Source organism: Megalops cyprinoides, chromosome 9 (genome assembly GCF_013368585.1).
Source record: "Megalops cyprinoides isolate fMegCyp1 chromosome 9, fMegCyp1.pri, whole genome shotgun sequence".
Classification (NCBI taxonomy): Eukaryota; Metazoa; Chordata; class Actinopteri; order Elopiformes; family Megalopidae; genus Megalops; species Megalops cyprinoides.
Genome location: NC_050591.1, coordinates 23,945,376 through 24,076,782, shown reverse-complemented (window position 1 = coordinate 24,076,782; position 131,407 = coordinate 23,945,376). Strand labels below are relative to the sequence as shown.

Below are 131,407 nucleotides of genomic sequence, written 5' to 3'. Positions count from 1 at the left end.
GAAATTCAAATCTAATTTGTGGTCTAAACAAATATTTGCTACAGTTATTTTTAAATATTCCGGCTCCATTGATTGTAGTAATTTATTTCGGTTCCACGTGCAATTAATTTCAAACGTCTGCATGCATTTGCTGTGCAGATTGCTAAATTGCTGAAAAATATTGTTGGTGACTCCTCATTATCAAGTAAATTTGTGCTGGATTGATGTGCTTGCGGTGACATCACAGGATGGCAACAAAACAGCTCTGTCCTCTGATCTGTCCCCTCAAACGGTCACTACTGTTGCCAAAGCGGTCATTTACATGCGTATTCGCGAGGACAACTCTCGCAAAATTTCCGTAGCTACCTATGAATGAAAATCCAGCCGGCACGGTTACCCAGGTGCGCGCCACGCGCGGTTAATTTCCTTTCTATTCCGTTAGCGAGGCGACTGAGTGACACTGTAATTACAGATAATTGCTCGGCCCTTCACCCGTTCAATGGAGAGATCTGTGTGAAGTGGAAACGTGTGATGAGAATCCGCCTTTATACTGTCTGTCAGTGCCTCTGGGAAATCGGACAACAAAAGCCCTTTCTTTCCTGCTCATCCCGCCGCTTCAGAACGGGCACAGAACACACTCGCTTTTCTTCTTTGAAGAACATTAATCAGAGAAGCTGCGGTGTGTGTAGGCAATTCGCATAGAGATTGATATTAAAAATGACATTATACAGCAACAACACTGCATTTTATATCCAGCTTTTGACAGTTACATCCCATTACGCTAAGTCGCTACTTCCGCTTATTTGATTAGCATTGCATTTCTACATTGTTCTGTATGTCTTCCTTTTTAAATGGCCTTCACCATTGCAAGAACTCAATATTGCGTTGAATGTATACTGTTCTTGGCTGTTAAATTGAAATGAGTTACACCTGTGGTGTAAATAGGGGAGATGGGAACTTGCCTTTATTTGATAATTACCTTGAATGACCCTTTGATTGTTTTGTAGGATAAACATGCCATTCTATTCACTGATCACATCTGTTGAAGTGTTACCTTTGTACACTTAACATGAAATCATTAACTAGAAAATCAAAACCGATTTAGCAGAAGTTACAACGGAGCTCCAATCTCTTTGTTAGAATAAAAATTATTTTAAAAATTGAGGAGCACAGCATGTACTGTACAACACAGGTTCAGGACTCAGCTGCTTGAGGGTGGTGATAAGCCACCTTATTAAGAATTTTACAAAGATCAAAAACAGGTCCAGGACAGTTGTCAGTTTAAAGGTAAATTATCTGTGTCACTTTCTTCTCGCTCAAGGGCTGCCACTGACACACTCCAGGACCCTGTCTACAAATGCAGTACATAATAGAGCATCAATCATAGCCTTGCCTTGCCCTGTCATTGAGCAGTTCCTGCTCTTCTTTCTTTGTGCACATGATTTAGGAATGCGCATAGCGCACAGCTTTAGGAATGGACCTGATTATGTGCTAAAGCAGAGACTTTGACTGTGGCAGTGAAATGTCAGTGTGACCTGTAATGGGGCACGTGCAGACAGTGACCTTTATCTGACCTGGAGAGCAATGATTTCCCCTTCATGAATGTGGATCAGCCCAGCACATCCACATTCTGTGTGGTGTTAACCGCTCATTTTATGTTGTGCCAGAACAACCGTATAGCAACAGGCAATGGTATAGCTGCCTCTTTTCAATGCAAATATTTCATTTTTGAACCATGTATGATTGTTTCTCAGCCTGTGTGCTCTCAGAAAGTATGTGTGTGCCATGGAAAACCCCAGATAGTGAATAATATGGATAAATAGTTTCATGAACCTCTGAAAGTCAAGTACCAAAAGGGAAGTTATTGTGTAAATAAACAGAGAAATGTACTCAACACAACAAATCCAAGCAAAAAAATCCGCCTGCAGTTATTTATCAGGATCTTTTGAGAAACATAGTAATAGTTACATCATTGCTTGAAACACATTCTGTTATGTAATGTGCATTGTCGTGATAAGTGTGGTGGTAAAAAAAAAAGTGAGTTATTTTCAAATTCTTAGACTCCCTTGGGATTCTGTGTGGTCTCTCATTATGAAACATACTGCAATTACATCCCTGGGATTTAAGGAGACGGTAACTGTAAAGGTTTAAGTGCCTTTGCTTTTAAATGTGTTGTGTCTTGGGGAACTTTTTTTCAAAGGGGAAACATTTTCTCTCACTTTTTGATTTCTGTATTGAACAGCGTAGCCTGAGCTTTGCTGCTCCATCTGAACAACGTCTTCAAAGCCATTAGATAAAAGGGGGCAGATCGCCTTTGATCGAAGACCTTTTTGACAGAGGGGCTTGTCACGAGTGCTGATAGTATTTTGCCCCATAAATTCCATTCTGACATTTTCTATGCTATAAGCCTTTTCTTTGTCAGTATCAGCCCTTTTATTATTAATTCAGGCACGTGAGAATTCATTGTTAAGATTGCTCCGTGCAGTTTTATTACACTTACGTGTAGTAATGTACATACATTTATGCACATTTGTTCATATAACCAGCATTCTACATATTATTCATTTACCCATCTGTTACTTGCCTTCTAATTAACAGTATCTAAATTCACTAGCTCAGGGGTACAATGTGACATCCAGTGCCCAGGAAATGCAGTTACATATGACAGGAGATTCAGAGCATGACGTTTTACACATGACAGGCTATATCATAGTACATATTCAGCTGCTAGTAACTGGAAGTAAGGTTCATTACCAAATAGTCATGATTCCAGTCACAGTCCAGTGACTTATAAGTCAAGCTCAGGGAAGGATGTCATTATCCTTCTCGATTGGCCTCTGGAGTCATCCTCTGTTTCTCCTATGGCTTTAGTATGTCTTATTACATAGTTCACCATGTGTATGTGTCTATACAGTGATGTCTTTAAGTCCATGGAATGAATTTTGGTGATGTGCCAAATTTACTGTTCAGCTCTGTTGAGCAGTGACTCATTCCTGGAGTCCTTATGCGAAGAAGAGCCTTCACCTGTCGTCAGGATGGCTTAATGTGTTGCTTGTTAAATGTTTATGTTAATGAAGGATCCTTGTTTAAGTCATCAGTTCAAAATTGTACAACAACAGATCTAATTTCTTCAGCCTCATCCCTTGAAAAGTAAAGTGTAATTGCTTAATTGCAGTCATCTGTTCCTGCCTGGACCAGTGATTGGTTAATGAGCCACACCTGCCTCAATCTGCAGTATTTAAAACAGGTGTGCAGCTGCTGCAGCAGGATCACTTTTTGACAGAGCAGTGCTGTGGCTGTGGCTGTGGCTGTGGCTGTGGCTGTGGCTGTGGCTGTGGCTGTGGCTGTGAGCTGGCTGTTTTGTTCCGTTATGAAGACATTCATTTTTTGTCATCAGAAAATACTACTCTTTCTGCTTTTTTTGTAAGTGGGGAAACAGCTTCTTCACACAATGGGGGGAAAGCTTTGATAGGCCTGTTTAATGGAGGTAGCTTGTGACAGATGCATATTCTTGAGTCTAGATAGGATTCTAGCAGCTTTCCAATCAGGACAATGAACTCAGTCAAATAATTGGCAATTTTTATTACTATATCTCAACTGACAATTGTAACTTACCAAAGAACTTTGATTGGATAATAGTACAAGAATCACTACTACTTATTACTACTGCTAAATGAGCAGTTACCAGTTATTATTCAGATGCATATTGTGACATTTTTTCATTCTGCTGTAATCTGGCTAGAGTCAAATGTAATGATCCACAATGGTTAGCCTTGATTAGTTAGTCAGCAGGGGGAACAATCAGAGACAGTAACAAACATACATGCTAAAACATATGCATTTGTGTAGTTATGTGATTATTAGCTTCCCCCTTTTGCATGTGACATTCCAGCTGAGTTTTCAGCATTTACATGATTGTTTGGTGTTCAAGACATTTTAAGAGTGATTGTTATCAGAGCCATTCATTGCAAATCATTGCTTATTTTTTCCATAGGAAAGAAAGTTCCTTTTTAGAAACGAATGTGTAACACCACGTTATATAGCATTCATGCCGTAATAAATGTGCAACATTGTTGTACGGTTCGAACAGTTCAACTTGAAATGAGACTGTTACCACAATGTAAACCGCAATTCCCATCCTCTATCTATAATCCCTATGGTATTACACAAGTTATATAACAATGGTAAAATGCATAGACATTACAGCACATAGCAGTCACTTGCAATTACATCATACTACACATTTAACTACACTGTAATAGCACCAGTGAATATCAGCATATTATAAAGTTGATCTACACTGATTTGTTATCTTTAGTTCCTTTCTTTCTTATGGTGCGATCACTAAAGGGAGGATTGTTTGTATTCCTCTCTGTCCTCATTTCCACAGCAGATGATAACTGATTATCAGTGACCTGAGAGATAATGCCACTTGTTGCAATCCGTGTTTTTGCACCTGGGGTCACAGTATTGTGCTGCTGGTTGTTTTGCTGAATATAAATAGACTGGGAGAGAATTACAGACGGAGAGCAAGAGAGGGAAAATGTTTGCTTTTCTTTGATTGATTTCCACTTCAAAGTCTGAGAGAGGGAGAACAAAGTCAGTGACTCGCCTCAATTAGGACTCAGCAATTCAAGTGAGAGCAGAGAATGCCCGCAGGTCTCCTCCTCTCTCTCCTTTGTCCCCTCCCTCTTTCTCTCACACATCTCTCCCTCTTTCTCTCTCTCACCCTACCCCCATCCAAAATATTCTCTCTCCCTCAAATTCTCAGTTGCGTTCCTCCTCCTCACAGTCTTTCCCCTCCCATCTCATTTTTAATCACTTTTCTGAAACAAAACAAAAAAAAGAAAAAAGTCTTCACCCTTTCACTCCCAGAAATGAGGGTATGGCACTGCAAATGTGGTTTTCAATAGACTGGGGGTGCACCAAAACAAAATTAACATCCAAAAAAGGCATTCTGCCTTCTCCCACATTTCTGGAATACTCAGTAAGCTGTCCTCTGTGTGCCACAGAGGTGCCTTTCAGCAAATATAAGATCACGGCTTTCACACATGTTACAGCCTAAAGGATTTGTGGCAACATGCCTGCGACCTCAGTATTTGTTCCCATACTGTCCTCTTTCTCTCTCTTTCTCTCTCTTTCTCTCTCTCTCTCTCTCTCTGTATGGGGGCTTTTACCACTGTTCTTAGATGTATACCAGTGCTAAGTCCATAGGCAAGGGCAAAATTATCATACAATAAGAAAAGGTCTATGACACCCAAAATCCAGAAAAATCCTTCAGATTAGATTTTCCTCATACCACAGACATTCAAAGTGACAGGCAGCTAAAGGACCTAAATATGGCGTACATTTATCTTATTTTTCTTATTGTTTTCTTTCACTGTTTACTTTAACTGTAATGTTTAACAGTCATACTCTCCTTTATCAGGATACCTTCAGGGAATAACTAGAACAATCATTTAGATTAATCAGAAACATCTCACTCTCATATTATTTCCTAGATAATCAAAGATGCAATCAATTATAGAAGAGAAACACACCAAATATTCCATCTTTTAAATTCATCCAAATACGTAAGGGCTTGAAAAAGGTATACTATGGTGATTTTGTACACTTAAAAATGGTGCTTAGAATGCAGCAGAATTTTAATGGATTCTTGGAACTGAAGTGCAAATCTCTGACAGCAGCTCCAACTGTTCAGGAGTATTTATTTTGGAAAAAAATGAACTGTGTGACTGACACCCGCAGCACTCACGGCTAAACAAGCAATACGCGTTAATCCTGACATTTACCCTTTCTCACAGATGAGAAAGCAACCTATTTCAAGTGGTGGAATAGGTTGCTTTTCTTTCTCTCTCCTTCTCTCTCTCCACAATCAGCGCTAACTCATCCTTCACTGCCAGACTCAATTCTGATCCATTTTTCCCCTTTAAATTTTCATTAAAATGAAATCTCGCCATCCATTTAGACGGCACTGTCCAGCTGCAAAGACAGGCGGTGAGATGTTGCGATTGGGCCACGTTCACACCAACGGAGGGGTGGGTTTCTAATGAATAGAGTGCGGATTCTTTGATTTGCTTTCTCTTTATTTCTTATTTGACGTGGTGTCACTTTCAAGCATCCCTCATCTGTACCGAGAACTGCCCCTCCGACTGAACAACAATCTTTGTATTCTTCTTTGTTAATGAACCCATCCATCATATTTCCAACTGCATGGCGCTCTGTGTATTTGCAGTCTTAGCGCATCTGGTGTTTGGAAAGGCAGAGACAACATGATAATTATAAAGAAGGTGGCTGTGCGAATCTGTCATCTTTTAAAAAATTTATCTTAGCCGCATCTTCCCACTTCAGCCAGAATCGGAAATTGAGTCTTTAATAATTTAATTGTTATTTCTATTTGTGCAGTGTAATTTACACTGAAGGGGCCAAAGCACAAAATTTCTGAAATCAGGATGCGTTTTTAACTGTCAACTGTACGTATGAAAACATGTCAGATCTGGCCAAAAGCCATCATACATAATGTTACTGTGTGTTCATATTCTGAACCAAATCACTTATAACACGGCTGGCATAATGCTATTTTAAGCATCCATAAATCCATATAATTTGCTTTCCCCCATTTGTATTAGAAAAGCCAATATTAGAAGTTTATACAACAGAAATATGGAAACTGTGAAAGTGGTAGAACCCAGGAACAAAACTGCACAGTAAAACAAGGTGTGCAGCTTATTCAGGGCTGTCTCTCTGCACTCTCTCTCTGCCTGCCTATACAGTAAGATCACTGCAATGCCTGATGACTGGCAGGTCAGAGGGGTTGGGTCATGGGAATCAGTTTCGACCCCCTGACAGATCACATTTGCAGCACTGAGCTCACGTGGTCTGACCTTTGCTGCATGACAGACATACGAGTACAGCTGTACGAGTACAGATTACCATAACAGTATAGAGTACTGGTTATGGTGCTGTGCATCTGACCTTACGCTCAAATCTCAGGACATCATTACTATGTCCCAGGGTAATATGGGCGGCATATTTTGAAAAGGTAAGACAAGACATTGTGGATTCAAAACAATATTGTATTTCAGGATGATCCCTAAACAAGACGACGGCCTGTTGCCTTTTTGAGAGGTAAAGAACAATCTGTACATCTTGACCAGGCTCACAAACTGCCGGACTGAAATTTGAATGTATTCATGTGAGCTCCACTTGAGGACTTGAAAACCGCTGCCCATTGAATGCATCCTTATCTCTTCATATTCTCCTTCTTTGTCTGCTCTCCAAGAGTCAGCTTGGCCAATAGTCTGTTCATGTCCTTGCACTGCTGTTCAAACAGCCACAACTCATTTCACCTTCTGGAAGGCGCCAAAAAGCCCAACCAATCATCTGCATGACTTTATCATAGCATTTTACAATACTGCTGGTTGTGTAAGAAACATGTACAGACATGGTTTTAAAATAGTCTATTATTAGTTAATTTACTGGTGATTTTTATGCACATTGCCATCTTGAACTTATTCACAGCAATTGCATCACATGTGAGGCATAACGTTTTGAATGGACTTCTGTAATTACTCAATCATATTGTTGAGAAGGCTACGGGTTAAGTGGAATGTAACCTCTTGCAAATGTGAGTACTCTTTTTTTTTACTGCCTAAAAGTGTCTTTTAACAAATGTGAGAACACATTTTATTTTAAAAGAGCTTTTCACAAACCAAAAGAGTTGAACAATACAGAATAAGCAAAAAAGCAAAAATGAAAAAGTATAAAGTGTAAAAAAAGTATAAAACAAGAAATAATCTAACATGTATCATCAGCTGCTAGAAATTAAAGGCAACAAAAAGATGAAATGGGTAAAACAACAGGGGCATCCACAAAGACTTCACTTCACTGAAGTGAAAAAGTGTGTAAGCAGACTCTAATAACTCCAGGAACACAGGCTGTTGAGATTAGGTGCTTTAAAAGTGCCTTAGGTCTCTAAAAATGTCTGACTCTGACAGAATTCACCCAATCATTTTTTCCCCTCTTTTTTTTCATTATAATTGCTTCAAAGCGTACAGTGATGTATGAAATTGACAAAGTCAGTGCTTCTTTTTTTCCAGCACATTGGTATAATTACTGCCCACGGGGAGGATGGAAACGGAGTGCGTCTTTATTTATTCATGCTAAACCGCGTGCTGGAGCACGACACATGAAAACAGGTTAAGTGCCCTTGAGCGCAGAGGTAGTGGCTGCCTTTGCTGGGAGGGGAGGAGGAGAGAGGCCGTGGAGGGGGCGGGGAGACTGCAGGGGAACAGGGGGATGTCACAGAATCCTCCCGCCGGTAGTGTGCTGCTATCACAAACGTCGGCAGGGACCTGAGCCACGCTGCAAAGGCGTTTCGGTTTCACTCCCACAAAGAGGGGCCTCATGCATGATTCACAGGCCCAGAGACACCGCGCTGGGGAGGGATCGGGTTGCACAGCGGCACTGCGTGTGAATGGGACCGTACTGGCTCCCGGGTCCCCCCGGCAACCTTGTTATCATCCTGTTCCATGTAGGGCCGCTGGTAACACACAAGGCTAACCCCACAAAGACCCCCTTTCCTAGTGGAGACAGCAACCACCCTTGGGACTGGGGGGCAGAGACAGTCAAGACTGAATCAGTGTTGCGACAGGCTTAAAGACCTGCACAATGTTGCGTCATAGGTGGTGGATGAACCCTGTTCTGTTTGATATGAGAGTTGAAGATGACAGACATTTTTTTCATTGCTTGAAGTATCTACAGACATTTTGTTAGGTGTTATGTTAGGTATATGTTAGGTATATTTCATAACTGGGCTTTTGTTCTCTGTTTGTACTAAGTTTAATTAACAAGTTTAAGCAAGTGTAGTTTTTCCAAGTATGCGTAAACCTATGAGCTCTGCGTTTGTGAAAATTAATGAGAATGTTGTGCAACATTCAAAAATAAAATGCTTTCATTCAGGGCTCCAATTACAGGGATAGAGCACATTGTGGTTAGATTGACTCTGGCTCTCATTAGGATAATATTGGTTAAGCACCTTATTCGGGGGTACAATAGTTATGTTCTACCTGGAATTTAAACTTATAGTTAACCTCTTCTATTTATATGTCTACCTCGCTCACCACCATGCCACACCTCTGCACTGACTTACTGTCTTAAAATCATCCTTTTTGATCAGTTCCCAGGTGGTTCTTATTGCTGCTTACACTTGGATTTTATCAACAGTTCCTCATTATCGTGGACCTTTGATGCTTTCACAGTGAATATCAAATATAGATGTGGATATATTCATTTCAAATGTAGCATTTTTGAAATGTTAAAATTTATGATGCAACCATACCGCATGAAGACCACGGTTGCATCATTTAAATTTTTCCAATGTTAGGTTGCTGGCTGCGTGTTCAATAATCTCTCCAACTAAAGACTAACAATGCCATTTTACCTGTTTCATTATCATACTTTCTTTCCCTGTGGACATATCCTTTTAGATATTCAGTCTTTTGATTGAGCCAGGAGGGCCTTGGTTCTACATTACAATATTTTCCTATACAACTTTTATGTTTTGCTCCTGGGCCACAATTCAGAGCGTATGTATATTAGTGTAATTTTCTGTAATTTTCTCCATTGTCTGTTTTGCCACGCGCTTTTATTTGATGTTTATTGCAAGGTTCGTTTTTCTGTTCTTATCAAAAGCAGTGTTTGATTTTTTATTAATTTTCTTGCCTGCATCCTGTCATTACTGGGCAGACCCCTGACCCCCCTGCTTTATGCAGTCGTGCCATACATATTCAAAGCAACGAGCCATTTTTCTGGACCATCAATAATGAATTATAAACTCTTCAGCAAGGGCCTTTATTAGACATAATTACACGTCCTCTGACTGCACTGCAGCAATAATATATTCAATGACTGAACTGAAAAGAAAAAAGTGGTCAATTAAGTCCCCTGGGAAATTCTTCATTTCTCACTGCTGTTTTACTTTTTAAATATATTTGCCTTTGAACATTCCGCTTTTTCAGAAACTGCAAATCCCGTTCAAAGTTAAACCATAGCGTGCTCCCCCCACGCCTGAAAACATCTGCTTTTTTAACACTTCATCACTAATTGGCTCTATGAAAACGAGACTGAGTACTACAATAGGCAGTCACAGTTGGGACTGGCTTTTTACATTGTCTGAGATGAAATAAAAGGTTACAGCAAGTCTACATAGGTCACTGTGGTGGAAGCAGCTCACTGATATTCCTACACACTCGGAAACAGGGTTGGAGGAATGAAAAACGTTATGGCTCAGAAAAAGAAATGCGTCACTATCATTTTCTCAGGCTGCTGAAGGATGGGATGATGGACACTGAAGTGGAACTCACTCCTGAAGGCATAGATAAAAGAATAAAATGTGGTATAGGGAGGCAAGGCAATGGTTGGCAGATTGCTTTGGCTGGGCTGACATGAGAGGATGTCATCTCAGTCTCTGACTGTGTTGGAGAATGAACGCACGTGTGTGTGTGTGTGTGAGAGAGAGAGAGAGAGAGGGAGAAAGAGAGAGAGAGAGAGAGAGGGAGAGGGAGAGACACAGACAGAGAGAGAGTATTGTAGCTGTTCAGGGTCTGTTAAGGGAGGCACTGATCCATTGAACCATTTGTAAGTATTTCTGTTTCTGAGGATTATGTAAAGAAGATAACTCCCTCAAGTAATAACTACTGCAAGAAGTTTTCACCAACAAATGGAATCAATGGTACTGTGTCTAACAGAATCATATGATCCCTGTACTCTTCATTTGGTTTCATTGTATTATTGGAGGCCTAACATATATGAAAATTTTTATGTTTTTCAACAATGTCTCATCAAGGCTTTCAAATAAAAGGCCCAGAGTTTACTGTTGGTTACAGCTAAATGAGTGTCTGGTGCTGGAGACATCAGTCTTTGAACACCACAATCTGAATGTCTCTTACTAGGTTCAAGCCTGCATTAGGAACAGTACCATAGCCACAGCAAATAAGCTGCCTTGTGCTGTGAACCACTACTCCGTATTGTATAATTTTACATAGAGGAAAGCCACTACTCCCCCCTTCTCCACAGGATGGGTGAGGAAAGGTTTTGAGAGTGTCTTTGACATTTCTATGCAAAGGAAACAAAGGGGACTGAGATTTCATTTCCATTTCAATCGATAAACATGTAAAGGTGAAACCAAAAAGTAGGAATGAAATATTTTGTGATGCCTTGCTCAAAGTACTATCAACTGTTTACAATAAGCAAGCTGAATGGCCTTACCCTCGCTGTGACAGAAGTATTGTTTGTGTGCTGTTCCTGTGGCAGTTCAACAGGTGTGATTACTAATGCTGTGAGAGGTGAAACTGGGACTCGTCTCAGTGGACCTGGAGGTCGAGTGATTTGTGAGGAGTGTATGGCCTGAAATAATTCTGCCAGGAGTTACTCTTTAATAATGAAGGAGGCTCCGCGATCACCTTAAGCTGTTGCTCCTTAATGGCCATCTTGCAATTTTCTAAATCGGATTTCGCACAAGTGGTTACCCTGTTCACTGTGCATGTGTGCTTATTACACTTGTTGTGCTCTTTGTCTGAGGATGTCCGTGAATTATCAATGTATTTATCATACCTATAAGTGGCTATTCTACTGGCTTCGGCCAGAGGTATTATTTAGATTTATCCAATTAGTATTATTTAATTATCTTGATGTTTTTGCTTTCAGGCAGGAACATTGGAGATGGCATGACCAGCTCTGTCATTTATCTGCAAGAGGAGAGGGAAATGGAGTCAGCCCTTTTACCGCAGTAACGGTGCATGAAGACAGCATGGTCCTCTGTTACACAGAAGACCTGAGATTTGTCAACATCTGAGATTGTGTGGATGTGTGTGTGTTGTCTGTGTATAAATGCCCATTCTATGGAATTTGGTGTGCATTTTTGTATGTGTGTTATACAAGCACAAACTTGTTTGCATTTCTGTGTACACATGCACTGTATATCTGCATAGCAGCACAGCAGGTGGGTAGCTACATTCACAGAAATGCTTCAGCATGAAACCTTTAGTGAAATGATGGGTGGCGTGTGTTTATTTGCTCTGTGTGTGCTCTTCTGGAGTGTGAAAGTCTGGGCTATTAGTTTGCCAGCAGGTCATGGAGGCCCAAGGTAGCCATGAGAAATACATCACTGAGTGGTTGCTACACTCACCCCCACCTGGAATTCAGCCCCTCTAAGAGGCTGTTTCCTTTCAGTGTTCCTCCAGATGGAGGGTGCCATATATAAAAGATCTGTATGTGTGAGGAGCAATAGTTCAGGATGCAGCCCAAATACTGTATCAGTAGACCAGCCCCCAACAGAGACAGTGTGATGGCATCTCCTTGACCATTCCAACCTCCACATTTGTTTATTTATTTTTTATAAGTTGCTTTTTCCCTCTTTAAAATTTTTGGACAGTACATGAAATAAAAAGAAGCACATAAAGTGTTCTCATGAATGAGATTCATCCCATAGAAAATTTCACTAATATTATATATTATCATTACATAATTCATTTGTATATTTATATAGCAGCATATTTCAAATATATATTTTTATATTTCTTCATTATATCATATTGCAGAGCACTTAGGAGCTAATTCTAACTTCTGCCAAAGTTTGCAAATTATGCATCGGATTTATCTGTTCGTAACATTATCCGTCCATAAGCATTTTCTCAAAGGAATCATGCACCTTTGAGAATATGTTATACGTATTGGCACAAATGGCACAGGCTACAATCATCTTTTTGTATGGTAAGACCATCCTTTACTCTGTGATAGAGCCAACCTGCACCATCAATTCTGCTGAACAATGAACTCGGTCTCTGCTGACATAATTCCCTAGACAAAACATGTGGGGTTCTGTGGCAGTGATGTTTCCACTACATCACTCAAGCAGATAGGCCTATTGGTCCATGCAGTGTCTGACATTTCACATTCATACAATATGTGTCAGAAGGCTCTTCAATTTCTATACCACATCAGCAGCATACTGCGTAATTCTGCAGTGTGGATGCACCGTTACTGCCATAAAAGGGCTGACTCCATTTCCCTCTCCTCTTGCAAATAAATTACCATGCTGGAGCTGGTCATGTTATCTCCAGCGCCATACCAGACCGGCAGTAGCAATGATGATAATCTGATTATTAATTTGCTATGTTTGGATAAATGCCCACTATCCAATCACTTACTGCCAGAAATCACATCATGGCACTATTACTTTGTAGAGACTTCCATTTCCTTTTTTGATATTTTGTATTGACCAAAAAGTTCCACTCCATGGATGTCCAAGGGAAAAAGATACAGCCTAATTTGAGTTTGCTAATCCATGTATTTATTGTGGAAATAAATGAATCATAGTTGAGAGCTGTGGTTCAATTCTGCAAGGTGCTGTGACTTGATGAGTTCTGGTTCAGTCAGTTAACAACAATGTTAGCATGGTGTTCAGGCAACATAGTAAACAGACTCTCTGCTGTTTTCAAATTTCTCCTGACAGACTCAAATTGCAGAATCCTTCAGTTACATTGCAATGCTGTATTTAATACTGAATTAAAGTGATCATTGTATTGATTTTCAATACAGAAATAGTTCTTTTCAATCCCTGCTTTATTGCCATTGCTTAAAATAACTAAGTGGTGCTGATTCACTTTGTATTTTAAATATGGCATGACAACAGACATCATTTCAAATTGCTCATCAGTGTATCTTGGCCTTATTGAACACATTGTACTTTTTTCAATGCAGTTTTAAGTATTGCTCTGTCGGCCCTTGGGTTGCAGCAGTCAAATAAACAAGCACAAAACAGTATTTCCATGATATATCCAAGAGCACTGAATACGGTGGACCGTTTTTTAAGGGGGCATGGGTTTCATTTATGCACAAAGTATGTGATTGTAATTGTAACAAAAGTACCAGGAGACCGTTTCCTTGCACACGTGCTCATCTAAGGAAGGTGTTACCTTTCTGAAGTTTCTCAGGTGACACACTCTAATGATATGATCACCTCTTTGCTCCTAGGCATCTTTTCAATATAGCATTGTTTTGCTGGAGGATATAATAAGCTGCAGGTTATGGTGACGAGGCACGTGTATTTTAAAAATGAAAGCATTAAAGGAACACTTGGAGCAATGCTGGCAGCAAGGAGTCTGTCCCCCATAGATTTATTGTCCCTTTACGTTGACAGAGTCAATAAATATTTCACGCGCTGTGGGTGGGACAGAGATACACATCAGTTACTAGAGAAGTAAACACGACACTCATCCCTCCCTTCTTATCTGAGCTATCGGGAGTTTGATGAAAACTTAATTACCTTTTTCATAAGGAAAAAAGGTTAATCAAGTTGCATTCCTTGTCTGTCTTTAAATACCCATCCTCTGGTCTGTTCCAGACGTGGATTTTGCGTCTCCGTCCCTAATTCATTCGAAACAATGCTTTTCCTGTAATACGACGCCCGTGTTGATCAATAAAACATTAGTCGTGTCTTGACGGGCGATCACCCGAACCTTTTCAGCTGTATAAGTGGTGAAAGGCGACATAATCTCCTCGGACAAGATCCCGACTGTGATTGAAAGAGAGGCAGAGAGGTAGAGAGGGCAGCATGTTAAAGCCAAAGCAGAGCGAGCTCCACTCGAGGGAGCAGTCGATTAATGGACCTGCTTCGCAGAGACGGAAAAACTTCAGCACCATGGATAGCGGCCGGAGTCTCGCCCATGTAATCATGGAAATGCGGAACGAAATCAAAAAGCTGGAGTCGGAGAACAGGGCACTGCGCGGGGAACTGGGTCAAACACCCTCGGGGCACGAGAGAGGCGAGCCAAACTCGATGTCGCCCGCATTCCAGCACAGAACCGGAGCAGAGGACACCTCATCCCATCCTAATTTAAGACGGAACGTGTCCGCACCCGCGCTGGAGGGACAATACAAGGGTAACATTGCATCTTAAAATATTGTCTTTTTCTTGTATAAGGCCTATGTATTGGCCATAGCTGCGTGTTTGCCAAAAATTAAAGTCAGTTGCGAGAGTCGTTCTAAATCAGTTGCAAAGTTATTGTGTACGTTCTAATATCTTACTTTTAAATTTTCAGATAACATCATAATGACCGTGCGGAGGTACTCTATCTCCTCCAACATTAGGACAGTTGCCCAGAAGAATGAAAAAACGGCGCAGGAGGATACAGAGTCCACGGAGAAACGAGACAGTGACTGGACCAGACTACAGGATAAAAATTGTGAAAATGCGCGGACCCTCCTAGATAACTTGGCCCAGGATGAAAACACCAACTTCACCAAGGAGAAACTGAGCAATAGACGGTCCCTCCAAGAATACGTGCACAAAAACAGGTGTGTGTACTCCGCGTGTTCACCTTGTCAGCTACTAAGATTATATGCTGTTTTAACAGAATCTGTTTGTTAATTTATCACATACGAGTAATAGCCGTTAAAACTTCAACAGAACTCGTGATGCGCGTGTATAGCTCGTGATACAAATATACCATTTCCTTTATTCATGCGCATGTCGTTTTCTTCAAGATATCTCCAGGATATCTTGATTTTGTAAATTTTATTTCCTTGGTAAATGTCCTTGTCCAGGGTAACTTATAAATCTTACATTTTTACATGTTTCACACTTTCACATTTGCTGAAAAAAATACAGGTTAGGTATACTCACAGTAAATAACAGTTCCAAAGATGGGAAATAAACATGCACCCTACTGGTAACAGGCCCAGTTCCTCAAAGATGATATCACACTACTGCCCTGTTGGCCATGCATGAATAACATGTAGTCATCAATTTTCATCACCATCATGACTTTTTTTCCATGCATTCACACACAGTCATTACAGGGTATGAGAGGACTAGTAGACAGATTCAGCAAAATTTTGCTGGTGCAGATTTCAACTGTCCAAAATGCTTTGGGTCATGTTTAAAGATTTAGGATCATGTCCTTATCACAGAAAAAATAGAAATTACTTCTATGATCTTGAGGCTTTAGCATGTATGTCATAACTGCCTGCTTCCTAATTCCTCTCTCTCTGGTTTTAACAGGGCTAAAGTCAAAACAGTCACATTCCTACTGCCTGTGGATGACATATACACCAACCGCCCATTCTTGGGGAATCACCTGCCTGACAAGAATGCATACGACCTGGGTGTGATAGTGGAAAAGGATTCATGAAGCAAAGCACTGTGGGTTACGAGAGAGAGGGAGAGAGAGGGAGGGAGAGAGAAAGAGAGGGAGAGAGAGAGATAGATAGGCAGATATCAGACTCAATCCATGTCAGTGTTGGCCCTTTTTTCCCTTTTTTTTTTTTTTTTTTTTTAATAGGTCAGCCAGGCGGCTGATTTTTATCACACCTGACCTCGATGCTAAGACTCCAATTACAGATTTTGTTTCCAGTATCCACCCAACCAAAGTGATTCATCTTTGTGCACGATCCCCTGAGACAGGTCATCCCACCCTCTCGCATGGATCAGATGTCCAAACTCTACAACGTCAATCTGATGCCAGTTCTGAGGAGGCTGCAGGTGATGGCCGTTAGTGACACTTTGGTTTCGATTTCAGGTGATGGAACCATGACAAAATCAGCATCATTATTTATTTACATTCCTTGTTTTTTTCCCCCTCAAAGTATATATTGCTGGACTCACATGTGAAATGAGAATGAATATATACCATAATATTGTATCTGTGTATAAATGTGTAAACAAAGTAAGATGAGAATAGGACTGTGACAGTCAATTTATGTAAAATGCAAATTTTATTTTTGTAAAAATGACCATTACTAATTCAGAGGCTTTCCAATCTCTGATTCATATTTCTCTCTTAGTAGCTAGAGCATATCCTTTGTGCAATAAGAGGAGCAAATATAAACAAACTTAATGTGTTGCAATTGCTATAAATATATTATTTACTACAATAGCTGTCATTTTTCATTATTATCACTATTTTTTACACATCAAAACAAACCTAATCAAGGCTTATTAACACAGACCTTTAAACACATATTAACATCTACAATGTTGGCAATAAAGAAGTCATTTGTTATTGGAAAAGACATGAATGCTTAATCATTAAGTAAAATATATGAATAAATCTCTAAAGCATTACCAAATGTGTACTTTTTCATGTAGACACCTCTGGCAAGGCTGAGTGATAATGCTATCAGTTCTGTGACCCATTTATACAAGTCTTCTTTTTCATAGAAGCAAGGGAATGAAGTACCTTCCACAAGGGTACATGAGAACGTCCACACTGAGGATGTGAACTCACAAACCAGCAGTGCTTACGTTGTTTTCAAGATGCATGTTATCCCTCCTAATGACTAAACACTGTACATGTTTAAAACAAAAACACGTAAAAGAAGAATTTGAGAGAAAAAAAATTGCATTCTGTATTCTACAGTTGAGCAAGGATCCACATATTCCGCGTACTTATGGGAAAATCAAAGTGTCAGCTGGTGGAAACAGACACCATGAAATACAGCAGCTCAGAACAGTGTCAGCAGAGGAAGTGCCCTCCTGGATAGCATCAATGTGTGCTCATGTGTGGCTCATAGCACCACACAGAAACTGGTCCTGATGCGCTTGTTTCCACTTGCAGTGGCAGTCTGTTCTGTGGCTTTGGGTGGAGCTGGCTCTTCTTTCACCTGGTAGGGGTCGTCTTCTGATTGGTTCTCACTGTGGAGACTCCCATAACTCTCTGAGTCACGTGGCTTGCCTGTAAACAAACAAAAGGGCATATCTTTCGATTCCCAGGTGGAAAAGACTGTGGCATAAGATCTAATGGATGTCTTTGTTGTCTTCACAGAAATAAGCATAAATGCATTAAAAATGTTGTAGGTTAGCTCTCTCTGAAGTGCACCAAACAGCACCAAAATCAGACTACATGGTTTGCAAGGCAGCTATCATGACAGTGTTTGTGACACTGGGAATGAAGACATTGGGGAGTCTGTGAGTCAGGGGTTTCAGGAGAAATGGACTTCATACCTGTCAGGTTCTTGGTATGACGTTCAGAGGCAAGAGATGGGGAATGGGGGTCAGAAAAGCTGTCTCCATACTTCATGGGCACAGTAGGATGGCGGTCCTCACTCTGCACTCTCTGTATGGCTGGTGGGAAACAAAAGCCCAACAGAAGAATAACACCATAGGGAAAATTGTTGGTACTTATTAAAGGATTGTGGGAATATGCTGACACTAATGGAGGAATTGCCAAAACTGGTCAGTAATAATACAATGATCTGGACCAGTGTAGACAAGAAGTGGATTTGTGGTCTGAGGTGATAAAAGGCAAGCAGAGAAGAAACAGTAGACTGTGACCTTCTTTGCATATATAGTACAGTAGTTCTTTTAAAGAGCCGTTTGTCCTACTGAAAACTCTTTTCTTAGCAAAATGCAAACATATTTTAGATAAACAGCCTCATAACATCAACGTTCCCGGAGGAAAGTACCAGTTTTCAAAAAAATGTGTTTGAGCTGAGCAGGGGACAGACCTTGAATTGGGGGCTTGTACAGAGCCTTCCTGGTGTTACAGTCTCGTCCCGACTGTGCAGATTCGCGGCCAGAGTCTGGCTCCCTGGCTGACCGCCCCATAATCTGATCCTCTGTGGCAGTGAGGTTGCCTTCCAGGAAATACGTGTGCATCTTCCCCTTCCCTTTCACCTCAATCTCACCTCGCTCCAGCAGTCGGAAGCCCTTATCCTTCAGTGCCCTGTAGCAAGGAACAAAGACAGAAGAGGGCGGGCCATGGGTGGGTGACTGAAGCAACAAGTGATGGATAATTGAACATTGTTAATAACCAAAAGAAGATGAGGAGCTAATAACTGCCTTTATACTGTCCTCATGTTTTGATTGTCCTGCTTAAGAATTGGCTGTTGCTCTTTGTTCCAAGGATTAGTGACACACTGTGCACACTGTATTGTCCCATTATTTATGCCAGCTTCATCAATCACTCTGTCATTCACAATGGAGGCTCTGTGAGTGGAGAACCATAGTCTTACTGGTAGACACTAGGGCTGATGTGGATCTTATTGGGCAGGCCATGGCTCTCCATGCGGGAGGCTGTGTTGACCGTGTCTCCAAACAGGCAGTACCGTGGCATCTTCTCCCCGACCACTCCTGCCAGCACTGGCCCGGAGTGCACACCCACCCGGATCTGGACCAGACGAGACAGGAAACACAACAATTTAAAAGATCCCTGAAACCCATATCTGAATTTAGGTTTTTGAGGGTAGAGGAATAGCTGGATGAAAGAGGCTGCTGCCATGCCTTATTTCCTGATTGCAAACAATTCATTGATTCCAGGCTTCTGTACATAGTGGTCCCTCTCTCACCTGGATAGGCCCCCCTGTGATGGGGTTGATAACCTCCCTGGCAGCAATGATCATGCCAAGGGCAAAATTGGCCACTCTCTCTGCATGGCTGGACACTGGTATGGGCACTCCACCCACCACCATGTAGGCATCTCCAATGGTCTCCACCTGTGGGTCAGTCACAGCCATAGAAATAGGGGAGACAGACTTAAAGACTTATACAAAAAGGTGCACAGCTCCATGAGAAAGGATAGTGTCATACAATATTTCTCATTTGGTATTGCAAATGCTCTGTTATATTTTCCCCTGCAGGTCATTTTCAGTTGAAATGATTTCATACCATTTAATGTATTTCTAAATGTAACATAGAGTTAGAGAAAGTAAATAATATGAACATATGTTAGCATACACACAAACAGAACATCTTTTTGACCTTGTAGACGTTGTGTACAGTGGTGAGCCTGTCAAACTTGAGGTACATGGAGTTGAGCATGAAGACTATCTGGATGGGCTCACACTCTGAACAGATGTTAGTGAAGGTCACTACGTCACTGAAGAGAATTGTACACTCCTTGAATTCACCTGCAGGGTGAAAAACAATGGTGAGGTAATTACATTTGAAAGACTTTTAGATAAGTGCACAAAAAGAGGACTAAACCCTGGAATGATGACAATACTCCCAGATCCAAGTCTTGCTCAGAAATCAACCCCTTAAAGTCCTGTGAGACCCTGCCTGTGAATGCTCAACACACGAATATGAATTGTATGACACTACTGTAAAGAGTTCTTGTCCAATTTTCATGTATGACTAATCAATCATTAAACCATTACTGTTATGAATTATGTGTATGTGTGTGTGAGTGAGAGAGAGAGAGAGAGAGAGAGAGAGAGAGCGAGAGAGAGAGGGCTCTGTGCTTCAAAGACAGATCAGTCAGGAAACTGGCCGCTGCAGGCTGTGTTGTGGTGCCTCTGTAATCTGCAGATTCTGCCTTCATTAAATATGTAATGCTCTGCAGCATGCCTACCAGTGAGTATCACTGCCTGAGAAAATCTCTTCATTTCTGTCTCTGTGGTGTGAGGGCACTGCAGTGTACAGGGTCTGAAAGGAAGTTTGTGATGCAACAGAGTGACATGGCAGGATTTTAAAATACAGGAAGCTCCTTCTCCATCCAGATTATTCTAGGCTACCTGCCTCACTAAAGCACCAGCAGGCACAATCCCTGTTTAGAATTGAGAATCAATAACCCCATCCATTCCGGTATAACAAAAAACATATTCTTGGTACACTGTTCTCATAAACCCAGATTCACAGAACCATGGGATGTGTCACACAACCTCCTATGAATTATGGATGTGCATTTTATAAATTCTTTTGATTAGATTCTTTTGCTGAACTTAGACCTGTTCTTCTTGTTCCCAGCACAAGAAGTGGTTGAGAAAGGGATGATATTAAAAAAAAAAAGCCAAATCAAAAGATCAATGTTAATTGAGCACTAAACTGTGTCTAGTGTAGTAGTGCATTGCAATATTGTATTAACCTAAGTGTTTCAGGTAATTCAGTTCCTTATTTGGGATGCCTGCATAAACTGTTTCATGTTACATTTTTTTCTGACATTACTCAGTTTATGTTTATAGGGGCCATCAAACTATTCCATCCTCTTTCTCTCCTCTCATTTCCCCTGCTCGCCTCTCTTCTTCCCTCTTTGGCCTGTGTCATTCACCTGCCTCGACTCTCTTTCCCTCTTTCAGCTGGTTGGCTACATGCTTGGGCAGCATGGCGTAGAGAAGGGCCTCCGTCTTCTTCTTCTCCTCCTCCAGGTGCTGGGAGAGGTGGCGCAGCTCCTCCTTCTTGCGCTCCAGCTGGTTGGACAGCTCCATCTCGGCCAGCCGCTGCTGGTTGAGCAGGATGAGGTCGCGCGTGACGTCGTGCGGGGCGATGTCGGAGATGTGCATGCGACGCTCCTCCAGCTCGTGGAGGCTGCGCAGGAGCGGTGAGGCCTGGTACAGCATGCACTGCAGAGATTCCATCCACACCATCTGCCCTGGAGGAAAGAGGGGAGGGAGAGGTGGCAATTACATCCAAAGCATCTGCCATAGAAGAAAGAGAGGAGGAGTAAGTGGAAATCACATCCACAACACCTGCTTTGGAGGAGAGAGAGGAGAATGAGGTAGAAATCACATCCACAACATCTTCCCTGGAGGAAAGAGAGGAGGATGAGGAGGAAATCACATCCACAACACCTGCTCTGGAGGAGAGAGAGGAGAACAGGGGACATCACATTCAGTGCATTTTCTTTGGAAATAGAGAGAGGAAGTGGGGCAGAAAGTACTGTAGCTGAAGTTCAGCTTCTGTCTATCATGACAAATGGAAATTGCAAGAACTTTGTCTCATATTTCATCTCATCTCTCCTTTGGCATGTCAGCTCACCTCTGAGCTCCAGCATGGGCCTATCCTTCCAGGACTCGGGCATCATGTCCCGTCGCGTCTGCAGCACAAACTGGCTGTTGATGAACATCCTGATGCTGGAGATGGTGAAGGTGACCTCCGGGTGTAGGATGGTGAAGTACTGGTCCAGCTGGATCCGCATGGTCTGCAGGCCCGGGACGATCTTCTGGATGTTCACCCCAGCCTGCTTCACCTGTAGCTGCACAGATAAACCACGAGACACCATGAGTATTGATCCTACGAGAATGGTTATTGCATGTATCTGATAAATAAAACAGACAAGGATATGTCTTCCTTTTGTTTTTCAGAGCAAGAAGTCAGTGCTTGAAATTAGGAGTTTTCATATGGGTCATCAATACCAGAGGAGTTTCTGTTCATTAATTTCATAAGGAGGCAATATTCCAAAGTTAGCAACATGGACAGCGTCACTTCTTGGATGGAATATACAACACACTTAAGTGAAACAAAGGTGTAGTAAAGAACTCACATTAGCAAGACCGTTTGATCTTGGAAGCTTGTGTAATCAACCTTTTTATATCACTCAGTGTGTGAATCCATAATCTTTCATTTTACTTATGATTTTATGCTAATCTGTTGTAATTTAAGTAATTATGTGAATGAGCTGTATTTGTTTGTTCTTGCATAGTCTACGTAGCAGCATCCATTGGAGACTGATGCAAATGTGACCCACTTTGTTAGTGTTTAAAAAAGAATTAGCATAAAGTAATTGTCAGGTACAGCTTAATAACAGTTAAGTGAAGTTTTAATCTTCTGTCATTAGGAGCAGAAAAGAACCTTACCTCTTCATCAAACACAATATGGAAAGGGAAGGCATTGCAGAATGTCTTCAAATCAATGCACAGGGCTTCAGGGTAGACAGGCTCAAACCCCCTCAAAAGTTTTCCTGTGACAACAGATTAATGTCTGTTATAAAATGATTTAGCAATGGTTTACATGACAATTTACCACCGCTATGTGCATTATGGGGGAGCTCTATGGTTGCCATACCCTTTCCCAGGTGGATCAATCCACGCACAGTCTCCCAATGATTCCTTCGCATTGGACACCCCAGTGTCTGGTGCTTCTTCTGCAAAGATGTTTCCACTGCCTGGGTGAAAACGCAGGGAAAGAGGTGACGTCAATGGATACAATCAGCCATTGTCTTTTTTACTTTTCCATGTGTGCATTGGATGAACTAATTAAAATGAGCCCCATAATGCTGCTCTCTCTCCTTCTCTAAAACAAAATTGTACAACAAATGTTTTTTTTTGTTGTTTGCAAAAACAAGCATCCAGGCAGAGAGGTGGTATTGCAGCAGTGTGTGAATGATTAGCAGACATTAAATGATGGTTTGCAATTATACCGTCTATACAATTAGACAGTAAGTGGTTGTTAGCAATGCTAGGGAGTTAAAAATCGACTGGGCACCACATACATTCTTGTTGCTCACATAGATTCTGACGGGTGGTTATGTCCTCACCTCTTTGTTCATGGGTTTCTCATTGTTTCGAGAACTGGCCAGGTACTGCAGAGTCAGCGATTGCTTGCTGTTGCTGCGTGTCCTGTTTGAAAAGGTTGGTTCCTGAGTGACAAGGAAGACAACGTGCTCTCTCTTTCCCGTCCGTTCACCTTCTTCCATTTGGTTCACAATTTCCATTCTGATCTCGCTTTTGAAGAAGTCCTTCGCAACAGCCCCGATAATACCTATTTAAAGCAGAACAGGCACACAATACATGAATTTCTGAGAATAAAACTCAAAGTCACAAGAAATGAAAACTGAAATGAAATTAGTGAAAAATCAGAATTGAACTGATCTATTGGGAGGTGACTTTGCACACAAAAAGTGTATGAATTTACCTCAAATCCACCAACAATTATATTAAATTAATTAATTTAATTAAATCAATTAAAATATGATGTTATGGCTCCTACACTTGTAAAAGTACACATTTTGATACACAAACCCTAAAAGTGGTGTTTCAACTGCTGTAAATGATGTCAGTCATGGTTTAAAGCAAGACCACGATTGAAATGTATGAATGTATGAATGCATGAATCACTAGTTCTGGTGGATGTGGCCCATGCTGCAGCAGCATTTCTGCCTTTTTGATTAGTTTTGCTTAGTTTATTAGTTTATTTAGCAGGGACCATGCACAGCACATTAGTTGCATCAGACTTGGTATTTACATATGCAGTCCCTGGACAGGAAGCACATTAAAACATTAGAAAACATCACAAGCTGGAATCATATCATAGCAACTTCACAGAAAACATTAAGAACAAATCAAACACAGAAAAAGCACAACATATACCCTGCAGTAATCAGCCATGACAAAGGCAAATGTTACTAACTACATGATTTGATTGTGTTCAGTCACACTTTCAGCCTTCATTTTAAAATAGTGAAACTTGTAGATCCTCTAATGTTAGTGGGTATTGGCATTAATTTCTCCACAGACAATCTCTAGTCAATGAGGAATCCCTGTAGAAGCAGAGAACAATGTTTTATTAAAAGTGCATGCTGGGAAATGTTCTAACTAATGCTAACAGCTCAGTTGGGTTTCAGTATTACATTAATTTAACAGTGTACTTGTATTTTTTGCTCACAGCAGAAATTTGATTACCAGGAACAATGTGACAGAGGCCCTTTCGATCAGAGTAGTAGTGGAGGAGCATCGTGCCATCGCTGTTCTTCTCCACCCGAAATGAAGGCGCATTCATCTCCTGGATCCACTCAGTCGAAGCAAAATAAATTCATAGATAAAGTTACCTAAACATATAGTCTAAAAATGCAAAGCATATGCATGAGATTAAACATGCATGTGACTAAACATGTGTAACCCCTAATTCACATGCACCATGTGGAAGTAATCCAAGGAAATTCATTTTAGTTGCATACAGGAAAAGCACCTTGTAGGAGAGGGAGAGATAGCTGTGTAATGCATCCAGGTTTTCAATGAACTCGAATAGGTTTCCTCCAAGAGTCCGGAGCATGTGGTCATATCCAGATCGCTTACAGAATTCGAAGAAGTATTCCCCAAACTGTCTCAGCACCACATCAGGCTCAACATCTTCAAATAAAACAAAACAACAAATGTGACAATACTGCTTAAGTCACAGCTAGTAAAATGTGTAAAATGTCACCTTACAACATAGTACAGTTTTAAAATTGATGCAGAGATCAAATGATGATTGATAGCTCCATTATTTTATGATTGACTTGACTCAGTTACATAACAGTTGATGATGAAAATTCTGCTTAAGTAAACTTTTATGGTATTCTGTTGTGCAAAATTGACAATACGGTTGCATTACCCAGTAGCTTGCAAGCCTCTGCCACAAGTCGCATCGTGATGTCATCTTTGTATACCTCGAATGTCATAAAGGTGTCTTGAACGCTTGCCTCATTTCTGCAGACAAATGGACGTATAAATGGGCTACAAATATCTGCATGCTTGTGCATTTTCACAGAAAAGCCTGTTGTCCCTAGAAAAACTACATTCCTCCACCTATCCAAAACCTTCGTGGAATTCTTGAAAATTGACCTAACATAATTAGCTATTGCGAATTACTTACTAGAAGAAGAAGGAGTTTCAGGAGAGGTGTCAATTTCCTTGCAATATGTGAATTGGTAAAAGACAGTCAAATCACGATATAATCTGCTGTAGGTGCAACAAAATCACCCAGTAAACCGTTGGTTGAATGGTGTCCCCCACATATGGCGAGGCACTTACGCCACCTCCTGGATAATATTAACCGTAGCAAGTGCTAAGATGTGAATCGCAGCTCTACGTCTATCGTTTTGGAAGGATTGCAAAAACGACCTGAAATAACCAACAACGACATGATACTATTACCTGAGTTTGTCCCATGTCTCTTCCCCGAATTTATCGATTACCAAAGACTTCAAGCACGTGTTGATAAATCCATACTACGGAAACATAAAACAGAGGGCTGATAGCGCAATTTAAGTTGCATACAACATTACTGTTGTGGGGCTATTAGCAGTGTAAGTCGTACTGCTTAAACTCTTAAAATAAATTCTCGTAGTATTAACAATATCGATATTATTTTTCGCAAAATGTATACTTAACATACTATACACACAACGCTAGAACTATTTTCAAGTAAGCACGTCGGTGCATACCAGATTCTTTTCAAACAAGCAGCAGAGCTTCAAAAACATTTCATATGTAACACACAAAGACGTTTTGGATAACAATAGTAACTACAGTTAGAGTATATCGTCGCTTTACCATATGCCTAACTGCATAAATTGCACTATTACATTTCAACAGCGACTTACCATTTCGAGACTGTATCCTCACCCGTCTATTTCATTCGGATAATAGATTATGAATTTCTTTCTTTTTTATTTATTAGTTTGCAAAATCTTATGTAAGACTACACTGTGGATCGCTCTACTGAACTAAGAACCACACAATACAGTACTGCATAACCTTGTGTCTTACAGCAGCCTGCTGCGAATAGCGAAGAGATGACGGATGAGAACATCCCTCGTTAGAGCAACAGCATCAATTCAAAGTGGAATCAAATCAGCAGTATTTGTGACGAGTTCTAGACAAATTGTGAAACATTTTGCACTGCCGATTTTAAATAGCCCTTTCAGTTGGTTGGTAGTGATGCAGAGGAGTGTTGATGTCAGGTACGCTGTCCAGACATTAGAGGTGCTGAAACAATTTCGAGAGCGTGATGCCAAGCGAAAAATCTAAGTCCGTCTTGTCCACTGGCTCAGTAGTTTCCCCCCTTCTTTACATAATCCATTGTATATCTCATGCCAATATTGTACCAAAAACATGAAAAGATCTTCATGGCCACAGTCTACAACGTCAGGTCCAAAGATCAGATGAGATAAAGTGTTTACAAAGAATTTTACTGAAAACTTATGAATCTACATTGTGATATTGATATCTTACGGGTAACCGAACACTTGTGAAATGTGTTTAATTAAGGGGCGGGTCTGTACACTGCATGTGACACTGAGCTGGGCTGGGTTATGTCTGCCCATTCAAAATGAAGTCGGAATATGGTTGGAAAAAAAGCCAATAAAGCAATTCACCATAAACATGCAAAAGTTCACATATTCACAGGCATCAATTTTAACTGTACTGTAACGTGACTGTTGGATGAAAGAGGTGAATGAAAAGGTAATTTGGTCCACCTCTAATTTCTCTCAAGAAGCGGTAAGCCTACTGTTCGCTCATTTTCTCCGATAATCAAGTATTTCATAAAATAAAACAAGATGATTAAACCAGAATTTCTATACATATGGAATAAATGACAATTCTACCAAGTGATTTCCATTTAACCCTTTGTGCTTTATAAACAGGAAATCAAATTAAAAGGAGACGTTTCACTCTGAAAAGAGGCCCGTAAATTTAGTAAAGAAATGTCTCATGCAAGAGCCACTCATCTCTTTGATAGGTCTACACTCATTTTGACAAGGTAAAAAATTATTTCACATGCTGCTGCTGTGCATGTTGCAATCCATCCTGTCATCCTGTGCCACCACAATCTCCAATATTTATTTTAAATATATAGGCTAATATAAAAACGTAATGGGTCCCAAAGATATTAAAATATAACTGTTTACCACATACCATTTTGATTACGTTCTAAAGTTTCAATACAATCCACTATTTATCATTGTGTTAAACATTACAATGTCTAGCCCTCACGAATTCTACCAGAATTAGTGTAAGCCACGTACATGGGAGACGTACTCTGCTGTATTACTACCATTGTTCATTGCAATCTCCCTGCACCACCCACCCTCTCCAGCTCATCCAGAATGCAGCTGCCCGACTGATCTTCAACCTCCCCAAATTCTCCCATGTTACTCCCCTGCTGAAATCCCTCCACTGGCTTCCTGTTGCTGCCAGGATCAGATTCAAGACCCTGACCCTCGCCTTCTCTGCAGTCAACAGGACAGCCCCTGCCTACCTCCAAGAACTCATCCAGCCCTACACACCAGCCCGACCCCTACGCTCAGCAGCAACTGGACGCCTTGCTCCCTGCATGGTCAAGGCAGGAGGTGCTCGTTCTGCCAGACATCGGCGTTTCGCCTACATCGCTCCCCAGTGGTGGAACGAACTCCCGGTCTCGCTACGGACAGCTCCTTCACCCCAGTCCTTCAGACGGGGCCTGAAGACGCACCTCTTCAGACTCTACCTGGACTGACCCAGCACACAATTGCTGCCCCCCCCCCCCCCCCCCCCCCCCCGCCCATCAGTGCTGTAAATTGCTGTGCTTTTCAAAAATTGCTGTGCTTTTTAAATTGTGCTTTTAAATTTTGTCTCTTGTTGCCGCCTTAACCCTGACGCTCATTGTGCCGTTTTGAAGTTGTTGAAGTTTGCCGTTCGAAAGTATATCGTACTAGTTGCCCTTTAGGCTGTAATTGTAAAAATCTGATAGTACTGCGTCCTCAAACAGACCTTGCTCTCAGCTGAGAACTGTCTCATTGTGGAACTGTACACATCCTGTCCCCGTACTGTCGCTGTACCTACTGTATGCACTTTTGTAAGTCGCTTTGGATAAAAGCGTCTGCTAAATAAATAAATGTAAATGTAAAAATGCAATCTGCCTATAAAAAAATTAGAGACGTGCTATTTCTTTGTAAACTCTTTAGCCTATATTTTATATGACATTATAGCACAGACAATGTTTTAAATGTGTTGTACATTAACATTCTAAGCTTCAATATGTTAAATTAAAGAAGTAATGCAAGTGTAATTTAATGAAAACAAAGAGCCGAGGGCTTCCATTGTCTTAAATGATGAAATTTGTGCCTGAAATAATATTTTTTATTATAATATTATTAATAATATTTTATTTTATATATATATATATATATATATATATATATATATATATATATATATATTTGTGAAAAAAAATCACACAGAGAAAGGTAATAACAACATAAACATGTGTTTCAGAAAGTATGACAGATATGATAAATACTTCCGTTACTCATGTGTTGTTTCACAATTCAGAATTTTTCAGGGTGCCATTATTATCTATCAAGTGTCAGAAAAGCAAGACTCGTGGTTTGGTATCCAGCTGTGGTAGTGACAAACTACAAGGACTTTAATTTCCAGGGTTTTTTTTCTCTCCTTTCTTGGAGCTTATTTATCTCGCGTGAGTTGCAGTGTGTCAGCCCTGCGCAGTGGGCGCTAGTAATCCGCCATCACTGAACAGAGAGAATCAACAAGATAGCGAGAGTTGCGGGTGGCAGCTGAGTGACAATAACAACTCAGAGAGAGAGGACCACAGACCCACAGAGAGGTCGAGGGGAACCGAACGGCTTTTCCACCTGCACGCTTCCCTGTAGCGGCCTAAAGTAGTCTTTCATGTTAGTACATAGACGGTAGACGAATTAAACATGTCCAACCTCAGCAAAGGCGGCACCAAGAAGGACACCAAGATGAGGATACGAGCCTTTCCTGTAAGTACTGACCGGGGAGGAGACGCCGAACCCGGCTAGTGAGGAGACTCGAGCACCGAGGATCTGATTGGGATACGCCATATATGAGGCCTTTAATACAGTAAACACGGGCCTGTGAGACTGCGCTTGGTAATAAAACGATGGTTTGATACGTTTTACTAGCCTCGAAAATTCGTTAAAAAATCCAGAGGTGTAGCTAGCTGGATGACACAACAATAACTAGTTAGCTGACTAGCTAGGTAGCGTTAGCAACCTAGCCAGCTTGTCGGCTACTCAGCAGGCTAATTGGCTTGATAGCAAGTTTAGCTACATTAGCTAGCTAATAGGCGATAGCTTTGTTTGTAGCTAGCAGGCAAGCTATTGCTAGACGTTTTTGACACTTGGCAGCTGGCTAGCTTACGTTGAATAGCTGGTAGGTCATGAACGAGTGGCTGGGCTGTTTAAGTAATGAAACAGACGATGCTGTTTTTGATAGTTAAACGCGAAAGGGTCTTTTGTCACATTTAGTGAATGTTAGCATAGTACAAATTATCCGTCTGAGCAGAAACGCATCTAGCTATCAACGGTTACGTTGATGATTTGATTTGACCAGCTTCTTTTCCTGTTAGTTCGCAAAGTTAACTAACCAGCCACTTCATGTTGTCCACTGGGCTTACTTGGGTTATCTCTAGCAGCTTGTTGGTTAAGTATGTGAAAACATGTCACGCTATCGTGAAACAGAATTGAATTAGCTAGTTAGCTCATGTTTCATGATCAAAATATGACAGTGGTTCTGCAGTTGTGGTTAAGACGACACGCAGTAGCTGAAAAATTAATCTAGAACGATATAGTAGTTCACTATGTAACAGACTGGCTAGTCAGCTGCCTAGCAAATAAACAACGCTTCCAGAAATGACTGTTGCAGCAGATAAATCACTAAATTAGGTAGCTAGCTTTCGCACTAACAGGTCGTCAGCTAACTAACCAAATGGCTAGCTTCATGGCTAGCTGTACTGCTGTAATTGAATTTTCCAAAGTGGGAATGCTCTGCTGCCATTTCCCTTACTGTGTCCAGCGTTCAGAGTTGTCCCGAGTACGTTATCAGTGCAGTATTATGACAATGATTCGTTGAACCCCATTTCCTCCTCATTCTGTCATTTTTACTTAGTACTTAACTGTAAGGCATTATCTGATGAATTACGTGTTCATATATCGTAATATCAGTGACGCACACGATTTAAACTTACTTAGTCCTCCTCATGTAAACATTAGCTTTTAACTTCTGTGTAACGACCCACTGGTGCGCATTGAGGCAATCCCTCCAGTCTCTAACTTCAATTCGGATCGTTTCACAATCTCATACCTGACTCGAGTTTACTGCTGAAGTATGAACACTGCAATTAACTAATATTAGCCCATTCTTTGCTTCTGTCACTGTGTCAATACTACCAAGGATTAGGTTTGTTAAAGTTGTAGCGCAGTACAGTAAGTGCCCATTCATTGAAATGCACATTTCTAGTACCATTCACATGTCCTAAAGAGATGTACCAGCCTTATTTAATGATACAGTGGTAAGGAGCAGGGCTGGTAACTGAAAGGTTCGATTCCCTGCTGGGGCACTGCTGTTGTGCCCTTGAGCGAGGTATTTAACCCAGAATTGTCTAAGTAAATATCCAGTTGTATAAATGGATAACATCTAAGAACTGTAACTTATGTAAGTTGCTCTAGATAAGAGCATCTGTGAAATTCCAGTAATGTAATGAAATATATAAACACTTGTTTAAGTGTTCAGTTTATATAACCTCTTGTGTGTGAGTGATTGTCTATTGGTAAAGTTAACCTTTATTACAAATGTGATCCATTAGTGGGATGATGTTTCAGACACATTGTCAGAATATGTTTGCTGGGGAGTTTTCTGTTTTAGTGTATTTTGTAAAGGGTGTTTTTGGGGGGGGGGGGGGGGGGGGGTTGACAGTGTCAGTGTTGACAGTGTCTTTGCTAACACCTTTGTTCACCTGTTTGTTTAATGGTTGGGGTCCTTGCTATAATTATTTGTATATAAAGCATTTACAGGTAATGGGCATTGATGAAATCTCTGAGTAAACCGCCTTTTGTAACAGAACCCTCCTCATTTCCAGACATTGTGGTGTTCAGAGTGCCTTTGCAGTGATGCCATGTTTTAACTTATCACATTTGTGTGCCTGAAAATTAGTTGAAAAATGAGCCTACATCATTATGCATACATTCAGTGTGTTTTGTCACATGATTAAATTCTGTTCAGTTCTGCTCAAATGAAATCGCGTACTAGTAGCATCCAGGTATCGTTTGAAATTTCATCTATTTGATGCGCTAAAATCTGTTGGTGTGAGAAGCAGTTTCATGTCAAGTCATTTGTACATCATCACTTTGAATGAGTGATTCATGGTGTTTGTCATTTTGTCTGTGTGAGAATGTGTATTGTGCCTGTCAAGCGTGCATATACAGATGTTCTCACAACACACTTGTAGAATATCTGTTTAATTAGTACCTAGCTACCTATGTGAATGTAACCATGTGAGAGTTGTATGTATATTTCTGTATGGTTTGGGAAGCACTCCTTTTCACAGCATGATTTTGAAAGAATAAAGGTGGCAGTCATTTAAGAAGGATTTTGATACCTTTCCTCCTGGTCTGTACTGTTTCTTGGAGTAATGCAGTGTAACAAAAGACCTTTCTTTGCTGTACGGTTTATGGGAGGTGCTATGGTGTGTAATTGTAAACATCTTGATTCCTCATTCCACAGTCACATAAACATGTTTGCCTCCATTCAGACTGATTTTGGCCACATCAGGTATCCTATTTTAAAGTGAGCAAATATGTCAGATTTGGCCATGGTAAAGGTATTCCTTTCTAGAGATAAACTGCTCAGGCAACAAAAAAATCTGGCCATGTAGGCAGGGCATTACAAGCTTCCTCTCTTGCCAGAGGTATGCACGTTTGGCCTGTTGAAACCACAGTGACTTCAGGAGAACAGCAAGACCAGCAACACGAGTCTCTGAATCCACGTGCACACCTTCAGCACCCGGGTAGGAATTACAGTAGAACACTGGCGATTGGGAACAGGATCCGCTCTGTTGATACTGTAAAGCAGGTTAGAGGTGGATGGGGAGTAGTGAAGTGGTATGATGCCCTCACCCTCTGATTACCATGAGAAAGAGCTGCTGCTCCTATCTGTGATGTATAGCTCACACTTGAGTATCCCTCTCAAATCTCCACTCTTGGAATATGTCATTACTCTGTGTGCGTGCGTGTGCGCACGTGTGTCTGAGTGATGACAGCTCCATAAAGGCCAGCATTATACAAATTCAGTCTGTTAATGTTTCGTTACATCCTTGATTCCTTTGACCTTCCTTTTGTCCTGCTGTGCACCTTCTGGTTTTGGCGCCAACCTGATGAGTACTCAAAATGCAGAGGTTATGTAACTGTGCCCTAAGGAGACAGGGTAGAATAGGTCAACGATATCCTAGCAGTCACGTTTTTCTGGTTTGGCCCTGTTTTCCGTTGTATCCAAAATTTTTGTGAGGGATTTTGTAATTACGTTGTGGCTGATTTTTCCCTATTCCTAACTTAAGAATTAAGACATCCTCATGCGCCAGGTTTTTGGCACAGTTGTGTTTGGAAGGATTGTCTTTTTAAGATCAGATGATTGCATGTTAACAGCTGTTGCAGGGCTATTATTTCTGTTGAAAACACATTTGGGGAAAGGAATGTTATTTGGCATCTTTAGGATTTGCTCATACCTTCTCAGCCTCAGCTGATATCGGGAAAATGGTGTACCCTTTTTTCCAGACAAAAATTTCTGTTCACTGCACCCACATTTCCATTCAGTTCTTGAATTGAATGAAGTCCCTGCAACTGAGTAAAAGAAATGACAGATTTGCCTAAGAAAATTTTCATAGATTATATTTCATTATATTATATTAATATTATTGCAAATATGATTTTATGTATTGATTTGTATATTTATTGTAGTGCATTAACCCCAGAATTTGGCATTTACAAAACTCCATATGTTGCAGCCATACCGCCTCTTCTAATGTACTGTACATTTTACCATTGTCTGGTCAGAGAAAAATAGAAGCATAACTGCCTATTGTAGTCACAGCAGTATCCCACCTCTTAATGAAAAAGGTAAAATAAGACTATTTAGAGCACTTCAGTTTTATTTAGGCTAAATGTTTTTGCTACCTTAATTTGAAGTGGCATAAATATTGATGAGCACACTGCTAAAGTGAAAGCCAAATAGCACAGGAGTGTTTTAATGTGTAACATTAATTTCACTTTAAAATATGCTTTTTGGTGTAAATGTATCTACCTGTATGTGTACAAAGCTATAAATAGGCCCTACTGTCATAAGATAGCCCCTACTGTCACTTAATGTCATATTGCATGATCTGTGTATCTGCCTTCACTAAAATGTATTACTGTTCCCTTGATCCCTTCCACGCTTTTGATCTTTGTTTAAAGAGACAGTGCTGTGTTTGTAGTCAGGTTAACTGTGGTGAAGCAGAGAAGAGGTGCATTGTGGTCAAGTGGCTGCATTAAGTAGGCCTGAAATATTGGCACTTCAGTTAGCGGCTACTGAAAAACATCTCTTTTGTATGATTGTGATCTTTCAAAATGGTAAATTAGTGCAGAGCACAACTTTTTGGGTGACTTGGAAGGCAATAATGGGTTCATATCAGACCTCTAGCAAGCTGTCACATACAGAAAAGTATGAAAGCAAGCTGTATCTGCTGTGGTTGGTGTGTAATTAATATTTCAGTGGAACCACAAGTTGTTACATCATGAAAGTTAATGGCTGCCTCTGGATAAATATTAGCTCTCTGTAATGATCTATTATGAAACCGGTTTAAAAAAGCAGGATGGACAGCACAATAATTGGGCAGTCATGATGCAAGGACATTCTCATTAATTCTTTAAAGAAATGAAGCATTGAGATATTAAGTGCCCAGTGCATGCTTCATTTGATGTGAAATCAACTCTGAAAGGGAATGGTGATGACCATGCACATTTTTCGTGAAGATGGTGCATTGCCTCCTCGCTGAAAGTTCGTAATAAGACTTCAGATTGGCTGTGATGGTTATCCCATGAACTTTTGACTTGTGAGCGTGACTTTATGTTTACTTTGTGTCTGTGATCTTAAAATTGTGTAAAAGTTTGTTTGAGGAAGAACGGAAAGGATTTACCAATTTTCCTTTTTCCTTCTTTTCACTGTAGATGACGATGGATGAGAAATATGTCAACAACATCTGGGACCTTCTGAAAAACGCCATTCAGGAGATCCAGCGAAAGAACAATAGTGGCCTCAGCTTCGAGGAGCTGTACAGAAACGCCTACACCATGGTTTTGCACAAACATGGGGAGAAGCTGTACACAGGCCTCCGAGAAGTCGTCACAGAGCACCTCATCAACAAAGTAGGAGAGCTAATGCACCGGGGCTTTTTTGATTCATATCCATATTGAAATTTGTAGCACCCATGTTTTATGAAATTATTACATACTGTTACATGCTGAAGTGCAAATTCTTGCCTGTTAACATTCTTCCCTGTTGTCACATTGTCACACGGTGCGTCTCTTAGACAAAGTAAAACATAATGTCCAGTGGAGAAAATGCAAGGAAATATAGAATATAATTACAAGCAGATGTTTGTAAAGAAGCTGTTTTTGACAAGCCATGCCCATAAACCAGTGATTGTAGCAAGCCTGAGGAGATCTATGACTGATGTGTGGCTTGTGTAATGCCAAATGGAATGGAACGTGGAGCAATCTAATTTGAAAGGACTTCGCATTTTCTGCTTTCATCATCAAATACTGCTGTGTGAAAAGGAAGAATTTAGAAGTTGACAGATGAAACAGCAACTTGCCTCACACATCTGCAGTTGGTTCTGTCCTCTTTTTCAAAGAGACCAAATGCAGAATTACAAAGATGTCTGGTTGTTTATTTTTTTTTTAATCTTTTGAAGGATCTTTGCCTTTTCAGTGCTAAGCATGCCTTTGTGATGTCAGGTCAGGGTTTGGATTTGGGGGGGGGGGGGGGGTAGTGGTTTCACTGTTAGTGGCTCTCAGCTGGTGTATCATCATAGCATCCAAAGTGTGCTTTGAAATACATGGCGTTAGACTACATATGAACAACACTTGAGATGTCATACACAACAGGTTTGGGGGTCGGTGGGATGGAGGGGGTTGGTGTGCCCGACCAGTTCATGGGAAGAGAATGGGTGTGCCTCATATTTTTTTTTATCGTTCTGTGCCATAGCATAGCATTGAGTCCAATTGCTGTAGGCAACATTGTGAGTAGAGGAGAGGTTTTCAAGTCAAACCTCGTTCCCTTCATGCCTTCATTACTTCTCCAGACACTTTTGAGTAATCATAACTTTGCTATTTCTATTCCAAAATTTTGATTTGCAATATTGAGAAACTGGTTTATAGACCCTTCAACAATTATTAAAGCTTTTGAATAACTTTGAGCATAGTCCAGCTGCTGTTAACTGTTTTACATCACTCTTTTTTTCCGCTGACATGCTAGTGATTTATTTTCATCGAACCTAATGAGCTGTAACTGCTGTTGAAAAGGGCAATCATCACTCGTTGGAAATTTCAGTTCAGACATGTTTTTAAGCACTTTGTCTTTTACCCCGTAGGTACGAGAAGACGTACTTAATTCTTTAAATAATAATTTTTTGCAAACATTGAACCAAGCATGGAATGACCACCAGACAGCTATGGTGATGATAAGAGACATTCTGATGTACATGGTAAGTGTCGGTCCTCTCTCCTTCATGAATTGCAATGAAGTGGGAATCTCATTCTTTGCTTGAAATGCGCTGCTGGTCATTTCTGTGGCATGAAATGGAAGACCTATACATCGTCTTCCCTTCACAAATTTTAATTACTGCATTCTGGCATTTGCTGTAAGAATGCAGTGCACGTCTTGTGAAAGCACTGAGGCATGTGGCACCTTTGATAGGATCAATCAGGAAAAGCCAACTAAATGGGCTGCAGGAAATTCCAATTTTTCAACTCCTCCTGTGTCACTCAGGATGTTGAATTTTATTTTTAACATCTATGTATTTTGTTGAAGGGGGCTAGTGGGATTTAGTGCGGATCTCACCACTGAGAGAACTGACCTGACTATTATACGTTGCTGCAGTGTTCTAGAAATCGAAACAAAGAGCCCCTGTTATTTTATTCATTTTATTTGGCAACTGGCAACTCCACACGATTTACTGTTGAAATAAACCCGTGCTTTCAGTGAGGCCGCCAGGCAGGGGACCGCTAGTCAGACAATGTCACTGCTCCTACTGAGGCTGCAGATTCTCTCATGGGAGGTTATTGTTTCTCTCCACCTAAGAGCCCCTCAGCTTTGCATGCATATATGATTAATGTTGACAGGCCATAACAATCAAGCAGAACTACACTGGGGTACAGTTATATGATTTTATGGGCGTGTGAAATGTATACCTCTTGTAGTGTATTGGAAGTGCAGTATTATTATTTCTTTTGTCATTTAATTAGTAAAAACATATTCTTGGAGATGTTGTGAATACTGGGTTGTACTTCTCTGTGCTGAGTCAGTTGAGTTAACAAGTTTTGTGACCCTCGTTGTCTGTTTCCTCCTCCCCCTTCATTCCCAGGACCGAGTGTATGTGCAGCAGAACAATGTGGAAAACGTGTACAACTTAGGGCTCATCATCTTCCGAGACCAGGTGGTACGCTACGGCTGCATCCGAGACCACCTCCGACAGACACTCCTGGACATGATCGCCCGGGAGAGGAAGGGCGAGGTGGTGGACAGGTACGGGAAGGGTGTAGTTATGGCATCTGTCCACTGTATTCACAGATGATGCACTTTCAGGCTGTCACCACAGGAATAGGACACTGAAAATCACTGTGGTGACTCAGCTCTCTGTTAGTCTCTTCCCTCTTCTAAAATAATGAATCTTACATGCTGGTAACATTCTGAGTTATATGTGTTTTTGCTTGATTGGGGTTCCTTGCAAATGTAGAAATTGGGCTTTCTTTCCTCATTTTCCCAACACTTTACCTTATTGGCCCAAGCGTTAGGCAGTCTCCATGAAAAGGTGACCCCTTTGAAAGAAAGTAATTTAAATTGCAAATGACACAACCTCTGCAGTCAGTGGGGGGGGGTTATATATTTTCTACGCTTGTTTAGGAGGTGCTGAAGTAAGTCACTTGCAGTCCTCTTAATACTAATTGCTTACTGCTGAAAACTTTCATACACTACAAACCCCACAATGCACTACAGGAGAGCCTCTGCAGACTGGAGGAATTGGTACCTCTCACTGATGGCAACTTACTTACTTATAGGTTCCTGATGAAGGCATGACTGTTCTGACAAATGTTGCTGCACTTAGTTTTACAATTGATGAGGGAAAACATGTAAATAGTTTTTGGTAGTGTATTGGATTTCAAACCTTGTTTTTGGATCACAAACAAGCTCTAATAGATCGCTAACGCCTAATGGTGAATAAATAATGTCTGCTGTACACAATGCATTCTGGACATTGGCACAGTGGTATTCTGGACAATATCACTGCCTTTTTCCACTTACTATTATCATTAGCAGCCTTGACTTCTCTGTGAATATAGGCAAGCTTGAATTTTCAGAATGTATATATTGGGATGAAAAAACCTGTCTAATGTATTCAGGCCAGTGCAGCACATTCAGTACCTCCATTTCAGAAAGTTCAATCACTTCGAAAATGAATTAACCTGTGGCCTGGTCCTGGCTGGGCCAAATAACACTCCATCAATATCGTCAGCTGTCAGACGTGTACGTAAATGATTTTTTTAAAGTAATTCTGTTTTTTTTCCCTGCTTTATTTTTAATTAGGGGTGCAATTCGGAATGCCTGCCAGATGTTAATGATTTTAGGCCTCGAAGGGAGGTCAGTTTATGAAGAGGACTTTGAGGCTCCATTTTTAGAAATGTCTGCAGAATTTTTCCAGGTTTGTTAAAAAAAAAAGTGGTTATTGCTCCATTGTCATTTACAATAAATTGAAAATCTTTTGTTTAGTATTTGCTCTTCTTAGAGGTGTATCTGCTGTAATACCACATTTTTTTATAATCCGCATTATCAATCTTTCTGTTCAATTTCAGATGGAAAGTCAGAAATTTTTAGCAGAAAACAGTGCAAGTGTGTACATAAAGAAAGTAGAGGCTAGGATTAATGAAGAGATAGAACGAGTGATGCACTGCCTGGACAAATCAACAGAGGAGCCTATTGTAAAAGTGGTTGAGAGGGAACTCATATCCAAACACATGAAGACGATTGTGGAAATGGAGAACTCTGGCCTTGTACATATGTTGAAAAATGGAAAAACTGAAGGTAGTCCATTTTTTCTAGTCTTTTTTTGTCTTACCTTGACAGACATTTTGACTCATTTCACTCTTTTGCACTTGACAGACCTTAATTATCGCATGAGTATAATTATTTCTGTTCCAAATGGTCATGTCAGATGACATGCTTGTGATGTTACTTTGTTCAAGCACAGATTTTATTTAATGAGTTGATTGAAAATATATATTGATATATTGATGATGCTGTTGCTGTTGGTCGAGCTTTTGTCATTTGAGTTTATTATCATGGTACAGATCTGCATGATGTTAAATGCTCATGGTTATAGTTAATATTGAGGATGATATCTAAAAGGCTTTTCTTGTGTCTGTGCGCGCTCACGTGTGTTTGCAGATCTTGCTTGTATGTATAAGCTCTTTAGCCGAGTGCCAAACGGCCTGAAGACTATGTGTGAGTGTATGAGCTCTTACCTACGGGAACAAGGAAAGGCACTGGTTTCGGAGGAGGGAGAGGGGAAGAACCCTGTGGACTACATCCAGGTCAGTGCTAAAGGAAGTGATATTACATGGGGGGGGGGGGTTTGTTTCATTTAAATTACATTACACTACATTACATGCATTTAGCTGATGCTCTTATCCAGAGTGACTTCCAGCACAAATAGAACATAAGTGCATCCATTCGAGTTATGGTGAGAAAATAGGCCGTGGTTTACTGCATCACAGTTGCACTGTGGTGGAAACAGTGACACTTGAAATGTGTTCCTTCATTGCTTCACTGATCTTTAATCAACATTTTCATTAGCATTCAGTTGTGCATATTTACACTGCTGTCATTCGACCATCAAGTCAATCATCACCCTTAGTCCTCGAGCTCACATTGCAGAAGGATTCTGCACAGAGACTTAATTGTTTGAAGTGTTGAGTGTATTAATTAGAAACAGTCCTAGTATTGTTTCAGCTTGTGTAGGAATATGCAGGTGCCAAAAATGATTAGAGAAAGTCTACCATGCCTTTCAATGAATGTAGTATCCCTCTTATGCTGGGTCTTCAGTGAGCTACATGCACTACTTTAAACAAACCAAATCTTTTCCCTTATGTGTGGGTACCTTTAATTTGTAACACTTAAAATTAGATTTCTCATTTACCACTTGTAGACTGTCGTAGAACGTATAGATTGCCTGTTACTGGCACCAATGACCCTCTGTCTGACTCGCCATCTTTTTCTCTCATGTTCTCAGGGGCTACTGGACCTGAAGAGCCGTTTTGACCGCTTCCTGCAGGAGTCCTTCAACAATGACCGGCTCTTCAAACAGACCATTGCTGGGGATTTCGAGTACTTCCTCAACCTCAACTCGCGCTCGCCTGAGTACCTCTCCCTGTTTATTGATGATAAGCTAAAAAAAGGAGTCAAAGGAGTGAGTTATGGCATTTTCATTGCACACTATTCTTTTAAAAGCATGCAGAGTACCAAAGAAAGTTTTGCATGCAAACTCAACACCCTTTTATTTTCTTGCTTTCATTTCACTTGCAATCAGTGTGACTGGTAAAAAAAAAAAAAAAAAAATCTACTGACTTGGTTGCTTTGTTATCGTCATTATTCATGTAAATGTCTAAAACTAAATCATCTTTCACATAGTAGATTCCACATGTCACTGTAGACTAACTACAGCAGCCTGGGTTGAGTACCATCTCCTGCATTGTGTTCTCGGGATGAGTGAAAGTGCATGGACCTAAATGCTGCTCTGCCCTGCTGCATCAACGCTCTGCTGTTCCTTGTGTTTTCTGTAGCTGACAGAGCAGGAGGTGGAGTCCATCCTGGACAAAGCTATGGTCCTGTTCAGGTTCATGCAGGAGAAGGATGTATTTGAGAGGTACTACAAGCAGCACTTGGCCAGGAGGCTTCTCACCAACAAGAGTGTCTCTGATGACTCTGAGAAGAACATGATCTCAAAACTGAAGGTGAAGACAAATTAACCCATGACTTGTAAAAGTACTGTGACTTTTTATTGATTTTAAAGTAACTTGCAGCGTTTTCCTGTGTACATGTTGGCATACAGCACATGCATTGTCTGAAGTTCCCGCCTTGTAAAGGGGATGTCAAATATCAAATGAAAGGGATGTGGATAGGAGGAAGTAAACGGTCAACAGTTCATCAGATGTAAATGGTGCGTCTCACCTTTTCCCATGAATAGACGGAATGTGGCTGTCAGTTCACTTCTAAACTGGAAGGAATGTTCAGGGACATGAGCATCTCAAACACGACCATGGATGAATTCAGGCAGCATCTGCAGTCAACAGGGGTAAGAAACTCGCGAAAACAGAGGGGCTATCAATCATCTGCCAACTGCTTAGAGAGCAGACTCTTAACGTCTGGTTGAAAAACTGACATTCCCCTTCTTTTCTAGGTGTCCTTAGGTGGTGTTGATCTCACAGTAAGAGTACTCACAACAGGCTACTGGCCCACTCAGTCAGCCACACCGAAATGCAACATCCCCCCATCACCTCGGCATGCTTTTGAAGTCTTCAGAAGGTAGGGCCCCCCCCCGGCATTTCAGAGGCTTCTGGCTCTGTTCATTGTCTTTACTTACCCAACTTACTTTCCTTTCCTGCACTGTCAATTGGACATATGTTTAAGGTTTTGCTCCAGTGTTGTGTACTTGTATTTGATTGTTATGTCAATCTTATTATGTCTGGTGAATGACCCTGGTTTTGTTCTCATGCTCCCAGGTTTTACTTGGCAAAGCACAGCGGCAGGCAGCTCACACTCCAGCACCACATGGGCTCAGCAGACTTGAACGCCACTTTCTATGGCCCCATTAAAAAGGTATGGCACGGCCAGTGGCTGACAGGCACTGGAGATTATGATGGATGGGGTTTTCGCAGCAGAGCGCTTTGGGGGTTGTATTGGTTTTAAACTCCAGCATACAATGTACTTCGTGTAAAACTGAAGTTCTAAGTGATTATATGTCTTACTTATACACAGAATCCATGTTCAACACAGGTTTCTGTGTAGAAGTCACTCAGTGAAGAATGGTAACGGTGATTGTGAATCCTCTTGCTGTGTATTATGTTGGTGAACTGAACACTGGTTGCTGTCTCCTCTCTTTTTCTCTGTTTAGGAGGATGGCTCTGAAGTGGGTGTGGGGGGTGCCCAGGTGACAGGTTCCAACACCAGGAAGCACATACTGCAGGTGTCCACCTTCCAGATGACAATACTCATGCTCTTCAACAACAGAGAAAAGTCTACCTTTGAGGTACACTCCAGCACTCCTTCATCTCAGACCCACTGCTTAACAGGGTTTACAAAGGGGCCTTTTTATATTTTTCACATCTGTTGGGGTTGTTGGTTCTCAGTTGTGTAGACCCCTGGAAGCTTCCACATAGTAACAGAATATTTCTGAGCAAGGATTGAAAACCTCAATTCTCCATTTCAGCCCATACAAGGAAAAGGTGTTTTGGTTAAGAATGTATTTGCGCCGTCATTTGAGTGAAAAGTTCTCTGTCCCCACCTGAGCTGTGGTGTGCCTGCGTGTGTGTTTCGCTGCCACGCCCTGTGTAACTTTCTCGCGGTCCCGGCCTTGCGTCCTGCAGGAGATCCAGCAGGAGACGGACATCCCGGAGCGGGAGCTGGTGCGCGCGCTGCAGTCGCTCGCCTGTGGGAAGACCACGCAGCGCGTCCTCACCAAGGAGCCCAAGTCCAAGGAGATCGAGAACGGCCATGTGTTTACAGTCAACGATCAATTCACTTCCAAACTGCACAGAGTGAAGATTCAGACTGGTGCGTTTTACAAGCTGCTGTGACAATCTAAAGCTCCAGTTAGGAATGAATATGTAAAACGTGAATAATCATTTGTCATTATAGTGCATTATTGTTTATCCATTGCCTTAATGCATACTGTGTCCCCTACTGAAGTTACATGGATAATTTTCTCTTGCAGTGATTGTTTTGTTAATTCCACATTGGTCAGTGATTTTTTGGTATGCGTGTGTGTGGGTTCCTATATGCGTCTGAATCCCCGTTCTTTCCCTGTGTTGTCCATCAAGTTGCTGCCAAACAAGGCGAGTCTGACCCGGAAAGGAAGGAGACGCGGCAGAAGGTGGATGATGACAGGAAGCATGAGATCGAAGCAGCCATAGTCCGCATCATGAAATCCAGGAAGAAGATGCAGCACAATGTACTAGTAGCAGAGGTGAGTGTGGGTGAATGCTGTAAACGGGATGGATGAACACAGGACTTTTTGGCTTAAACGGTGATGTGCGTCAACACGCAGACACAGCAGTCATCCCTTGAATTCTTTTTTTTTTCATTGATTGTGTGCTTTACTTTTTGTCTCCCTCAGGTAACCCAACAACTCCGAGCACGTTTCCTGCCTAGCCCTGTGGTCATTAAAAAGCGAATTGAAGGACTTATTGAGAGAGAGTATTTGGCAAGAACGCCTGAGGATCGCAAAGTGTACACCTACGTAGCATAAAAGAGTGCATTCGAGGGGGGAAAAAAAGCATTTTTTGGACTATGCGCATGAACTTGGAAGTTCCTTTTAACTATAAATACTGGGAAGCTGACTTTTCCTCCTTAAAGAAGTAAATATAAAATAACAAAAGCATTAAGTGTTCACAGTGTTTAAATCAGACCTCTCTTCCCTGTGACAATTTCAATGTGGATGGATCCAGCTTCAGGCTTCTCACCGTTTTACCCTTGTAGTGATCGCCTTTAAAAAAATCCTTGAAAACATGAATGCGGCACACATATTTTTTTTGAACCTGTAAAAAAATAATAATAATAAAAAAGGAAAATAAAATAAATGATCGGCAAAGGTGGATTGCTATATAAACACAAATAAAAAAGTTGACATTTCTCTCCCGTTTTTAATGTTGATGTAAATGTGTTATGTTAGTGTTTTGTGGCACCATACTGGTTGTAAAGGTTGTCCAACACAATTGGTCTTCAATACTGCTTTTGAGGGGTTTATTCCCAAGTTTAAAATATAAATATATTTTTATTGCTGGTTTGCAGAGTGAGAGCAATGGCTTAAGAGCATGCTATATTTTATAGATCAGAGCAAATTCACTTAAGCTCTGTAAAAGTTGTTGTTTTTTATTATTTAATTTTTTGAAGGGGGTGGGTCCTATTGTAAATGGAATTATCAAGCCCAATAAGTAGTTCTTGTTTTTTTTAATATTAGGTCCTTCCGATTAGACTTCACAATGGGTTTAGGTTTTCTCCTGGAATTTTAAAAGGAACCAAATTAACACCATGTTTTATTGTGTATAAAGTGTAAAATAATTATTGTACTCACTGCTGAAGTGGATTGTACAGGGCCTTGTTTTCATCATATTAAATGTAGAAAAAGAAAATTAAAAAATGAGAAAAGGACTCACTGTTTTATTTGATTATTTCTCTGATGCTCACATATGGCAAGCAGCAGAGAAAGCGCTGGGAAGTTGTCTATGCCAATGGATAAAACGCTCTGCTGGGAGACACAGCAGAGTGTTAAGTGTGCTGCCAAAATAAGCTCCTCTTGAGTTGTGTGGTTTTGTGCTAAAGTCATAATGATTCCATCACACTAGGAATCATGGAATTTGCTGTAGAAGTTCAACACTAAGCACCACAGATGACATCAGTACATGTACAGACCCAGTCCTGAGTAATTTTGATATCTCTGGACTAAATAATTGTAGCTGGAGTAATATTTTCTTACAGCACATGATTTGTCTCTGTTGGCATTGGATATTCATAGTGCCCATGGCATGGGTAAGATAAATATTCATTGACCACTACAGTCTAATTTTGATCTAAAGCTGTTGTATATGAACTATTGTGCTTTAGTTTCACTATCTGTTTCTAATTGGGTGCATATTGACAGTTTATTTTCCTTGTTTTTGTTGTACTGTCTGGATTAGAAAATCTACAGCTAAATCTTTGCTAAAGTTATTTACAACATAAAAAGGAAGTGGGTAAGCATTATGCTTACGTGCTACTTTGCAGAGGATGTGGTAGATGGCATTCTGTTGCCTGTGACTCCAAAAAAATTGAATAAAAACCCACGGTCAAGTTAGGTTAATTAGGAATCTCACCTTTTTGTGACAAAGCATTCACTCACATCTCATAAGAGCATTATCCTGAGTGAATTGCTGGTGTTGCAGATTTTTTCTCCCTGAATGTTTTGTGCCATTCAGGTTTTAATGTATTACATGCGATCTTTGATTTAATTCTTTGAAAACTGTGCATAGGTCTTGCTTGATTGGGTATAATAATTGGCTGTGGGCAAGGAAGATAGAGTTAATGCTCTTAATTTAGAGAACAGATGGTGACCTCAACCTCTCAAGCAGACATAATGCACCAGAAGTCTTCACCTCTGTTGCACTTGCAAAATCTTTTTAAACCCGTCTAGGCTCTGTGCTTTGTCTACTTCAACGCGAGACGACTGCCATCTGCCGCTTGTGAATTGCAGGCAGGATGCAACAATTCCCTGTCTGAATAGGGTAACCACACTTCTACATTGACATTGCCGGGATAATGATGCTCCGTGACTTTTGTATCCTGGGCTAGAACCGACAGAGTTCTTCTGTAATATAGTTAACGCAACAGTTCAACGGTCAATATCGGACCCAACAACCCGAGATGATGAATATCTGACTGCAGGAAAAACGGGAGCTCCGCGTGAAGGCGATAAATTTCAGCTGAGTTGATGACGTCACTGCCCTGCGATGCATGCCAGGTCGTTGAGCCGAGTATTGTGCCTTTTCCCTTCCTTTCTGCAACTTGCTCAGTCGAAGGGAGGAGAGAGATGTTGTGTAATGTACAGGAAAGTTTTGTATATGTATATTTGTAGAAAAAACTTGGATTTTTCTGGACGATGCTGCGCAGAGCGATTCGAATAAAGAGTGGAACAGAAGATGATAATGCAGATTCGGGCGCAGAGACTGCCGAGTAAGTAGGCTAAACGTGCTAGCAAGTGAGTTATGCGTGGGGGTTGTTAGCGTGCTTTTGTTTGTGGTATCTAGGTGGCCGTTTTTGGACTTCCCCCCTCTTCATTGTGCCTTTAGCATTTTAATTTCCCAAGTACCTAAACAGGAAAGCAACAGGCTATTATACTAATGGTGGCCTGGGAAATAACATAAAAGTTGTTGAAACCTCAAGAAGTTGCACCTTTTATAAAAGTTATTATTGTTCGAAGAGTCACAGAAATGTGTAAATGCTGTTGCATATAATATAATCCTATATTCCCATACGAGTACTTTGTTGCTATATATGTGAGAGAAATTTCATATAGTTTTTCGATCTAGCTAGCTAACATTATCACCAGAGCATTGTGAGAGAAATGTGAACGACACATGTAGTCTAGAGTAATTAGCTACCTAGCCCGTAGTACCATACCCCGGTGGGATATATGAGTTTTTGATCATAACCCACCATCTACATATGTTGTAAATTCGTTGCAGGTGTGACGTCTTCCGCCCCTCGAGTTTTTGTCTTACTAGGTAGCTAGGCTATATCACGTTTATTAAACAGCTCCATTGAAATAGGTCTTTATTGTTGTGAAGATGTTGATCAGATGTTGCCTAAACATTAGCTAACAAGAAATGCCAACTTCTGTTGTTTGATCATTCAAGTGGTAGCTAGAAGCCGGATACATGATGCGTCCTATTGTTTTGGAAATACATAATATCCGTTAAGATGTGAATTTTTGGTGCTATCAAACGGACCGAATTGTACATTGGCTCTGAACCGTTAGCTAACTTGTCAGTGTGTAAAGAGCAGTTGTCTTGGCAACCATTAACTACTTGACACCTCTGTGAGAAGGAGACGTCGCTAGAGGGAAACAGTCACAAGCTCCCATTTCATGTTATGTCACGGTTACGTTCTAAACACATTTATAGTCTGTATTTGTGATATAGTTGCTAACTGTGCCAAGAGTACTTTGGAACTCATTTTCACTTAGTTTTGAGAATTCCCTCGACATGTGGAAAATACGTTTGTACAACTTAATTTTCTTGACTGCAGTTTAATTATTTAAAGCTCTAAGGACTCTAATTTAGTAATGACGATAATATATTGTTAGCTGCAGTTAAATACCATTCGAAATACATCACTTCACTTGGTTCTTGGGCATAGCGCATTGCTCTTTTAAATGAGAATTACAGCAAGAACATGGTGTAACCAACAGAGCAATACGATGGAGGAATACGATCACTTTTTAATAGTAGCTTGCACATGTCTATCTGCCACATGCACTTTTTCATTATTTCCGTCTCAGCACGCAGCTGAAGCAGCGTGTTCTAACTTTGGAGTTCAGGGGTTCGCTGGACCTCTAGTGTTTGGGGATGGGAAAAAAATGTTGAGTGTCAGAAATTCATATTACAGTTGTAAGTAAACTGTAAATACTAATTTACAGTTTGCCTTTGGAAGTAGTCTAATGTAACTTGGTCTTTATTAAATGATTTTAAATCTTTTTTTTAAGATAAACCTCTAAGGTACTGGCTCTATTTCTGTGAGAATATAAGCCAGAGAATGTGTGTGCTGACAAATGACAATGTTCTCTTTTGACAGTAGGTTTCTGTAGCTACAATGCAATTCAGTTCTAAATTAACAGATACAAATAAACATTTTTAATACAAGTTCTCACCGTACTCTTTACTCATTTGTAGATCTGACTGCAGCAAGATGTCATCAACAAGCAGTAAGTGCATTTGCTGTTGAATCATATCTATACTAAATACTGCTTACATTAGTTGTACTAGTGATATTAACAGTAGTGGTATCATCGATGGGTAAGAAATGATGTTCATGCACGTTGATGGCACACAGGATAGCATACTGGACTTGTTAACAGAACCTTGCATGTTCAAATCCCAGGTGGACCACTGATGTATCCATGAGCAAGGATTTTATCTGGTTTGCTTCAGTATACATATAATGTACAAATTGTAATTGCAAATCACTAGGTAAATCTGTCTTCCAAGCAAGGATGAAGTCATCAGTTGGTATAAGGGACATATTCACAGTTGAGTTACCTTCGTCAGTTTAATAATTGACCTTTGGCAAGGTTTAACCTCTCCCTCTCTCCGCCCTGCTTTGGCTGTGTTGTGACCAGATGACCTCATGTCTGTGCCAGTCAGGGAACCCCTGATAATGACAGTGCACCTGCTGGCCAACCCTGGAGACTCTCTGCTGCTGCAGCATACCCTAGACAGGCTGCTGAAGTGGATGTGCCCTGGCCTGCGTCTCTTCCACGTGTCAGAGAGGGCCTGCCCGCTGCGGGACTACGCCCGCTCGCACCTGTGCCCTGTGGCTGGCTACCCCTCGCTGGCCGTGACCCTCTTCCTGCACGAGTCCTACGGGGAGGAGCGCATTCTGCGGGTGCTGGACTTCCTGCAGCGCCCCCCCTGGCAGTACCACCACACAGAGAGCTGCGGGGGAAGGGCGGGGGGCATCCACATAACCTCCACCACCTCCCCCTCCAACGCCCTCCTGCGGCCTTACCTCCTGCCCAGCCGGGACTTCTACAGCCTGGGCAAAGGGATGCCAGTGTGGGGGGTTCGCCCGGTGCACTGTGGGGGCGAGATGCTGAGAGTGACGCTGTACAGTGGGTACGATAACTTCGAGGACGCCGTGCGGCTGTACGAGACCATTCTGCAGCGGCAGGCCGAGGAGCAGAAGACGGGGTTTTGCTGGTTTACCCTCCACACGGAGGGTGGACTCTGCCTGCAGCTCGCCATCAAACAGCTCTCGCCCGGGGTCAGGGTGGAGCCATGCGACTCAGCTGTGCTGCAGTTCCGGGCAGAGGAAATCGGGCAGCTCGTCCCCCTGCTGCCGAACCCCTGCACCCCTATCAGTGCCACCCGGTGGCAGACAGAGGACCTTGACGGCAACAAGATACTCTTTCAGGTATGGAGTCTGCCCGTTACTTTATTACTGCAACTCAGTGCTGTTTGCTGAGAGAGCATTTGTCATGCAATATTTAGTTCTTGCAGACTTGTTTTTGTAGATGTAAAACCTCAGCATTTTATAGTCATGATGTGCAAGCCATTCTACCGCTAAAGTTTCAAGTATACAGTCTTGTTTGGTTCTGATTTATAGTGTCTGGTTAGCCACGTGAAGCCATGGTGGTTTCTGACCAAAATGAACCGCCAGAAGCTATCCTTTTCGACTGGGCTGGAAGAAATACTCCGTAATTAACTTTCAACTTCAGTAATGCTGGTCAGACCTCTTGCTGAATGTATTGCCCCCCTGTTTGCCTTGTAAAAGCATTTGCTTCAGTAGTGCATATTTTTTTTTTTTAAAAAAGGAAAGCATAAAGACAAATCTAGGACACAGACTCCCTGCAGCTGTAAGAACCTTGTTGAAGATCTGAGACTATTACAGGCCCACACACGTACATGTCCCTCAGGGCTACTTGCCCACATATACATTATGTATTTACCACTTTTCTGTATTGTACCGCATGCTGTGGAAATATTTATTCACAAAGGAAAGAGGATTTTCATGTTTTATGGCACATTAGGAATTAGGTTACAGCCCTCTTTCCACTGGACTCAGTCCAGCTGCACCTCATCCGGACTGCCTGTCATTGGAATTTCCACTTACCCCAAGTGCTGTGTAACTTTACAATTTACCATTATATCATGTGCCAAGAAAATGCCCCGTTTGTTAATATCCCATAAGTTAACAATGTGTTAATCCAGCAAAAATTTCAAGTATCAGAATGGTGAGTGTATTTAAAAAAGGACGTAAGTTGATACATATTGTCTTCAGACTTTTAGGGTTGTTTGTTTTGTGCAAATGTCTAGTTACAGTTCAGTACTGTTAGAGATACTTTTAATGATGGTTGGTTATGGACAAAATGCTGCATTTGTCCTTTTAATCTTACATACAAGGAGATATAGAGGTCTTGAAGATCATCTACAACTTTGTAAGAAGATGGACTCATTTCGTGTCAGATAATCTAAGGAGAAGAGGTTTCCACACCAACTATCTGAAAACCTGCTGTTATTGTATTGGATAGTATAAAGTGGTGAAGAGGTGTCCCCTAACCATTTTTGTGTGTGTGTGAAAATGTTTAATTGTTGCATAGATACAAGTAAACATATTTTGACCAAGTTGGCCATCTTTATTTCTGGTGTTTCCTGTAAAAATCTGACAAAACGTATGTAGCTGTAGAATGTAATTCTAAGTTTATTCTGTTTTTGGAATGACCAACTTCAGGCAGCACCATCTACTGGACAAACCTGGTTACAAAGGAAATTGATTTCTTTAAACATGAGACCATGAAACTTAATAAATGTAATTCTCTTGACAGGAAAAAAAAAAAAAATCATCACAATTTTAGAACCACACAATCTGCTGTATCTTTAGAATTTAATTTTAAGTCCATAGCTCTGTACGACTTGTCAGACATGAAGAAATTACATTAAATGCTGTTTACTTATATTATTGGGTCTAGAGGCTTAAAATTGTCTTTTGATTTTGATTAAATAAATAATTAAATATTATTAAAACCAAGATAAGTCCAAATCCGAGTCATGGTTGAAATAATGGTTGAAATCGTTGAAATAATTGATTTTTACAGGAAACATCAGAAACAAATATGGTTGACTTTATCAAAATATGGTTACCTTTATGTATGCAACCGATAAACATTTTTGCCCAAAAAAATAAATGGGGGTCACTTGTTTTATCAGTTTGTACCCTCTAATAGTGCGGCAGCAAGTTCCAAGACAATGGGTGTCTGGCCCAACTTTTTTGACATGGATTGGCCATACAAATAAAATGGAAGCCAGCATCTTGAAATGTACCCAAATTGCACAGTCTGTTTCATGTACAACTAGGTGAGATCAGTAGAAACATGGTGTAAACCTCCATCCAACCAAATGGTCCTGGACAGATATTAATAGGGGATTGCATTTTTGCATTTTGATGTCACTGCATTTTCTGAATACAATTTTGAAGAAATTTGATATTGATTAAATAGCTATTTTTATAGTCATACCACGTTTCATGGTTCTGAGCAACAGGAAGGAGGTAGAATTTGAGCAGGCCAGATCGAGTGTGTGTCTAATGTGGATTTGCTCTCACTGTAAGTGGACACATCTGTTTCCAGTGTTGCCATAGTCTGTTAATCAGCACAGGGGCCACTCCTGTCACCACTTCTGAGTTGAATTTGCCAAGTTTCTGAGTCCCTTGCTGTTTTGTTTTAAAGTGACACTTGATTTAAGTCAATACAGTTGTATTCACCCAAGTACAGTCAAAATATTGAATCACAGATCACAAGCCTGATATTCATAGCAGTTCCTAAAGGAAGAAAAAAAACCCTATATGGAATTGTTCTTGAGATGACCTCAACATGACTGAACACTGTGACTAAGTCAAGTCATGTGACTGAAATGAATTCTATTCCCCTCTCTCCCAGGTGAAAGGGCAATCACAGCCACAGCTTTCCACAACCTCAGCTTTCTCTCTGAACTGCTTCCACACTCCCCCCACCCCCCTGCAAAGGACTGGGCCCCCCTCCCTAATCCAGGCTGTGTCTCTCAGCAGTCGTAAGCTCCAACTGAAGGACAGGGGATTGGGTGGGACTGTGGGGGAACGTGGCTCAGAGAGTTATCCCGCGGGGCTGAAGTGCTGGGGAAGTGGGGGGTGCCCAAGGGAGGAGAGCATGGGATCAGACAGCTGCTGCAGCACTCCACTGAGCAGCTCCTGTTACTCGTCCCAGCGCAGCAGCCCGGCCACACTGTCCGTCCACCCCAACGAGGCCTGCAGCCGGCCCCCTTCCCTGATAGACCCCTCCCTCTCCTGCTTCTTGCCCGAGGAGCCTGAGACCAACGTGGACACGGGGTTTGCTGTGGTGCCCCGACCGGAGAGGCCCGCGGCTGTAGGCGCCTCTGCTCTCGACTCTCTTGCCAAGGATCTGTGCCAGAGCCTGCCAGACACTTCCCGGGGACTGAGGACAAGAGGCACGCCGCCAGCCTACTCACGGGACATGGCCTTGACATCGTCCATCTGCACCTCCAGAACGCTGCGGAACAGCGCTCAGAGTCCCAGAGGAGGTCTGTGCACAGACCTGGCCCTGCAGAGGGAATCTGCGGAGCAGAAACCAGCAACAGACTACTTGTCCTACACTCCAATGCAGCACACTATCCAGCAGGATGAGTTCTTCATCTGAGGTCACAGAACATGGTCTCGTAAAGAAATAAAGACACAATCAGGAGCACTTTCTTTTAGAGTATACAGATTACCATGTAATGATTTTAATGACAGTTTTAATGGTAGTAAATGTTTAAATATTTTGATGCCGATAACATTGATAATGTGTTAGTATTATTATTACTATGAATAGCATTTTGTGTAGCATTTTTCATCGTATAGTAAAGATTTTTTTACGGAGAGAGGGAACCCCATCTTGACCATTGCAGGCATTAAAGTGATATACAACATATACTTGTAGCCAGAAAGCTGACCACTTGTCATTTGTGGTATAGAGGCAAGGATACAATTTCTGAGTTTGTTATAGTAGGGATTGGTTAGATAACTAGGGAATTTTGCCATGTCACTGTATTGAAGCATTGTTTTTTGAACATGCTTCAGGGGGAGGTTGCCTCCTACTGGCACAATAATGTAAGAGGAATTGAACTTCAGGTCAATGTACTGTTGCACAGTATTTTCTATGAAACTGTCATTTCACTAACAATTTCTCCGAATTTAAGTATTACAACATGTGAAACAGCTGGTCATGTCAACATAATAAATGTAGTATCTTTTATAAAAACAGAGCTGTAGGTACATGGTAAAGTATTGGAAATAACCTGAGGGAAATATAAAGTGCTACCATAATCCCTTCCTCTGCGACACACACCCTCAAGCAGATGCAGCACATCCATGCATACTGACTGACCTCCACTCCGCTGGGTGGAACTTTATATCAATAGATTTTTGAAAAACAAGAACTGAAGAAGGGGGTTTAAGAAGGCAACTGACTGCTGTAAACAAAACATCTCTTCCCCATGTTGTTTTTGTAAGTGGGAAGATTTTAAAAATAAATCACAGAGTATGCACTCTTGCGGAGACCTAACATTTGCCAAACCAATTTAATAATTGAGGAGAGGAAAATTATGTTTTCTTCAGAGTTTTGAAGAATGAAAATAGTACACTGGGGAATATGACCACAGCTACTTCAGTTTCTCAAAACTTTACACATGTAGAGTCAGTAGTGCTGTGCACTGTAAGAGCTTAAATGATTTGTAGATGTAATGAAACGAGTTATTAACCTTAGAAAATCCATGTTGACAATGAACCATACTCCAGTATCTGTGATAGACATTTATAACAGTGTTTGTTGACTTTAATTGAATTTCAGTATAAAGCTCTTGCTTGTCCTACATTATATTTAGGCATTCAGACATTTCATAGACTGCAGGCAAAGCCAACAATACTGCAATGCTAGATGTCAGGGGATGACATATGAGAGGGAAATTCTTAACCATTATATATAGATATCAGTATTGGAATTGATCAAAATTTATGTAGTGTATTATAATTTTTGGAGAGGTATTCATAGCCTCATCTCATTGTAATCTGCACATTAAATTATTTTCACAACCATTTTTGACATAAATGTTGTAATTTTTAACAATGTGAAAAATACATCATTTTACTGATATGGGAATGGCGTGCTCAGAAATAATCGTGGTGGTGGTGCACAAACGATGTGTATGGTGCCACACCATTTACACACTCCATTCAATCTCAGCATTGTAGTATTCACAACAATACAGTCCCAATACAGTGGTTTTGAAAGACAACTGAAAATTTGTGCACCATATGTAGGAGGAGCACTTGACATGCTGTGTTAGGAGGCAAGACTTGATTTGATGGAAGACCTATTCACAAAAGGTGTAATTCTCGCAAAGCACATACCTTCTTGCATTTTATCTTGAAATCAAATTGTGTCCAGTAATTAAAAAAAGAAACAGGCTTGTTGTCCTTTTCTTTTTTGGGGGGACTTTCTGGTTTGCCTTACTGTGGCAGTAAATCAGGACAAATGGCCATTCACATATTCTAGGCCCTCCAACTCATTCGTTTTACGAAAAGTTTATCCGATCTACAGCATTCACTCAGGCTTTACAGTACCAATTTACGGCAATTTTCACCACTACGTGCTCAGTAAGAAGATGGACAGGTAATTCTGAATATTAAACTATAACATGTACGAACTACGATAAACCGTGACTGCTTGAGGCAGAATAAGCAGCCCTTTCAGCAGACCCACGTTAACAGCGTGAATAATGCTTGTTTGCGCTTTCATTGTCGATTGCAGGAATTGGTATTTTCTGAAATACGGAACTTAAATTATTTTTGCTTTGATAGTGTCCTGAATGAACTGGCTGGTGCCCGTAAGGTTTACAACACATTTTTGCAGGATTAAAATCGTTCAAATAAAGGAATCTCCATAGTTCACGCCCCTGGGGAAGAGGAACACAAGCTAACGCGATCTTCCTAACTGCAATCGCATTGCAAGAATCAGCTGACTCGCTCACGTGACTTCTCAACAGAAACAAAAGTATCACATGCCCTCCAACAGACCGAAATGGCCGTGCAAGAGAACACGGCTAAAATCCAAATGCGGCTCCTCGTAGGAATATCAATTGTTGCCTGTATTTTGTCCATCTCCTGCGATGCTCGAGTTCATACCTATAAGCGTGTCGGAGCGGGGTTAGACGTGGTGCTCGACAATGGCAGTGCGGAAGAGCTGTGGTTCAGTCAAAGATTGGACCATTTCAACGGCGCTGACAACAGAGTTTGGAAACAAGTGAGAGTTCGCAAGTATAGCAAACCAGTCGTGCAGTATCTTATTACTCTAAATTCGTAGCTGTCATCCAAGGGTACAGCTGAAATGTAGTCAGTAATTAAAGTTGAAATGACTATAAACTAGGATGACTGATCGACCCATGTTCTGTTTTTAGAGGTACTTCGTAAATGACAGCTTCTTTCAACCGAGTGGTCCAGTGTTTCTCATGATTGGCGGGGAGGGTCCAGCTAACCCTGCATGGATGACATTCGGAACCTGGCTTACATACGCTCAGAAACTTGGGGCCTTGTGCTTGATGCTGGAGCACCGTTTCTACGGCAAGAGTCATCCCACGGAGTAAGTGTTTTGTGGATATTGTTGTCTTCATGTCACAAAGCTGACATTTTTCCGTTTTTTCTTAATAAATAGTTATACTGTCTCAGTTTGCACGGCGGGTTTAAAGCTTAAAAAGGTTGCATTCAATGTTCATTATAAATTATACACTATGTGAGAATGCTATAGTTCCTCTTTTAGCGACCTGATTTTTTGCACTCCATATTCTTGGTCGTTGCCCGCTTGTTGCTCTTGGTATTCACCACTAGATGGGAGTCAGTGCTCAAGTCATGCTGTTAACGTCTCTTGATCGAAAAAGATTTGCCTCTTCTGACTCTCTGTGAAGTGTGAAGTTGTGTTGATGAAAAATTAACCATGAGCCCCCCCCCCCCCCCCCCAAATCTCACTTCAAGAGATCTGAGTACAGAGAACCTGCGCTACCTCAGCAGCCGACAGGCTCTGGCAGACTTGGCACACTTCCGCACGGTCATTGCAGCAGAACGGGGGCTGACCAACAGCATGTGGGTGGCATTCGGTGGCTCATACCCGGGGTCCCTGGCCGCCTGGTTCCGGCTGAAGTACCCACACCTTGTCCATGCTTCTGTGGCAACCAGTGCACCTGTGCACGCAACAGTCAACTTCCCAGGTGAGGCATACTTTGGGAGAGGCCTAAAGCTGGGAAGGGTGAGGTTTGCCTCCTTCATTGCTACTACTATAACTTTTTTGTGATCCTGTCCCTGTTCCAGCAAAAGAAGTGCAAACTCTAAAAGTGTTTAAGGAATGGTTTTTACACAGAGTGGATTTGTTAAGCTCATTGTGTGTCAGACAGACCCCCCCCCCCCCCCCTCTCAGGAGATGCATAGAATAGGAGATAAGGGTTGTGGAGAGAGTCCAACAGCTCCCTGCCTGCACTGGTGATTCAGGCAGTGAGTATGTGAAAGGGTTTGGTCTGATTTCAAATGTTAGTCCGGTTAGATCTTGATCTAGCTCACTCTTCAGGAAATAGTAAGGGCCCTCAGGGTGTGTGCCACCATATAACCCTCACAGGAAGGGCTGGTGGCCTTTTCGAGGAAGACTGGAGGTGACTGATTAGCTTTCAAGGATGCACGTGTACACCTGCGTAGCTATATGTGCACATACACCTCCATGTACGTTCATACTTTTTACACTCATACCTACACACACCCCCATGCTGTTTCCCCCATTCCCCCAACCCCTGCATTTTCCCCCAAATCGGCCATCTTACTCACAGGCCAGTCTGTCATAAGTCAACCAATATTTGGGGTGGCGGCTGACTTGGTCATTGTGGCCTCAGGACAATCTGCAATTGTCCCGGTGGAATCGGTTCTTTTGAGGACAGGTAGTAAATGCAATTTACAAAAGAATGAAGAACAAGTCCCATGAATCATAGCAGACTGGAGCTTCTTTGTCCCAAGGATAGAAAAGTGGAGTAGCACTGAAGGCACTGGACTCAATATCAAGGAATTACACCAAGGACTTGATTCATTTCCTTTAACATGTTCAATTACACGAAAGTAGTGATTGTGGTGTTGAAGTTGAAGTGTCGGCACTTCCTGAGAGACTATTGCTGTCTGAAGTGATAAGGTAAAACAATAATAAGAAAGTTTTTGCTGTTTTGGCCAGAGTACCTGGAAGTGGTGAGACGCTCTCTCGCTGCTGAAAATGTGGAATGCCCCCTGTTGGTAAAGAATGCCTCTGACACCCTTGTGCAGCGCCTACAAGACCCAAAGACCTACGAAAACATCTCCAAGGACTTCAAGTATGACCCCCCACACACCCCCCTCCTAACTCCCGTAACTGTCACACACACACACACACACATACACACATGCACGCACACGCACACACATGCACACACTGACATTCCTTGGGTCTCTCCATTTTCCTCTTCTGTTGGAGCAGATCCAGTTGTAGAAACTGACACTACTGGGCATGAGTCTGCCAAATGTACTTGGAAGTCCTCTCTCCGCTTGGCTGCCTCCAGGTCTCAGTTTAAAAATAGCCCACACTGTAGGCCTTGTGTTAAATGATGGCCAAATGTCCGGCTCAACTGAAGTGAAGATTTTTGCCCTACACAATAGGGAGGGGAGCGGCTTTAATTTCCGTTCGGGATGTTTTTTCAGAAAGGTTTCTACACGGTTAATGACACGTCTCAACGAGAGTGCTCTCTATCTCCCTGTAATCAATCCTGTACTGTGATAGCTCTTTAGCCTGCTAAAGCCTGGGTAATCACAGCCCTTGTTTTCCGAATTTCCTCCCACCTGTTTCATGCATGTGGAAACACGCATATTTTTGTCATTGAACATAGACTGCTTGTTGGGGGTAATCTGACAGGTCTTCCTGTCCCACCATCCACCCAAAGAAAGCCTTAGGCCATGCTCAATCAGTCATAATGATGAATTGCCCACAAATTGATATTTGGACTACTCTGACAGCATGATCTTGGGGTATTATGTGATAGGCGGAGGGCTGCAAAACATTTTGTTGCCCTGACTTGTGAACTGGTCATTACGTATGGTTACCAGTAGGTGGGGCACTCACAGGAAATTAACAGGCAGAGTATGCAGTTCTTGTCACTGATACTTAATGTAAAAGTTGGCTGTGGTAAATTTGTTCAATAAACTATAACTGTGTCAGAGAGATTTCATTTGTCATCTTCATCACTTGGTAATTTGAATATTTCTCCTTGTTTTGAAAGCTGGCTGGTTTTTGGAAGCTAACAAGCCTGTGAAGACTCTCCAAGAATAGAAAATATGATATTTTATGGACATAAATACTGCAAACACATAATTGCCTGAAACCTAATAGCAGGTACATTTAAACCAAATCCCTACAAATTTGTTTCAGCAATGTTCTAAACATGTACTGGAGTCTGACACTAACTGTGTATATATTCTCTTTATCTGAAACAAAGCCAGCCTGTGGCTCTGCTGTCGTATAGAATTGCTGTCACCCTGTAACAGTGCAAGCCACTTCATCGAATTGCATGTAAAAGTAACAAATCATGTTTCCATTCCTGTGAGCCCAATCTTATGTGTGGTTGATTTAGCCTTGAGAGATGGGCCTTCGGTGATAAGAGGCTGTGTGGCACTTGATATGAACAAAGCACTGTGCTGTTTGTGCTTAAGAGTGAATTGCTATTAGTCTAAGTATGGACAAACAGGGGTGGTATTGCAGACCACTTATAGGGCTATATACCAGTCAGAACTCCTTCTTACTCTCTGCCTCTACTTATCGGAATTGGGCAATTCTGAGCAACACTGAGCCCTCATCTGCGACAGGCAGGGTTACAGGTTATCCCTTAGGAACTTCGGATTGAGCTGGCTGAGAGTCTGGGCCTTTAGATATTGGAGCGTCGGACACGGTCCAGATTCCAGAGGAATGCAGTCACTTCCGTCCCCGAAGGGTCCGGCGCGGCCAACAGGACTCTTGAAGTAACAAAGACATTACACACAGCCTGGCGAACAAGCCCGATTCATTCAGATCGCCTAGAGAACGGGCACATTCTCCCCTTTATCCTTCTCCCGCTCTCTCCTGCTCTCTCATGACACAGGAACTAACACTTCATCTTAATTGTCACACTCTTGAGCACAGCCAGGTCTGCGTAGACAGTGCGCTTGTTTGTGGCTTTAAGAAATTGCTCTGCACTGCACAGTTATAGTCTTGCGCATTGAGCTGGCAGACATTGCAAGGTCTGTTTTCACTCGACGGGATGATTTCAGTCCTCCGCCACGCTCACTGGGAGCTGCTGGTAGTTATTATGGATGCTTATCGTCTGAGTGCAGTTAACATGTGAAGACAGATGACTTAGGACTAATTAGAATGTCAGTGGTTTCTCTGAGATCAGAAAATGGAATTGTGTTCTTCGGAATGCTGCTGATGTCACACAGTGCCCAGTGTTGGGTGAAGGGGTCAGAGATTAAAACGGCTGACAGAGAGACCATCTGTGAAACCACTGTTCTTTGTACAAATGCCATCTACCACACCCCACAGAGAGGGGTCACCCCTTGAGTCAACATCTGACCTCAGGAAGAGGAGGCATTCTGTTGGATCATGTCGCTTGTAAAACCAAGGCCACGTCATGTGATATAATGCTTAAATAGCAAAGACACAACAGTGCGTGCATTGTGCAAATAAACAAACCCACACAAAGAGCAGTCGTGTTGACCTTGTTGAAATTAGTGTCATCATGCCTGATTATTATCATTATTATGATTCGTATTCTAGAAGTGTGGTGGTCTCAGTAACATCCTGTTGTAGCTGGGTTAGTTTCCATGCACTCACATATTTATTTTACTTGAACAGTGCTTAACAAGTACTCCTTTGCAAAATGTTGCGAGTGTGTATGTGTGTGTCGCCTCATGCAGACATGCCTTTGAGTGACCTTGTTGTGTCCCCAACTCTCCCACTCCAGCCTGTGTGAGAAATTGCAAGTCCAGACAGACATGGACTCTGCTTACTTCCTGGAGACGCTGGCTGGGAACTTCATGGACGTGGTCCAGTACAACGAGGACAACAGGGAGTTTGAGGTAAGAGGGGGTGTGAACGAGGCCGGCTAAGATTAAAGCAAATAACATTTCTGAGAAAAGGCTATTTTTATGTACCCCTGGCCCAACAGGGCTCCAGGCTGGGTGCTCAGTTGAAAAATGGGTCCAGTTTACTTGCTTTGTTCTGGTATTTTTTTTCGTGTCTTGAAGACATAGCCAGGGTTATGAGATCAGGAATCTGCCTCTTGGATCCACACACAGCTGGACTCACACCACTGCCCTGTTGCGAAACACCAAGCATAAAACTGATAAGGGCCAAGCGCTGCAGATGGGGGGAGAATCACATCTAGCCAGGGATTTGTGACAAGGCTTCATGCACATGCTTGTTCAAAAGAGATCGTCCAAAACAAACAACACGTTATAGTGTTTGGCAAAAGGCACTTTTTGTGAGAAGAATGTCTCTATTGCAGGGTGTCTGTTTGCTTCTCACTCTTTTTGGAATCCTGGTATAATGGAAAATGCCTGTGAAATCCATTGGCGTAATTGCGTTTGCGGTCCTGGCTGTCCTCATTCACAGCCTTGAAGGAGGGTGAGAGAGAAAGAACTGGCAGTGGATTCTCAGCTTGAGTGCCGCTGGTGACACGTTTCCCAGAAGTCTGTTTCTTCCTGCTTATCGTCATGGTGAAACTCCCTGTGGTTGCTGCGGAGCAGGAGGAGGGAGACCTGAGTCGAATTTCCAATAAGCTTCAGGGAAGGACAAAGGGAGCTTTGGTTTTGCAGTGGTTCTCCTGTTTCCTGTCTTCAGAGCAAAGGGCCTCTTAATGGAGGGATAGCATCAGCTGCAAGGAAAACAACAGGAGTATAATGATAAGTGGCAGACTAGGATGTGTGGAGGTGGAACATTGGAATCTGTAAGATCACAGGCTGAATTTGATATTGTTCTATTTAAAGGAATGTTAAATCCCTTTTTCCCAACCAAGCACTCCCACACAGACATGAGGTTTGGCGTTTCATAGAGAGACGTTTTATTCATGTGTTTAGAAATTGAGTTTTTTGTTAAACTAGGAAAGAAATCCTGCTCTTGACATTTTTGGTAGTACTTCAGCAAATTAGTCTTAGTCTATGGGGAATGTCCAAGAAAAGCAAATTTCATGGTCCTTACCTTCAAGAACAGTTATACAATAATTGTATTCCTAACTTAATTCCTGTCTTTAAACCAAGCTACGTATGTTAGATGTGAAATGCATCTTCAGTGTATCTTTCACTGTGAGACAAAGCCGTGCTAACACACTTCTCTTTAAATTAAATTAACTGGATGTTTCATCTAATTTCATGGCTGCCCTCAGCTGATCCATATGAAATAAGTATCAGTGCATCTGTGTAGGCTTTGTCTCTGGGTGACACTTTGGGGTCTTGGTTCTGGATTGCTGGCTTTGATTTGAAATTGGCCGGAAATGTAAACAGAGCTCTCCTTCGCATTCCAGTACCGTGAAGCTATCATATACACCTTTCTCTGCATCTCACAGGTGTGGAAAAGATCCTGTGTCTACCTGAGGTCACAGGTGAGGTCAGTCCCATGAATCTGCCTATTAAGATCACAGGTGTGCTCCTTGTCTCCTGGTTTCATGCAGGGTGTTGTTGGGACCAATATCACCATCAAGGTGCTCTGTGGGGTGATGGCAGATGCATCTCTGGGAGATCCCTACGACAGGTATGCTGCTGTGGCCCGCCTCATGCAGAAGACCTTTTCCCAAAAGTGCCTGGATGCCAGCTACACAAACTACCTGCGGGACATGAGGAACACCTCATGGAGTGGGCCTGCATCTGGGGGAGGTGAGTGGGGTCCTGGAAAAGGCAGACAAACGGGGTTTTGCTTTGCAAAACTCTAACCCAGATCGAAACGCTAGAGGTGACTGCTGCTTCATTGTGATTATTTGAAGCAAGCAATAGTCAAAAACATTGATAAGAAGAAAGAAATCCACTCATGGTTCGACATGGTTTAAGGGCTTTATGTGTCCCAGGCAGTCCATCCCTAGGACGGTGTAGAGGAGTGGTAGGGTAGAAGTGCAGTAGATGGGGGCAGGTGGAGCAGGGCAAAAAGGGCAAATAGGATGGCAGTGTAGGCCCATGGTTTCAAGTATCAGATGTACATCAGTCTGTGGAAAGGCTCTCCTGTGTATGTGGTGGGTCAGTATTATTGGGTGCTCTGGCCCAGAGAAGCCTGTTGTAGGCCATTGAGCCTCATCTGCCTGGCTTCAAACCACCAGAGTTTTAAGGCATGAAGTCATGCGCAACTTAAACAATTCCTTTATGCTCCACAGAACAATTAATTGGATGTTTATATTATTTTTGTATCCCACATATTCTATGAGGCTGGCATATTTGAGCTGTAAAATTTAACAGGGCAGTTGGATTTCTGTAGTTAAAGTCAATTTTACTGTGGGGCTTTTGGCTTTGCTTCTGTGTGCGTGCTTGATGCATTGAGTGAGATTTCTGTGAGATTTTAAACTGGAAATAATAGATTGCAGGATGGCCAGAAGGCTAGGCAATAAGCATTCAAGAACACCAGACGTTACAGTACAACAATCATCCCACTCCATTGAAATCCATCCAAACTTCGTCAGCAAAAGAGCTGTGCTGAAGCCAATGAATAGTCGAAGAGAACTTTCCCACCAGAATGCTTGTGACTATTCTCATGCAGAGATGACAGTGCTTTAAGCTGTAATCAATGGACCTCAAAACACTTCTGCTTCCTATATGCATGACTCGTGTTTGCCAGAGTTGTTCTCTGCATTGGCTAATTACACCGTATTCAGTTTTTTCTCACTCTATGTTTGGAAGATGCTGGGTACTCTGTATTGTCCTCCTCTAGCTTGTATGCTGTTAGAAGTCGAGTCTGCAGCTATCTCTGTCCTCTGTCCCTCAGTTTAGTGCTTGTCACAGTGATTTCACTGTGGGTTTGTTCCCAAAATGCTTGTTTTCCTAGCAGAGGGGGATTATTGGTTTAGCCTGGATCCCAGTGATAGGAAGTGGATTTTTTAAGGGCTGTGGGGTGAGACTGTGAGCCACCCACTCCTCTCTCTGTCCTTTTTTTCCCAGGCGAAGGGCGGAAACCGCTGCTGTGTGTTGCTTATTTAGTTTTCTATTAGACTCTTGTGGGTGAAAACATTGCGGTGGTTTCAAAGTGACTTTTTTTTTCTCCACCCTCCTGTGTTTATTCAAGTGGTTTGTGTTCTTTTTTTTATCTGCTTGCATCACAGGAAGTGATCAGGCCAAGAGAACCGGCTGTCCCAGCATGCATGTGTGATGGGGAGAGGCTGTCTTTTCAGCACGGTACACTTAAATGATGCTGTGGCTGTGGGGGAGATGGTCTTATTTGGCCAATTTTCAATTATAACACATCAGAAGGAAAGTTTGTCGAATGGTACTAAACTCTCATTAAGTAATTTTTAGGGCCTTTTCCTTCCAATGCAGGGCTTGTAAAAGTTCTGTGCGTATGAAAGTGACCTTAACAATTCAGTAACTTGTTTTAATTTGCTTTTGTTTTGGTGAGTTTAGCGCTGATCGGAAAAAAGTCCTATGGTCCTTGTGACGCTTTTGGCATCAAGCACCCTGGGCTTCACAACATTTGATTTGGAGAGATTGAAGCCATAACTACTTTTCATTTCTGTGTGTGTCACAGAGCACAAGTAACTGCTAGTGTTTCTGAATGTGTAGTTGGTTTGATTTTCTCTGTTCTGTGCATCTCAAACACAGCATAATTTGTAGCATGTGCAGTCATGAGTATAATTTGTACAGAATTTCTGCCTTAATCATGACAGCCAAAGCATTTATAAATTTCACTTATTCAAATCTTGAATTAAAAGAGAAGTAATCAGACCACTCCAGTGCTGGGGGATCAGATCTTGCTGCACCTGCATGATACCCACACCTCAAACAAACTCAGTCAAATGGTCCATCATGTGTTTGCATCCTTTGTACAGGACGACAGTGGGTGTACCAAACCTGCACGGAGTTCGGGTTCTACCAGAGCACTGATTCTCCCAACCAACCTTTCAGTGGCTTCCCTCTGCCGTGAGTATGCTAAGCTGCCCCTGTGTTTCAATACCTCAGTCATGTATTTCACTTCCTGTAGTCATGCTTTCCACCCCCTCCAGGCATAGTTCTGCAGTGAGTCAACCGAACTTCATCTTTCACCTCCTTATCCCCTTGACTACTTCCTGCAATGAACTTTTACAGCACACTTCTGTGACTTCTGTGTTTGACACCTAGTTGGAAGCCTGTTGCCCTGCCTGTGGATATAAGTTGATCAATGGTATGGGTGTAATGAGGCTTGGGAGTTGAACCTGAAGGTAATGGCTCAAAGTTTAGCAGTGAACACTTGTTCCAATGAACAAGGCTCTTAACTGACTTGACTGTAATAATAGATATTATGTCAAATGGGTGCTAAGCTAACATATGCAAGTCTTTCCTGCTAAGCATAGGAGCAGTCATATACATCAGTGATACACCCCCATTCTTTGTACAATTTCAGAGGTGTTCTACATACGCAGCTGTGAACTGTGTGTAGTTCCACACTCTTGAGAGTGAAACGGAGACTCGCTTTGACATCGCAATCCTGTTTTATTCCCCCACTCATAAGCGACGGGTTTGAAGAACACGAAAGGCTTTTGCTGTAATGGAAGATGAGTGGTGTGTGTGCAAGGGTCAGCTGGGAAGAAGCCAGGATTTCGGGGAGAAATTGGGGCAGAGAGTGGGGGACAGAATCCCTGAGGAGAGCTCCGTGTGCTCTTTCTCTTACTTCCTCCCTCCCTCTCTCCCTCTCCCCAAGAGCTTCCTGTCGGCATAAGAGAGGAATATGAAGCAAGGGCTTAGTTGTCTGCATCAAGGCCACGAAAGGACAAAAACAAACAGACATCAGTGGGAGAATGTGAGCTGAGCCTAGCCTTGAATCATTTTTAATGTTTTTTTTTTTTTTTTTTTCCCCCTCTGAGATGAAGAGGGGTTCTTTGTGAGCATGTTTACTGTCTGTGAAGTCCTTGTTTGGGGTAGAACACTAATGTTGATAGTTTGGTTTGATGGTCTGAGCTGCACAACCTGGCCAGACTCAAGGACATGAAGTGTTCCACCATCATAATGCCAACAAGTAGGTGTGGCTGGGGGTTGGGGTGGATGTCACAAAAGCTCTTCTATGCTGTCATCACATATTTTTACTTTGAGGTCAGATTACTGCCTTGCAGACCAACTTTAATGAACTTTGAGCTGATTTTTCCTCCATTACCATAGCAGCTGTCTCAGCTGCTTTATGTGAATAAAGAATGAATGGGACCTTGTTCACAGCACTGCTTGCATATTCAAATGATTTTAAATTTGTCTCCATCTATGAGCCAAAGTAATTTGCTCGTCCTTTGACAGGTACCACTTGAAGCAGTGTGGGGATATGTATGATCCCTCACTGTCCAAATCAACAGTCACTGATGCTGTGCTGCAGACCAATGAATACTACGGTGGCTACGACATCCGTGCAACTCGCATAGTCTTCCCCAACGGGTCCATCGACCCTTGGCATGCACTGGGGATCACCCAAGACATCAGTGACGACCTGCCTGCGGTCTTCATACATGGTAAAGTGTCAAATCGCTTCCTCTTTCACCTTCTACAGAAACTGATTTCTACTGTAGTTGGGCTTCTCTTCTGGAAAATGTGATCTGTTGGTTTCTTCTTACTTCTGTTCTTGATTATGTAGGGTGTAGGGCAGTTGGCGTGATAACCTAACTAGCCTTTGTGTGTTCCAGCGCTCTTTGTCTCTTTGTATCTGATGTCACCTCTTATATGGTACATACTAACATTATTAATTGGTTTGTCTAGGACCATAAAGTGTACAAGTTGAAGACTCCCATGGATCTTGCTCGATCCCATGGATCCCATGGATCTTGCAAACGATCGATATGCTGTTGATTGACACACTCTGGTCTCTCTCAGGTACCGCCCACTGTGCAAACATGTACCCAGCAAGGAGTCAGGATCTCCCTCAGCTGGCGCTGGCTCGAGACCACGTCTACCTGCTTTTGCAGAAGTGGCTGAAGCAGTGAGAACACTCCGGAAGTCATCGAGGCCCTTCCCACTGCCACTTCTTCTGCCGCATAAGGCAGAGTCTTGCTGTTGCTATGGCAATAATGTATGTGTGCCCTGAAGCACTTTAATGACCCTCATCGCAATATGTGTAATTTTAGAAGAAAAGTGAAAGAAAGAAATAGAGGTATGAGAAGGGGGGCACATTTCTTTAATTTTCATTAATTGTCAGTTGTTTTGTATAAACCCATTGCTCTTTTTCCCTTTTTATATGTATATTTTCGTAAAGCCAGTTCTCTCCCCAAGAGGGATTTGCAGGAACTGTGTTGCTTTGCTTCAATTCCTGGAACAAATGGTACGTTCAATAGTTATCATAATTCATGCGAATGTTTCAGAATCAGGTATTGTTAAATTTGACCTTAGTTTTCAGTCTGTAAGGCAAGAATTGCACTTATTGTCTGGAAATTGTTCTAAGTGAAACCTCAGAAATGTGTGACAAAAATGTGCACCTGTCTCTGTTTGTTAGCACTACCATTGTTTATAATGGCACTGATCGATTACAGTAAAGTGGAAGCCAGGGAAAAATATGTTGTGCTTGGAATGTGGTGTTTTTGTTGATATCAGATTTTACCAGAGGTCTGCCATGTGGTCTTCCCTATCAGAAGTGAAAAGGAGGCTCCTTTGTGTCCTTACACCTGGAGGGACACTTTGCAAAATGGGATTACAGTTTCAGCCATGAGCAGTGCCATATCCTGGAACGTATATCCTGTGTACAGTGGTTGCCAGCAGTATTAACCAACTCTCCACTTTTGAGCATGCTGGCTCTTGCTCTTGCATGACTGTGTGTGTGTGTGTGTGTGTGTGTGTGTGTGTGTGTGTGTGTGTGTGTGTGTGTGTGTGTGTGTGTGTGTGTGTGTGTGTATATATGTGTGTATTTAAAGGGAGAACAACAGTGCCATTAATGAAACCGAATATACAGGATATCATTATATGCTGGTGGCAATTGCATCCCACAATTTCATTATGATAATTGCCACTGGGTGTTCTCTCAATCTCTACAAGTATTTTTCAGTGAGACAATCCTCTGCCATAGTTCCTCCTCATACAGCTGTCTGCTTACCCCTGCCTGTTTATTTTCTCAAGGCAACCCCCCCAGCTGCATGGTGTTGCAAGTGATATTTTTAACCCCCCGCCTCCTTCCCACACCCACATTACATTACATTAAATTTGCTTAGCAGACATGCTTATCCAGAGAGACTTATATTAGCACAGCTTAGGTTTTCACATGTCATCCATTTATGCAGCTGGATCTGAGGCAGTGCGGGTTAGGACCTTGCCCAAGGGTACAACAGCAGTGCCCCACCAGGGAATTGAAACGGCAGCCTTTGGGCTACACATTCTGCTTCCTGCCACTGCACCACATTGCTTCCCTACACCCTCCCCAAATGTCTTACAACATCAGTCCAGCAGCTGCCGTTCCACAGTACACTGCGCATTCCTGCACAGAAAGTCAGTGGTATGGGGTCCGCAGCTGAATCAAACAAATGCTCTTTTGTGGTGTGTCTGATCCTCTAACCTTGGGCCCCCCATTTTCCTGCCTGGCGTCTCTCTACATGACTGAGTCCTGCACCCACACACCTGTACTTTCACCCTCCATACAAGTCTACCTCTGGCTAAAGCGTGAGGTAACAACAAAACCTCTCCAGTTCAGGTGTGTGGACCTTGCAGGTGCGCTGGCACCAGGTTTCTGTTTCCATATCCCATTTGTCTTTCTTGATTATTTTTTTTTTTTCTATGGTAAAACCCATTTCAATGGTGGCAGTAGCTGTCTAGACATAGGACATGACTAGGTGTAGATGGTATATCTGACAGCTTATGTATTGGAAATTGAGTGGCCTTGACTTTAACACCTGTCTGAAGGTGGCGGCCTGTGAACAAGTATTCTCCCATAGGCTGCTTATTGTGAGCTGCGATGTCAAAATGCCCATACATAAATATCATAGATGAGGGGCTTTGATTAGGTGAGGAAGCGCAACGCAATTCCGATCTAAATTCATGGAGAAGCGCAACTAAAAGGGGTCGTCTTAAATGCTGGAGAACTCCGAAGTTCGTAACGTGGGAGTGGGATAGCTGGATATTAAGTTTTGTTTATGTCACAACCTATCTATTAAAACGCAAGTGAGCTAAGGAAAACAAAATGGGTTGTCCTGTCTCATATTTCACCATGGTGATCGTCCAGTTGCGGAGGTGTCATTTCCTGTTTACCGAGGCAAGTTACAACTTATTGCCCCAGCGCACGCGTCTCGGTGCAGCCGTTGTATCTGGTGCTGGTGATTCGAGATGACTTCGATGAGAGGGCGGAGTTCATCGCAGAAACCTACCGAAATAAACAAGGGGCGGCAGTTACTCCACCTTGTGCTATAAAGGCGACAAGAATACAAGCGAAAGGGGTTTGTAGCAAGCTGTGGTTCGTAGTTCCGCCAAGGACGTGACTTTCTTCAATACTTTTCGAGGGTTTCGTTTAATGCATTAAAGGGAAGCAGACAAAAAAGAGAAACGCTTCCCTCTGAGAATATAAGGTAAGATTTTTTCTGCAGGTACCTTCAGATTCCATTCCTAATTGGCATGCATGCTTCGCAAAACATTTGCATTTGTTTGCTCAGATTACTCGAATGGACGTTTACATTTACTTCTTTTCGCAGTCTGGCCTGTTCGCTGGTATTGCTCACTAATACAGCTGCTATTGGCAAACCAGGTGTTCATAAGTAATTTTATAGTAACACGTTAGCTAATATCTTTTGTTTAAATGGCTGGTATACTTGTGCTGCCTATTGGTATGGCCCTGCAGGTTGTATGAGGTCACAACTTCTCTGTTAGTAACCTTATTTCTAACGGGTGATTATTTTCAATACTGTCGGTAACATTAGCTGCACTGAATCGCTTTAGTTATACTATATAGATATATAAACCTATAGGTACACAGATGTGTTCGTCGTCTTCACAATTCTCCCGGTTAATTGGGGGTTAATACCAGCTCCGGTTGTTGTGTCAGCTTGTGGACCGCCTTAGAACGCAGGTTTAACTGTCCGAAGTACATGGCTAGCTCCGGACGGGACGGCGAGTCACTGGAAATTTTGAACATCTAAAATTAGTCATGAGATTTTTTAACACCAAATCACACGTTGGAAAGATTGCAGGACAGAGAATATTGGTCATCACTGCGGTGGTTTTTTTTCACGTAGTCCTCGCTGAATTACCTTGATTTATGGTATGAAATCTCGCTCTTAAAGAATAGTTACGGTCTTTGCCTGCACTGGGGGTGGTGGAGGGTAATGGGAGTGAATCATGGTGGTGTCACCCATTGTGTGTAGTGGGTGTTGCACTTGTGGTCAGCAAGGCAGTCGCCTTGGCCAGAATTATGGCTCCAGACCTGCCAGACAGACGTTCTTCTGGTTAAATACTAAAGTAACGCCAACCTTATGTCATGAGCCGTGCGTATTGGCGAAAATAGTGATGCCGCTGTTTCTACCAAGTCGTCGTTTGGTGAATGCCAACCTGAGACCAGTGTTTGTATTGCCCTAGCCAGCTCTAACTGGTCCCCTCGCTTGGGGCTGGTTTGGAGAACTAGCTACCTGAATATACATGCATTTAAGATGTCCCACTCTTGCAGGGCTGTAGTGATTACAAAATTGGGGAGGGAAGAGGTGTCTTTTGGTAAGGTGCAATATTCTGTCAATTCCGTCAACAGCACTTGATTGAATGGAGATTTGCAGTTTACTGATGCCACACACAGATTAGGAACATCCCTTTTGGACAGTCGTCAGTGTACTAACTATGTGTCTGACCAACTAGCAATTGTTTCTGATCAGGTGGGGAGAAGTACAATCCCTGCTTTTAGTGCTTCTTCAAGTTATTTCAATGCACCTTCGCAAAATCAGCCAGACTTGGTGGGATAGGGCCAAATGAATATTAGTTAAAGTGGGATGCTCCTGGCCACTTCTTTCCTGTCTGTGTACTCCTAACAAAAGATTTCAAAGAAAAGTGGAGAATCTGTAGAAGAGCGCTCTGGGAACGTGTGTTCGGAATAATGAGCTGTTCCTCCTGTTCCGAGCCACCATGTGGTGAGCAGATTTGAACAGATCTGTTTGCTTTTTCGATTTTCTTTTTGATGACATTTTAATTGATTCTGAAATCGTGGACGGGGTGGGGGGGGGACTGCAGATGCATCTTCACATCTGAATGCTGTGGCTTATGGAAGAAACCGCTGCCTTCTGAGGCACCTAGTGGCAAAGCGGTGTTTTTAATTAGGCACACTTAATTAAATTATATACTAAGTTTTATTTCCAGACGTTTTTCCAGTTCCCTTCTCTACTCTGGCTACCAAGTGGTGGAATGACTTCCCCACAGCAGTCAGGACAGCAGGGTCACTGTCCGTTTCCTGGCACAGAATGAAAACCCACCTATTCAGACTACGTCTTGGCTTCTGAAACTCTGACCCCCCCGCCCCCATCCACCACCACCACCACCACCACTACTACTGCCACTGTGGTAAAAGCTGAGCATTAGAAAGCCTATTGACAGTATAAGCCTTTGCTGTGGAAAAAGTTTTGAATTAAACTTTGTAGCAATACTCTTTGGCTCTACAAGCTCTGCTTTGGCTGAAAATGGGGATCGTAGTATGTGGTTGTATGCCTTATGACAGCATTGGCATTGATTCCTACAATGGCGCTGTATTACATATATGGCACTGATTCAGTAGCCTACTTATAGGGCTGCATACTTAACCCTATTGAATGTACTTTTTGTAAGTCGTACTGGATAGGAACACCTGCTAAATGAATAAATGTAACTGTCTCAATGAGTATGCTTTGAGCAGTTGTGAATGCAGATGTCTGTGACATCCTCCTCCTCTTTTTAAAATGTCTCATGCACTGTAAAAGAAGTAGTAAGGCTGAACAATTAAAGCCCAGAATGCAGATACATTTGCTTGATGACTGGACAGCTTACCTTGTTATAGTGCTGCAACCTTATTTTGGTTAATGCTTTTTATTTTGTTTAATGATTGTCCTGTCAGATTGCACGGTTTTAAAGAAGATATGTGGAGTCTTAATATACAGCAAAACCAGGTTGAATATTGCTAGTTTGGGCCTAAATAACATGCGTGTGGCTGAAAAGTTTTAGTTCCTTTTTGTGCAGGATTATTCAAGGGTTATATGATGAGCTGCTCAGTGTATGTCTCTGTAATGAACCGATGACAACTATTACGAGTTGCCTCAAAAGCCATTTGTTGGATATATAAAGTACTTAAAAATCTCTGCATGTATGCCATGCTTATAAGTACTTCCTGCTTTAATAAAGCCACCAGATAATGCACTCCACCATCTAGCTTGCTATGCCAAATGTATAATTCACATTAAAAAATATAACAGCAACAAATGAGCTTTACTTTGGAATTTCTTTTAACTTTGTAAGACATAAGACAAATTGCCTTTAAATGCCTCATCCCCCCCCCCCCCCCCCCCCCCCCCAATTACTGCAGAGCATTTGAAAAACAAGCAAGCAGTGCATTTAGGGTATCACCAACCACTGCACTGGGAGAGAAAATAATTTTTATTTTCTTTAGTAGAAAGCTTTTACAAAATGTTTTTCATCAGTGTTACAGTGACATTAACCACAATGACGCACATGAAATGATTCATAACATTTACTTATCTGTATTATCAGCTACTTGACTTGTATTCTCTGAGGAAAATTTAAGGCTACACTGAAAGGAAATTGGATTTAATTTTTTAACTGAACATATTTAAGTTCTGCAACAGTGTATTTTTTCATATTTAAACTCATAAACTCATAAACTCAACCAACTCATTGGTTTTCTGCCTCATACTTTCATACTTTCTGCCCACTACTTTCATGCCTCATTCCTTGACTGGTAAAATAAGTAGAAGCCAAATCTGCATCAAGTTGATTTTTTTTGTTTGTTAAATAAAAACTTACCTGTATCATGTTAGCTTTTACCATTTTCAAGTTGTAGCCAGTTCGCTTAGGCTATACATTCTTCTGGTTATTACCCTGTAAAAATGGCAGTAACCTGACAGACACAAATTGACAGGTTCAGCATTACTTTTTTGAATCACACAATGATTGAGTGAGTCCATAAACACTGGCCACAGTTCAGCCTTCAGTATCTTGTGGATTAGAGGACACGGTGAAATTTTATCTTAGTCCAGCCTGTTGTTTTTTTTCCTCTTGTTTACACAGTACCCCTATGGTCAGACACAGACATGACAGTAAAATGAATATTACAAGGCAGGTCTTTTCATGTAGTCACAGAAATATGGGGCCTAGGTAATATTTTTTTGACAATTTTCATACTAGAAGGTATGTGCAAAAAATGACTGGGTGAGCAGCTGGTCCCTAGACCCCTCTTCTGCTCTGCAAGCTATATGGTGTTGTATTTCATTTTAAATTCATTTCATTCATTACCATACAGCATTTGTCAGCTGCAGATACACGTCATTTCATATATTTTACATTGTCCATCCTAGGTGTGCAGATTCCGTGATGGGTTTCCCCCCTTTGCTGTGTCTGTTGCTGGCCCTGTCCTCCTTGGGGGTGCACTCCCTGTCTCCATCCTATGGTGAGAGAGGCTCAGACCTAGGCATTCAGGTGTTCCAGGAAGTTGCCCGCTCAAAGCCCCAGGAGAACGTGGTGCTCTCACCCCATGGTGTGGCCAGCATTCTGGGCATGTTGCTGCCTGGTGCTGATGGGGAGACTCGCCGCCAGCTTCTGTCAGCACTCCGCTACAAGAAGAACGGTGAGCTGTGCCTTGATCTGTGTGTGCTTTCTATCGATCTCCATCAGTGGAGTGTTTGTTTTACACTCTAATGGTTCTCATTTCCGCTTCTCCTTGGAATTGGTGTTCTTTCAGCATTCCCCAGCAGGTGTTTCGGTATATTGTCCCTTTAAAAAATCCATCTGTATTTCACATATCTGTATTCAGATTCCCCGCCCACTTCATCGTATCCAACAGTGCCCTGTAAACCAAAACCCTCAACTTAATGCTTACATTTCCTTCATGCACTTACACGTGACATTTTTCACCCTTGGTATATTTGTACAGCACAGTACATTGGGTTGCAGTGTTCAGGTTTGGGGTCTATTTTGCTGATCAAAATGGTCACAATTTTATCTTCTATCCTTTCGTTTAAGGTCCTTACAAGATGCTGAGAAGACTGCACAAGAACCTAACCACCAAAGCGAATCAGGACATTGTAACCATCGCCAATGCCATCTTCGCCCAAGAAGGGATCAGGATGGAGGAACCTTTCATGTCCACAAACAAAGCAAACTTCCAGTGCGAGAGCAGGAACATGGACTTCTCAGATACACAAAGAGCTGCATCTGCCATCAATGACTGGGTGAAGAACCGAACCAAGGGTGAGTCTAGCTACTCGACAGATACCAGATTGATTGGGATTGACTGGGTAGCTGATATAAATATTCTAATGCAGAATTGACACAATTCAGCATTACATTACATTACTGGCATTTAGCAGATGATCTTACCAAGAGCGACCTGCATAGGTTACAATATTGTACATCTTACTCATTTAGGCAGCTGGATATTTACTGAGGCAATTCTGGGTTAAGTAACTTGCCCAAGGGTACAACAGAAGCGCCCCAGCGGGGAATTGAACGGGCAACCTTTCGGTTACAAGTCCGGCTCCTTACCACTGTGCTCCCAGGTTTGTTGTACTTGTGCTAACATTGTTGGCCACTGTGCCCCCACAGGAATGATCCCCAGCTTGGTCAATCCAGACATGCTGGATCCAGCCCTCACCCGCTTTGTAGCAGTCAATACCATCTACTTCAAAGGGCTATGGAAGTCTCGCTTCCAGCCCGAGAACACCAAGATGAGGAACTTTAACGGGGGTGATGGCACCGTTTACAAGGTCCCCATGATGTCACAACTGTCTGTCTTCAACATTGGTGAGTTCTTTGTTGGGCCCGAACTTAAGCGGGTTCCATATAGTTACTCTGGCCAAAGGAAAGCACACACACACCAACTTACTTTTCCAAAAAAAAAAGTCTGAAATCCGATGAGTTGAATGTTAATTTTAGGTGCTGTACTGGCATTTGAAATAAGTCCGGCTTGTTTGTAAAGACTGAGTGTGTCTATCCCAGAGTTTCCATTAACTGGTATATACCAGCTTTGACTGGTAAACTTTCAAATTGTCCAACAAATAAAAATCTTCCTGGCCATAGTGGTCAATGCAATTCTATAAATTAATGAAAATAAAAATCCTCTTCCAAGCATACAGATGCTATATGGAGGCATGCTAGTGCCCGGCATTAACTGCAACTGCTCTCTTGCAAAACACTTGCAACCACAGACGTTCAGATACTCTTCATGCCAGCAACCTTGTTTGCCAAGTCACTGTGCACCGGACTATCAGTGTCGAAACCGACATCTCTCAAGATATTTTAAAACTCCTATGTGGACAGCAGTTGTGGGTACAGTTGAGTTAATTTCTACTTGGTGGCAAAACTGACAATGATTCTGATTCTATCTGGTTGCCATTGTTTAAGGGTCCATGGTCATAATACTTTAGTCACCAGATATTCCATTAGTGATATGTATGCTGCTGCTGTTGACCCTCAGGCCAGGCGAGCACCCCAAATGGCCTGAAGTACAAGGTGATTGAGTTGCCTTACCATGGGAACAGTATTAGCATGCTCATCGCCCTACCATCTGAGGAGGACACTCCTGTCTCCGCCATTCTTCCCCACATCAGTACTGCCACAGTCCAGAGCTGGACCACATTGCTGAACCAGAGGAAGGTCCGGCTTCTGCTACCCAAGTAAGACCTCTTAATTTCCCTCATTCCAAATACCATAAGCAGAACAAAAATGAAATCGATCATTAGCATTTTTTTTGCTTGTGCAGGCATGTTTTCTGTTGCCTTTTGACCATTCGATTGTATTGATCTTCTGAAAGGATTCTCTGTCATGTCATTGGTCCCTGTGGAATTTGAGGTTTGGCCAAGCTTATAGTACTTTCTCCAAGTGTTATTCCTGCTTAAAGTGGCTAGTCTTTGTGTTGTAAAAGCTGCAGTGCATGAAAAGATTCTGTTAGATTGAATACACACGTCCATCTCTTTGTGCTGCTGTTGCTAGGCTCTCTGGTAATCAGCGTGGTAATCAGATCTGGCACATACTGAAAAAGAGCTATGTTTTGTGAGAGGGACAGCATGCCTTTAATTGCTGTTGAGACTGCGCTTTGGGGCAGACTGTGGACTGTAAGATGCCATTCCCCCTCAAGTAATTTTATAAATGCTTTGCAACCCACTGTCTAGGAAAAAATAAATAAAAAAATACTTCAAGGGGTGGTTTTCCCATACGTAGTTTAACTCAAGCCAGGAGAAGACCTAATTCTATTTTAGTAAACTCAGAATTTTAAAAATGGATTTTTGAAACATTGTTTAACTTCAGATTGCTACTGGACTACAGAGAACTACACTAAGGTAGTAAAGGATTAATCAGATCAACTGTGTCTCACAATGAAAAGTTCCACATATCAAAAACCTTAACACTTCTAGAGCAGGAGATGGGCTTCCTCCTCAGAGAATCACGTCAAAGCCTTGACTCAAGCAATGATATTATCTCAGCCACATTTTATTTGCACCGGAAATGGTCATGAAGACTTGATAAGAAGTCACTCATTGTGTTACTAGCACTCCTCTGGCTGGTCTTTGTGGTGCTCATTGGTTGCTCATTGGCATAGTTCAGATAATCGGTTTCCTCAGGTGCCGTGGGCAAACTGCTGAAGTGAAACCTCCCATAGTTCTTGAGTAGCTCATATTTTCTTTTTGGAAAGCAAACTTTTTAAAATCTAGATTAGATAGTCTGAGTCCATTTTAAGACATGTTTGAGAAATGCAATTTTGTTAGTCCATTTTGAAGGTAATTTAGTGCAGGAGTAGGCTAAGTCTGTGTCTGGGGAAACTGCCCCCAACCTTTCCCATCTTGCAACTGACTATATGTGTCTTGATGAAATAATTTTCTCTGTCCTTGGAATTCCCATTGTAAGATTGTCTGAAGCTCAGTAATTGTCTTGAAGACTGTGTTTGGCTTGACCTTCAGTAGGTGGTCTTTCAGCTGAAGCCAGGTTTCTCGGTCTGTGTGTAATTAGGTTTACTCTCTTGACACTTAGTCACTGTTGGTCTGTTCCCCTCTCAAATTCTATCTGCACAGGTTTTCTGCTGAGGCTGAGGTGGACCTGGAAAACCCCCTCTCAGCTCTGGGAATAACAGACATGTTCAGTGAGGCCAAAGCAAACTTCAAACACATAAGTGAGTAACATTTCATTAAGACAACTTTTCACTTACTTTAACAATTTCCCAATGGATATTTAATAGGATATGATCATTAAACTAAGGCACAGAAAAATATCCACTGCTGTCTGAGCAACACAGTGGCAGTGTCTGTTTACTGCGATTGCAGTTTAGAATTGGTGACTCACACTGTGGTGAATCATCAGAACTCCTTTCCTGTGTGATGATTGTGACAGAAATAAAACATTTTATGGGGAAAAACGGCTTGCTTTTGCCTCCTAGAGGTGACTTGGCAGAGTTAAATTTCTGTCTTCTTTTCTGGTAGACAATCCTTTATATTTTAGTAGATAACATTTGTATCCGTCTATAGCAATGACCATTTCTTTCTGCTACCCAGCCTCGGAGCCTGTCCATGTGTCTAAGGCTCTACAGAAATCCAAAATTGAGGTGAATGAAGACGGGACAAAAGCCTCAGCTGCAACAAGTAAGCGGTGCCCCAAAGAGTGTCATGGGCTATTGCAAAAAGCCTATTACAAAACGTGGTGCTCAGGGATCACATGAAGCATTGTACTGTTTCCAGTTAGTGGGCACAGTGTGTCTGCTGACCCAAATGAGCCTTTATTGCAAAGCATTAGGGTTGCCTATCCTTTATTTTAACAAGTAACCAAAGTTTATCGATGACAGCTTGAATTGGAATTTGCACAGGAAGGCATGCTATTGAACTGAGTGTTTCTTGTCCCCCCCCCTCCCCCAGCTGCAATCTTGTTGGCCAGGTCATCCCCACCATGGGTAATAGTAGACAGCCCTTTCATCTTCCTCATCAGACATAACCCTACAGGTATGAAATTGTCTTTGGCTTGCACTCTGAAGGTGGCAGTTTTCATGCAGTACACTTCAGCATAGGTCTTAATTCCTGCTGGAGCTAAATGAGCAAATGTGGAGCATGAGAATAATTTTTAAAAGTATGTTTAAAGCTTACTCTTACCTAGCTACCTGCTGTTAAGATTGAAAATTAGAGAAAGTTCATGTATCAAAGGGGACACTACAAGCACCACACACAGTACTACATTGTTTTGTTTATGATGTGAATTTATGAACTTAATTCAGAATTTCATTAATGCTTTGTCTCATTTTAGGTACCATTCTCTTCATGGGTCAAATCAACAAGCCCTGAACATCTGAGAAGACAGAAGCAGGAGTGTATTGTTTCTAGCCCTATATTTTTTACCTGACTACCAAGAGAGACTTGTTAGCTGGATGTTTTAAGTGCTAATTTTAAAATTTTGTATATCATTTCCATTTTTTTACAGTGCAGATTTTTAAAAAGGGGCCCTCATATCTCAATGTTTTTCTCTTGCCTAGGGAACCTTAGAATTTTCTTATTGTAAAATACATTTGAGATATTTTAAACATTTTATACATGTCAAATCTGTTTATCCAATGCAATAAAACATTTTAAATACTTACTTAAATAGATGTCATTGCACATCAACAGAATGTGATCTGAGGATGGGCTACTGTTAAAGTGACTGGATTTCCTATGAGATGAGGTTTACAACTCATACAATCTCTTGTAGATGTTGAAAAAAATTGTTACTCACAAAAAACCTGCTGCAATTTAACACTGGTTCAGCAGATTTCATCCTTTTAATTGGAGCTTGCTCAGGTCGGGCAGTGACTGCTACGGATCCTCATGGAATCATTAGTATTACTCATTTATTTTCAGGCATTGCAATATGCTTTTGTGTGGCTGTCAATATAAATGTGAGAAGCACTGGAGCCGCTTTCAGCCGAATCCCATCGTTTCATATACAGTCAAAAGCGACAGGATTCACAGTAACGGCACTGAGAGCAAATGGCACATTTTAATTTTTTTTTCAATGGGAGATCTCTTCCCTCTGCGCAAACGGCTTTCCGAACAGCTAGCTGATTTGCTTTTAGAACATTGCCCTCTGGGGTAGTGTTCTGTACTGATACAATAGGGATATTTATTCTTTGTGTGCTTAATGCTGTTTTTTGCCATTTCACTTGCCTCGATGTGCAAATATGACCTTTTTCCAATGTGTCAAGTCAAAGATGTGGCAGTTTCCTTCAGTCTAGGGAAATTGAACATAGTGTTGGCAGTGGAAAAAGATTTTCCTTTACCAAAGTGTTTTTCCTTTCTCTTTCAAAATTTCTGTTCAGTCCCATTGGTGTTGTAATATGCATAATATTTAATAAAGTATACAAATGTGGAATCTTGGAGTGATTTTTGAGTGGTGTGCAAATGTACAGAAATTTGTCAACCATAAAATGTGAAAATATTTGCAGTCAATTATAAATGTGCAGAGGTCCCATGAGTAAGTGGAGAGTGAGGTATTTCAAAAGGAAATTCATGACAATCTGTAAACTATTGAAGGTGAGTGGCCCACAATATACAGTATTTAAGCTAAGCAACAAGAAAGGGCAGTTCACCACTAGAGACCACTGTTGCCCTTCCGCTCGCAATGTAGCTAGAAAGTAGTTTAATTAGATTTCTAACTGCATGGTAATCCTTAAATACTCATGCAATGAAGCGTTGTGCTCCATTTCACAAAAGTATTTTGACGCGCACTACTAATAAACTGTTGCATGAAAAGACTGTATAGCAGTACCAGGGTTTGGGGAAAATATTGAGGCGGAACTTCACCACACACTACGGTAGTACCAGTTATGTTATGGTGAACTTCCCCAGTTGTCAGCTGATTCGCCTTGTCTACCAGAGGGTAAAAGAAAAAAGAAAACAGACATGGCGGCGGAGATTCACTCGAGGCCCCAGAGCTCCAGACCTGTCCTTTTGAATAAGATCGAAGGGCACCAGGACGCAGTGAATGCTGCGATTCTGATACCGAAGGAGGACGGGGTGATCACGGTTAGTGAGGACAGGTAAGTGGCGCTCCTTGCTGTCTCGCCGTCAGACAAGCCGTAGCTAGTTAGCTTGCAAGCTAGTTTCAAACACTGCCCATCTGTAGGTAAGTGTGCATGCAAGCTATGAAGCTAGCTAACGAAGAAGGATGCTGTACAATGAAAAATAGCAGCTAGGCTTTCAACGGTAGCGGTATGCTATTTAAATTGTTAGCTTTTTGAATAATATGTATTTTTTCTGTGTCTAGTGTCTGGACTAGCAAACTTAATATAGCAGTACTTTAACATTTCGATTCAAACGATTACACGTTTGTCTCAGCTGATACTCGAATTTTAAATGAACCTTTTTTGTTAGCTAGTGGCTGCATAACATTGTAGCTAGTCTAGCTAGCAAGCAGCAGTAGCTAGCACTTCCAGTCGCAAGTAGTTGACAGCTAGCTAAGTATTGTGTGGCTAACGGAGAAGCTTGCTAGCTGGCTGTGCAAACCTCACAGCTCTGTCCTCACATGTGAACAGGTTCGTGTCAGGGTATACTGAAAGTAACGGTGTTTGAATTAGAGCGAGCTATCTTAATAAGTAAATGTATCTGGATAATTGGCAAGAAATTGCTGTTCTTTTGATTTATCTGTTCTTGTAGTTAGATAACAAGCCTAGCGAGTTTTAAACTGTGAAGACAACAGCTTGTTAGCAAGTTTAAATGTTTGTTTTCATAATGTTGGGGGCAAGAGATGCTCAAAGAAGGGAACCTACTGGAAACCAACACAGCAACGTCGGTTATATGGGTCTGGCAAGGCAGCTAACATGTGAAATGGCAAATAAGCTACTAGCTAGCAAACTAACAGGCCTTATTAGGATTTCCCCGTCAAAACCTGACCCTTATGTTGTAAGAGAGGTAGGTAATTAATAAATCTGTCACGCTGCATGGAGAGGCTTTGCATGTCTAATCGGTTTTTGGAAATTAAGTTATTGAATTAGAGGGAAACGGAGAATGCGACCTGAGGTGGAAAGTACTGCTCTGATTGGTATAATCCATTTAAGCCCCATTGTTTTTCCTGTTCTGAGCTTTTAAGGGAACTGTTTGATTTGTGGATTTTATGATGTTGCTGTTTTATTATTATTATTTGTCAGGTACCAAAAAGTAAGTGTGACTGAAAACCCAAAGATCTTGATGTGATTTTAAGGTTTAATATGTTACAGTATTTAATGTAACTGTGAAAATTTCCATCCATCCCAGAACAATCCGAGTGTGGCTGAAGCGAGACAGTGGGCAGTATTGGCCCAGCATCTACCACACAGTGTCCTGTAAGTGTGGCATCCTAATGTGTTTCTTTACATCCTGTCTTCACATCTCTTTGTCTGACTAGTTCCCTTGTTTGTTTTTATGTTTTATCTTGTAAATGATCCACATTATTAATTTGTCATGTGCTAGTTGTAATACAGTCAAAGAGAGACTTTGTGTACTGTATTAGAACATTCTTAGTGCAGATGTCACATCACACTTAGCAGTGGTTATTGCTTTTCAGTTCACTTGTTTTTCTGTATAAATCCATGTGGGTGGCGTCTGTCTGCAAGTGTGCTTTATGCATCCCAGAAGTAGTGGCTGCGTACTTCTGAATTTATGCATTTATCTATTTTTACTTTTAGCACCTTGTTCCTGTCTGGCCTATCACCATGAGAGCAAGCGGGTCTTTGTGGGCCAGGACAACGGGGCTGTTGTGGTGGGTAGCCTGTTTGCGACTGTGTCATTTGTCTTTGCAAAGTAAGCCTCCCTCCAAGCTCCTGGTGTGTTGTTTACCAAAATCAACTGTGTCAATACCGGGTTCCCAAGCTCGCCTTCATTTCGGTGAGAGGAGCATATAAATGGTTTAGTTGCAACACTTTCTTTTGTTGTTCGTGTAGTGTTTAGCGCAGAGCCATGAGGTCAGCCTCTACTCAGATCCCAGGGCCGTGTCCAATGTGTTTTCAGGCTGTGAGACATAATCCAGTTCCTGGTCACTGGCCTTGATTTATAAGCGATTGTAGGACACAGTTTTTTGGAATTGCAAAACTTGCAGAAACTTTTGAAGTTGCCAGTTTCAGCTGTGGCTGACCAGGTTTCAATTCAAATGCTGAGGAAAGTGTAATTTGACATTCTATTGATTTTTGAAGTGGGGGAGGGGGGGGGTCACTGTCCCTAGTGTCACTGCTTTAGCGAATCTGAAGCTGGTGACAACACATCAGCAACAGAAAGCATTTGTGACTTGTGTTTTGTCATCCTTCTGGTGTGATCCCGGCAAACACATTACGGTGGTTGTGATGTTGCAGTATACGGTGCAGTGACTTGTTCCTATGCTTTGGGTTATTGCTGAGGTTTTACTTGCTCCATCCATTTGCTGTGAGTCGAGTGTTCCTCCTTATCTCAACTCTTTCAGTGCAGCTGGTTCCCGAGGTCTGGGATCAGCTTGTGTTGACTGACAGCCCAACAGCCAGCATTTGCATCTTCTTGTATTGTGCTGCAGGGGAAGCAGTGATAAATCAAACAACATAAAACTCTCTGGTCCTTCTCTTTCTTGCTTAATGGTTCTCAAAGGTTTGCACTAAAGGTTTTTTGAGTAACGGGACAGCATTGGAAGTAGAACAGCATACGTTGCATGCGTTGATATGCATTTTCAAACGAGGTCACGTTTTCCTCTGATCACATGACGTTTGCCCTAAATGGGGAGCTCTCGTACTTTGAGGACTGTTGCACCTTTCTAAGAACAGTCAATTGTTATATTTAGGTCAGCACACAGAGATAGTTATGATGTCATCATCATTCTAGGCCAGGTGCTGTAACCCAACCTGCCGGTTTAGTCATGTAACTGTGAGATGTACATGGCTGGCACTCCAGCAAGTTTGACTTCTGTCAGCACCCCTCCTATCACTTTGCATATGGAATTTTAATATTACACAAATGAATATGTTTTGGTATATTTCTTACAGGAATTCCACATTTCTGAAGATTTCAACAAGATGACCCATGTAAAAACATATCCAGGTGAGCCAAGAGAACCATGCTTCAATGGAAAAAAACCGTAGTAATTTATTTAGGTTTGCTAACTGACATGTACAACTTTGAATGACCTCCAGCAAACAGCTGTGGGAGTTGTACTCACTGAGTGTCAGTTCAGTAATGTTTTCACATCACGTTGTACATGGGGGCAAAAATGTGTGTGTGCGTTTGTTTGTGAGAGTCTCACTTAAGTGTTTGGACTCTGTGGCTCTGGTCCTCCTAGGAATCAGTCACAAGATCATCATAAGCTCCCTTCACAATGTTCCCAGGATGAATTATCCCATGTGTGCACACAGGAAATGGATGTTTATGTCCTGGAGCCTGATCAGTTGCTCTCTAAACTCCAGGCTTGGCCATGTTACGAAATGATTAAAGACCGATCATTTTCTTCCTCTGATTCAGCATTGCGCTCAATGGAAGTGGAACAGCCAGCCTGTTCCCTCATTTTTTCACCCACACCCAAACTGTTTGATTACTGTAACCCACGTCGTACGTTTCGGCCACAATCCCCATCACATTACTATAAATGATATCATAATTTTCTAGAGCCTCGTAGGAAAGTCTTACAACATGTGAGCTGGATCCCAGAAAACAGATGTCTGTGTATTAGTTCCATCTGTTTTTCCCTGGCCGCTTCCAACAGCGAGAGACGGAAAGGCTGAGATGTGCAAAATCCATACCGTGCTTCTCTTTACAGCTGTAAAAGGGACCGCAGGGTTTACCACGTGTAAACCGGCTACAGTAATGGGAATCAGATTAGATCTGACACTGTGCTGACAATTAATGAGAGTGGGTTGGAAATATGAGTGGGCATTTTGAAGTTGAGGTTAAGCAGCCCTCCCTGAGTGGGAGTGGGAAGCAGCCAGTACCAGACAGTCCAGCTGACTGACTAGCCATACCCCTTCGCCGACTGAAAACCCAGCTGATGAGAGTGCAGCTTCACTCTGACCTGAACCCTCATGCCATGCACAGGCATCCTAAAGACCACACATTCTGTATTACCGCTACACCTTGTGATGGTGATAGTGGTGCTTCTGTAGTGGACTCATTTTATGTTATCCTCTTTACCAAAGCACTTGTAAATGTCAGTATGCTGATGGAAACATTGTTATAGGTTCAGTCATCTTATTAATGATTTATGCATCTAAACTACTATTTAGCTCCCTTACTGTCTGTTCTGTGTAAGTTGCATGGGATGAGAGAATCTTGTAAAAGACCAAATGTAAATGTAAGGTCGTTTATAAGTACATGGTTATCAGGGAGAAAGCAGATGAAAGGGAAATCTTATGAATTTCTGATTGGTGAACTGAGAATGAGTGGAAAATGCCAGCATGAAGTCCGCATTATGCCAACGTAATGAATGAACCGCATTATGTGTGTGTGTGTGTGTCTGTGTCCAGCCCATCAGAACCGCGTGTCGGCCATCGTCTTCTCCCTGGAGAGCGAGTGGGTGGTGAGCACGGGACACGACAAGTGCGTGAGCTGGATGTGCACGCGCAGCGGGACCATGCTCGGGCGACACTACTTCACCTCCTGGGCTTCCTGCCTGCAGTATCCTTTTACCGGAGTGGACTCCGTTTCCCCTGACTCCGCTGCAACGGGAAGCTAGAGGGTGTGACAGACATCTGGGTGGTGACTTTGCTGTTATGATGCATCATTCAGAAAATGCAATCCATTGAAAGCTTTCTGCCTAAGAGGCTTAAACCGTGAATGCCCACATCTTAAAGGCGGTCCGTTGTGAATTAAAAAGAGATGCATGCAGGACTCCCCAAGCCCTAATCTGTTAATCCCCGAAGCAGTATTAGAGAAGTGTGAAAGATGGAGCTCGCCACAGGAGAGCCAGCCGCCATGGCAGCTTAGAGACCCAGTTACACCAGTCAGGCTTCACCAGGCCCAGAGACTCAGAGGGAGCTCATTGTGTTAGCATGGTATTGTAACTGGGCTCATTTGTGTAGAGTGAAGTCACCCACTTCCTTTTGGTGAATGAGAGTTGGCGCAGTCTTGTATCTTTTGGCACAGTGGTTCTAATGGCAAATACTGTGACGTGACCTTTTCTTCACTACATAGCCAGATGGTTTCTTGTCTTCTTGGTAAAATTATCCTCAGATGCAGAAAGTGTAGAAAATGACTTCATTTTTTTATATCGTAAGATACGTCTGTCACTGTGTAGGCTTTCTTCAGCCTTGGATGTACTTGAATTGATTATACAGTAGCACAGTGCCCACTCCATGCATGGGCAGCTCTTCTGCTCTGACTGAAGGCTACATGGCAGATGAAAGCACTCTTGCATGTTGCATGGCTAATGAAGGCTCTTGTTTTTCTTAGACTGCACCTGCTCCTGTATCTCTACGTTTGTATCTAGGTTACATCCTGTATGTTCACATCCTGTACTCTTTATCAGCATGCCCTTCTATTGTGCATTAACCCTGGCACTTCTGCTTTTTCTGTATGTCTGTCTGACAGTCGGCTAATTTCTTAAATGGCTGGTGTGCATGCTGTATGTCCTTGTTTTTAATCCATCTGTGTCTTATCTTCGTTATGGCGGCACAATGTTATTCCTTAAACTGCTGTTCAGGTATGATAATGAAACGCAGCACGCCTTTGTGGGGGACTATTCCGGCCAGATCACCCTGCTGAAACTGGAGAGGCAGACCTACTCCACCATCACTACCCTGAAGGGCCATGAGGGTGAGACACACACACACACACACACACACACAGTAAAATATAGCATAAATTGTATTGCATTGGAAACCTAATGAGAAAAGCTGTCCAGAACAAAGTGTTGTATTAGAAAAAAGAGAATGTGGGTGTCTGTGTGTTTTTGAAGGAGAGAGAATGCCATTGTCTGCAGCACAAAGGAGGGAGGACGGCACAAAAAACGCCATTGACCTTGTTATTCCTCCTGCCTCTCGGTCAGAGTTAGTGTAGAAATGACATCATCATGGTGGAACTCTGCACTTAAGATCAAGTGTAACATTCATGTTCAGTATAATGTATGCTTTTCTCTTTCAGTTTTATTATATAAAATAATCCGGTACTAAGCAACAAAATCACTTTCCTTAGATTGTTGGTGGTAGTATTAAATTGGATGTTTTGGTAGTCATCCTTTCCTGGGTGTTCATAATGCTTGACTCGTGCCACATATAGATAAGGACTTGCGCTGGTGTGACTCATGGTCATATGCAGAGGTTTTTGATCTTTCACCCTTTGCAATGTTCAGAACTAGATTTATGAGGGTGCCACCCATTCGTGTCATGAGCAGCAAAGAAAGGCGTGTTTGTCAGTAACACTGCTGCACTTAATCTGCAGTCTGAGAAAGAGGAAGTTGAAATATAGAACATCAGAGACAATCCACAACAAGATCACATCTGTCTCACAATCTGTGTGAAACCAAAGCTTCTGAGTAATACCAAGACTAAAACTGTATATCAGAACCCCCTAATGGCCCAGCAGCTTAATTAGTCACTGTACCTCCTATGCCAAAACAAAGAGTAATAAGGGTGTTATTTCTGATTTTCAGTCTTTAATGGAATCTCACCTCCAGTGAGGGTTCTTAGTCAGAGATCATTTTCCACAAGGAAGATTACACTGTTTCCTGGTCTGTTTTAGTCGCTGTTTTCATTATTGAACCGAAGACTCTGAGTAGTGGAACCCACAGTTTAGCGGTGAACTTTCCATGTGAAGTATAAGCAACCTGTCATCTTGGCTTAACCATGTATCTTGGTGCTGTGTGGTACATGTGTGAGGTATACTGGTGTACAGGCAGCCAGTGAATGGCATTGTTAGAGTGTGGTCCCTGACAGAGTGAAGCAGGGAAGGTATTCAGACAGCTGGAAAGAAAAGGAAAGAATGAGACTGAAAGAAGAGAGTGAGGTATGCTGGGTTAAGGCCCAATTACTGCCTCCAACAAGAGGCATCCTCATTATACAGTAGGATGGGAAAAGTACTTGGGCAAGAATATGCCTCAGTGCTTTTTTCCCGCTTTAGACCACATGGTTGCTCTCACTGCTGATAATTGACTATTTTCTAGAAAAATCTCTGATGCGATTTTGTGTGCAGTGACACAAATAGAAACTTTCAGAGCACAATGGTGTACCCCCTGTCACTGTCACTAGTCATTTCACTGTGACATGCCAGCATGTGATATGTAAACTGTTTCCGGTGCGATATCAGTATTATTCCATAGAGATATTCATACTGTTCCATTGTGATATTTACACTATTCCAGCACAGCATTACTGACATTTACTCTGTTCTACTGTGGTTTTCATAGCAGTGTGCTGTGGTCTATACAGTGTTACCCTGCGATTTCCGTACAGTGATTTCTACAGTATTACAGTCACATATACCATGGTATTGCCGATCGTGTGACACCCAGAGTTGGTTAAATGAAACCCACAGTATGTCACAACATCTCCCTCAGTCTTCCCCTTTCTGATTTACTCAGTAAAGGCCTTCAGCTTTCAGTGAACAGTACACAGAAAAGCATGTGGTTGAGTATTAAGATTTTATTTTTAGGGTTCCAGTAGCATTTGCGTGCCCGCTGTATCATTTTAGAATAAAATATGTGATAACGCTAATAGTTATTTGTCGTCATATCAGATTAATTCAACACATTAACAAAGCTAAATGTGGATTGCAACCTAAAAGTTAAGCTGCAGAACAAAGCTCACATCTAGGTAGTAGGAACTGTATTCGTGCGGATTTATGTGCTTTTTGGTGTGTGATAGGGCAGTGTTTCAGCTTGTGCATCATCTCTTTAGATATGTCATTCTGAAATGTGCTGTATCTTGACAGACCTGCTCATGTGGAGCTCTGCTCCACTGCTAGTACGGTAACAGTTGCTATCACTCAGTGTGTCTGACTAATGTTCTGGCTCTCCCCCCCTTTGTTCCCTGTTCCCCTGTCTTGTCTGTGACAGGCAGCATCGGGGCGCTGTGGTGGGACCCCGTGCAGAGGCTGCTGTTTTCGGGAGCGTCGGACCACAGTGTGATCATGTGGGACATCGGGGGCCGGAAGGGGCGCACGCTCCTGCTACAGGGGCACCAGTAAGAGTGGGCGGGGTCACGTACACATATGACCATCAGCCAGTGAATGGAAGGGTAGTCCTGTGGCGCTGACAGACGTGGTGAATGAGAGCTGATAGAGGTGGACATGAAAGGATGTGTCGCTACTGGAAAATGAACAGTATTGCTTGTGTTGTCCTAGTGAGTCTGTTATTATTTGATACACAGAAACTGTGTGTGCTCATTTAGCTGCCTTTCTTGTTAATATTTACCAAACCATGTCTCTGCCCTGCGGTGTGTGTGTGTTTGCTGCACCTGTCCCTCTGTCTGCTGCCTCTCTGACTGCCGTCTTGAAAAGAGTGCTGCCTGTATGTGTTTGTATGGCTCTATCTCAGTGTCTGTGTGTCTGTCTACTCACGTCTCTTTCTCTCAGTCTCACCGCTCTTGTTTTTTTTTTTTCTTCCCTAGTGAACGTGTGCAGGCAGTGCGATATCTGCAGCTGACAAGACAGCTGGTTTCCTGCTCCTCAGATGGAGGAATCACTGTCTGGAACATGGACACACCCAGGGAGGAGGTACGGGAAGTACACACGAAGAGCATAACATGCCATCATTTACATAAACACAACCAGGCAGGAGCTGCACGCAAGGCGTCTAACTGCTTTGTGCTCCTTTACATTTGCACACCTTCCCCTGAACGCACTGTGGCAGAAGCTCATGACAGTGGCTGAGGTAATGCGTAGCAGTTAGGAGTTCTCATATGTAATTAGCAGTTGCAGCAGCAAGCTGGGTACAGCTCTTGCACCATTGAGTGAGGTACTTTTTATGGAAATTCCAACGTATATGTATTGGCCACGTGTAAAATGTAATCTAATGGAATTTACCCATCTGTTAAGCATATGGATACCCCACATGTCATTTAAAGGGTGTACTAGTACTATTAAGCCCCTTGAAATCACCCGTGGCACATGTCAAAAACAACCCTCCCTGCTCACAGTGATACATTGCCAGCCTGTAGGAGTACTGTTAATTGAATTGTGCTCTTTTTCATTTTCATAGAAGCTGACAGTGTTGCATTGCTCATTGTGTGGGAGGCCCTGAGTCACACGTTTGCTTTCTTTCCTTACTTTGTAATCGTTTCCTTGGTTACATGTCTTTGAATGCGTCATTGCCCTCTGGTGTACATGAAGTGGAACTACAGCCTTTCAGCCCACCTTGCCTACTGTTTTTGCTTTCCATAAAAATCCATGTCTGCTAACAGAGGCTCAAATGAAAAATTATTCAAAGAATAATGTAATTTCAACCCCCCCCCCCCAGGCTCCTCAGTGGCTAGACAGTGACTCCTGTCAGAAGTGTGAACAGCCTTTCTTCTGGAACCTCAAACAGATGTGGGACTCTAAGACCCTTGGGCTACGGCAGGTGAGAGGGGCTTGGCCATTGCATCACTCTGTCCAATCCATACTGACTGGATTTTAAATAAAATCTTTCATGTGAAGGAGACAGTGCCAATCAGTCAAGGTGCTGAAGCACAACCATGTTCATTTTTCTATTGTCTCTATTAAATTCCTCAGCATTTAAGACAGTTTAAGGAATGCAAGGAAGTATGGAATATGTAGACTGCTATGTATATAGTGCAACATACATTGCCTGTTGCATGTTGAATAACAGATTGTGAGGCCACGTGATTTATACATCCATTATGCACGTTCAGTCGAGCAGAATCTCTTCATGGTACAGCATGGAGGACAATGTATTATTGGTTGCCGGTCAGCCATTAATGGCCCTGCATCTGAACAATACAGTCCATTGTTTGGCAGGACACAGCTAATTTCTCTGGCTCTGCCCAGTGAAAGAGAAAAGATCTGCATGCTAGGCTACCACACTTGCAGCAGCTTGCAGCACCACACGTTTTTACATCTGGTGTGAACTGACAGTTACATCTACATGAGCACACACAACCTCAGCCTCTGGTGTGACATGATCTGTAGACCTGTCTCCAGTGTTGTGCATGAACGTCACGATAAAAGAGCGTGTTCATTGAACGTGCTTATTTTTTCAGTGAACGGTGAACTTGAACGTATCCGTTTGCAGCTAAAGAACATGAACTTGAGCTCGTTCAGGTTTGCGCGAGATTCGGAATCCTTGGGTGTGTTAAAGTTACTGCTTGATGAATAAACACGGATGGCGTTATTCCATACTAGAGATGATTTTATTAGTGAAACTCATCAGATAGACAGCTCGACAGCTCGCAGCCACCTGCCCATATCCCACGTAACAATCACTGCCCATGTAGATGTACGCATAAAATACTCCCTGGAGCAGCTCATTTAAAAAATGGAAGAAATGAGCTGGGACTGTGAACTTGTTCAAAATTCAAAATTGTGCACTGTGCACGTGAACTTGTTCATTTTAATCTCTGTGAACTGAACTTTGAGCTAGCTCTTGAGAAGTGTGAACTTGCACAGCACTGCCTGTCTCGTCCTCATTGAAGCTCAATATAACACCATAGCTGCTAAATAATGAAAGGGTCCACTCTAAGGTGAAAGATGACAGTCTTTCTAAACAGAACTGACAGTGACACACTACAGGATGTGAGGCCAGGTTGCAATGATGTGTGATTAGAAGACAAGACTGGCTTCAGTGTCCTGACCTTGTGATCTGTGACCTCTAAGCAGTCCTTGTGCTTGCACCTCCTGTTCTCAGCACCACTGCAGGAAGTGCGGGAAGGCCGTTTGTGGGAAGTGCAGCTCCAAACGCTCCACCTACCCAGTCATGGGCTTCGAGTTCCAAGTCCGGGTGTGCGACTCCTGCTACGAGTCGATCAAGGATGAGGAGTGAGTGCAGAATGCATGGTGTGGTCCTTGTTAACAGAAATTCACCCACCAAACCTCATGCTGGCCACATGCCTGTATCTTTGACTATTCCTCTCCATCTGACTTCCCTCTCCTCTCTTCTTTCTCCATTCATCCATGCATCCATAAGATGAAAGTGCTGTGATGTGTGATCATCTAATATCTTGCATAACCCCTGACCCCTGACCTCTAAAGTGTGACCCTTTTCTGCTGTGAATCTGTGTGTTCCAGCCGAACAGCCCTGGCCACCTTCCATGAGGGGAAGCATAACATCGCCCACATGGACATGGACCCCTCCCGGGGCCTGATGGTCACCTGCGGCAGTGACCGGGTGGTGAAGGTGAGCCCCAGTACATGCTGGGCTTTAGGTTACCCCTGACTGATTGCCAGTATCATATACATATCATATATAACATATACAATATAATAATACGTCTCACTTCTTCAGGGCACACAGCAGCAGCAGCAGCCTGTTGCTACACCAGACTGACTCGGGCTATGTTGCAGTTGTGATTGTCTCGCTGAGCTCCATCTCTTCTTCCCCCTGCTGGCAGATCTGGGACATGACGCAGGTGGTGGGGTGCAGCATAGCGACCGGTTTCTCCCCACGCTGAGAGCCCCGATGTTGACCCGCTCCACCGACAGACGTCCGTCCAGGGCCTGCGGCAGTCAAGGAAACTCCACCCCTTCTCCTGCTCTGTTTCTTTCCCTCCTCCAACCTGACATTTTTACACACACACACACACACACACACACACACACGCACCTACTTCAGGCATCCACATGCTGTGATGCCCTTTTTCTCTGTCATTCAAGCACACACACACACACTGACATGCAATAACTTCACACCTCTGCCAGGATTGGCTTTGTTTCTCTCTCACTCACACAAATAAGCATATACACAGACATGCAATATGAAATGAATTGAGCAGAGCAACCCCTCACAACGCATACAGCCTCAAACGAAACAGCTCAGCAGAAAACATGTGTAGTGTGCTGGGATCATCCCTGTGCTTCTACAGATCGCTCATACTTCATCCCACTTTGCAGTTTACGTGATTTATTGTCTTCTTGTGGGTGTAACTGGTCAGTCAACAAGATGAAAGTAACCACACAAGAACTGGCTAGAGTTTCAAACTGATTTATAGTGAATTTCCTCAGAGGGCTGTTAGCATTGAAGCACAGTATTTGATATTGGCGTGTTGGACGGCTTAATGTTTGTTTTGAACACGTTGATGTGTTTGGCAGGATGTGGCTGTTTGTTGATGGAACGATTGAAATTGCTGCCATATTCCGTGGACACTTGAGGGAGGTTTGGGTTTTTCCTGCTTTTCATCATGGGATTCGGAATCCCTGGCTCGACAGCACTGGTTGCTCAAAGCTCATTTTGTCTCTGCTTGGTCCTTCAGGCGAAGGCCTTGAGTGTTGGACACACTGACCGTTGTGACTCTGAATCCAGCCCAATACTCCTTCCGGTGCATGTCCATATCTACATGTGCAGATGTGCTGTTCACCGAAAGAGGATTCCTCTCGGGATCCCCCTCACTCTCTGGCCTTAACACTCACTATGTGATGCAATCGTTTGCCTCAGGGGAAACGGGGATGACTCATGAGCGGGCAGGGCTGAATGTCCAGGGGCTGCCGTCGGCACGCCTCGTCCCCGCGTGGTTTTGCGTCCAGCTTTGCCCATTGCGACAGGTGTCGGTTCAAACACCTTTTGAACAGTAGTGATGTGATTTTGAATATATTTCTAAACATATTTTACAATGAGTGTCAGAAGTTTTGGACTCCCATTGCCTTTTCCTGAATGATCATTTGAGAAGTGGTTTTTACTCATGTAATTAGAGCACACATTTGAGGTTAGACTTGGTGGACTTGACAAGCATCGGTGAAGAGGAGAAAGAGAAGAGTTCTACTTTTGGAACAGTAACTGAGGTGTCGGAGTTTTAAGCCTGAGAATAGGTCTCTCATCTGGTTGATTGTGGGGAGAAGAATGCAAAATGTACAAACACTGTGGCCACATATGAATGCCAGGCAATAGTATTCTAGTGAGTCCTAACGCAGGCATGCACAAAGCCTTTTATTGGTGAGGACTGTTCACTCATACCATTTAGAAGCCATTCCATTGTTCATGTTATGTAGCATTTACTTATTTCCAGTGTTGATTCTTTTCTTTCTCGTGTCTTTGGTCTTTGTCGTCAATGCCTACACAAGTCTCTTTCTCCAGGAACTGCTGGGCCTGAAAGGGCCCTTTGGCTCTCGGCTGCACTGAATTGCACAATTGGCAGTTTTGTTGGCCATCTGTTGAAAAGTTGGTTTTGAAAAATGTTTTTGGACACCGCTTTTATTATATGGCTGGAAGTCGTCGTGTCTTGTTGCGCTGCATCAGGTCCTGAAACACTGCACTGTAAAATTTCTTTTTGTGGTAGGGTAATAATATGGCTTGCCTTGATATAAGGAATATATTATGTATGGGAAACCATTCAAATTTAGGCACATTGTGTGGTCTGTTTACTTAGCATAGGTTTATATCCTTTACCCATATTTAAGGTCATATACTGGTTTGGCCCGATGGGGTGTTAACTAGAAGACGTGTATACACACTGAGTGAAAGGAGGGTTTGTGTTGACTGTTCATATGGAAAGGTGTGAGAACAGGACAGTTGGGAGACACATTGCTACAGTACAATCAGGATTCAGGTCCGGTTTCCCTTAAAAATAGCCTTTGGTACTCTTTAAAAAGAGGCAGGAATGTTGTCCCTTTCTCCATGGGCATTATCATTTAAATGCGTTCTTTTTTTCTAACATGGAGTGGTGAAATGTACCTGCATTTCTGTTGTTCACCAGTAGATGTGCTGTTGTGTTGATATTGGCAGTGCTTGTCATCAGTACTGGTCAGCTGTTGGGTAGTGCTGAGTGTTTTTAACTGATCTCCCTCCCTCTCTGAATTCAGCCAATTGAAACATACCATTCCATATAGTTGATGATTATTACTTTTCCATATAGACATGGTGATTTGTACAGATGTAGGTCTTAACTAATTTAATCTGAATGGACCTATAAGAGCAAGTGACATGCTTCACTCATTAACTCTTCATCTGTAGTGTTGGAATCGGTTAAAATTTTCTTTTTATAAGTTGTACACTAACACAGTTCCTTGCATTATTTATTTTTCGGCAGCTGATTTTTCTTTTCTCTGCACATTGCAAAGGCTGCTTACAAAAGGAGAACTGGCCCAGGGTTCGACTCTAGTTTCCCTTAATTTTGTCAAATTTCTATTCACCAGCTGTAGGAAGCAATTGCATTACGAGAAAGAAAAAGGACTAATTCCCTAAAGGTGCCGAAACTAACATCTGCTTTGTTTTTATGTCAATGATTGTATATCCCTTGTAGTTTTGCAATGGAACTTGCTGTCCGAACATTGTTGTATATCTCTAATAACTGTATTTTTAAAGATAACTCATGTTGATAATGTCTCTACCTGATGAGCTGTCAGACTGTAGAAGATATGAAAATTGAAGAATAAATTCAAAGACGCTTAATAAAGTTATTCGCTCTAACCTGTAGTTTGATGCCAGCTTCCTCCTACTACACACCCTTCACTGGGTACATTCACATGTACTTTTGCCAAATCAGTTCCTGCTCAAAAGGCTACTGATCCACATATATCATATATTATTCAATGAGCCAAAGAAAAAGAAAATATTCCCTTGAACATCAGTAGTCAAGGGGAGAAACTGTATCTTGTACCAACAGTCGACCCTTGTTTCCAGCAGTGAAATTTAAAGGACCGTGCACAAGCGACGTATACAAAGTGCTCAGAGACACAAAGTCAAGCAAAGTTGACGTGTTTTATTTATATGGAGTCCTTAATACAAACTATCACCAGCTTATACAGTCCTGGTTTGTTGGAATCCACAAATCCTTTCACCCTGTACACTGCCACACAAAAGCATTAGGCTTTAGTACTCTGCTCCAACCATTTCAAGCGCAAACTACATGTATTAGAGTAGTTAAAGCATGCATTAATGTTCAGAAAAGGGTGGTCACCCAGCAGTCACATAGTGTATTGAGGTTAACTCCACTTTCACCAGTAACTTTCCCCAGGGCTCACTATTAGGCCCACCACAGTGACATGAAGGATGGAGTAACCATGCTGTTTTAATGCAGTAAGTGTAGTTCTGACATGCTGTTGGGATGCAAAGTTCACATCTACTTTAAAACTTCACAGACTGCACAGCCTCTGGTTCTTGACTTCATCTCTTAGCACAATGAGAAATCTTGTGGAACGTTTGGCCCGCAGAACTCCATACCATTAGCAGTCATAAATGGGTGTAGCTACCATATGTCATCAGTGACTGACTGATTTGAACAAATTGGTGTTTTGCCATAGACAGCAAAGTGTTTTGATTGGGTTGTATGATTCAGTGACTGCATATGGTGGCTCTACCCCTTACAGAATGCATGAAGTCTCACATCGCTAGCCTTGTGAGGGGTGCCTTTCAACCACTGATTATCACCTGGACTAAGCTGGTGATTTGAGATTCCTGTCCACATACAACATCTTTAGTCAAGTCCTTGAGAGACGTCAAGAGAACCAGTGGATACCGCTGTTCTCAAACTCAACCTGAACACACCTGTTGTCCTCAATGAAAGTGCACATTCCTGCCTTTGCTTCACAGAGGAAATGGAATACTTCCTCATAAATGGGTAACACATGGCCTTCATGTTTCACCTTCTCTACCACAGACCACCATAAACTATTATTCATACTGCTGAATGTCCATAACACAACCTTCTAGCCAACCTCCTGATTCACAACTCCTGTAATATCTCAAGGCATCATAGTGGAATCTAAAGCCAAGTGCCCTCCTCTGCTCCTCATTGAGGTGGCCCTGGTGTTGTACAGGGTTAAAATAAAATACTGCACCTTGGCTAACAGTCACACAGTGTACATCCTTTCAGACAGGACTGTACAGGACATGATGGTGAAGGTACATGAATTCAAACAGACATTAGTAGATTTAGTCAAGCGAAATGTGGACACTGTAGCTGTGAACGATGAATCGGGTGTAACCCAAGTTGACCGTTCAGAAGCGGTCGAGCAGCTGGACCGTGACTTTTCCTCAGTGAGGCTGAAAGGATTTAGCCATCTCGTCCAGCACGACCATGAACTTCTCGTCCTGCTCCTGAGGGCTGTGGGTCCAGGCCAGAGGCAGGTGGGTTGAAACCATCTTTCGATCTGAAATTCAAACACACACACACTTATCTTGAATTTATCTTGAATCAACTAAGAAAAGTCCTTAGCTAACTTCTTCAAACATGGAAAAAAACTTGAAAAAAACTTTTCAATGTTTGTATACTAGCCTTTATAAAATGAAATGAAGATTCATGTGGAATGCCCAATTTCTCAGCAGCAGTTCTTTCCATGGTCTTAAGACTATCCTAAGATGTAAAAATGCCATGTTTTTTATCTGGAGAAAGCTTCTTTTCTAGTGCTGGCAGGGCCACTGATATTTTTTTCTCAAAATATTTTATGTCCTAAGTCCTTTGATAAACAGCAAACAATAAAAATACACTCTATTCAAATTATAATGGCTTTTAAAAAATAAATTATGCATCACTACACTCCATTGAATACCGTATTACACGTTATGAGTGGTTCCAAATTGATGATCGATTCAAGTGGATTGCTTGATTTTTTTAATGCAGTTTTTAAATAGCATTGTACAGAAATGATTCTGTTCCAAGGTTTTTGCTCACCATGTATGGTTGATTCTTACCAGTATTTCTCACAAATGGAGTGCAACATGTAGTTGCACATTTGGCTTATATCCCTCCATTTCCTTAGGTCATCACTGTAACTAAGAAATGAGTCCTTAATTCACCCTCCACATTGAATAGATGGTTGTGTGAATGTTTTAGAGTGCACACTCAGTTTACACAAAGATGAAAGTGTATTTTTTTTTCTGTGGTCGGCATTGTGCGAATGTATTGAAGTCTGTCTCTTACAATACAGCCGCTACAGTGTCACAGAGGGGGGTGGAATGAGCTCACAGTGTGGGCGCGGCACTGTCTCCTCTGGCAGTATCTGTCACTGAGCACATCGGGCTCCAGCTGCAGTGGACCGCAGCCAGTCCCAAGCCGCACCATCAATAAACAGCATTCAACCACCTTCCCTTGTGCTCCTCATAATCTCATCCATGCGCTCCATTCTCTGAGGTCCACAGCAATGGAAGGATTCTCCATTTTGGAGATTGCTTGGCCTCAGCACTATACAGATACAGAAGTACATGTGAACTCAGCTACAAAAGACTACGTATGTCAAAACTACTCCTCCAACCCTACACAACCAAAAACTCTTGGCTCTTGAAATCAATGAGAATATGTAACACCTTTATCTCAATCCTTTACTCTCCAAAACTTCTGGAGGTTTGGTCACCTTCTATGACTTCTAACCGGATGCTGTCAAACTGGTGCTGTTTATGTTGTTTTGGTCATAGAGAACATATGCACTGGAATATTCAGCTTTAGAATCTAGGTGGTACAACACCTCTATCCATCCAAATACACCTTCTCTCACACCTGTACCACAAACTACACCTTCACCATTTCCTTATCCACAATTGCTTCAAATAGTGCTGACTAAATCTAATGCAAATCTCTGCCCACATCACCCGTCGCAAAAGCATTTGTCCCTGCATAACCAACACAAAAAATTCATGTGATGCAGTGGCAACATTACCAGAATGTACTGCTGGGAGGCCTCATCCACGTTACCTTGGAAGAAGCGTCCGCTGGGCTTGGCAGCAGCAGCCTCGGACACGGCCAGCCACACCACTGTGTCGGCGCCCTGCTCTGGACTGCGCAGCTTATCCTGCATGGATCGGTAGAAGTCTGGCATCGCCGCTGCCACTGCTGACAGAGTGCAGGGCAAAAAAAGTTACGCAACGCTGTTCATTTGGTTCACTGGTTCATGGCCAGTGAGTTCTGAGTCACTGCCCCTTGTTTCTCTCATTAGTATCTGACACCGATACACTGGAACGAATATGTCCGGCGAATAACCCGAAAACGTCTAAAGCATGTACATATCCACAAATCATGCCGAGGCAGAGAGCAGACAGCCCCAGCAAGATTTGAAAGAAATGGTGCAACCAAGAAAAGTAAAGGCTGTTTACACAAGTTTCTCTGCTCTCTTTGGCTTCCGTTTGTGCTGCGACTGAGGCCAGCTGTCTTTGAGGTGTCTGTCTCAGAGGGCACGTCTGCCTACAACAGGACCTCAGTACCTGGTGTGTCAGCCCAACCGGGGTGCATGACAGCGAAGTGGATGTTGGGGTGCATTTTGGCCCACTGCTCCGTCATCACCACCTGCTGCCTCTGAAAGACAAGAAAAAGACCAACTGAGTTAGCTATTGATCTTAGAGTCAAAAAAAGGAAAGTCTGTGCCATCTCAGTAGGGCTCTCTGCAAAAAAAAACACATCGCTATTTCTGAATTCAGTTCAATTCACTGCAGGGGTGAGATTGATTTCTGTAACTAGACCAAGAGTAGCCAACAACAGCCTTCCCTGTCCCTTACCAGGACAGAGCTCAGTTGTTGGAACAGACTATTACCTCGAAGGATTTCAGAGAAACCTGGTGAACATTACACCTGTTGCCCCCTTTGTATGTTACCTGTTACATTTTATCTTTTTTTGCAGTTATCAGTCTTAGAATGATTGACCATTTTTATCAATATGTTCAGCAGACACAGTCCTCAGAGAACACTTGCATAAAATACTGCGAGGTTGCTATTTGCTAATGGCATGCCCACATACACAATACAACATTTGTTAGAATATTAGATAAATGGTGATTTGTTCTGTCCCTTGTTTGACTTCCTCTTCCTGGTCTCTCCTCTGTCATCCCTATAGTGTGGCCCCGCCCCGCCCCACCCTGCACACTTCACTTACCTTATTCTGAGCGTAGACCTTGGTGCCATCAAATGGGCCCCTCTCGGACTGCAGGTTTCCAGGGCGGAGCTTCTGCACCAACATTCCACCAGAGGACACAGTAATCTGGGGGAGAGAGTGAAGAAGGCAAATGGGGGCAGGGGCAAAGGAAAAGGGCAAGGAGGCAGAGGTGGTGGAAGCAAAGGGCAGCAAGGTTAAAGTTAGAGAGAGAGAGACTGTGAACACTGGTGTTCTCTGAAGAGGGATTCTAATGATTCAGCACTGTCAAACTGAGAAAGAATTTATGAGGTGTTCAGAGGTTTGCAGTTATGTTTTCCAAAGCAGAATACAATGAACTGAGATTCAGCTCAGCAGCAGTACAGTTAAAGTGAAGCTGAACAGTCTGTAACTCTTGTGGTTAACAAGTGTTTATGTCAATTTTAAAACCAAAGCCATTCAAGCTATGCTTTTCGTATGGGTAGCCTCTCAATGTATGATGTTTTGTTTGTGTGTGAGAATGTCATGTTAAACAGACTGTACACATGATGACCTGCCACACATGGCCACAGTGTTATTCTTGACAGTACAACATTTGATTTAAGTAGCATCATCAGCTTCAAACCTAGAAGAGCACTGACTATAACTAAATAACTGGTATTATTGCACTGAAAAGCTACACACAGAAAACCAAAGGTTTCAATATGGTTAACTTGTTTAATGTTACTAGACACAACAAGGAACAAGCCCACACATCCACACTGCTGACACTGAACTCATGCACAAGACAGGATGTTACATATTCATGATACTCGGTTATGCAAACCCAATGACACTGCAGTGAGCGTGTGCGCGTGTGTAGTAGTGGTAGTAGACTACAGATGCGGTCATCATGGTGCAGTCACAGTGAGTCAATGAACAGTCTGTGCGATGTATGTAGAGCTGAGGAAAGCAGATGAACCATCTGTGTGATGTGTGCAGAGCTGAGGAAAGCATATGGATGTTATGTAACAGTGTCAGACTGTTTGGATGCTATGTGTGTGGTGCGCTGTCAAGGGCTGGGGGCAAGCTGCTGTGTTAGTGCCATAGCCCGTGTGAAAACTGTGTTTACGAAGCTTGCAGATGGATTTGTTACGCTAATCCACAGACTTCAGGGGGTACTCACCACGCGGGGGTCGCTGCTTTTTTCCAGTAAAGGAATCAGACTCTTGGTGAGAATGTATACCCCTGGAGGTTTGGGGGGGGGCTAGTCATTATCCTGTCTCAGAGTGCTGCACCAAGTTACGTTGCCAATGCATGAAATATGCCACAAAATTATGCCATTCCTTCTGTCCATGCTGTCAGTGTTGCGTTGACTCCACACAATACAATTCAAGTTATCCATTCATAAAGTCCTTTAGTACTTTTATTGTCACTCAAATATTGGCATTACTAATGTTCTTCTCCAAGAGTACTTTATAAGAGTAATTTATTTCTTAAATTTATTTCTTAAATTTGAGATGGTACCCACTACGTACTCTTACTAACATCATGTATGTTATGTGGTGCTCCGAGCATCACTCTGAGTCTCACTCTCCCATTACCCACGGTCAGGGAAATGGATCAATCTACTAATCCATGCTGTTGTCCTCATAGTAGGTCACAGAAGATGCTGACCAATCCATGACGTCTCATGCACCCACCCTTGCTTCCACCCCCTTCCCTCTCTATCCCTGGGGCTCCTGATCAGAAGACACTCTTACCCAGAGTGTTGCTGGCAAAGTTCTTCTCTAGTCCTTCGGTGTTAACCTCCCTCTCCTTCACCATGCAGCCTGCATTGTTGATCTGTCCCAGTAGACAGGGGGAGCCAGAACAAGAGGGTGGAAGACAGAGAAAGAGATTAGAGAGAGACATTGAGAGATTGAACAGAAAAAGAGAAAAAAAAAAGACAGATGGATAGGCAGAACAGCAGAAACAGAATGAGGATGGGTGCAAGGATTTGGGAGGGGGCCAATGAGCCAATGAGAATGAGTACAGAGGGGGAGGGAGAAAGAGATAGAGATGGTGAGGGCAAGGGAAGCAAAGAAAGAGACAGAGAAAGAGAGGATGAGGGCAAGGAAAAGACAAGAAGGGAATCCGGAGTTTGTATTCAGTGTATTCCTGACATATTCAGAGTGACAGGTGACTTCAGAGCACTTGAACTTTCTGCACACAAGAGAAGAGAAGCTTCTCATACCTACCAGTACATTCAGAGATTTGAATTTTTTCTTGAAAGCTTCTGCAAATTCCCAAACTTTGCGGGTCTCTGACAAGTCCAGGATGTGGACATGGATTTCCTGAATTGAAAAACATGTTTAAAAAATAATTCAAAGTGAAGTGTTAACTTTTATCTATAGGTTACAGTCCAGAAATAAGAAGTTACATATTTCAAGCTTTCATTCACTGTCCATCTCTCATTTGCTACAAATGAAGGAATGGAGTTCTGAGTTATAATGAAATTACATAGCGCACATTTTCATTATGACATTTTCATGACAAGAATCAAGATGCTGGCTTTACAAAGACTTCAAGGATTTCAGGTGAGGAGTTCAAACTGACTTTGTTGCCCGTCTCTTTGACAATTTCAGCTCTGGCCTCTTCAGCTTTGTCCTTGTTTCTGCACACCATGTGGATTACACCACCTAAGAAAGGAGACGGCAGCATAGTGCACACACCAGTCAAATGTTATGGAACCAAAACCAAACTGCCAGCTAGACTACAAGTTTAACCTCTGCAGGTGACATCCTGGCCCATGGGACTGTAAGATGTTTGACTCACCAGGTGTTTTCTTAGTGGTGTGCCATCAGCCAATGCTAATGCATTGCTAATCATCTGGGCAATTGTCAATGGCTCACAGATGCAATGTTGAACTGCTTGATGAGTAAAACATCCATAATTTGTTAAAGTGACAGGTGCAGAACATAATGTCCCATAAATGTAATGTTTTGGTAAGGTAAGGTCAAGGTAAACCTTTTGACCTTTAGCACTGCACTAAGAATTTCTGATGAATTGGACACACCCACCCCAGCCTCACTGCCCTCCCACCTCCCTTCCTGACCTCCCTCTGTACCTCTCTTAGCAATGCCGATGGCTGCGGCTTTGCCGATCCCACTGTTGGCTCCTGTGATCATGAAGGACCGCCCCGCCACAGACACCTCCAGGTCTTTCTCCACAAAACGCTTGGCAGCAGCCTCAAAGCCCTTCCTGCAAACACACAAAACCAAATCTGAGTGGAGAGGAGTGAGTAGAAAAAGGCGAACTTCTGAGAGTCCAAATGTGAGAATAAAGACACCCCAATTCTCGTGAAAAATTTGTCTATAATCCCCATTTATGTCGTTGAGTGTGTTCCACACACAGTATCAAACACAGGATTTGGTAAAAGAACTCTTTGAACAAGGGGATCTCTTGTACATCAGTGATGGTCAAAGCTCAACTCATCTTGATTTATTTTACTTTCACCAAATCATTAAAATTACTGCACGGTATATGAGCTTAGTTAAAAATACACTTGGCAAATAATTCATATCAGCTGGAGGATAGCAAATAAGGGGCCCCATGAACAGAGCTGTGTGGCTTAACTGATCAGCTAAACAAAAAAAGGTAACAAAAGAAAGCAAGAGGCAAACAATTAGAATAGCTGGTTGAGAAGATTAGATTAGTCTAATAATAGCCTTGCATCATCAGTTGGGTAATAGGAGATGGAGCAAATGGCAGAACTCTTCTGAGGCTGGCTCCATCAGAACAAGCTGTGTGGTGTCAAATCTGTCAATGTGGACATTGTCTCATGGCCCCTCTGTTAGGGATGATGGGAAAGAGCGGTGGCACACATTCCCTTTCAGTAAATGGGCATTCTGTTTGTTACAGTGGAAACTTTGGAGCAGGTTGGGTAGAGATCGGAGTGACTGTTTACAAAGAAAAAAGCTGACATTTCATCACTATGATGTGCCATCTTGCATGTTGCTCATAGACATGACAAACATGGGTAACATACTGTAAAGTCATAAATAGCACCATAATACTAGTGTTTTGCATTATGACCTTTTAAAGCCCTTACTGAAGACTCACGGATTCACTGATCGATTGTAAAAATTAAGGCTGCATATTCCAGGTAACGAAAACCTAAGGAATGTCAGCGAAATTGTGTTTTTTTTCCTTGTGAGAAACTAGCATTCAGTTGCTACCTTTTTTCAAGTGAAGCCCTGATTGTTATTTAGCCTTGACTGTAAGACAGACACAGAACGACGTTTCACCAGACCAAAACCTCAGTGCGCTCTTTACTAGTGGCGACGTTGACATGTATAACATTCTAATTGCAATGGCTCCATCATCAATAATAAATAATAATGACGAATAATACAATAATAAGAATAATACTAATGATGGAAGCAACACTGGTATAACATTACGATTTATGTGTATCACTGATGCTGTAATTAAATTTCAGATTTAAACCCATCTGGGGGATTTCCATGCTAAAATGTCAACGGCTGTTTTTCAGAACAGCATCTTTCCATCCCCTCTATCCGTTGCAACCGAGGGGCACATGCTAATTCATTTTGGATGCCAGCTGGAAAAAGTTATATGAATTACACAAGTAGCCACAAAAAAACTACCAATTACAAGACAAGTTTATCCTACCTTGTGTATTCATGAATTCCCTTTAAAAACCAGATGCTATTCCGATATAGAGACATCCTTACTTGGGACAGGCGTCGCTTGCCTCACACGCTGGACTGATTTTAACAGAAACTTCAGTCACGTGTGTTGGATGATACCACTGGCCATCCAGCGGTGACTCTCGAAACAACAGTGGCATAACATTACAGTTAATGTGTATCACATTTGTGGGATTCACGCTGTCCACATTGTCTTCATCTTTTTAATATCTTATAACTTTTCAAGAATTACACTGCAAAAATAATCGCTGCCCATTATTAACCTGGGGCAACATGCGGTTATATACAGCCTGCAAAGTTTTAAACTCAGAATATAAATGGAGAGATTGTACTACAGTTTTATACGGGTTAAGTAAGATATTTTTCATGCTATCATTTCCATACGTCAATATGGCAGCCGCGGAAGCAGGGCTCGTAACCCATGTTTTACCGGTTTGATTCCCACTTGGGTCAGTGCTGTTGTATCTTTGGGCTAGGTGCCTGTTGCTACTAAGGTAACCATGGGCAATGCACTTTACTGCCTCAAGCATTCAATACGTAATATGGGCGTACAAATTGTTAGCCGCTCTGGATATGAGCGTGTGCTAATGTAATGTCGTAGCCAGCTATAGTTTAACCTAATTACCAATCAGTTACTTCAGTTGATAATAACATATGCACTTCGCAGTATCTAAGGACATCACGTCCTGACGGCACCACGTCAAACGCTGTTTTGCTTTTCCAGCTTAAGTCAACCCAAAGTTAATGATGCGTTTAAACTGGTGAGATATGCTGACAAGTTTGATGGTAAACAGATCCACCTCGCACACACAGACCTTACAGCTTGTGCCTGTATAATGATACTACTAATAGCAGTAATGATAAACTATCCCAACTAGTTTGACGGTAAAAGTAACAGCTGAATTAATTGTATTATTGGTACAGCGTTTGTTTTGGGGAGCTCTTGATGGCAGCCACATTTAAGTTACATAATACCAAAAAACGGCTGTAATTTGAATCTGAATCTTTCTTTTTAAGTAACATTAAGTTCTGTGTTCTTGTGGAGGGCAGTACAGGAACCGTTGCAGGTGGTGTACGTCCGACGCACCTTGCCCGACGCTGTGCACCAATCCGGGGTCTGCACGCTTGAGATGGGCGGGGTAATGCCGTGGTTGATTACCCTGGGGGGGAGGAGTTGCTCAACTTTCTGTTCGTAGAACCCAGGGAAGGGCAACTATGCCTTGGTGCAAGGTGTCAGACCGGTGCGAGAAACGAAGTTGTTACTAATTTATAACAAAATTTGACCGACCTCCACTGGATTCAAAATGGTAAGACAATTTTTTTGTCTTCGTCTGCAATGTGTATGTACTGCTTTAGTTGAGATCTTACAGTGAAAACCGCTTCCGGCAAGTCCATGCACCTGTCGTTATCAGGTAATTGTGTACAGTGACCACACAAAGGAAAAGTATATGACCCATTGTGAATTTAAACATTTTACTGCTTCGACAAAATAACCTTAGGACATGGTCTAAAGTCTCATCTTTTTATGGAAGTATACTAATCGCAATACTGTAGGCGGAAAATGTGTTTTGTGGTGCAGAATGATCCGCATCCATGCAGTTAAACAAGCTGCCTGGGGATATAATTTTGTTAAACCCCGTTGTATGAGCAATAGATGAAATGTGACTGAAAGCGTGTGCAGAGACATAAGTTTATTTTTAGGTTATAAAACACAACGGACAATAGGGCACATCCGAAGTAACAAATTGTGCCAAGTCACAATGCTTTTCTTTCTTTAATAATGTGCGCGTGAAGCCTAACAGTTCACAATTAGAGGAAGGCCACGTCAGATGTTTAGCGGCACTGCAGCTTCGTTTCCAAACGCTCGACTTTCAACACGACGCTGTGTAGAATACAGCAGAGTGACTGGTGTTGATCTTGTGGACACACTTTAATGCCTGTTCTTATCTTAACAGCTAAACAGCCTTATCAACGGCCCCACCCCCTTCCAAAGTTCCAACCCACTACACTCACAACCAGGGCGTTGAAACCATTTTCAAAGACTACTTTATGATGGAATAAATGTGCATTTTTCAGTAAATAACATAGATGGCTTACCATACCATCAAACGGAATGTTTTTTACCTGACTGTAACTAACATCTCCCAGAATAGGCCAAAAGGACAAAATGTCTCCTTTGAGGCACACATGTTGAAACACATGTCCATTATTTTTATGATTCTTATTTATTTCAATAGGGCAGAACTAAACCATTCACCTTGTATGTACTAAATTAAACTTTGTATAGTACAGTGCTTAAATGGTACATTGCTTGCTCAGTTCTTTTCAGGTCACTCAATGGGATATACCCTGGTTTGAAAGGCTGTTGTAAACTGAAGCTGATTGGCTGGTCTTTTTTTTACTTTACATGCTGTGTGGCTGTCCTCCCATTCTCCCTCTTTTAGTGTTTCTCAAAAATATTCCAGACCATCCATGGAATTATTGATTGACTCGATAACAAATATTGTTTGAATCAATACGGCTTATAATCTCTCCCTGTTACTTCCATAACTTTCTCTGTAAAGCTTTTGTACCCATACAGATGGCTCCCAGTTCAGACTAGTTATTCTTTAATGTTGTGTAAATAGCAGAGCTTGACCTACTGACAGTTAGATGTTCTTCTGGTGAAAGCAAAAAATGCCTTTGTCATTGATGAGTCAATGAAGTGTGGGGAGCCTGTGGTCACAGAGACCTATAGAAACTGTTGCACAATCTTTCGTCAGTGCTGTTGTGGCACTGTGGCAAAGTGTGCATGTTGTTTCAGCTGGGCTACAACATTCAATGCTATTTGAAAACACCTAGAAGGTCTGGAGAATCACTAAGTTGTTATGGCCCTGTCATCATATGCTGAGGGTGATAACTTGAATCTTCAGTTGGATGCTGTTATATCTGTGAACATGTTACTTTGTTCACCTTCTGCTCAACTACAAATGCAGCTTATACTATATAAATGCACACTGGATAAGAATGTCTGCTACATAAAAAAATGCATGTCTTTCTTTCACTCTTATCTTACCATTGCCCATCGTTTGTATATCACTGTGGATCTGTATACGTATTTACAGTATAGGATGAGCTATCATGGTGTCGCTTGTTTCAATAAGATCACTGAAAGTGGGCAGTAGAGGTATGTATTGACAAAACAGACAAATAATATTAATATAATGCATTCTGTCTACAAATGAAAAACGGGACGTGGAATGGCATACGTGTGCCGGTGAGACTGGATCATTTCCAGTTGTGTTTGGAGGTGAGATGTGTGTTTAGGAACACAACTGAGTTGATGCAACCCTGTCTTGCTGTCCTGAGCAGGGTCAAACCTTCTCAGTCCTCACTCTGTGCATGTTTCTGTATGTGTGGGCATGTCCATCCCTTTTTGTCTGTGTGTGTGTGGGTCTGCCTGTGTCCTGGATATGTTTGTGTATCTGTGTGTGCGTGTGTGTGTGTCTTGCCCCACAGATGCGCTTTCTCTTGCTCTTCAGCCGGCAGGGGAAGCTTCGGCTCCAGAAGTGGTTCACGCCCCTCGGGGAGCGCGAGAAGAAGAAGATTGTGCGCGACATGACCATGATGGTGCTCCCCCGACCACCCCGCTCCTGCAACTTCCTGCTCTGGAGGGACCTGAAGATAGTTTACAAGAGGTGAGGAGGGGTGTGGGAACCGTGCTCGTTCTTCTGGACTCTGTCTTATTCCAATTTTCACACGTTCTTAATACTTTCGCATTCATTTCCCTTGAGACTGGAAATTCCAAGAAATCACTCTGTGTAAAACCCAGCCCTCTACCAGGCTTTGCTCGTCCTTGCCCATGTGCCTTTTTCAGTGTTCAGTAATGGTCACGTCTCCTTACAGGTATGCCAGCCTGTACTTCTGCTGTGGCTTGGAGCCCCAGGACAATGAGTTGCTGGCCCTGGAGGTGCTGCACCGATATGTGGAGCTCCTAGACAAGTACTTTGGCAATGTAAGAGCCACACCCCTCTCCAAAGCATCATGACAACCACATACTTAAACAGTCATCTGCTTCTGAGTTGATTCCAGTGCTAGAATTGTATTAAAAATTAATTAGCCATTACAAACTGAATTCTAAAATCTGAATTCTGAACTTCTTGCCAAAGGTTGTTCAAAGGTTTAATTTCATTTTGTCCAAGGTGGTTTTAAACTCTTCAGTGATGGTTTGTGCTGTTGCTCATTCCATCGTTACTCTGCTCCTGCAGGTTTGTGAGTTGGATATCATCTTTAACTTTGAGAAAGCTTACTTCATTCTGGACGAATTCCTTATGGGGGGCGAGGTGCAGGAGACGTCTAAGCTTTCAGTAGCCAAATCTATGGAGGAGTCTGACTTGCTGCAGGAGGTGGGTGAATCAGACACTGACAGGAGCAAACCCACACAGATGCAGGGAAAGTAGAAGCAACATTCAGACTCGGGCAAGAAAAGCCTTACATAGATACAGGAAAAAGATGTAAGAAGTGCATTGATGAGAAAAAAGACATGGACGTATGAAAACATGCTCAAAAACTGGCACGTGCAAGGAAGATACAGACAGGGAAGGAAACTGATGGATTGATGATGAGATTTCTGTCTTTACCTGATGTATTTAAATTTACTGTAACAGACTGTTATCCCTCCTCTGACCTATTTGAATCATACGTATACCTACATTCCTTTTGTGCAGTAAGGTGTTGCTGACAGTTAAATATGATTTTTGTGGAAGTGTTGCTTATTTACTTTTGGACAGATTGGCATTAGCTATAATTAATTATGTGAGAGCTTGTGCACTCCTGGCCCCCTCAATCTCGAGCTTTTCAGAGGCACATAATGTTCTGAGTTTGACATTGGGATTGTGGGATTTAAAACAAGACCTTGGAAACCTAATTGGTTTTTAAAAGGCTTTGGTTTCCAACAAATGCATTGTGATGGTAAATGTATTAATGTTAGGCTTACTTTAATGACTTCTGCTTTACTTATCTTTATAGTGGGAGGGTTGGTGGGTGGATGTGTGACCAGGGTATTTCTGCATTTCCCTTGGGTATATCAGATGAAATACAGATGACTTTATGAACAGAACACACAGTCTGATCTATAACAGAAACCAACTAAGAGAGACTATAGAGCCACATGAAATGATAGAATGTTGCTGTGCTGAGATTATTGTATTGAGACCGAAACAGGAGTCAGGGTAGGGTGGAAAAGAATGAGTATTTTAATAAAAAAGCTACAAACCTTCTAATATGACATTTAATGGGAGATAGGGTATTATAGTTGATAGTTACCTGGGCTTCCAGTAAGATGTTTACTGCTGTGCCCTTGAGCAAGCTGAATTGCTGTAGCAATTATCCAGTGACTTGAATAAATTATATGTGAACATGTAAGCCGTGCATATCACCCAGGATAAACTTGTCCAGAGAACAGCAAAAAGACACCAGTCCCGTTCTGTCTAGCCTCTTTTGTATTCTGAGCCATCACCGTGACGACAAGGCTGTGATGAAAACTCATAAGCGCTGACACGTTTGATAAATGGAGAGTAATGGATTGTTGCATTGCGGATGTGACTGACAGACCAGGCAGTCGACATGCGGTGTCATAGTGAACTTTTCATAGCTCACTCTCTCTGTCCCTCCATCAGCGGTGTCTCTCTACCTTTCCCCCTCTCTCACTCTCCCCAGTATGAATTTCCTTCCCTTCTTTTCTGTGGTAGCGAGGCGAATGTGTTTGTGTGTTTAGGCTTCATTGCTCGGGTTGGGTGGGGGGGTGGGGGGGCTTAGTGTGTGGGTGTTTTGCTTCAGCAGCATGAGGAAATGAGCTGAAATTTCTGATGTTTCCAGATGCTGAACTAATTTTATTTTAGACATTTTACATGTTCATTGGGTCACGACATTACAGATAAGCCAGGCTTGAAATGCAGTAGGCTGTTATTGGGGTATTACATGGGATGAGCTGATTTACTGCCCCTCCATGGGGGATGATGAATATTTGTTTTTTTTTATTAATGTTATTTTGTTAGTGGAATATATAAATGTGTTTTATTTAGTAAAATGTATTATTTATCCGTGCAATGCAGTCATAATTAAAGTATAACAAACAATAAGCTGAAAAAATGATCTAATACTTACATACTCTTTGCTTGTCATCTTTTTCCCCTTTTAATGAGGGATACTAATATATGCTGAGGGCACTCTATGGAATACAAACATGTTTGTTATTCATATACCTTCACTAATTATGCATGTGCAAAATAACAAGACAAAATGAGCATATCTCCAGATCCCAAAAAAGAGCAGAGGTGTGTTCCCATAGTTCCCATATTTCTGTTATACATGCTGTGAGCCCCTGTGTGGAAATATTCACCAGACCCTTCTGGGAAACAGCTCCACACTGTGATGTGACGCACAGTACTATAACCTGTATCTGCAGTCCGTTGTGCTTCATAGATCCCGGAATCTTTCTCTCTTAGTGATTTTGTTGTAGTTCAAATACAATATGATGTGGAAACTAACACAAGGAGGTGGGGGGGGGGGGGGGTGGAATCATTTATGTTTCACACGTGATCTGCAGTGTCAATTATTTGACTATGATTTGCATTCCTGATGCATTTGTATTATTTCATTTGTAGACAATGGAGGAATACATGAGCAAACCCACCTTTTGAAATGTGAAAAAGGGAACCACGACACTGAAACTCCATAGAAGTAAACTTGAAGAAATATTGGTAATGGAAAGACAGCACAAAGACATTGCCACAACATTTATATGTTAATGTGTGCTTTTTTGCACACCCTTACAAACTTCTCTTAAGGCTGCTAAAATCTCATACTGGCTAATCTCGTCCTCCTTGTTGTAAGTCAGGCTTGTTGTAAGTCTTGTTGTAACGGCCTGTAAAGATGTTATTAACAAATAATGTATCTTTTTTCTGTACTTTGTTGTCATTTTAAAGCCTGTTTTGTATGTCACCAGAAATGAAGTTAAGATAACTATAGCTATACATAGTTACTGTATCGATTGTGATAGCTATCTGCTGTTAAGATCCAAATCCTTAGTGACATTACATGTAGCATTAAATGTAACATTAAATGTAATATTCTGCATGTAATTATAATTATGGCTATCACCAGACATGATAATCACAATAATGTCAATTGATTCAGCTGCTCTGCACATGCATAATCACCACCATTGTTCTTCTGCATCACCATTTCACCTAAAGCATTCCACTTTTATCAATCTGATATATTTGTATATTTACTGAGAAACAGGCAGTAAGTACATTTTTAAGTGGGTGTACAAGATTCCATTTTCAGTTTGAATGGTATTGATTTACAGTACTCAAATGTCCTTCCAAGCAGAGCATTGGACCAGCAGAGAAGGGGTTATTTTTGAGAGGGGAAATCAATATTTGTCAAAACTGTCTATTTTTAGTCTTTTTCATGAAAATAAAATCCTATTTTCATATAAAAATGTCTAATTTTCTTAATAGTTTCATATATAATTCATGTAAATCATAGGCTATACACATTCTTAGAATCCCGATGCTGTCATGCTTGTCATGCTTTGAAATATTGTGCGAGAGTAGTATAAATTAGCGTTTTGTGTGTTTGTGCATGGTCTGTATGGGCTTTATGAATGACTGAATGCAACAGATTTTCTGATCTTGAAAGCTAGTTGGTTATTTTGCCCAGATAAAGGTCATTTCAAATGCAAGACGTCTGCAAATACATGGAGAACTAAAAGCATGCCTCACGTTCAGATGTGGCTTCTCAGTCCGTTTATTGGAAGAAACATTTAGAGACATTTATGGACATCGCCATCAGTCAGACCTGATGTTCTCAAAGGACGGCGGGTTTATAATGCGTTTGTCCACAGGCAGGGATAGATGATGTTCAAAATGGAAACCAATTATTTAGTTTTACCTCAACAGCCTGGGCCAGATTTTTAAAAAGCTGTGCGTGTTTGTGTCGGTGTGGTGCTGCTGTTGAATCGGATCATGACTTTTCCTCGTCAAAGTCTCGTCAAAAATGAATGCAGCTCTGCAACCGTATCATCATCAACAAACATGAAATCACCCCCCCCCCCCCCCCATTAACCTATAATTGGGTTGGTGTAGTTGTGCCAAAGTTAGCTGTGCTTCAGAATGGCCACAGGAGCTGTCCTGGTGCTGAAAGTAGACTCTTTCTCCCAGGCCAGCCATTTACGCGCCGGTGATAATCAATTTTATGATTTCCCAGAAAATATGCCTCAGTATTCATGCATGCTCCGGTAGGAAACGCTGTGAACATTGTGATCCTCCTGCTCTCCTTAAACACAAGACTGAGTCAATCCAGTGAAGAATGCAGTTGCAGAACCCTGACAGCTGCAATATCTCACATTCAAAGGATATTGGCAATAAAACGGAAAGGAGTCTATTTTGTTTTAGTGAGTATGGTCGTTTTTTTTTTATCTTTGCCTAACAAATGAGACAACATTACACAGTAAGAAGAAAATACCAGTTGATGCTTTATTAATCTCATATACTTTACACATTACTGAATACACGTACGAAAAATATGGTCCTAAGAAAACCACAACAAGACCGAAAGTACCCAACACTGATTTGTCTGTGTCTGTGTGTTAAGGTATATGGCAGATGAGGCTCGTTAATATGCTGAATTAAAGGAGGGAGCGCTCATAACACCTATAGTTGAAACTATTCGAACATTTTAAATACCACAAACTCAAACTACAACGAATATATTTTTTTTCTCCCCAGTAGGCCTACATCAAATTAGACTTTTTAAAACTGTTAGTCGAACTTAGCTCTATGAAGAGTTAAAGTACTTTAACTACACACAATTGCATTTTTTAAAGTATTTTATTATGATTTGTTTTCATCAAACAATATATAATATCTGTATCTCCAGCTCTACCCACTACATTCCACCAATTTTTGTTTTCCCGTAAACGTCCCTTCCTTCGTTTTCTCCCGTTTCTGGGTTTAGGTACTCTAGCATTTTCAGCAGCGTCTCGTCGTCCAAGCTTTGTGTTTGTGGTGAACCACCTAAATCATCGGTCTCTGATAGTCTTTTTGCTGATGAGCCTTTATCAGTGGCCAGTTGGTTGAAATAATCCTGCATTGCCTGCTCAAATGTTCCAAGCGCAAGCTGCTCTTCTTTGGGAGACGGTTGAGAGGTGCGTTTGTTGTCCACTTTATTAATTACTTTGGGATACTGGGCCAACATCTTGGCTGCAAGGTAGGCTGCCAGCTCATCCTCGTCAACTGTATCATCATAGTCGGCCTCTCTCTTATTAGAAACGCCAGGCTCAGATAAGATGTAATTTCCTCGTCTGCCACTAGGGACATAATACCTTGCTGGTGTGGTCTTGATTTGCCTTTGCTTCTGAAGGTATTTTGGTTTCTGGTTCCCAAGGCTTTCCAGCCCAAGAATATTCAGAATATCCTCTGTATTTAAGTCATCTGGAATATCATTTGCAAGCATCTCAGGTAGCCGTCTGTTGTAGAATTTAGCTGCCGGGCTTTTATTTTTATTGTAAGATGAGATCTGAGTCAGCTTTTCCTCAACTCTGTCCAGATCATCGGTTTCTTCGTCTGGCTGTAACATTTTGTCTTGTTTTTTAATCTCTCCACTTTTAAGCATCTCTATTAAGTCCTCGGGTGGGATTTGTAATTTTTGTGAGATGTCAATCAATTGATAAATCGCCTGGGGGTCCACCTCAAATGATGTCCGGGCTGATCTCTTCTCTTCCTCTGCTCTGTCTCTCTTCTGCTCTGTCTGCTCTGATTTCTCCAGGATTTTCAGGAGGTAATAATCTACCAGTTTGGTGACATCGTCTGGGTCTTCTTTTTCTCTGTATTTGGCAGGCTGGCTGGATCTCTTCATGTCATCTTCTTCCTCATTTTCATCGGAGCCCCTGTCAAACTCCTCTCGGCTGTCTTTAACCTCCTCCTCCGTTTCGACCTTCTCCTCCACAGGGGTCCACTCCTCGCCCCCGGTCACATCCTCATATGCCAGGTTGTTAAGCCTGTAGATGTCATCATCGTCGTCCCTGTAGAACTTCTCGTCCTCGTCCAGGCTCTGCCTCTTGTGGCCCTTGGCGGCAGACAGTTTCCCCAGCTCCTCAAAGACAGACTGCAGGGTGGCGAGGCTCTGGGGTGTGTACTGCTCCTCCACGTTCTCGTTGGTGCGCTTGTAGGGGCTCTCCCTGGAGTCTTCGTCCTCAAACATCAGCGGGTACTTCTTACGCGGCTTGCTGTGCTCAGGAAAAGGATAGCCCTCATAGTCCCCAGCTTCTCCTGTCTGGCTGTCATCAGCTCCATCATCTGGCTCCTTCCTGTTGCCATGACTGTGGCGTGCGTTTGTCTGCGTCCCTGCAGTTTTGGGCTCCTTGCCTGCCTGCTGCAGTGTCCTCAGCACCGCTTTCAGCCACTGCTGGGACTTGTCGTCCTTTCTCCCAGCTGCCTTCTTGCGGTCCGTCGCCTCCTCCTGGTTCTGGACCGGGGCAAGGCGCAGCAGGGAACGGAACCTGTCGATGTCGTCGTCGTAGTCTGGGACGGCGTCCTCATCGGCCCCGTCCGCTTGCTGCTGGAGGCTCTCGATGTACTCGAGAGCCTTGACCATGTCTGTGCTGGGCACGAAATAGGGACCCGGCTGCCTGGCCTCCGTCTCGCCTCCCCGCAGCTTGTGCGGTCTCAGGGAAGCACTCTGCACCCCGCAGGTGTGAAGGAGGGTGGTGAGCAGGAACAGCGCTCCAGCCACAGAGAGCTTGAGAAGTGACAGCATCTTGTAGCAGCCTGAAATTGATAATGATAAAAAACAGCATAAGAAAGATGGCCAGTTTGCTGCCTTATCTCACTTGGATATGCTGTTTATCCATCATAAATGTTTATCCATCTCAGATGTAATAGGAATGAATAAAAAGGCTTATTATTTCTGAGAGGTTATTTAAAAACACCTTCCCTTCATTTCTCCCATCTTGTCTCCCCTTTTCCCTTGACCGCCAGTGCACACCTTTCCGGAGTCACGCTCTCTTCCCTCCTCACTCTCTAACGTACCACACTGCTTGTTTTCCCTGCAGGAGTGGGATCCCTTTTAAACCAGCTAAGCTCAGATGGGCCGAAATGCAGAAGTTTGGTTATATACGTTTTTATCTGTTTACAACTGATAAATGGCAGGGCAACGCAGGTTAACCAGATTCCCTGATCTCTACAGAGATCGCCACATACGCCCATACAATTATTTTGTTTACTTTGTGTTTTGTCTTGGATTTCGTACGCGGTGTTTTCAGGCTGAGAATGGATTAGCTGTTCAGCAAAACACAATTATCTGTGTGAAGCGATAGGTACACGAACATTTGGTTTAGCTGTAAAATCGCATTAGTTCTCAAATTGCTGGTCCTTTGAATGAGTCACTACTGGTTGTCAAGGTAACCCTTTGCTCTTCAGTCTTGTTGCACCGCTGCTGAACACTAGATATATCGCGATTTATAGCATTTAACGAGACTGAAACAAACATAATGTAGAACTCCCGAACTTGCCAGCCATGCGCATATTTAAAGCAGGTAAGTGGAATTTATGCGCGATACGCATTATTTTAACAGAAAGGTAATATTTTTGGACGCTACTGGAGACAATATTGCCAAATGGGTATGTAAGGTAGAAACCATGACTATTATAACCATTGCAATTTGTATGCGAGAGAGAGGGGGGAGGGAAGTGCATGCATCAGGTTGCAAGGAAATTCACAAGACGGAGCTGCCAAAATCAATTTAAAAGACATCTGCAAGCATAATTAATGACGAAAAGCCTGATAATTACAGCCTATTGTCAATTACATAGAATACATTGTAAAGAAAAGATGTGCGAAATTTACCTTTGCAACTAGTTCAGTCGAGAATCGCGAGTGTCTACAGCATCTCCCTTATACTCACAGAGCGAACATGTATTTTCTCTCTTCAGCACCCGGACAGATCCCCCCAGTTATAGGAGGCACCACCTGACTCGTGCGTCACTAAATCGCACGCAATACTGTTCCTATGAAAATGTGTGTGTGTGTGTGTGTTTGTGTGTGTGTGTGAGCGCGCGATATTTTTACTAAGTAGATGAAATTATGCAAAAAGAAAAAGTGAGTTAAAGTTCAAGACAGGTTACTGTCTTTTGTATTTATTTCTACCAGATTTCTTTGGTGTGTCTTGGCTTTCTTGTCAAAGGGGTGCATATTTTATCGTGATGACCCATAGCACAGATTCGAACATTCGTGGTTCGTACAAATTCATATATTTGGGTGTTTATTTAGTCTATTAATTAATCACAATGTAATGGCCTGATTTTAAACTCTTAGCGTTATGGGAGACGATGAAGTGCACCGTGATGAGTCGCAGACCATTCTAATGCAGCATTCTCCAGTTTTGGGACGCCAGGGTTAAAGACCCACTTATATGAAACTCGTCTCTTATGTACCATTGTTTCGCTCAGCTGATGAAAATGCTGTGTGATTGGGACATATCAAATTAGACACTCGCTTGTTTTTCGTGAGTGGAACCCCCAAAAAAGTTCTTTTCTCGCTTGCCCCCTACCACCCCCCGTTTGGGTTTAATTCATTAGTCACCCATCTATTTATGTCTGTGCATCTGTCGATAGCATATTTAAACAAACTAAAACACGCATGTTTTAACTAAATATTTAAGTGTAGCCCACCAGCATACCTGTCGTAGTGAGACACTGGTTGCGATTGACTGAAATGGAATATACGGCTTGAATTAACATAAAAGCCGCTTAAGGGTGTGTCTGCGATGTTTCTCATTAATGCCCGGAAAGGATAGGGTTAAATCCAGCGATGACTCACGCGCCAAATCCGCAAACACCAAGAGGACGCTTCGCCGCCGCAGATCTCCACTGCAGAGAAGCGGCGATGACAAGAGGAGACAGGAGCGACGGGCACTCCTGGCAGCGGCTGTGATGTGGACGTGCACCAGAAAGCTCGTCAGGACATGTCGAGAGCAGGTGAAAAGTGTACATCCCACAAGAAACCACCATTCACTCCATGATTTCAGTCATTCCTGGCCTCTGCAAATTGAAAAAGTTATTTTTTATGGTAATTTTTTTTCTCTTTTGTCTCTGCAAAGACAAGTATCCTCTCACTTTCTGTTACTTTTTTGCATTCGTTTCAGTAATTTTTCTAGGTTATTTTTTTGCCTATCCTCTTCAACAGTCCAATTGGAATCCTCCATGCATGTGGTGGTAATTTGAGTTTGTGTGCATGCTACCTCACTTCCAACTTGATCAAATGTCCAGACGCAGGCATAGATTTAGTTCTTAACATAGTCGTCCATTTGACATTTCCCTTTTCTGTGTGCTGTAATCATAATAGGCTACTCACAAAAACAAACCCATACACACTCGCTGTCTCTGAGCAGAAAAGAGATAATAGCAGCTCAAGTGTCTTGGGTAATTGCTCAAGCTAGACTGCCATAAATAACAAGCTATTTATTGCTTAAACCTGCAGCGTCTGGTCCTGAAAGCTGACTTAATTGTCCCCAGGCTTTGTTTTGGAAGTAAGATCTTCTCATTTCAAAGGAATGCTTTGCATGCAGAGGAATTAGCAGTGTAATGGTCAGGTATGCATGGATTTGTTGTCAGATATTTGGCAGAGAGATGTCTTGAATTCTAGGCAATGTAGAAATTCAGAAATTATGTGGTATCCTGGAGAGGAAATGAGGTGAAGTACCTTAAAGTGTACAGCAACAGACCTCAGGCTTTGGGCTGCTAATCAGTGCAATCACCCATCCAGAAATGGCCTTACTCAAAGGTCTGTTGCAGACTTCACAGACGTGTGAGTGTTTTGATGGACAATGTTACACAACATTCCAAAACATTGCTCTAAGACATTGCTCTCTTGTTCTAATGCTTCATAATGTGGTTATCACAATGAATAGATGCAGTGAGGACACGACAAGCTAACTGGAGTAACTGCGATTTCTTGCATTTCCAACCATACTATGTGGGAATTTCCTGTAACAATTCACCTGAGTTACTGATTGGTGGGGGGGGGGGGGGTGTCTTGCGATTTTGAGAATCATGACCCTTGTTTCTTTATCTAGCTCTCATTAGACTAAATTTCTCCCATTGTGAGTCTCTGCTTGGATGTCATAGTGATCCTGGCTGGTCCTTTTTCAGCAGCTCATTGATTGCCTGTTGTTCATAATCTTGTTTGTTTAACCTGGGGGCAGCTTGTCGGTGGGGCCGGGGAGGGATATGGGCAGGCGAGAGCCACTCGCATCAGGAGCTGGGCTTGACGTCAGGAGCTCTATTCTCAGTCAGGTCACATCGAGATGTGTGTGGGGTGAGTGTGTGTGTATGTGTGTGTGTGTGTCAGGAACTGAGTCACTGTCTTCTGAGAATTCCGCGCAGTAGCGGACAGGCGCAGGCTGCCTCATACCGAAGGTGGGGGAGGTTGGATTGTGCATCATTTGTATTTATGTTTGTGTGTGTATCTGTGTGTGTGTGTGTGTGTGTGTGTGTGTGTGTGTGTGTGTGTGGTTAGGGATGGGGATTGGGGGCGGAGGAGCAAGGAGATCTATAAATACAGAATAGTCCGTCAGCACGACGACCTCACTTCACCAGCTCCATTCATAAAAATCTGCTCTTGTAGGTGGAAGCTGGCAGTGCAGCCAGCCAGGGTGTGTGCTGTCCGTGGTTGTCCCTCATTATAAAATGAGTTCTTTCCAGCAGAACAAACAAACTCAGAACAACAGAATGGCTTGGAAAAGTCACACTTTGTTTAAAGCATATGACAGTTAAAACGTGATATTCGGACTGCTGTTAAACTACTTGCTCATGTACAGACTGCATTGTTTTCTCCTTCTTATTTGTCCAGTTCATGAGAGTTACATAGCTGCATTACATAACCCTACATACACAGAAGGACTATGTCTATCTGTGACAGACTGCAATTATGGCAAGCCAAGAAAGACCAGGAGAAAATGTTTTGGTAATGAATGTCAGGACCAATGACGTCTTGTTATGCTACAGTGGACCAGGATCTGATTAATTTTGCATTACAATAAAAAACACACACACACACACACACGCACACACACACACACACACAGAGGGGGGGGGGGGGGGGGGGGGGGGGGGGGGGGGGCAGACAGACAAACAGAGACAGAAGGACAGAGAGACAGGGAAACAAAGATAGGCAGAGATGCTAAGTAGTAACGATACAATATTGCATGTCATTATCACTTCACACAGTTATAACCTGTTTTTAGTGAGGGGTCTGTCTTTCATTATTATACTGTAGTGTTATCATAATAAATAACATTGACAGGATTGAATAGCAACAGCACAAGTGTTTCTCAGCCAGAGCCTCACAAACACAGCTCACTCTAGATCTTCTAAACCCTGTCTGTTTCCATCTATTATGCTTCATTCTTACAAAAGCTTGAAAATGTCAAGAAAAAAAGAAGTCATCTCAAGGGCAGTTATGCTTTCTGTCTTCTCAGGCAATTCGACCCTCTGTCAGAAAGCAATATTAAAACTAAAACACTATTCTGAATCATTTCTGCCATGTTACAGCATTTCACATGCTTTCATTTGTTTTTCTGCATATATGGCTCACCAACTTTAAATATTTGCACATCATCCGGTAACAGATCAAATTCAGGATTGTGATGCTCGTGTCATTTTATTAATTCTGCTGTGGCCAGCTCAGTTCTACCACTTTGGATTGATGTTATATGATAGGTACAGATGGGGAAGAGTGGCATGATTCCTCCACCTCATTTGTTGTCATGGAATGATACACTGCAGCTAAAAATAAACCCCTGGAGTCATTAAAGAGACTATCCTCATTGCTGAGTTATGTTGGTATACTGGTGCAGATGTATGAATGTAAAAGGTGTAGGAGTCTTCTTGGTATTTTCTAAATGAATCAGTGTTACATTTTATGGCATCAAAAAAAAAAAGAAGACAAGAATAAATGTTCAGATTATTTATGTTTTTGTTAGTTTTTCTAGTGCTTCATCTTCAGAACATTTTTGCAGAATACGATTGCCTTCTGAAAGTTATCTCCTTGAAGTTACGATGAGGTCATTTTGGGTGTGTGATCATCCTCACGCTTATCCAGACCAAGCTATCACGCAAAAGGTTTTTATAACGAACAACATAGCAGCAGTGACTAGAATGGATAATGGATGAGCAGTGGATTGTTTCAACGTTACTGCAATGTTGGAGTTGTCTCAGATGGGCTGTAGGGTCACCCTGATTTTATAGGCAGGTCATCTTCCCCATGTAAGAGTCAAGTTCAGAAAAGCTTCCTGCTGCTGTAGATTTGAGTAAGTACCTAGTATGTTCCCAGCATTCCTTATTACGCATACAGTTTTTACCATATTCTTTTGACAAGGACAAATAATATTTATGGCAGAATAGGTTGTAAGGACTTCTGTGCTACAAAGTGTAGTGTAAAATGCTGTTGCTTAACATTGCGTGTGAAATCACCGTCACAACAGACCTCCCATAGCCAGTCAAAGAGGAGCAAGGCTTCATAAAGTCATGCCTATCTCCCAAAAGTGTACGGTGGAGCACTTTGATACAGAAATGTACCCAATACTGCACAAATTAAACTGAGGCATTTTGTATGCCCAGTCTTTTGCATGATTTTGATGGACAGATCTTTAGGAATTAGGAATATATACACAGTAAGTCTTTATTTGAAAATGTTTACTTTTACGAGGTTAAAAAATTCACCAATTTGGTCAAGGAATTAATTTAACTTAGGGCCCTTCCAGCGCACTCTGTGCTCTAACAGTGATCAAGTGTGACCCCCACAGCCATGGGTCAGAGTACAGCGCTGGCTGTGCATACCCTTCTACATCAGTACTCCGGAGAACACTCAAGACTCATATTTAGCTCCAGCTCCCACTGTGCTTGTTTGCTCATTCCATCCAGACTTCCCTGCATTACTTTGAAGCTCTGCCGGTGATGTGATTGATGATTTCTCCAACTGACAGTTAAACATGTCATGGACCTCAGTTGCTAAGTGCCCATTGAGGCAGGGAGCTCAATATGCACAGGCTGTCTGCTCTCGTGAAGCATTGGTCTGTAATATTTTGAAGACCGCACAGAGCGACTGAAAGTGGGACTGGGATGACTCATAGGTCAGAACTGTGTGTGTGTGTGTGTGTGAGAGAGAGAGAGAGAAAAAGAGAGAATTTGTGTGTGTATGTTTGTGTGTGTGTAAGTGTGTGAGGCGCAGGCAAAAATAGAGGCTGATAAGATAAGGATTTTATGTTGTACTCTTCTCGCTCTTGTTTAGAATTGCTGCAAGGTAGAACTCTCATATTTCTTTGTCTATGACTCATTGCCAGAGAAGAGGCTGAGATTTCTGTTTTACTCTGCATAGATTTCTGAAACAGGCTTCTTCCTTGTAATTGGCCTCCGGTAATAAGAGCCTGTAGACACATACCCATCCTGATTCAGGTGTTACAGCTATATGTAGGCGAAACCTGGGACCTAAAACAAACATTGTTACGGATTTTACAAAAAATTAGATGGGCATATTGGGTTCATTGCAATTTTGTTGAATTCAGCTGCCACTGAATGCATTTTACTGGGAACAAAAAATCCAACCCATATTGTTTGCAATGAAGAAATTTAAGATGAATTAGGAGAGATTAGTTTTAAGGAAACAAGGGGATTCTGTTTTTTTTTTTTTTTTTAAATGCCCAACGCATTTGCAGTATCTGGTGAATAAAACCTGAGAGTATATCTTTCGTGTCACCATACCTACATATGTCTCCAGGCAGTGATGTGAAGCCCTGCAGGACAGCAAAATGTTCACAAAAATCATAATTATGCTTTTGACCCAGCTCAACCCGGAGCATATTTCCAGTTGACAGGATAAAACAGATTAATTTTGAATGTTTGCATGTACAGAAATAACCAAAATATCTGGAAAAATAGAGGAACTCTATAGACTGAATCACTGCAAAGAAAACATCTTTTCTTTTTTTGCACCAAACAAAACATTTGATTTAGTTGGCTCTCTGCTTTCGATGATAGCAGGAACACTATAAAATAGGTGGCAAAGACTATCACAGCACCTGTTAACCTAATTCTGTGACCTCAGACCTTTTCAAATCAAAACTACCAACAATATCCCCCAAATCTATTTTCTCACATTCTCCCTCTCCATCTGTCTCTGTGTGGCTGGCTCTTCCTGCCTTGTCAATCACCTGTGCTTTCAGAAAAAGTGACCTTTTGTCATACTGAGGTAGTGTGGAATGGACCAGACAGGCCAAGGCAAAGCAAAATTGATTTCCCCATCTGCCAGTTTCACTGACACCAGATATTAAGTCCACATATACTCACCCTGCCTTCCAGCCAAGAGGACAACTGCTGGGATAATGGCAGATTGGTATTATATCCTGGTGTCTGGATGTCACCAATGCATGTTCAGTTTTAATGCTAAAGTATTATCCAGTGAAAAACCTAACCTGTTTCTACATTCTACTTCACGTTTTCCTTTTTGTCAGCATGGGAGCATGAGGTAAACACATTCAGTTGGCCAAGAAAATAACCCCTACACTCTGACAAACCACATCTGACAGCCAGGCAAATTAGCTTATGATCCTTTGCTGCTGTAATCTACACGTGGCTGATTTTCATGGCTGGCACTAAATTACACATAGTGACTGTACTGTTGAAGGATCACAAGTGTGTGAAATATGCTTTTAATTCTGTCTTTCTCTTTGTATCTCTCTCCCTCCCTCTCTCTTTGTCTTCCAGAGAAAATGACTGCAGAAGTGTCAGAATAACATGCTTATCCAAATTAGGTTGACATAAAATTCAATTAGTTACAGCTGAGCTGCATGTTGGACATTAAAACCCTATATTTTACTTGTCATACAGACTGCAAGTCAATTGATCCAACAAAAGCATTTGATTGCAGTGGTGAAAGATGGTGGTAATTATATAATGAAAAGCTTGTAGAGCGCTCCTCGCCTCCCTTATTGGTGATCTCCTCTGTCTTCTCCAGCTGCTGCAGTAACACTTTGGTCTCCTGTGGCTAAGGCATGTTTAACAGAGGAGAAATTAAGCAGGGCTGAGAATTAGAAAAGCTTTTTCACTGCATAAAGCTGGCATCTGTTTGCCCCCTTGTGATTTTTCTAGATCAAGCATCACCTCACAGACCAATGTCAGCATCTGTGTGTGTGTGTGTGTGTGTGTGTGTGTGTGTGTGTGTGTGTGTGTGTGCGTGTGTGTGTGTGTGTGTGTGTGTGCGTGTGTGTGTGTGTGTGTCTGTCTGTCTGTCTGTGTGTGTCTGTGCGTGTGCGTGTATGTGTAAGATCTGTGTGTGTAAACATACAGGCTAGCATGCTTGTGCAAATGATCTGAAGTGCACAAGATCTAGACTAATTCATTTCTAGAATCTGGCAGCAGAATATATACTGACTAAAACTATGATACAGTTCATGTTCTTTGCTTTGTTTCCAAACTACATTCTCCTTATCCCACCTCCAGTGCCACAGAGCTCAGGAGAATGAGTATGCCTGGGGAGGACGCGATGAGCCCAAGTCACAGAACGTGCGGGGGCCCCCACACTGATCAAAGAGCCTGTGCCCAGTGTGTACCTCATTAGCACTCTGATCAATACATCCAGTTCACCAGAGGCCCTGTTCCCCCTGGACTCCTGCTGCTGCTCACAGCTGATAGGCCAGCCATCAACCTGTGGACAGCATGGAGTGCGCAGGTCCTCTCTCCCTCTGGTCCAGATGATGAGTGCTAACACTCGTATTCTCTCCCAAGTACTTTGTGTCTACTCATTAATCATTCTCATTGTCCTCTCTTGAATTATCATATACCCTGTAGCCTCTATTTTCTTCTTTTTCCTTGTTCCATTGAATTATAATATCAAATGACACGTTTCTTAAAATATCAGGACAGGAGTACTTACGTGGGCACTAAGCATATGACTACCTGCATTTTGGGTTGAAATCTGAAGTGGGATGCTGCTGTTTTGTCTTATAGCAAGGCACATTACTACTGTAAAGATCCAGCCAGGAAAACATGATTGTCACATGCGAAGTTCCATGTGGCTGGAAATTATAAGCAATTTACGCTCCTCGTGGATCAAGGTTTCTGACCAGTCTGACAGGATTGCCTTCCTTCTATTTCCCAACGCAACATCAACTGGGAATTTCACATCCGTGATTAATATTTATATTATACCTGAGGGTCTCTTTGCTGTCAAGCCAGGGTGTCAATATCTCCCTCTTTTTGGAAATCTTGAACTTGCCCAGGAAAACCCAAACACTGACCTAAAGGAACGGCCCTATCATTCTGTAGGTGGTGGCCCGTAATCTCCTATAATCCTCTCATATAGTGCATCATTTCATCTGCTACCTTTCTCTTTTGCTTTCATCATCACAGACCCCGCTATTGGCTTCACCCTCTGTGACCCGCATCTCTCCATGGTATCCATGGTGACGCATCTCTCTGTGGGCACCACAGTGAGAGTGATTGCGGTTTAGTGACATTTGAGTAGTCTTTAAACATTCTGTAACATGGCATTGTGTCTCCCTGTGTCTCTTTGAAAGGACATACCTTTTTGCACCAGTGAAATAATTACAAATAACTTAATGTATGCTATGAATATACAATATTTTTAAATAAATTTACAGTCCAGCTTCATATTGAGTGTAACATTGTAAGGCCTTCATGAAACATGGAAATATTTCTTAGCAAACCTTTCAAAAGCAACTTTGTTGATTCATGATAGCTGATGTGAAGATTTATTAGCATGTCATTTGGTAAAAAATGCACATTTAATACACATAGTGTATCACTCCACGTATCAACCATCTCATACACAATGTCTCATACACAGTGGGAACAGCATGCATTGACACATTGTCACCATAATTTATTTTAAAATGTGCATCCAGTTGGAGCTTTACATACATCAAAAGACGAGTGCAAAATTAAAGTGAGGGAACGTGTCTGGTTGGAGCTGTTACATAGCAAAAGCACTCCAGTCCACTTATATCACTGAATGACTAAATAATTGTTCATCCTGTCTAGATAAGAGCTGGAGATCTTGGCCCCTCATTAAACCCTCATTTTCAGTGTTAGATGGATGCTTCTGAGACACAGGAAGACAACAATAGACTGCACTGTGGTGTCATCACAGCTGTTACACTGAAAGGGTATGGCATCAGCATTCTCTCACTCACTACCTTATGGGCAATGCTCTGATAAATATATTGCAGATGGGATTTGTGCAGTATCTTATTAATTTCTCTATAACGATCTCTCTTTCCCATTAACACCCATCTACATGAACACACATACACATACAGGCACACACACAATTCTGCACTGCTGGGTATGTGACAGTGATCCATTCTGGCTGTCTCTGTGCAGGTGAGATTGAGTTGACACCTCCCAGCCCTGTGTGACAGTCTCGACCAGGGCACTCCCTCATCCTCTGCTGGGGAGGGCTGATCATCCATATCTCTGGAGTGAAGAGGACAGTGAATGGGTGGAGAAAAGAGGGAAATGAAAGAAAAGAATATATTTGAATAGCCTCTGCTTCTGTGTCGGTGATGAGTAATAGTCAGTTACAGAATTACTCATTTGACTATGACCGTATGCAAACTCTCGCTGGCTAGGTGCCTGTAAACAGAACATCAAACAAATCTGGTACTCCAATTGGGAGGAAATCCATCTGTTCTCCAAATGGCCTTGTTGTCTCACTAAAATGTGTGCTGCTGTTATTTTGATAATGCAATTTAACACCAACGAACAGTGATTTGAACCCCCCACCCCCCACCCCACCCCACCCCCCCATCACATCCAGTCTCTTAATACTTTTTGTCAATGGTGGCACAGAAAATATTCTTTCTGTGATTATTATAATTATGATTACAAACTTTTTTAAAGCCAGTGACGGAATCCATGCTGCTACGCAACCTGAATGTAATTTATCATTGTATTTAGGAGCTTTTATGATATTTCATTCAGCAAATGACTGTGTTTATTTCTCAGCAGAGCAAGAGTGAGAGAGAAAGAGCGAGAGAGAGAGAGAGAGAGCGAGCAACAGAAATAGAAATATAGAGCAAGAGAATGAGACAACAAGAGCTGCAAGGTCTAGTGGCGTCTCACAGGAGAAGGTGCGTTGCATTATATCCCACATTTCAAGTGGCTGCTGTTATTTATAGTTGACCAAAAAAATACTCTTTTTTTAGTTCTGGTACACCGCACAAACAGTACTAAAGCAAATGTCATTTTGTATATCAATCAGACATGAATGTCAAGAGCAGATCTGATAATGGTTTTCACCTCTAGCTGCAGTAAGGAGAGTGCTGTGGACTCAAATGATTACGTACCTGCAGCACCACTCTGTTGACTGGGCGCCATTCAAGGCTACTTTATCATTTACACTTGCGTAAGTTATGATGTCAACAGAGCAAAATTATTCTTTTGTCTGGGGAAAAGACAGCGGTAGGAGGTATTCATATTATTTGGAAAAATAATTCACATAGCCCAATAATCTTTGCGAATGCAACCAGGATGCTGTACATAATGTTGAGACAGACTCACATGTGGTAAAAAAGCTATTTAATTTCTTAGTACATTTCATTTATTATCTGAATTATTTGCATATCAATATTTCTTTAGACCATTCTGCAATAAAACCACTGTTAAGAAACCTCAGCACTGTTTTACTGTCCAGGTAGAACTACCAATGCAGACCAGATTATTATTAACCCTCCTTGGTCATCCTGCAGACTGAGTGGAGGACCCCTGTATGCAGTAAAAACTTGTTTCTAGACCAAACAATAGCACCAAGCTGCATTGGCATTCCATTGATTAATTGGCATGTGCGTACATGGTATTTGTTCAGACCCCTTGTTTTAACATGCTAAATGTGACAAGCCTCTCGTTTGGCTTAGCACATGTACATGCCCAGCACATGCCTTTTGGTTGTGTTCATTTATATGAGCTGGAGAGAGGGTGGAGTTTGGGGAGGCTTGGACTGCATATAGTCCATGTGCATGTGTTGTCACAGTAGTATACCTAAGCCTCTCTCTCTCTCACACTGTTCTGTGGTCTGTGGTAAGCATAATCGGAATGAAACGTTTTAATTGCTTTAATTAGTAAAAGGCCCTGCCTGCCTGACATTTTCCTATAATAGGATTGATTTCCTTTATAACCAGGATATGTGTGTTTTTTAACGTCATCATAAGACTTTTTACACTAGTGGAATGCGTGTCTCTCCAGGTAAGTGCAGATATTTGTGATGTGAACTGCATATAAGAGCGTGGTGATGGGGCATGACAAACATAAGCCACTTAGACTCTTTTGGCATCCTTTTTGTTTCACAGCTGCTTCATGGCACTTCATATATAACCCATAATCATATATTTCTTATAATATAAAACAATTCCTTTTCAATTTTCTGTCTAATTTAGAACCCAATTACAGTGTGAGACTGAACAGCTGCTTCCAATTTGAACAAAATTGTGTAGGCATAATCCCCTTGGTGACAAATTTTTCGGTATGGTTTTGCTAAACGTTTTTATACATGTTTTTTTTAAACATTTTCTTTTAAAGTGTGTGTGTGCGCATTACTTTTCCAGGATGTATTTGTCTAATTTCTGCCAGTTCATTATCTACATCAAATGCACAGAACACTGCCAATACTGCCAAGATGACCTCCTCTGTGCAGAGCCTCACTCATTTCTCCTTCTAATTAAAATAACAAGACAGATTCTATGACCTCGTAGAGTGTGGGTGTTGATTGTATTATACAAGATGACCCAGGGTGCCAGGGCAGGAAGTAGAGCATTGTGTTTAGATATCTCAGAAGGCGTTGTTGCTTCATGACGTTCCTGTTATAAACAAGTGAGCACAGAACAGAATAAGGTAGATGAGAGAACCCTTATAAAGAAGTGTGGTGGTGGTGGCATCCATTTAATCTTTGTAACAACTGGCTGTGGCACCAATGGCACCATTCAGCATTCTGTCTAATATACCACATGTATTCTACAGAGGTCTGAAAAGATTACACATGTAATCCCCTTATGAATTGTTTTAAAACCATGGCATATAACCTTTCTGTCAATAAGAACTTAGTGGGACTTAGTGTGGAATAGTGATGGCAGCACTTTATGAGGGCTAATGAGGGCTAGCTCTAATCCACCATCTTTTCTCCTTCCTGGAAGGTCTCCCCTGCCAAGTGTCACATCTTGCTGACGTCACCGAGAGGGTCACTAGAATTGGTGTATAGAGAGGGGAAGGTGAGGGCGGCACATATACCCTCAGCCCAGTTTGGCCATGAGCCCAGAGGCCAACACTGAGTAGAGCTCAAATAATTTAACCTGCTTGGTTGTTGGTCCTTGTTTGCATTTTAAGAGAGAAATATGTTAAACTATGACACAGATAACTAGCTAACATGTACTAGTTATGGTTAATGTCACTAAGCTAAATTCTCATTGCTTAGGTATCCATAGGCATATCTAATATATAGCTGTCAAGCTTCTATGTGGTAGCTGGGAAGTGTGCATGCTCTGCAGCTAGTTATCTAGTTATATTTAATCCATAAGAGGACATCATTAAGTCCCAGTTCCAGCCTAGCATCAGACATTACAGTCAGTTTATTAATTAGTGTGTATCATATGTTACATGTTTAATGTATAACAGAGATGGTATACATGTTAGCCCATATAGCTTCTGTTTAATTTCTGTGTCCATCACGTCTTTGGATCGGATTGGGTTTCTCTGGATGTTTTAGCTGTTTCGGTATGCAGCACAGAGTTATGGGTCATCAACTTTGGTCTCTTGTTTTGAAGTCTGCACCATTTACTGACTTGCTGGATGGGGGCCAAGTGAGGGATGAATAAGCCCCTCCCCTCTCTTAGATTGGCCTCTTGTGGTATAAGGGCATGACAATGCAAATTAGCCAATGAGGGTGCAGGAAACAGAAAGGAACTAGACCCGGTAGGTTTGACTCCTATGTAGGGACCTGTTGTTGTACCAATGGTGAAGGTTCTTGATTCTTCTTCTTCTTCAAAAAAAAACACTGCCAAGCTGTATAAATGGCTTTATCAGATGTACAGGTGTAAAGTTGTAAATCACCTTGGATAAGATTGCTGGCAATGTAATAATGATAATAATACTAACATGAATACTTTAGCTGTTGAGTTGAGTTGATACCTGGTGTAAAGCCAGCCAGTTTTGAACTCTTTTCTGTACCCATAACCCCTCGCCAAGTTTGTCACCCTTGTAGAGAGGCAGTTTTTCATCCAAATGTGATTTCAAAATGCTTTGGGTTCATATAAATACAACAATGCTTCTTCGTACTAGTTCTTGTAATATTTATTCTCAAACTCAAACTGTAATTGTATGCCCCACAGTGTGTCTGTATGCTGTGGTTTGAATTCCTTGTCTCCGTGTCTAATCAAAATCGTGTGGGTCTTTTTTCATGAATAAATTAATGTGCTCTTCTCAGATTTTAAATTGCCATAACATAAAATGTACCCTTCATGTTTAATTTAGTATGCATGTGGGATTGTTCAAATGTTAATTTAACTTTGGCTTATCTTAGATTAATTACACCCACACCCATGCGCACGCGTGCACACACACACACACACAGACACACATCCTCACACGTACGGTTTCCGGAGAGAAGGTGCCCCCGCGTTCTGCGGTCGCGGCCCCTCACGGCAGAGAGGGGGCGATGTGTGAAGCGGGCTGGCGTTTTCGCTTCTCATGCCTTCTCCCCACCCGCTGCCCGCAGAGCGAATGTTAATAACGCCGCAATGTTTCCACAGACGCAAATTCGGCTTCTGATAGCCGCTTTTCCATCGCCGCGCAGGCCTTCCGCCCACACAGAGCACACAAAGCCAATTTACGTCCTCCTTACTGGAACCTCTCTGCTGGACACCGGGCTAACAAGGCAGACTGCTGCTCGGATGCCCCCTCAGTTCCTGTCCACACCAGAAATAAGATTATCCTAATGCACTGTAAGTAACAGTGCCAGAATAAAATGTAAAAAACTGATAAGCATGTTCAACATTACAATATGCCAGCCAGCTTGGACATTCTTGTTTGGTGCAAATAATTCCAGTAGAATTTTCTCATTAACACCTCATTAAAGATTTTTGAAAAGGATGTCTGTGGAGATCAAGCAAATTGAAACTGAAACACTATAAAAACATTTGGGAGTTTTTGTTGGTTTGCGTTCCAGTCAAATGGTGTCATGCATGCAATTTTTCACTCCCCTCCACATTCTTGCAATGCTCTCCTCCAGCATCCCACTCTCAGCCCGTACGTGCTTTTTTGTGATGACTTTGCTTTGTGATTTCCCAACGAGCCTCATTAGGAGCTCATCCCCACCCCCCAATCCTATGCTATAAATACTCGATGCTGATGATTCATCGGCTTCTGTATCAATGGCGCTCTGTGCACGTCTTCCTTCTCAGAGTTGAGCTGTTCTCCCATTAGATGGCTCACAGACTGTACCTTTCTGGCCGTGGAACTTTTGCGAGGTCTGCACCACCGTCACTGGCTAACGGAAGCAGACACCAAATTAGTTATGCGTGAAGCTCAGTGTTTCCGGTGGATTTTTTTAATGCCAAAACTGTCAGCCTTCAAATAGATTATTTAACTGGGAGAGGAACTGTTCAATCAATTATTTCTGAGGCAGCATCCCCCAAATCATAACCTGGGCCAGTCAGTCAGCATAATTAAATGTAGAATAAGAATAAGAATAAATATTACTCTATAAATAATCTGCTGTTTAAGGCTAAAAATAGAAATAAATGGTACAACCAGACATAGTAATAACAAATAGTAATAACAAAAAATATAGCATATTTCAAAACAGTATTTGGGTGAAAGAGTACAAAACAGAATAGCAGTCTTGAGAACAGTCTTCAGAATAGCAGTGCAATTAAAGTGGGGTCTGAGTACAGCTATAGAGGTGAAGACAGTTTTGTCTGTGCTTAGATGCTTCTGGTGGATATTCCATACCCAAAGTGTGTGGTTTTGCTTTTGCTGTGTGTAGTATGGGGGAAATTGCCGGCCTTTAGTGCAGATGTTGAAGCGTGAAGGTATATGGGGTCTCTGAGGTATGTAGGTACACAGCCATGACTTAAAAACTAATAATGAAAAGTAAAGTACAATATGTGACAGGTAGCTGGGGAAGGGGAGCCAGGATCCTGGCTGTGCTATTTTGGACATATTGCAGTCTCTGTAGGGATTTGGCTGGCATTCCTGCAGAGAGCATTGCAATAGTGCAGTCCGGACGAGAAAAAGACAAGAGCTGCTCCCCAAAATACGTTAGCAGAAAGACATTTGTAAGGTTGTCCAGGTCCAATTCGCATTCTGTCAGAGACAGGAAGTCCCACTGCTGTGAATGGCTGATGAGGACCAAACCTGTGCAGTGACAGTGCCACCTCTGGGAGAGGGAGGGAGTTCGTTCTCCTCCTTCTCCTGCTGACTTTCCGTCGTCCTTTCCTGTGGGCATCATTGATCTGTGAAAACATGACCGACATACCTGCAGTTTGGTGAGTCATTACTGTCTGCAAATGATCCATTTTAGGTTCAAAAAGGTGTACAGTGAGAGAGCAGCGCCACATACAACACACCTGATGTAGAGTGCCATATGCTGCTAAATAAAATAAGGTTTGCATGCACTGTGTGTGTACACTCTTAGTTGGAGTTTAAACCTTGCCTAAATGTTCATTTTATTATTATTGTTTGGGTTTTTGTTTTCTCTGCTGTTATTCTGTTTGTTTTGTTTGATCATATATTTTAGTTTCTTTAATTCAATTACTCCATGATATGCTTTTCAAAGCACTCTGCAGCAATTTTGTTAACGCACAGAAGTGGTAAGAAGTGGATATTGTTACTGGGTAATTATTATTCTCTAAAGAAGAGCTGCTCTCATCTTAAAACAAAGCAAGATATGCATTACGTGGTAGTAAAAATACATACACAGAGGTCGTGGTGATAACTAGCACTGATGATAATAAGCATGGTCGCCTGTCTGCAGAGCTCATGACACACGCATGCTCAATGGTCCAGAGGCAAAAAAGCTCATTAACCCCTGTGACATGTCTGCAAGCATTGTCCAGTTGTCATAGTGACAGGTCCCACAGTTATTTACTAAAACTGCTCATTTCTTCGCACTGCTCAAATACAAAGTCTTAGGACCCAGTCTTTACCACCAACATACTCTCCTGATGCATTTAACTGGAGATTTCAATGGGAAATGTGTTGCATTATAACAGATGCCACATGCAAAGATAGAGAAGAAGAAGAAGGCTAAGAATAGTCTTTAATGCCTGCCCTCCTGTGATATCTCACAAACATTACCAAGATTGCCATATGGCAGAGTATGAGATCCTGGCCTCTTTCGTTCAAACACTGGGAACTGTTAGAGAAATAACACTGGAAGGCAGTCTTGCACCTCCGGGGTAATGAACTCTTCTGTTAATCTCCCGCTGGCAGGCATTAGCACCTCTTCCCCCAAGCCTTATGAGTCCTTTACACACAGTCCCCAGATATGATCTTCTGGAACCTTCCGCTGTCTGTGACCAAATGAGTCACTTGCTGAGATAGTTATTCTGTTGAGTTATGCCACATTTCAACTCGAAGATTGATCCACTATGATTCACAATCAATTAAAAAGGAAGGTTACCACAGAAAGACAACAACGGTAATGAAGATTTTGATGACAAAGATGGAGAGGGCTGTGAAACGCAATCAAGAATGGCAAAGATGGGTACGGAGATAGTCATTACAGCACTTATTATAAGAAATGATTGGATAGATGATTATCACCTTTTGCACGTAGAAAAGAACGTGCATCAGTATTTTGAAATAACATGCACAGATAGCTATGGCGCGGGGGAGGGTGAGCATCACCAAATAAGATGACACCTCTGATTATTTTTTTTATCCGTCTCATAATTTTGCAGCGAGGCGCACACTTTGTGAATGAGCCTGGATTCATTCACGGAATGCATCAGAAAGGAGAAAAACTAGAAATTGGTGAAAGTTGGAGCCGCAGCGTTTTGCTGCAAAGCAGTGCCCGCGGCCTCATTATTATCCTCAGACATGGTGTTAATGGGATTTTGCTTGTGGACAAACCAGACTTCGCAGCATTTCTAAGAGCGGTCGCCCGCTCTGCAGCAGGGAGGCGAATGACTCATCCCGACTGATGGCGATGGGGGGGGGGGGGGGGGGGGCGGGGCAGCATCTACTGCGCATCGCGATTCTGAGTCACAACCAAACGGTACTGAATCAAAGAAGGGCTGTTAGGGGTGAGCAGTGTCCGGGAGCTACAGATATTGGGTGTTGCAGGAGGCTGAGAATATCTGGAAGAC

General features: G+C 42.1%; 9 protein-coding genes across 9 annotated transcripts; 6 read left to right on the top strand and 3 right to left on the bottom strand.

The window, feature by feature from the left end:
• Positions 1-17,547: 17,547 nt before the first annotated feature.
• On the bottom strand, positions 17,548-26,536 carry LOC118783684 (guanylate cyclase soluble subunit beta-2-like). The gene is made up of 16 exons (XM_036537635.1): positions 26,528-26,536; positions 25,609-25,682; positions 25,067-25,161; positions 24,662-24,822; positions 24,376-24,475; positions 23,232-23,455; positions 22,760-22,832; positions 22,552-22,655; positions 21,734-21,950; positions 21,027-21,347; positions 19,739-19,887; positions 19,327-19,473; positions 18,994-19,148; positions 18,487-18,704; positions 17,984-18,103; positions 17,548-17,714 (listed from the first exon to the last, which is right to left on the bottom strand). Exons 1-16 carry the CDS (start codon positions 26,534-26,536, stop codon positions 17,548-17,550), a joined length of 2,334 nt encoding a protein of 777 aa, XP_036393528.1.
• Positions 26,537-28,940: 2,404 nt separating this feature from the next.
• On the top strand, positions 28,941-43,317 carry cul3b (cullin 3b). The gene is made up of 16 exons (XM_036536338.1): positions 28,941-29,219; positions 34,458-34,655; positions 35,882-35,995; positions 36,875-37,035; positions 38,095-38,209; positions 38,361-38,589; positions 38,953-39,098; positions 39,797-39,973; positions 40,347-40,517; positions 40,751-40,858; positions 40,964-41,088; positions 41,286-41,382; positions 41,678-41,812; positions 42,150-42,336; positions 42,603-42,748; positions 42,899-43,317. The coding sequence occupies exons 1-16, from the start codon at positions 29,157-29,159 to the stop codon at positions 43,028-43,030; spliced, it is 2,304 nt and encodes a 767-aa protein (XP_036392231.1). The 5' UTR covers positions 28,941-29,156; the 3' UTR covers positions 43,031-43,317.
• A 2,098-nt stretch (positions 43,318-45,415) lies between these two features.
• LOC118783683 (protein FAM124B) lies at positions 45,416-51,721 on the top strand. Its single transcript, XM_036537634.1, has 4 exons — positions 45,416-45,489; positions 47,208-47,239; positions 47,654-48,447; positions 50,969-51,721. The coding sequence occupies exons 1-4, from the start codon at positions 45,416-45,418 to the stop codon at positions 51,719-51,721; spliced, it is 1,653 nt and encodes a 550-aa protein (XP_036393527.1).
• Positions 51,722-54,123: 2,402 nt separating this feature from the next.
• On the top strand, positions 54,124-65,292 carry prss16 (serine protease 16). The gene is made up of 9 exons (XM_036537125.1): positions 54,124-54,364; positions 54,519-54,700; positions 55,090-55,322; positions 56,321-56,456; positions 59,112-59,226; positions 60,816-61,017; positions 63,168-63,258; positions 64,600-64,808; positions 65,167-65,292. Exons 1-9 carry the CDS (start codon positions 54,143-54,145, stop codon positions 65,274-65,276), a joined length of 1,500 nt encoding a protein of 499 aa, XP_036393018.1. The 5' UTR covers positions 54,124-54,142; the 3' UTR covers positions 65,277-65,292.
• Positions 65,293-67,567: 2,275 nt separating this feature from the next.
• On the top strand, positions 67,568-77,792 carry serpine2 (serpin peptidase inhibitor, clade E (nexin, plasminogen activator inhibitor type 1), member 2). The gene is made up of 9 exons (XM_036536478.1): positions 67,568-67,835; positions 71,805-72,073; positions 72,469-72,696; positions 73,051-73,248; positions 73,922-74,120; positions 75,513-75,610; positions 75,990-76,076; positions 76,347-76,430; positions 76,729-77,792. The coding sequence occupies exons 2-9, from the start codon at positions 71,821-71,823 to the stop codon at positions 76,764-76,766; spliced, it is 1,185 nt and encodes a 394-aa protein (XP_036392371.1). The 5' UTR covers positions 67,568-67,835; positions 71,805-71,820; the 3' UTR covers positions 76,767-77,792.
• A 544-nt stretch (positions 77,793-78,336) lies between these two features.
• On the top strand, positions 78,337-92,900 carry wdfy1 (WD repeat and FYVE domain containing 1). The gene is made up of 12 exons (XM_036537357.1): positions 78,337-78,496; positions 79,710-79,777; positions 80,120-80,193; positions 81,437-81,491; positions 82,907-83,057; positions 84,082-84,194; positions 86,431-86,557; positions 86,984-87,089; positions 87,832-87,933; positions 89,218-89,348; positions 89,598-89,706; positions 89,921-92,900. Exons 1-12 carry the CDS (start codon positions 78,360-78,362, stop codon positions 89,978-89,980), a joined length of 1,233 nt encoding a protein of 410 aa, XP_036393250.1. The 5' UTR covers positions 78,337-78,359; the 3' UTR covers positions 89,981-92,900.
• A 300-nt stretch (positions 92,901-93,200) lies between these two features.
• On the bottom strand, positions 93,201-102,040 carry LOC118782930 (DHRS-12_like_SDR_c-like domain-containing protein). Its single transcript, XM_036536555.1, has 10 exons — positions 101,951-102,040; positions 100,383-100,516; positions 99,872-99,954; positions 99,514-99,609; positions 99,037-99,118; positions 98,460-98,521; positions 97,319-97,423; positions 96,655-96,745; positions 96,149-96,286; positions 93,201-94,610 (listed from the first exon to the last, which is right to left on the bottom strand). Exons 1-10 carry the CDS (start codon positions 102,004-102,006, stop codon positions 94,495-94,497), a joined length of 963 nt encoding a protein of 320 aa, XP_036392448.1. The 5' UTR covers positions 102,007-102,040; the 3' UTR covers positions 93,201-94,494.
• Positions 102,041-103,189: 1,149 nt separating this feature from the next.
• ap1s3a (adaptor related protein complex 1 subunit sigma 3a) lies at positions 103,190-109,393 on the top strand. The gene is made up of 5 exons (XM_036536796.1): positions 103,190-103,295; positions 105,487-105,665; positions 105,874-105,982; positions 106,236-106,373; positions 108,633-109,393. Exons 1-5 carry the CDS (start codon positions 103,293-103,295, stop codon positions 108,666-108,668), a joined length of 465 nt encoding a protein of 154 aa, XP_036392689.1. The 5' UTR covers positions 103,190-103,292; the 3' UTR covers positions 108,669-109,393.
• A 1,113-nt stretch (positions 109,394-110,506) lies between these two features.
• Positions 110,507-113,969, bottom strand: scg2a (secretogranin II a). The gene is made up of 2 exons (XM_036537055.1): positions 113,881-113,969; positions 110,507-112,802 (listed from the first exon to the last, which is right to left on the bottom strand). Exon 2 carries the CDS (start codon positions 112,789-112,791, stop codon positions 110,923-110,925), a length of 1,869 nt encoding a protein of 622 aa, XP_036392948.1. The 5' UTR covers positions 112,792-112,802; positions 113,881-113,969; the 3' UTR covers positions 110,507-110,922.
• Between the last annotated feature and the right edge of the window lie 17,438 nt (positions 113,970-131,407).

What these genes read in the sequence shown, in the direction of transcription:
- serpine2 (XM_036536478.1), top strand. Translation starts at nt 71,821, where the DNA reads ATGGGTTTCCCCCCTTTGCTGTGTCTGTTGCTGGCCCTGTCCTCCTTG. An exon ending in GTCCGGCTTCTGCTACCCAA is followed by an intron (nt 74,121 to 75,512) that starts GTAAGACCTCTT and finishes CTATCTGCACAG; the next exon opens with GTTTTCTGCTGAGGCTGAGG. An exon ending in CATCAGACATAACCCTACAG is followed by an intron (nt 76,431 to 76,728) that starts GTATGAAATTGT and finishes GTCTCATTTTAG; the next exon opens with GTACCATTCTCTTCATGGGT.
- scg2a (XM_036537055.1), bottom strand. Translation starts at nt 112,791, where the DNA reads ATGCTGTCACTTCTCAAGCTCTCTGTGGCTGGAGCGCTGTTCCTGCTC.
- cul3b (XM_036536338.1), top strand. Translation starts at nt 29,157, where the DNA reads ATGTCCAACCTCAGCAAAGGCGGCACCAAGAAGGACACCAAGATGAGG. An exon ending in ACCCTGTGGACTACATCCAG is followed by an intron (nt 39,099 to 39,796) that starts GTCAGTGCTAAA and finishes TCATGTTCTCAG; the next exon opens with GGGCTACTGGACCTGAAGAG. An exon ending in GAGAAAAGTCTACCTTTGAG is followed by an intron (nt 41,813 to 42,149) that starts GTACACTCCAGC and finishes TGCGTCCTGCAG; the next exon opens with GAGATCCAGCAGGAGACGGA.
- prss16 (XM_036537125.1), top strand. Translation starts at nt 54,143, where the DNA reads ATGGCCGTGCAAGAGAACACGGCTAAAATCCAAATGCGGCTCCTCGTA. An exon ending in AACATCTCCAAGGACTTCAA is followed by an intron (nt 56,457 to 59,111) that starts GTATGACCCCCC and finishes CTCCCACTCCAG; the next exon opens with CCTGTGTGAGAAATTGCAAG. An exon ending in TGGGCCTGCATCTGGGGGAG is followed by an intron (nt 61,018 to 63,167) that starts GTGAGTGGGGTC and finishes TCCTTTGTACAG; the next exon opens with GACGACAGTGGGTGTACCAA.
- ap1s3a (XM_036536796.1), top strand. An exon ending in TAGACAAGTACTTTGGCAAT is followed by an intron (nt 105,983 to 106,235) that starts GTAAGAGCCACA and finishes CTGCTCCTGCAG; the next exon opens with GTTTGTGAGTTGGATATCAT. An exon ending in AGTCTGACTTGCTGCAGGAG is followed by an intron (nt 106,374 to 108,632) that starts GTGGGTGAATCA and finishes TTTCATTTGTAG; the next exon opens with ACAATGGAGGAATACATGAG.
- LOC118783684 (XM_036537635.1), bottom strand. An exon ending in GTACAAGCCCCCAATTCAAG is followed by an intron (nt 18,104 to 18,486) that starts GTCTGTCCCCTG and finishes GTTTCCCACCAG; the next exon opens with CCATACAGAGAGTGCAGAGT. An exon ending in TCATACCAAGAACCTGACAG is followed by an intron (nt 17,715 to 17,983) that starts GTATGAAGTCCA and finishes GTTTGTTTACAG; the next exon opens with GCAAGCCACGTGACTCAGAG.
- wdfy1 (XM_036537357.1), top strand. Translation starts at nt 78,360, where the DNA reads ATGGCGGCGGAGATTCACTCGAGGCCCCAGAGCTCCAGACCTGTCCTT. An exon ending in CATCTACCACACAGTGTCCT is followed by an intron (nt 79,778 to 80,119) that starts GTAAGTGTGGCA and finishes TTTTACTTTTAG; the next exon opens with CACCTTGTTCCTGTCTGGCC. An exon ending in GAGTCGATCAAGGATGAGGA is followed by an intron (nt 89,349 to 89,597) that starts GTGAGTGCAGAA and finishes TGTGTGTTCCAG; the next exon opens with CCGAACAGCCCTGGCCACCT.
- LOC118782930 (XM_036536555.1), bottom strand. Translation starts at nt 102,006, where the DNA reads ATGTCTCTATATCGGAATAGCATCTGGTTTTTAAAGGGAATTCATGAA. An exon ending in TCAAATCTCTGAATGTACTG is followed by an intron (nt 99,119 to 99,513) that starts GTAGGTATGAGA and finishes CTACTGGGACAG; the next exon opens with ATCAACAATGCAGGCTGCAT. An exon ending in CTTTGCCAGCAACACTCTGG is followed by an intron (nt 98,522 to 99,036) that starts GTAAGAGTGTCT and finishes CCAAACCTCCAG; the next exon opens with GGGTATACATTCTCACCAAG.
- LOC118783683 (XM_036537634.1), top strand. Translation starts at nt 45,416, where the DNA reads ATGCTGCGCAGAGCGATTCGAATAAAGAGTGGAACAGAAGATGATAAT. An exon ending in TCGGGCGCAGAGACTGCCGA is followed by an intron (nt 45,490 to 47,207) that starts GTAAGTAGGCTA and finishes ACTCATTTGTAG; the next exon opens with ATCTGACTGCAGCAAGATGT. An exon ending in GCAACAAGATACTCTTTCAG is followed by an intron (nt 48,448 to 50,968) that starts GTATGGAGTCTG and finishes CCTCTCTCCCAG; the next exon opens with GTGAAAGGGCAATCACAGCC.